Here is a 140,216-nt window from a genome sequence, read left to right as displayed (position 1 = left end):
GTACAAGCCTAATCTGTACTCACAATTAATTACAGTTGACTATACTTATAGAGACTGATTTAATAAACTCAATTTCATGCAAAGGTTGATTTCGTATTAACAAGTTTACAGTGTCAAGCCTATGAGCTGCCATTTAATTAGCTCATAAGTCAGAATGACTAGGCTACTAATCTCACTGTCGACTCAGAATCTTCCTTGATTTTAATGAACAAATCTTTTCAGTTCTCTAATTTTCCACTATCTTAGCTAGTTAGCAAATTAGTTGTACCATCAGTCAGAATGACTACTGCACGGCCGTGCACATTAAATTCAATTTCCTCATTTGATTTTGTGGTGATCATGATGCTGCGTGATGTTATTGTCTAGTAACTCAATAGTTACAAGTCACAGCGACCCTAGACAGTGACCTTACTGTAGTGTCATAGTTTCCTTGATCTTAAATGACCCAATAATACTTTACTGTATAATAATGTAGAATACAACTTATACAATAGTGGTATCAGTTCTTAGGAACTTTTTTCTGAGTTTACCTACGATTCAGCAGCTACGTAATACACCATTACATGCCACTACGACCCTAGTTGTTGAGTTTATTGTAAGCTTTAGAGGGTTCCTGATTACCGATAACTTAATCATTTAATGTTTCAATATTTAATACGTGTTTCCACTAGAGCAGTTGTTCAACAATGCAAACGGAAATTACAAGCCTATTATAACTCTAACTAAGAGCAAATAACTTCTCATCCAATTTAAGTAATCTTGATGATACTGTGGTGTGATGTTAAGTAACAAAACAGTTACAAGTCACAATGACCCATAACATTCTCATCACAGTAGATTCTCCATTATTTGAATTGTATGATTTAATTCTTAATTGTTGTATAGGCTATAAATAACATTATTTATTTAGAGTATCTGAGAGTTTACAGACTTTGAGACTTAGTAACATAAACATTACATGTCATTGCGACACCAGTCACAGAGTTTATTGTAAGCTTTCTTAGTTATTGACTTTAGGTAATTCATAATAACATGTTCCATTTAACATGAAATCTGCAAGACTTAAGTTTCTTGTATGTCCTTGACAAATACGGGACATTCGTTATGTGTGTACTAACATACTAACATACTAATATACTAATATTAATACTAACTTCGGGATGGGTGTCAGTACTCCACATTACACTGCGACCCGATAAATCTCCCCCCGGAGTTATGTTGGAAATTTCCAACATAATACAACACTGTTGTATTATTATTAATTATTACTAAATCTACTAATCACTGTAGTAATTAAAATTAACCACCCGTAGAGTTCACATGTACTAATAATTGCATCTGTACAATAAGGCTAGAATTCTTACGTCACCAGACGCCAGTATTGCGTCAGATTCCATTATAATAAACACATCTATGTCCAGTGTGTCAGAGAATTGAGTTTGATTCTCTATAAAACAACGGTGTTCTGTGTGATAATATTTTCAGATAACCTGACTCCCAAATAATGCCAAATAGAGCGTTTCTAGTTACAACTGTTATCTGGTAATAAATTTAACGTCACGCGTGAATGCCATACCTTGACCTTGAGGTTACCTTGAAGTGCTTCCGGGGCTTAGTGTCCCCGCGGCCCGGTCGTCGACCAGGCCTCCTGGTTGCCGGACTGATCAACCAGGCTGTTGGACGCGGCAACTCGCAGCTGACGTACGAGTCACAGCCTGGTTGATCAGGTATCCTTTGGAGGTGCTTATCCAGTTCTCTCTTGAACACTGTGAGGGGTCGGCCAGTTATGCCCCTTATGTGTAGTGGAAGCGTGTTGAACAGTCTCGGACCTCTGATGTTGATAGAGTTCTCTCTCAGAGTACCAGTTGCACCTCTGTTTTTCAACGGGGGTATTCTGCACATCCTGCCATGTCTTCTGGTCTCATGTGATGTTATTTCTGTGTGCAGGTTTGGGACCAGCCCCTCTAATATTTTCCACGTGTAAATTATTATGTATCTCTCCCGCCTGCGCTCAAGGGAGTACAGTTTTGGCTCTTTAGTCGGTCCCAATAGTTTAGATGTTTTACTGAGTGGATTCTAGCAGTAAAGGATCTCTGCACGCTCTCCAGGTCAGTAATTTCTCCAGCTTTGAAAGGTGCTGTCATTGTGCAGCAGTACTCTACTCTAGAGAGCACAAGCGTTTTGAAAAGTATCATCATCGGTATAGCATCTCTAGTGTGAAAAGTTCTTGTTATCCACCCTGTCATTTTTCTTGCAATTGTGACGGCTACTTTATTGTGTTCTTTAAAGGTAAGGTCTTCCGACATGAGTACACCCAGATCCTTTACATTGCCTTTTCGTTCTATGTTATGATTTGCCTGAGTTTTGTACGTGGTTTCCGTTTTTATATTTTCATTTTTTCCATAGCGCATGAGCTGGAACTTATCTTCGTTAAACACCATATTATTTTCTGTAGCCCATAGAAAGACCTGATCTACATCTGACTGGAGGTTCGCCGTGTCCTCTATGTTGCCTACTCTCATGAAGATCCTTGTGTCATCTGCAAAGGATGATACAGTACTATAGGTTGTGTTCTTGTCTATGTCCGAAATGAGATGAGAAAAAGTACTGGAGCAAGCAGAGTACCCTGGGGGACTGAGCTCTTCACGCTTGATGGGCTGATTTTATTTTGTTGACTATTACACATTGGGTTCTGTTGGTCAGGAAATTGTAGATCCATCTGCCTATTTTTCCGGTAATTCCTTTTGAACGCATTTTATGTGCGATAACACCATGGTCACATTTATCAAAATCTTTTGCGAAATCTGTGTAAATTACATCCGCGTTATGTTTGTCTTCCATAGCATCTAATGCCATATCATAGTGGTCCAGCAACTGCGACAGGCAAGAGCGCCCTGTTCTGAAACCATGTTGTCCGGGGTTATGGAGTTGCTGTGATTCCATGTATTTTGTGATTTTACTTCTTAGCACTCTCTCAAAATTTTTATGATGTGCGATGTTAGCGCTATCGGTCTGTAATTTTTTGCCTCTGCCTTATTTCCTCCTTTATGAAGTGGTGCAATCTCTGCTGTTTTTAGTATATCAGGAATAACGCCAGTATCTAGGCTTTGTCTCCACAGAATGTGGAGGGCCTGCGATAGTGGTTTTTTACAGTTCTTTATGAATATGGAGTTCCAAGAATCCGGGCCTGGTGCAGAGTGCATAGGCATGCTGTTTATGGCTTCTTCAAAATCCAGTGGGGATAGGGTGACGTCTGATATATGCTTTGAGGTTGGTATCGCATCCATGAAAAATTCATTTGGGTTATCAATCTTTAGTGTGTTTAATGGCTCGCTGAAAACAGAGTCGTACTGCGTCCTCAGTAGCTCGCTCATTTCTTTGTTGTCATCGGTGAAAGTTCCATCTTCCTTGCGCAGGGGCCCGATACTAGATGTGGTTTTTGATCTTGATTTTGCATAGGAGAAAAAATATTTCGGATTTCTTTCTATTTCACTGATGGCCTTTTACTCTCTTTGCCTCTCCTGGGTTTTGTATGATTCTTGTAGCTTCCGTTCAATTGTTTCTATTTCTCTACCTAACCTTCTTCGCCGTTCTTGAGATAGGGTGCGACTCTCAAGTTGTTCCGCGATTCGTTTTCTTCGCCTATATAGGGAACGACGTTCCCGTTCCAATCTGCATCTCTTCCTCTTTTTTCTTAGAGGTATGCGGTTTGAACATATTTCTAGTGCTACTGAGCTTATTTTTTCCAGGCACTGGTTCAGGTTTGCATTTTCTAGCTGTTCTTCCCAGTTTATTTCTGTGAAGTCCTGGTTTATTTGCTCCCAGTTTATCTGTTTATTATTGAAGTTGAATTTGCTGAAATCTCCTCCACCGGGAATCTGGACTGTTTTGAAGGTCTACTCCCCATGGTTGTCATAACTTCAATTAAGTTGTGATCTGAGTAACAGGTATTTGTAATCATTATGTTCCTGATCAATTCATCATTATTAGTGAAAATGAGGTCCAGCGTGTTCTCCTTCCTAGTTGGTTCTACTATTTGCTGGTTTAAGGCAAACCTGTCGCACATCCGTAGCAGGTCATTTGCATGTGCCTGTTCATTTAGGCTACTTCCTGGTATTCTTTCTGATATTACTGTATTAGCCAGGTGCTTCCATTTCAGGTGCCGTAGGTTAAAGTCCCCAAGCAGGATGATGTTCGGAGCTGGATTTGTGAGGTTTTCCAAGCAGTGTTCTATTTTCATTAGTTGGTCTTTAAACTGCTGAGGGTTTGCCTCCGGTGACTTATATACAAGGACAATAACTACATTTAAAATCTCTATTTTGATTATCAGCACTTCCACCATATCATTTGAGGTGTTTAGCAGCTCAGTACAGATGAGTGTGTCTTTGATGTAGAGGCTGACCCCACCCTGAAGCCGGTGTTTCCTATCACATCTGAAAACATTGTATTCTGAGATCCATATTTCACCATCATGGTAGTCCTTTGTGTGAGTTTCTGTTAGGGCTGCAAACACTGCATTTGCCTCATGAAGGAGACCATCTATAAATTGAACTTTGTTGGTTTTGCGTGTTTTTATACCCTGGATGTTGGCAAATATAAATGATGTTATCGTGTTAGTAGTTAGTGAAGTGCTGGAAGCCTTACTTGGTGTTAATATCTGAGGCTCTGGTAAGGAGGCCACTGTGTTTGCGTCCAGGGTGTGTCGTTTTGGAAGTGATTCGTCCAGTTTTGGTAGTAGGACGGGTGTTGTCTGGTGTAGTACCTGTGTGCTTGTTGGTAATTTGAATTCCAGTCTTGTGGGTATCTCCGTTCCCCTCTGTAATCCTGTAGTGGTTCCATCTGACTGTTCCTCTCTCTTATATTTACTACTCTGTTTCTGCCTTCCTCTAAAAAATTTCCAGTAGTGTCGTACTGATCTTCCCGTCTATAACGCTCTGTATCTCTCACATGGAATTCCGGACACTGAAGATTGTAGCATTTTTTGTCCCTAATTGAAAGCCATGGAGAACGTTTAATTCATCTCCATTGCTCGTTTACCATCGTAAAACGAGCAAATAATAATATTTAACTCCTCTGAATAATAAACCCGTCCTTATCCAAGCATTTCAATCGCAACTGCGAGAAATGATATTATTCGTAGTAAATAATTTGTGTTCAAATGCGGGACGCGGAGCGGGGGGCAGAGGAGACGCCATTACACGAGAAGACGCCACCGAAAACGGGGAGGAGGAAAGTCGCCACTGTGAGGTGTGAAGAATTGTTGCAGAATATAGCAACTTAGCTGGTGTCAGTGTCACAGGATACATCGTGGTGAACCGTCAACGAGAATTAACTTGACGTTCAGCCCGGAACCTGTTAATTTGTTCCGTGTAGCCCAACGTGACCGGCCAGAGAAGCGCGTCAACATCTAGGCTAGGCTCGACACCACGTGTTCGTTATTACAACGCCAGAACCTAGGACGCGAGCTTCGGCAAGCCTCAACTTACACAGTGCCCAATTAGCTAAGTACCTTTATTCCCTTTTGATGCATCATTTGGATAGGTTATAGCCGGGTAGCTTGTCGTCACGCCGAGCGACTAAAACAAAACACAGGTTATTATCTGTTTCCACTCTCCATTTTAATTGCATGAAAATAGATATTTAGCAGCCTAATATGTTGCTACTGAATATATCTTGATTTACAGCTTGTGTGTGAAGTATTCCCCGAGCTGTCATTTCCCATGTTAATCATCTCCCAGTGTTCCATGATGAGTTCAGGAGATTCCGAGGATGATTCATGACCGATGTCTTGGAAAACGTCTTCAAGCTAAGACCCTTTTCCGTATTCCATTAATTAATTATCTGTAGTGTATTATTACTACGGATCACTGTTTTCTGGATTAACACGTGTTTATTATAATCATTAATTTCTGATGATCATAATCTATGTTCTTATTGGTGACAAATTCAATGATTCTATAATTGGTCTTGGGATTAGATTATTGCATAATGAACTGGTGCACGAACCACACTAGTTCCTAGACATATATGAAGTTCTAGTAATACCCCCCCAATGTAGGTGTTTGAGGCTTTGATTCAGTTAAATTATATACAGCCCATTAATTATATAAGTGATTATATTCTCTAGTATTTATCCATAGTTACTGGTTCATCTAGGAATTTTCTAATGATCACATTTTATTAGTTTCCCTCTTTACTATAAAAGCAGGTGGTCCTTCGTAATTGATTTTCATTACATTAATATTTAAATAAATAGAGGCAAGCCCCAAATGTCCCACAAGTTTACTTCTGTTGTTCTACTGCACCCTTTCATCAAAATAAGTGGTTAGTAGTTGGCTGAAGTCTTGAACCAACCCGCAGATCCCGATGTTGCAACTGCTGTGTTGTGGTCACTGTACATCATCTGCATTACTCTATTTCTAATTACTTTCCTAATCTGTGATAGACTCTGTGGTATATAAATGTCTACATTTCTTCGCTTAGTTACAAGTTTTGCAGCTTTGTCTGCAATGTCATTTCCTATTATTCCCACATGACTTGGTACCCAGTTAATAAGTACTGACGCCCTTGACGTTTAAGTGTTTGCATTAATGATATGACATCTGTGATCAAATGGATGTTATCACGTATGTGTTCCTGTTGCAAGGTTTCAATGGCAGCTCTCGAATGTGTATGTATAATAACATGTTGTCGGTGTTCAGCAAGAGTATGTTCCAAAGTCTTTTGAATTGCTAGCATCTCTGTTTATAAAGATGAACACCAATTTGAGAGTCTCCAACTATTTACAGTTTCCTGCCATAATTGCAGGTCCGGTTTATTGTCCCTGCTGGTATACTGATCCATCTGTGAAGCTGTCAGAGGCCACGTTTACTTCTATTTGCATCTGTGCAATATTACGTAGCAGATGACTCATTTGGAATATGGAAATTAGTTTCTGGTAGACTCTTGACACACTCTCAGGAGCAGCCTCCACGGTGAAAAATAGCTACCGACCAACTTGTTAAATCATTAAATTTGAAGTAATTCAGGTGCTATTCAATATTGTAATTAATAATTAACATAGTTCAAGTACCAATGAAATTTGTCATCAATTTTGGAATAATGATTCAGTCATCTTAATTGACAAGGGTATATGAGTTAGTCTTGATACTTAGGCATCTTAATGTGGTATGACAACCAGTCATGGGTCAGCTTGCTTGCTGGTGGTCAAGGAGAGGAGAGTGCAGTGTGGTGTGCACAGCAGGAAGAAGGTAGACCCCTCTCCCTGAGGCAAGGTCACAACATCTGGCCAAGGCCTTTGCAGAGGTTAAAGTAAAGTCTGTGAGTAACTTCAGTGTTAAACATTATTAATCAGTGCCTCTAGGGAATCATTAAGTTAGGAAGTATTCAATTACAATTCTGTGTTTAATAAATTGCATGGAATTACGGTATTTAGTGAGTCTTTCCCCATTTATATACCTTTACCGTTAAATTCACGATCCTGTGTTACTCAGCAATATTCCAGTGAGCTTTACAATATATATATATATATATAATATATATATATATATATATATATATATATATATATATATATATATATATATATATAATGTCGTACCTAGTAGCCAGAACGCACTTCTCGGCCTATTATTCAAGGCCCGATTTGCCTAATAAGCCAAGTTTTCCTGAATTAATATATTTTCTCTATTTTTTTTCTTATGAAATGATAAAGCTACCCATTTCATTATGTATGAGGTCAATTTTTTTTTATTGGAGTTAAAATTAACGTAGATATATGACCGAACCTAACCAACCCTACCTAACCTAACCTAACCTACCTTTATATGTTAGGTTAGGGTAGGCTGCCGAAAAAGTTAGGTTAGGTTAGGTTAGGTAGGTTAGGTAGTCGAAAAACAATTAATTCATGAAAACTTGGCTTATTAGGCAAATCGGGCCTTGCATAGTAGGCAGAGAAGTGCGTTCTGGCTACTAGGTACGACTATATATATATATATATATATATATATATATATATATATATATATATATATATATATATATATATATATATATATATGTCGTACCTAGTAGCCAGAACGCAATTCTCAGCCTACTATGCAAGGCCCGATTTGCCTAATAAGCCAAGTTTTCATTAATTAATTACTTTTCGACTACCTAACCTACCTAACCTAACCTAACCTAACTTTTTCGGCTACCTAACCCAACCTAACCTATAGAGATAGGTTAGGTTAGGTTAGGTAGGGTTGGTTAGGTTCGGTCATATAACTACGTTAATTTTACCTCCAATAAAAAAAATTTGACCTCATACATAATGAAATGGGTAGCTTTATTATTTCATAAGAAAAAAATTTGAGAAAGTATATTAATTCAGGAAAACTTGGCTTATTAGGCAAATCAGGCCTTGCATAGTAGGCCGAGAAGTGGGTTCTGGCTACTAGGTACGACATATATATATATATAATATATATATATATATATATATATATATATATATATATATTATATATATATATATATATATATATATATATATATATATATATGTATATATATGTATATATATATATATATATATATATATATATATATATATATATATATATTTATATATATATATTTTATATATATAAATATATTTTTTATTTTGTGAGGGTACCACCTCTGGTGCCAATGTGGGGACCCATAGCCTCGGAGAAGAAAATAAAAAGTATTCAGAGGAGACCTTGTGGTTTCTCACTGAACACTAATATTATCTTCTCCTACCACCCCCATTCTTTTGTATGTACACATATATATTTACTTTATTTGAACTTTGTTACAAAAAAGGAGTTACATATGGGTTACAAAGATGGTTGTCATAGGTTGTCGAGTTCCTCCAGCTCCTCAGATGGCAGGCAGGAACCCTGGATGCAGTGCGCATTTCCCCTCTGTATCGCCACACTGAGGCGCTGGAAAAGAAAGCTTGCAGCTCTCGGGTCCCTTGTTGTTTCAATGAGCCTAGAACCCAGTTCCTTCAAAAAACTGGTAGCACTTTTACCCCAGGCGCCGAGCGTCTCAGAAGCAATGGGGACAAAATTGTAGTGGTGATCCAGTTCTCTATACTTACGGGATTTGGCTGCTTCCCTGTGGGTGGCAGCGCCACCTGGTTGTGCAACACTGAGGTTAATGTAGGTGTTAGCCAGGGTTGATACGCACGTGTAGTCCCATACCAACTGCTTGCCATTCTTCCGGGGATTCACTGTGATACCATCCGGGCGACCAATAAGAGCATCAGAGTTACGGGGCGTTAGGTAACGGGGCTCTCTTTCAGCTGGGCATCCAGCTGTGGTGAGGCTCCTCTTGATGATGTCGTTAACTTCACGGTGCCTCGAGTGCCATCCCCCTGTGTTTTGGCAGAGTAGGCCATGGTGACCGTACCTGTCAGCCACCACCTCGCCGCAAATACACGTATATCTGGTGTGGATTGGGGCAGTGGATTTATATATATATATATATATATATATATATATATATATATATTATATATAATATATATATATATATATATATATATGTCGTACCTAGTAGCCAGAACTCACTTCTTGCCCTACTATGCAATCCCCAATTTGCCTAATAGGCCGAGTGATTTACTTTATTTTCAATAAACTGTTTCCAATTAGTTGATTTGAATTATTATTATTATATTACATTAGGAACATAAATTATTGACTTAGTTGTGTGAGTATAGGTTACGTTTAGATAGGTTAGGTTAGGTTAGGTAAGGTTGGTTAGGTTCGGTCATATATCTACGTTAGTTTTAACTCAAATTTCAACAAATTAACTTATAAATAATGAAATGGACAGATTTATCGTTTCATAAGCAAAAAATGAGAAAAATACATAAATTCAGGAAAACTTGGCTTATTAGGCAAATCGGGCCTTGCATAGTAGGCCGAGTATAACATTCTCGCTACTAGGTACAACATATATATATATATATATATATATATATATATATATATATATATATATATATATATATATATATATATATATATATATATGTCGTACCTAGTAGCCAGAACGCACTTCTCAGCCTACTATGCAAGGCCCGATTTGCCTAATAAGCCAAGTTTTCATGAATTAATTGTTTTTCGACTACCTAACCTACCTAACCTAACCTAACCTAACTTTTTTGGCTACCTAACATAACCTAACCTATAAAGATAGGTTAGGTTAGGTTAGGTAGGGTTGGTTAGGTTCGGTCATATATCTACGTTAATTTTAACTCCAATAAAAAAAAATTGATCTCATACATAATGAAATTGGTAGCTTTATCATTTCATAAGAAAAAAATTAGAGAAAATATATTAATTCAGGAAAACTTGGCTTATTAGGCAAATTGGGCCTTGCATAGTAGGCCAAAAAGTGCGTTCTGGCTACTAGGTACGACATATATATTAACAATCTTTGGACAACACCCACCAGTGGGACTCGAACCCAGAAAGCACAACTACCTTCCAGTAGCTGCCATAACTAGTACGCTTTAACCCACTACACCATCAGACCCTACAAAAGAAGTAAAGACTTCGAGATATATATACATCTCAAATATCTCCACTTCCCGAGGGCACCAGACAAGTGTGAGGTTAGTCTGCGTTTTTCGTCAAGCCACTGTCAATGTGAGAGAACTCGTGTCCAGCTATAATCCTATACTTGCATAAACCACAAGTGAAGATTAACAATCTTTGGACAACACCCAACACCCAGTGGAGATATTTGAGATGTATATATATCTCGAAGTTTCTACTTCTTTTGTAGGGTCTGATGGTGTAGTGGGTTAAAGCGTACTAGTTATGGCAGCTACTGGAAGGTAGTTGTGCTTTCTGGGTTCGAGTCCCACTGGTGGATGTTGTCCAAAGATTGTTAATCTTCACTTGTGGTTTATGCAAGTATAGGCTTATAGCTGGACACGAGTTCTCTCACATTGACAGTGGCTTGACGAAAAATGCAGACTAACCTCACACTTGACTGGTGCCCTCGGGAAGTGGAGATATTTGAGATGTATATATATCTCGAAGTCTCTACTTCTTTTGTAGGGTCTGATGGTGTAGTGGGTTAAAGCGTACTAGTTATTACAGCTACTGGAAGGTAGTTGTGCTTTCTGGGTTCGAGTCCCACTGGTGGGTGTTGTCCAAAGATTGTTAATCTTCACTTGTGGTTTATGCAAGTATAGGCTTATAGCTGGACACGAGTTCTCTCACATTGACAGTGGCTTGACAAAAAACGCAGACTAACCTCACACTTGTCTGGTGCCCTCGGGAAGTGGAGATATTTGAGATGTATATATATCTCGAAGTCTCTACTTCTTTTGTAGGGTCTGATGGTGTAGTGGGTTAAAGCGTACTAGTTATGGCAGCTACTGGAAGGTAGTTGTGCTTTCTGGGTTCGAGTCCCACTGGTGGATGTTGTCCAAAGATTGTTAATCTTCACTTGTGGTTGTGGTTTATGCAAGTATAGGCTTATAGCTGGACACGAGTTCTCTCACATTGACAGTGCTTGACGAAAAACGCAGACTAACCTCACACTTGTCTGGTGCACTCGGGAAGTGGAGATATTTGAGATGTATATATATCTCGAAGTCTCTACTTCTTTTGTAGGGTCTGATGCTGTAGTGGGTTAAAGCGTACTAGTTATGGCAGCTACTGGAAGGTAGTTGTGCTTTCTGGGTTCGAGTCCCACTGGTGGTGTTGTCCAAAGATTGTTAATCTTCACTTGTGGTTTATGCAAGTATAGGCTTATAGCTGGACACGAGTTCTCTCACATTGGCAGTGGCTTGACGAAAAACGCAGACTAACCTCACACTTGTCTGGTGCCCTCGGGAAGTGAGATATTTGAGATGTATATATATCTCGAAGTCTCTACTTCTTTTGTAGGGTCTGATGGTGTAGTGGGTTAAAGCGTACTAGGTATGGCAGCTACTGGAAGGTAGTTGTGCTTTCTGGGTTCGAGTCCCACTGGTGGGTGTTGTCCAAAGATTGTTAATCTTCACTTGTGGTTTATGCAAGTATAGGCATATATATATATATATATATATATATATATATATATATATATATATATATATATATATATATATATATATATATATATATATATATATATGTCATACCTAGTAGCCAGAACGCACTTCTCAGCCTACTATGCAAGGCCCGATTTGCCTAATAAGCCAAGTTTTCATGAATTAATGTTTTTTCGACTACCTAACCTACCTAACCTAACCTAACCTAACTTTTCCGGCTACCTAACCTAACCTACCTATAAAGATAGGTTAGGTTAGGTTAGGTTAGGTAAGGTTGGTTAGGTTCGGTCATATATACGTTAATTTTAACTACAATAAAAAAAATTGGCCTCATACATAATGAAATAGGTAGCTTTATCATTTCATAAGAAAAAAATAGAGAAAATATATTAATTCAGGAAAACTTGGCTTATTAGGCAAATCGGCCCTTGCATAGTAGGCTGAGAAGTGCATTCTGGCTAATAGGTACGACATATATATATATATATATATATATATATATATATATATATATATATATATATATATATATATATATATATATATATATATATATATACAAACTAACACAACACCTATACCCCCTATTAGACTATTTTACAGGAACTTCTTTTCCACAGCTCAAAAAACGGAGGAAAGGGTCCTGAAAGATATTGTTAATAGAAACGTTATCCCTACAGACAAAAATCAGAGGATACAACTGACGATTTACTATAAAACCAGAAAAACGGCCAGCCTACTCATGAGAAACTCTCCAGACACAAAGCAGAACGCTTTAAAAGAGACCAACGTCGTCTATGCCTTCAAAAGCTCACTTGGGGACTGTAAGCTCCAAAAAACCCAGTATAAGGCAAGACAACAACACTGTTCTGTTTCTAGGCGTTTAACGATGCATAAACAACAGGGCTCCATTAAGGCACATATAATCTCTTCCCACAACCAAACCATCGCCAGAGAAATCCTAGTAAACAACACAGAAATCATCGATAGATACAGCGATAGCAGACGGCTTGACGTTTGCGAAGCACTGCACATTAAGAAGTCAACACCAGCAATCAACAGCCAATTAATGCACAACTATATTCTACCCACCTCAAGACTCCGCTCAATATAGAAGCATCAAGAAATATGGACCAATAGGCTTTCTACAATCACTTCCATTTCAATACCCATTGTTTCGTGTTCTGTCTTGTGTTGATGAAATTAATACCCTATTAAATACCACCTCACCCCATCCACCTCACTCAAATGTAGATATAAACAAATCGGAGATATGTAAGTTTTATTCAGTTACATTACATACATTGTTACATTCTTGTACAGCCACTAGTACGCGTAGCGTTTCGGGCAAGTCCTTAATCCTATGGTCCCTGGAATACGATCCCCTGCCGCGAAGAATCGTTTTTTCATCCAAGTACACATTTTACTGTTGCGTTAAACAGAGGCTACAGTTAAGGAATTGCGCCCAGTAAATCCTCCCCGGCCAGGATACGAACCCATGACATAGCGTCGCGGAACGCCAGGCGAGTGTCTTACCACTACACCACGGAGACTGCTAAATTGACTGCTGCAGTACACCACGGAGACTGAGTTGTGTAAAGTCTTTGAAAATGTAATAAGTTTTAAGAAACGCGCTCAAGTGTCGCGTCACACTAGAAATAAAAATGAATTTTGGAGAATTGATTTTTGAATTACCTCCAACAGTGAAAAGAAATGTACGAAAGATTGAGAAAATTCGTGTTAGAATTATTAATCTTACTTTTTCGGTCATATTTAATAATATATATATATATTATATATATTATATATATATATATATATATATATATATATATATATATATATATATATATATATATATATATATATATTTAATATGCAATAATGATCACAAAAACACTGACCCAAGTATGCAGAATAACCACATGTGAAAAATTGAGAATGCTTAACGCGCTTTCGGCTAATTCGCCTTCATCAGAGCAAAGTAGAATGAAGATAAGAAAATATTGCTGATCTGACCATTATATCCGCCTGGGCAGATCACCTGACCACCAAGAATAAGTGAAGGAAAGGAATTATAAGTAGGTAACTGCAGAAGGCCTTTCCAACTCCACTTGGCCTGCTTATAACGAACTTCAGTTTCTTTTGCTCTCCTTATTTCTTTTTTAACATTTCTAACCCGTTATTTGCTACTACCACCAAGATCTGCACCAGTGGCAGCTCTAGGCCGGCTCACGCCGGATCCCTTCAGCTTCTCCAACTCCACTTTCCGGGCCATCTCACTTATTCTGGACATAACGTGACAGTTTATACCCAGATTTAGGAGAGTGACTTGGTCCTCAGTGAGGTTGATTCCTGCAAGGTTCAGGAAGCCGTCTCTTGGTCGTGGATTGCCATAGGTCCTCAATATAACGTTGTTAGTTTCTTGATTCGTAATCAGATATACAAGGCAGAAAATGAAATCAAAGACAACATAACGCAACTACTTCATGCTACAAACGAATGGAGAAACAGCAACATCGACGAAAGTCTCCGTACTCGTATCGAGCAACACCTCGACATCCTCACAGACCGACATCACCTCAACTCTGAAACAAGGATAATCAAGATACTAACAACGTTATATGGAGGACCTATGGCAATTCCACGACCAAGAGATGGCTTCATGAACTTTGCAGGAATCAACCTCACTGAGGACCAAGTCACTCTCCTAAATCTGGGTATAAACTGTCACGTTATGTCCAGACCAAGTGAGATGGCTCGGAAAGTGGAGTTGGAGATTCTGTTGGACGACATATTCGACCTCGAGGCACAAAAGAAGGTCACCGCCAAAGACACCTTACAAGCAGAACTTATTGCGGAAGGAGGAAAGAATCGAGGCAACTACAGAAGCACCATACTGTCCCCCGAGCTCAAAGTGGCAGCTAAGAGCCTTCGTGAGAACAAGGAGATAGTTGTCAGGATAGGTGACAAGTCGCCAACATACGTCATTCTTAAAAAAGACGAATATCTGGCGAAAATGAACCTCATACTCTCTGACCAAACTACATTCCAAAGGATAACGAAGGACACTACAGCCGAATTGAAAGCAAAGGTCCAACAAATTGATCGAAACTGTGAACGCCAAGAAATCCGGACTCCACCTGCCAAAGATTATTGGGGAACATAAACCTTTTTACTGTTGATGGTAAATGAAAAATCAATTCTCCAAAATTCATTTTTAATTCTGGTCTGACGCGACACTTGAGCGCGTTTTGTAAAACTTATTACATTTTCAAAGACTTTAGTTTACACACACACAACTATAACTGAATAGAGCTTAAACATCTTCGATTTTTTATACCTGCATTTGGGTGAGGTGATATGTTACAAACAGTTTTGAATGAGGTGAAAACAAACTTTCAACACAAGCCAGAACCCGAAACAATGGGTATTGAAGGTAAGAATGGAAGTAATTGCAGAGGGCCTATTGGCCCATATTTCTTGATGTTTCTATATTGGAGCGGAGTCTTGAAGTGGGTAGAATATAGTTGTGCATTAATTGGCTGTTGATTGCTGGTGTTGACTTCTTGATGTGTAGTGCCTCGCAGATGTCAAGTCGCCTGCTATCGCTGTATCTGTTGATGATTTCTGTGTTGTTTGCTAAGATTTCTCTGGTGATGGTTTGGTTGTGGGAAGAGATTATATGTTCTTTAATGGAGCCCTGTTGCTTATGCATCGTAATCGCCTGGAAAAAGATGTTGTTGTCTTGCCTATATACTGAATTCTTTGAGGCTTACAGTCCCCAAGTGGGCATTTGAAGGCATAGACGACATTGGTCTCTTTTAAAGCGTTCTGCTTTGTGTCTGGAGAGTTTCTCATGAGTAGGTTGGCCGTTTTCTTGGTTTTATAGTAGATCGTCAATTGTATCTTCTGATTTTTGTCTGTAGGGATAACATTTCTATTAACAATATCTTTCAGGACCCTTTCCTCCATTTTATGAGCTGCGGAAAAGAAGTTCCTGTAAAATAGTCTAATAGGGGGTACAGGTTAATTCTCTCTTCAGAGGTTGCATGGCGTTTTACCTTCCTTCTTATGATGTCTTCAACGAAACCATTGGAGAAGCCGTTGTTGACTAGGACCTGCCTTACCCTTCATCGACTTGCTTCCATCCTGAGCTGTGGCTGAGAGCACGGTCGACATAAGCGTTAACGACACTCCTCTTGTACCTGTCTGGGCAGTCACTGTTGGCATTGAGGCACATTGCTATGTTTGTTTCCTTAGTGTAGACAGCAGTGTGGAAACCTCTGCTCTTTCCATGACTGTTACATCTAGAAAGGGCAGCTTCCCATCCTTCTCCATCTCGTAAGTGAAACGCAACACAGAATTCCGCTCAAATGCCTCCTTCAGCTCCTGCAGACAGGAAATGTCGGAAAATCTGACACCACATAATAATATCATACAGACAGATAATAGCTGTGTTGTATAAACAAGTTAACCCATAGAAAACGTAACCTGTAGTGGAATTACCGTCTATAGAAAACGGGATATCATCACCACATACTATTATAATCACCACCTATTATGGTGGGAATTATTCTTAAATACATTAGTCTTTGGACTTTACCATCATAAAAACATCTCATATAAATTAACTTAATTATCAATACTAAAGTAGAGTAAATGTGACCCTTCTATCACTTATTGACATCTGGACAATGTAAGCCAGGCAGGAGTGAGGAGGGAGGGCAGCCATTGTTTATACTAGACCAGAGGCACACGGGAGCAAATACGGCTCCTGTTAATTTTACTTGGACGTAGTGTTATGGAAACCAATGGTGTACCATCTTCAACGCGCTGTCAACAAATTCAAGTTAAGTGTACTTTCCGAAACCCATGTATCTTTCATTTATGGCCATTAATGTCATTATATAGGGTAAGCCGGTTAGAGCACGTGGTAGCCTCAAACTAAAGGTAATTAAGCCAGGTCTTTAAGGTTCCATGTACAGTATTTTCTCTGATATACCTGTCATATATAGGATTCTGGCTTTACAGCTAGCGCCCTTTTTACAGGTCAAGACGAGGAAGCATGCTTTGTGCAACAGTTACCAGGGTGATGGAAGCTACCTCAAAGAGGGAAAATGTGGTGTCTACACCCTAGTTATACCTGGTAGACTAACCTGCTGTACTATAAGATAAGGAACCTTTTCAATGTATGTAGTTAATACTGTAGTTTGATTGGCTGCATATATATAAATTAATATAAACCCCCCCTAATGTGTAGAGGATCGATTTGTGAGATTAAGAGATTATTGCAGAAATACAGTCCACTTATCATTATACAAATTGCTATCGAAGTATATAAATTAACGTAAATATAAATTCATATAAATTAAATAAATATAAATCTCACAGGTCGGTTCCCACATTATTTGGTCATCTTCGAACCGGATGACGGATTATTTGATCCTTTGAGCCCACATTTGGTCATCTTAGTACCGGATGAACCAGTTAACCAGTGAATTCATTAAATAAACTAGTGCAGTGTGATTTATTCAAAGCCAGTCAAGACAGCGGCGTTGACTCGAACGAGTTCACGAGCCCCGCTCAGTTCAGATCTGCTTAGTCAGCGGTTTCATGTACACCCACAGATTTGGTGGCGTGTTATTCTGTGAAATGACAGCGCTAATATAGAAGCCAGCCAAATTAGTGACTGTGTCGCGAGATTGTTCACGGATTTCGTGGTGTTAAATTTCGCGAGAGATTATCTACGAATTTTTGTGGAGTTTATTTCGCGAGGTCACTAATAATATTTAATACTTCTTGATAATATTAGAAGTTTCATAGAGGCTAATTAAGAGGCTATTATCAATAATTGTATATATTATTTCTCCAAAATAGAGAATTATTTAATATATATTGCACTAGTGATCACAGTATAATATTTACCAATTGCCAACCCACAACAGGGTAGGATATGACTAGTTGAACTATTATTGCTCATCCTAGTCCCATTATTACCATAGTTGTACTATATTGATCAACCTAACACCATTAATGAATGGTCCAGACCCTATTTTGGGTGTAATTTTTATCAACTCGAGTTGAGTGTATATATAATAATTTACTTATGATCATTACACCTTTGAGTGATTAATTAGTGTCTCTACCATCCTAGGGTGATATAGAAGAGCTAACCTAAAGGTACTTCCAGTGACACTGGTTTATCACTCAAATCATTAGTGTGTATGATTGTATATATATAATGTGTATTAATTTTAAGTGCTAACCTCTAGTAGAGGTAGGATTATTGCCTAGTGAGTGCAGAATTTACCCTAGGCTACCATCAGTACTTGTTCACTATTATGAGCGACCCAAGTACAAGTCCCACAAGGCTTCACCAACGAGCCAGTATGGATAATGCAGGGAGAATGAAAAGAACCCTTGCAGGTCTTAAAGGCCACTTAACAAGACAGATCAAGAAATGTGAAGATTTGTCACAACAATCTCAAGTTGATTATGCTGACCTGGAAAGCTATTATCAAGCAGCTGCAGGTAAATTTGAGCAAATCAAATGCCAAATAGCAACATATGTGGGCTGAACTTGCCAACACCAATTTATCAGAAACAGAAATAGACGACATTATGGTTGATCTTGCGAATTATGAAGATCAGACTCAGGCCACATTACAGCCTTATGTCAAATTAATTGCCCAGAACAAGGCAACAGCAACAACAACAACAGTTGCATCTAATACGAGTCAAGCAGAAGCTCGACTCCCTCCAATTAATTTACCCACTTTCTCAGGAAAAGATGAGGAAGATTGGAACGAATTTTGGAACAAATTCGTTGACCTTGTAGACTCAAAACAATCTTTACCAAAGAGTAGTAAATTCTCTTATTTGCAAGGCCAATTATCAGGGGAGGCTAAAACAGTAGTATCCCATCTGAGATTAACTAATGACGGCTATGATCTGGCAGTAAAAACTCCTCAAGGATAATTATGCTGATCCAGAAGTAAGAACATCACATTTAGTTCATGAGCTGTTGCATTTACCCCCACCGGAGGCTTCAGCTGATTCACTTCCAAGTCTTCAAGCTGGAGGTAGAATCATTGATCAATGCCCTCAGCCTGACAGCAGATACAAACGGGGCTGAGTGGGTCTTGAAAATAATTGTCCAGGAGAAAATACCTAGGGACATATTGAGACAAATGAGTGCTCATTACAATAAAAGCATCTTATCCATGAATGAAATATCTGAAGGTTTAAAGTCAGTAGTTCATCAATTACGAACACATGACAAATTAAAACCACCAAGTAAACCCTCAGAAACCAATAATAGTAAACCACAGAGTACCAAAGGTACTCCAAATCAATCTAGACAATATAATTCAACACCAAAGTGGAACAGTAGCAGTGTGGGCGTATATGCAGTGGGACCCTCCAAGCCTATAGTTACTGTGTCACCCAAGAACGTGACACCAAAGGGTACTGGAAGCTATGGAACATGTTTGTTCTGCAATGAGAAACATTCAATGTACCACTGCCCTAATTTTCCTGATAGTGACGCCCGTGTTGAGCGACTCAAAGATTTGCAACATTGCACGAGGTACCTCAGGAAACATAACATCAAGGATTGTGATACCCAATTACACCCTTGTAACAGGTGTAACAAAGGTCAGCACCATGCAGCATTGTGCAGAGACACCAAAACAACGTCTCCAAAACCCCAAGGTGGAAGATAGCATTCCCACCACAGTACAGTACTGCAAGGTGCAACAAACGAAGAGTGTCCAATCGGCAAAGTCTAAAGGTAATACGACTTTGCCTACTGCCCAAATTACCATCCTGAATAAGAGGGCCAAGGTCCATACCCGTGGGTTGTTTGACCAAGGATCCCAGAGAACATATATTACTAAAAAGCTGGCAGATGAATTACAATTAAGGCCTGTAGCCCCAGATGTCATTCAACATCTCAGGGTTTGTAACAGATGCAGGACCTCAAGTCTACCAGGTGGTACAACCATCAGTACGTTTAGGCAGGTACGTCTGTAGAGTACAAGCCATTGTGGTGGACAAAATACCAGTAGACCTACAAGTTCAAGGTCTGAGAGCAACAGCCAAATTCCTGAGAAATAGAGGAATAAAATTGGCAGATAATATTAAGTCTGATCACCTCACCGACTTCGGTCTCCTTGTAGGGACAGACTATTGCCATCGATTCATCGGTAGCCCTACTAAATATCAGGGTATAAACCATGTTAAACTCTGCAGGAGGTAAATTACTCTCAGGCCCAGTATCAAACCTGAAGAGACCTATGCCTGCAGATAAACAATACCAATAGAAATCTAAATTTGTCAGCTGATTATATTTCTCCAGTAGCATTATACTAAGGAGATTACAGCTGACTATAGTAACAGAGGTTGATGTTAGTATCATCATTTAAAGCTGAAGATGAGTTCATGAGGCCTCAGTGGCAAATCAGTGAACAGTAGCCTAAAACAGCTACAAGTCACTGCGACCAATGTCACTGATCCCACTGCAGTCTCAGAACCATACTTTACTTTAATGATGAGCTATTCAATCTTCTGAATCAATTAACTAAATTAAACCCCAATAAATCTGATGACTGATTTGATACATTTATTATTTAATCAAGATATATTCCATGGGCCTCAGTGTTTGTATATCAGTGACCAGTTTACCTGAACAAACTTCAAGTTATATCTAATGTCACTGATCTCACTGCAGTCCCTGAATCATACTTGACTGTAGTACTTAATCACATTCAGTCTTCTGGGTTAAATAATATGTAATAAGGCTTGAATATTAGCCTTTCAAGAGTTAACAGGGAAATGAACTCGCATTAGACTTCTAAACCCTGCAACTCTAGTACGGGACATCCGTCCTGTACGAACAGACGCACAAATGTGTGATTACTAACTACTAACATCAAATTAATCTAATAATTCGAAGGAGGAGTATCGGTGTTCGTCTGATCTAATTAGGACTTCGACCCGTGAGCAGCCCCTGGGGAATTATGTCGGAAAATCCGACACCACATAATAATATCATACAGACAGATAATAGCTGTGTTGTATAAACAAGTTAACCCATAGAAAACATAACTTGTAGTGGAATTACCGTCTATAGAAAACGGGATATCATCACCACATACTATTATAATCACCACCTATTATGGTGGGAATTATTCTTAAATACATTAGTCTTTGGACTTTACCATCATAAAAACATCTCATATAAATTAACTTAATTATCAATATTAAAGTAGAGTAAATGTGACCCTTCTATCACTTATTGACATCTGGACAATGTAAGCCAGGCAGGAGTGAGGAGGGAGGGCAGCCATTGTTTATACTAGACCAGAGGCACACGGGAGCAAATACAACTCCTGTTAATTTTACTTGGACGTAGTGTTATGGAAACCAAAGGTGTACCATCTTCAACACGCTGTCAACAAATTCAAGTTAAGTGTTCTTTCCGAAACCCATGTATCTTTCATTTATGGCCATTAATGTCATTATATAGGGTGGCCCGGTTAGAGCACGTGGTAGTCTCAAACTAAAGGTAATTAAGCCAGGTCTTTAAGGTTCCATGTACAGTATTTTCTCTGATATACCTGTCATATATAGGATTCTGGCTTTACAGGTAGCGCCCATTTGACAGGTCAAGACGAGGAAGCATGCTTTGTGCAAAAGTTACCAGGGTGATTGAAGCTACCTCAAAGAGGGAAAATGTGGTGTCTACACCCTAGTTATACCTGGTAGACTAACCTGCTGTACTATAAGATAAGGAACCTTTTCAATGTATGTAGTTAATACTGTAGTTTGATTGGCTGCATATATATAAATTAACATAAACCCCCCCTAATGTGTAGAGGATCGATTTGTGAGATTAAGAGATTATTGCAGAAATACAGTCCACTTATCATTATACAAATTGCTATCGAAGTATATAAATTAACGTAAATATAAATTCATATAAATAAAATAAATATAAATCTCACAGGTCGGTTCCCACAGGAAATCATCAAGGCCCAGGTTGAAGCCAAAAGAAACAACTCGTCTACCTCCTCGACCAGAGCCCCAAGCGTTCAACTCACCACCTTAGCTCTCACTAGTCGACCAGAAGACTTTCCAGTCCTACCAACATGTGGCTCCTCCCAGCAGGCGACACAGCCTTCTCATTGGGGACCCAAGGTTCCCAAGGTCCCACAGACTCCTTCACAGCCCCCTGCATCAAGTGCAGGCATTATCCCTGGTCTTCTTAAACTAACGGAAAGGCTTGCAGGACCAGACAACCAGCGCTTTGTCAGTGAACTAAACGCATTATACATAGACAATGGCCTGGCCCCCATCATAGCCACTAGCGTAAATCTCGACACCTACACGGTTCAAGACTTCCTCATGGAGGCCACGTCACCAAACTCTAACGACAGCACTGCTCAGTCGCAGGCAAAGAAAAAACGGAAAACCTAGAGGTCTACACTAACCCCACCAGCTTCATAACTGGTATAGCCAGCCCTTCAGGCTGAAAACCATCATGAAGACCCCCATCCGTCGCCACATCTCTAGTATCAGCCACTGATACAGATAATGGCTCCAAAGAGCCTCCACTTTCGGGCTCACCATAGCCCGTGCTACTGGAACTTATCGTTCTGAGTAGCGAATCTTAAAAAAACAACAACAACAAGATCTGTTCAGTTATAGTTGTGTCTGTGTAAACTAAAGTCTATGAAAATGTAATAAGTTTTACGAAACGCGCTCAAGTGTCGCATCAGACAAGAAATAAAAATGAATTTTGGAGAATTGATTTTCAGTTACCATCAACAGTGAAGAAAAATATAAGAAACATTGAGTAAAATTCGTGTTAGAATTATTAATCTTACTTGCTTGGTCATATTTAATAATATATGTCTACAGGAAAGACTGCTACCAAAATATACTAATATATATATATATATATATATATATATATATATATATATATATATATATATATATATATATATAATATATATATATATATATATATATATATATATATATATATATATATATATAACTGAAAACTCACACCCCAGAAGTGACTCGAACCCATACTCCCAGGAGCCACGCAACTGGTATGTACAAGACGCCTTAATCCACTTGACCATCACGACCGGACATAATGAGGTGATAGCCGAGGCTATTTGAACCACCCCACCGCCGGCACTCGGATATCCGAGTGCCCACTATCTTGGGCATAGCATTTTACCAAATCACCTCATTCTTTGGGGCACACGTGAGGAACACAAATGCGAACAATCCTGAATGGTCCCCAGGACAATATGCAACTGAAAACTCGAACCCATATGTACAAGACGCCCAAGATTACTATCCGAGTGCCGGCGGTGGGGTGGTTCAAATAGCCTCTGCTATCACCTCATTATGTCCGGTCGTGATGGTCAAGTGGATTAAGGCGTCTTGTACATACCAGTTGCGTGGCTCCTGGGAGTATGGGTTCGAGTCACTTCTGGGGTGTGAGTTTTCAGTTGCATATTGTCCTGGGGACCATTCAGGCTTGTTCGCATTTGTGTTCCTCACGTGTGCCCCAAAGAATGAGGTGGTTTGGTAAAATGCTATGCCCAAGATTACTATCCGAGTGCCGGCGGTGGGGTAGTTCAAATAGCCTCGGCTATCACCTCATTATGTCCGGTCGTGATGGTCAAGTGGATTAAGGCGTCTTGTACATACCAGTTGCGTGGCTCCTGGGAGTATGGGTTCGAGTCACTTCTGGGGTGTGAGTTTTCAGTTGCATATTGTCCTGGGGACCATTCAGGCTTGTTCGCATATATATATATATATATATATATATATATATATATATATATATATATATATATATATATATATATATATATATATATATATATACATATATATATATATATATATATATATATATATATATATATATATATATATATAATATTGGTGTATAAATATATATATATATATAAGGCACAGCTCTCCTAAACACGAGAGTGAAGTATACAACTTTAGAACACTTTCCCACCAGGAGACTCGAACCCTAGCCAGCACAGAAGCCTTCCAGCAACTGGCATAACAGGTACGCCTTAACCCGCTCCACCACCTGCTCAGACCCTTAAAAGAGATGGAAATTTCGGAGTATTTAAATACCCCAAAGATCATCACCTCCCAAGAGCACGTATAAATGACCCCTCACTTGCTCTGGTGCTCTTGGGAGGTGATGATCTTTGGGGTATTTAAATACTATGAAATTACCATCTCTTTTAAGGGTCTGAGCAGGTGAAGGAGCGGGTTAAGGCGTACCTGTTATGCCAGTTGCTGGAAGGCTTCTGTGCTGGCTAGGGTTCGAGTCTCCTGGTGGGAAAGTGTTCTAAAGTTGTATATATATATATATATATATATATATATATATATATATATATATATATATATATATATATGTCGTACCTAGTTGCCAGAACGCACTTCTCAGCCTACTATACAAGGCCCGATTTGCCTAATAAGCCAAGTTTTCAGGAATTAATTATTTTTCGACTACCTAACCTACCTAACCTAACCTAACTTTTTCGGCTACCTAACCTAATCTAACCTATAAAGATAGGTTAGGTTAGGTTAGGTAGGGTTGGTTAGGTTCGGTCATATATCTACGTTAATTTTAACTCCAATAAAAAAAAAAATTGACCTCACACATAATAAAATGGGTAGTTTTATCATTTCATAAGAAAAAAATTGAAAAAATATATTAATTCAGGAAAACTTGGCCTATTAGGCAAATCGGGCCTTGCATAGTAGGCCGAGTACGACGTTCTGGTTACTAGGTACAACATATATATATATATATATATATATATATATATATATATATATATATATATATATATATATATATATATATATATATATATATATATATGTCGTACCTAGTAGCCAGAACACACTTCTCAGCCTACTATGCAAGGCCCGATTTGCCTAATAAGCCAAGTTTTCCTGAATTAATATATTTTCTCTAATTTTTTTCTTATGAAATGATAAAGCTACCCATTTCATTATGTATGAGGTCAATTTTTTTTCATTGGAGTTAAAATTAATGTAGATATATGACCGAACTTAACCAACCTTACCTAACCTAACCTAACCTATCTTTATAGGTTAGGTTAGGTTAGGTATCCGAAAAAGTTAGGTTAGGTTAGGTAGGTTAGGTAGTTGAAAAAAACATTAATTCATGAAAACTTGGCTTATTAGGCAAATCGGGCCTTGCATAGTAGGCTCAGAAGTGCGTTCTGGCTACTAGGTACGATATATATATATATATATATATATATATATATATATATATATATATATATATATATATATATATATATATATATATATATATATATATGTATATATATATATATATATATATATATATATATATATATATATATATATATATATATATATATATATATATATATATATATATATATATATATATGTCGTACCTAGTAGCCAGAACTCACTTCTCAGCCTACTATTCAAGGCCCAATTTGCCTAATAAGCCAAGTTTTCCTGAATTAATATATTTACTATAATTTTTTTCTTATGAAATGATAAAGCAACCCTTTTCTCTATGTATGAGGTCAATTTTTTTTTATTGGAGTTAAAATTAACGTAGATATATGACCGAACCTAACCAACCCTACCTAACCTAACCTAACCTATATTTATAGGTAAGGTTAGGTTAGGTAGCCAAAATAAGCTAGGTTAGGTTAGGTTAGGTAGGTTAGGTAGACGAAAAAACATTAATTCATGAAAACTTGGCTTATTAGGCAAATCGGGCCTTGAATAGTAGGCTGAGAAGTGCGTTCTGGCTATTAGGTACGACATATATATATATATATATATATATATATATATATATATATATATATATATATATATATATATATATATATATATCCTATTAATGGGGTGAAATTAATACCCTATTAATGCCACCTCTTGTTCTGTCTTGTGTTGTTGAAATTAATACCCTATTAATGCCACCTCACCCCATCCACCTCACTCAAATGTAGATATAAACGAAACCAGGAGATGTGTAAGTTCTATTCAGTTGTGTATTTGTAAACTAAAAGTCTTTGAAAATGTAATAAGTTTTACGAAACGCGCTCGTGTCGCGTCAGACTAGAAATAAAAATGAATTTTGGAGAATTGATTTTTGATTTACCTCCAACAGTGAAAAGATATGTACGAAAGATTGAGAAAATTCGTGTTAGAATTATTAATCTTACTTTTTCGGTCATATTTAATAATATATGTCTACAGGAAAGACTGCTACCAAAATATACTAATATTAAAGCGCACGACCCAGCAGCAAGGAATCAAGCCTTCACGATAAAATATCGCCAGGATCTGATTCGTGATCAGATATACAAGGCAGAGAATGAAATCAAAGACAACAAAACGCAACTACTTCATGCTACAAACGAGTGGAGAAATAGCAACATCGACGAAAGTATCCGTACCCACATTGAACAACACCTCGACATCCTCACAGACCGACATCACCTCAGCACTGAAACAAGGATTATCAAGAAACTAACAACATTATATGGAGGACCTATGGCAATTCCACGACCAAGAGATGGCTTCCTGAACCTTGCAGGAATTAACCTCACTGAGGACCAAGTCACTCTCCTAAATCTGGGCATAAACTGTCACGTCATGTCCAGACCGAGTGAGATGGCCCGGAAAGTAGAGTTGGAAATTCTGTTGGACGACATATTCGACCTCGAGACACAAAAGAAGGTCACTAACAAAGATACCTTACAAGCAGAACTTATTGCAGAAGGAGGAAAGATTCGAGGCAATTACAGAAGTACCATACTGTCCCCCGAGCTCAAAGTGGCAGCTAAAAGCCTTCGTGAGAACAAGGAGATAGTTGTCAGGATAGGTGACAAGTCGCCAATATATGTCATTCTTAAAAAAGACGAATATCTGGCGAAAAATGAACCTCATACTCTCTGACCAAACTAAGTTCCAAAGGGTAACGAATTAATGACTGTTACATCTAGAAAGGCAGCTTCCCATCCTTTTCCATCTCGTAAGTGAAACGCAGCACGGAACTCTGCTCAAATGCCTCCTTCAGCTCCTGCAGATGTCTGACATCAGGTACCTGTGTAAAAATGTCGTCAACATAACTGCAGTATATGGCCGGTTTCAAGTTCATGTCGACTAAGACTTTTTGCTCGATGGTACCCATGTAGAAGTTTGCAAACAGGACACCTAGGGGAGAACCCATGGCGACCCCATCTACTTGCTTATACATGTGCCCATCCGGGCTCAAGAAGGGTGCCTCTTTAGTACAAGCTTGGAGTAGTTTCCTCAGAATATTTTCTGGTATGTCAAGAGGAGTACAGGCTGGATCACGATACACTCTGTCGGCTATCATTCCGATTGTCTCGTCCACAGGTACGTTGGTAAACAGCGATTCTACGTCCAACGAAGCTCTTATCCCTGTGGCCCGTGTGCCCCGCAGTAAGTCAACAAATTCCTTTGGAGACTTCAGGCTGAAGGCGCAAGGAACATAAGGAGTCAGCAGGCCGTTGAGTCGCTTCGCCAGTCTGTACGTGGGTGTGGGTATCTGGCTAATGATTGGCCGAAGTGGGTTTCCAGGCTTGTGCGTCTTGACATTTCCATACGCATATCCAGGTTTATATTCCCCAATGATCTTTGGCAGGTGGAGTCCGGATTTCTTGGCGTTCACAGTTTCGATCAGTTTGTTGACCTTTGCTTTTAATTCGGCTGTAGTGACCTGCGTTACCCTTTGGAACTTAGTTTGGTCAGAGAGTATGATGTTCATTTTCGCCAGATATTCGTCTTTTTTAAGAATGACATATATTGGCGACTTGTCACCTCTCCTGACAACTATCTCCTTGTTCTCACGAAGGCTTTTAGCTGCCGCTTTAAGCTCAGGGGACAGTATGGTGCTTCTGTAATTGCCTCGATTCTTTCCTCCTTCTGCAATAAGTTCTGCTTGTAAGGTATCTTTGGTAGTGACCTTCTTTAGTGTCTCGAGGTCGAATATGTCGTCCAACAGAATTTCCAACTCTACTTTCCGGGCCATCTCACTCGGTCTGGACATAACATGACAGTTTATGCCCAGATTTAGGAGAGTGACTTGGTCCTCAGTGAGGTTAATTCCTGCAAGGTTCATGAAGCCATCTCTTGGTCGTGGAATTGCCATAGGTCCTCCATATAATGTTGTTAGTTTCTTGATAATCCTTGTTTCAGTGCTGAGGTGATGTTGGTCTGTGAGGATGTCGAGGTGTTGTTCAATGCGGGTACGGATACTATCGTCGATGTTGCTATTTCTCCACTCGTTTGTAGCATGAAGTAGTTGCGTTTTGTTGTCTTTGATTTCATTCTCTGCCTTGTATATCTGATCACGAATCAGATCCTGGCGATATTTTATCGTGAAGGCTTGATTCCTTGCTGCTGGGTCGTGCGCTTTAATATTAGTATATTTTGGTAGCAGTCTTTCCTGTAGACATATATTATTAAATATGACCGAAAAAGTAAAGGTCTAAGCAAAAAAGTTAAAAGCAAAGGTCAACAAACTGATCGAAACTGTGAACGCCAAGAAATCCGGACTCCACCTGCCAAAGATCATTGGGGAATATAAACCTGGATATGCGTATGGAAATGTCAAGACGCACAAGCCTGGAAACCCACTTCGGCCAATCATTAGCCAGATACCCACACCCACGTACAGACTGGCGAAGCGACTCAACGGCCTGCTGACTCCTTATGTTCCTTGCGCCTTCAGCCTGAAGTCTCCAAAGGAATTTGTTGACTTACTGCGGGGCACACGGGCCACAGGGATAAGAGCCTCGTTGGACGTAGAATCGCTGTTTACCAACGTACCTGTGGACGAGACAATCGGAATGATAGCCGACAGAGTGTATCGTGATCCAGCCTGTACTCCTCTTGACATACCAGAAAATATTCTGAGGAAACTACTCCAAGCTTGTACTAAAGAGGCACCCTTCTTGAGCCCGGATGGGCACATGTATAAGCAAGTAGATGGGGTCGCCATGGGTTCTCCCCTAGGTGTCCTGTTTGCAAACTTCTACATGGGTACCATCGAGCAAAAAGTCTTAGTCGACATGAACTTGAAACCGGCCATATACTGCAGTTATGTTGACGACATTTTTACACAGGTACCTGATGTCAGACATCTGCAGGAGCTGAAGGAGGCATTTGAGCAGAGTTCCGTGCTGCGTTTCACTTACGAGATGGAAAAGGATGGGAAGCTGCCCTTTCTAGATGTAACAGTCATGGAAAAGGGCGGAGGTTTCCACACTGCAGTCTACACTAAGGAAACAAACATAGGAATGTGCCTAAATGCCAACAGTGACTGCCCAGACAGGTACAAGAGGAGTGTTGTTAACGCATATGTCGACCGTGCTCTCAGCCACAGCTCAGAATGGAAGCAAGTCGACGAAGAACTCTGTAGGGTAAGGCAGGTCCTAGTCAATAACGGCTTCTCCAATGGTTTCGTCGAAGACATCATAAGAAGGAAAGTGAAAAGCCATGCAACCTCTGAAGAGACAACTAACACAACACCTATACCCCCTATTAGACTATTTTACAGGAACTTCTTTTCCACAGCTCATAAAACGGAGGAAAGGGTCCTGAAAGATATTGTTAATAGAAACGTTATCCCTACAGACAAAAATCAGAGGATACAACTGACGATTTACTATAAAACAAGATAAACGGCCAGCCTACTCATGAGAAACTCTCCAGACACAAAACAGAACGCTTTAAAATAGACTAACGTCGTCTATGCCTTCAAATGCCCTCTTGGGGACTGTAAGCTCCAAAAAACCCAGTATATAGGCAAGACAACAACATCTCTTTCTAGGCATTTAACGATGCATAAGCAACAGGGCTCCATTAAGGAACATATAATCTCTTCCCACAACCAAACCATCGCCAGAGAAATCCTAGTAAACAACACAGAAATCATCGATAGATACAGCGATAGCAAGCGGCTTGACGTTTGCGAGGCACTACACATCAAGAAGTCAACACCAGCAATCAACAGCCAATTATTGCACAACTATATTCTACCCACCTCAAGACTCCGCTCCAATATAGAAGCATCAAGAAATATGGACCAATAGGCTTTCTACAAACACTTCTATTCAATATCCATTGTTTCGTGTTCTGTCTTGTGTTGATGAAATTAATACCCTATTAATACTCTTGTTCTGTCTTGTGTTGATGAAATTAATACCCTATTAATACTCTTGTTCTGTCTTGTGTTGATGAAATTAATACCCTATTAATACCACATCTTGTTCTGTCTTGTGTTAATGCCACATCACCCCTTCCACCTCACTCAAATGTAGATATAAAATCGGAGATGCGTAAGTTCTATTCAGTTGTGTATTTGTGAACTAAAGTCTTTGAAAATGTAATAAGTTTTACGAAACGCGCTCGTGTCGCGTCAGACTAGAAATAAAAATGAATTTTGGAGAATTGATTTTTGATTTACCTCCAACAGTGAAAAGAAATGTACGAAAGATTGAGAAAATTCGTGTTAGAATTATTAATCTTACTTTTTCGGTCATATTTAATAATATATATATATATATAAATATATATATATATATATATATATATATATATATATATATATATATATATATATATATATATATATATATATATATTATATATATATATATATTTATATATATATATATATATATATATATATATATATATATATTATATATATATATTATATATATATATATTTATATATATATATATATATATATATATATATATATATATATATATATATATATATATATATATATATATATATAAATATATATATGTCGTACCTAGTAGCCAGAACGCACTTCTCAGCCTCCTATGCAAGGTCCGATTTGCCTAATAAGCCAGGTTTTCATGAAATAATGTTTTTTTCGACTACCTAACTTACCTAACCTAACCTAACCTAACTTTTTCGGCTACCTAACCGAACCTAACCTATAAAGATAGGTTAGATTAGGTTAGGTAGAGTTGGTTAAGTTCGGTCATATATCTAAGTTAATTTTACCTCCAATAAAGAAAATTTACCTCATACATAATGAAATGAGTAGCTTTATCATTTCATAAGAAAAAAATTAGAGAAAATATATTAATTCAGGAAAACTTGGCTTATTAGGCAAAACGGGCCTTGCATAGTAGGCTGAGAAGTGCGTTCTGGCTACTAGGTACGACATATATATATATATATATATATATATATATATATGTCGTACCTAGTAGCCAGAACTCACTTCTCAGCCTACTATGCAAGGCCCGATTTGCCTAATAAGCCTAGTTTTCGTGAATTAATGTTTTTTCGACTACCTAACCTACCTAACCTAACCTAACCTAACGTTTTCGGCTACCTAACCTAACCTAACCTATAAAGATAGGTTAGATTAGGTTAGGTAGGGTTGGTTAGGTTCGGTCATATATCTACGTTAATTTTACTTCCAATAAAAAAAAAATTGACCTCATACATAATGAAATGGGTAGCTTTATCATTTCATAAGAAAAAAATTAGAGAAAATATATTAATTCAGTAAAACTTGGCTGGCTATTAGGTACGACATATATATATATATATATATATATATATATATATATATATATATATATATATATATATATATATATATATATATATATATATATATATATATATATATATATTTATATATATTTATATATATATATATATATATATATTTATCCATAATTATTATTATATAATTAATTATAGGTAATTTTTGGAGGGTAGTTGGTTTCCCTCTATGCCCTCATCATATCCTTCCTACATACTCTTATTTAACTATGTATCTAGACACGATTAACTCTACAGTACATATTAATACTTATTCATCTACAACTACTACTACTATAGCTCACCTTTTCTCCTCACCTGTTCCTATACTTACACTTATTTGACCTTCTACCTGTTACCCCCTTTTTACCCTAAATTACTCACAACGTCCCACATACCGCTGTCCGCTTCACTCCATGTGTCACCCCTCTTCCCCCCTCTTCCTCTCTCCCCCTCTCTTAATCTTTGTGTTTGTACACCTGACACATGCTTGTCCCCCCCCATCCCCCTCTTACCCCCCTAGACCCATAACGTCCCCGCAACAGGACCCGTCCCAATCTATGTACCCCCACACACACTTTTTGGCTATGACGAGTTCGATACCCGAGATTCTTCTCGAGTTCGGGACGGTCTACGTCGCTCTTTACACTACTACTACCCTCCCCAAGAACAGTGACCCTCCCCAAGAACAGTGACCCTCCCCAAGAACAGTGACCCTCCCCAAGAACAGTGACCCTCCCCAAGAACTAGTGACCCTCCCCAAGAACAGTGACCCCTCCCCAATAACTAGTGACCCTCCCCAAGAACTAATGACCCTCCCCAAGAACAGTGACCCTCCCCAAGAACAGTGACCCTCCCCGAGAAGAGTGACCCTCCCCGAGAAGAGTGACCCTCCCCGAGAAGAGTGACCCTCCCCAAGAACTAGTGACCCTCCCCAAGAACAGTGACCCTCCCCAAGAAGAGTGACCCTCCCCAAGAACTAATGACCCTCCCCAAGAACAGTGACCCTCCCCAAGAAGAGTGACCCTCCCCAAGAACAGTGACCCTCCAGAAGAAGAGTGACCCTCCCCAAGAAGAGTGACCCTCCCCAAGAAGAGTGACCCTCCCCAAGAACAGTGACCCTCCCCAAGAACAGTGACCCTCCCCAAGAACAGTGACCCTCCAGAAGAAGAGTGACCCTCCCCAAGAACTAATGACCCTCCCCAAGAACAGTGACCCTCCCCAAGAACAGTGACCCTCCCCAAGAACAGTGACCCTCCCCAAGAACAGTGACCCTCCCCAAGAACAGTGACCCTCCCCAAGAACTAATGACCCTCCCCAAGAACAGTGACCCTCCCCAAGAACAGTGACCCTCCCCAAGAACAGTGACCCTCCCCAAGAACAGTGACCCTCCCCAAGAACTAATGACCCTCCCCAAGAACAGTGACCCTCCCCAAGAACTAGTGACCCTCCCCAAGAACAGTGACCCTCCCCAAGAACAGTGACCCTCCCCAAGAACAGTGACCCTCCCCAAGAAGAGTGACCCTCCAGAAGAAGAGTGACCCTCCCCAAGAACAGTGACCCCCCCAAGAACAGTGACCCTCCCCAAGAACAGTGACCCTCCCCAAGAACTAGTGACCCTCCCCAAGAACTAGTGACCCTCCCCAAGAACAGTGACCCTCCCCAAGAACAGTGACCCTCCCCAAGAACAGTGACCCTCCCCAAGAACAGTGACCCTCCCCAAGAAGAGTGACCCTCCAGAAGAAGAGTGACCCTCCCCAAGAACAGTGACCCTCCCCAAGAACAGTGACCCTCCCCAAGAACAGTGACCCTCCAGAAGAAGAGTGACCCTCCCCAAGAACAGTGACCCTCCCCAAGAAGAGTGACCCTCCCCAAGAAGAGTGACCCTCCCCAAGAAGAGTGACCCTCCCCAAGAAGAGTGACCCTCCCCAAGAAGAGTGACCCTCCCCAAGAACAGTGACCCTCCCCAAGAACAGTGACCCTCCCCAAGAAGAGTGACCCTCCCTATGAACTAGTGACCCTCCCCAAGAACTAGTGACCCTCCCCAAGAACAGTGACCCTCCCCAAGAACAGTGACCCTCCCCAAGAACAGTGACCCTCCCCAAGAACAGTGACCCTCCCCAAGAAGAGTGACCCTCCCTATGAACTAGTGACCCTCCCCAAGAACAGTGACCCTCCCCAAGAACAGTGACCCTCCCCAAGAACAGTGACCCTCCAGAAGAAGAGTGACCCTCCCCAAGAACAGTGACCCTCCCCAAGAACAGTGACCCTCCCCAAGAACAGTGACCCTCCCCAAGATGCAAACCCACAACATGCTGAATTACACCCAGGTACCTATTTACTGCCAGGTGAACAGGCATTAGGCGATAGGAAACGTGCCCAACCAATTCCTTCATTTCTTGGATTCGAATCTGGGAATACCGATTGTGTGTCATGAATGAATCCAACTGTGTAAAATTTATTTAACGTAAATATTTTATCTGGAATAGATTCTATAAGGAATTTCTTTCTTGAGCAAATAACAATGATGAACATATCAATGGGACAAAGGCACTTGCTGCAATGCTATAGGAGCTCAGGTATTCCTAACTAGTTCACTTCTTCCCTCTCCAAAAGCCAACATCAGATTGCCTGTTCACAGCAAAATTCTGGAACAGAGCGTCCAAATAATCTCTGCTTCTTTAATTCTCCTCCAATCGCACACCACTGAGAGAGTGCTCATAATGAATGTAATGATAGAAAGTTGAAGTGTCCAGGCCAGGATGTCTATAATAGATCATCCCTCGGATCCCTTCCTCTAGTTCTGCTCTTACTAGTGAATGCAGGGGAGAATTTTGATTCATGCACAGACATCACAACACGAAATAAAATATTTACATTCTGGCTCAGTACCTTCTCCTTTTTCGCCTTACCTTATGCCAAAGGAGTACTCTCTAGTACACGCACTAACTCAACACAGATTCTGTTAACAGACAAAACATGTGTTACAATGCCTGGAAATCATAATTTTACACAGAAGATCCTGGTTCGTCTATGCCTCTTATCAGAGAGAGAAAGAAAGACAATGGGTAATAAAGAGGGAAAAAATAATTTGAGACGAGTAAAAATAAAAATGAGACACTTAGGGAAGTCAGACCCCATACTAATACTTACGAGCCCCACTGAAAGTTTGGAAGTGTGGGCTTGCTGCGAGCAACGTCTACGGGAGCGGTTGGTTGGTAGGGAGTGAAGACTCGAGCCTGTTCCTCGCCCACCTGCTGATCCAGCCCTGGGTCGTGCACCACACACACGCCATCTGACGCAACAAACACACCAGACTCTCATTATCATGGCGGAAACGACCTGAAGTAGTTATGGCCCCAGATCTTGCTCTTCACAAACCAAGGCTATCATGACAGGAGTCATTCGGGCAGCCTCGGGTGTGTGGCGTCCAAGAGCTAAGTTCTCGTATTGATTATCATTGTGGGGATGACCCGGGAGAGGTGGGTCCCAGGGATACATACTCCACTGATTAACTTGGCAAAGTTTTTTCCAGGGAGACATAATGAGATACGTTGGGCCTAGGAGCCATCTCTTGATCAACACTAGTCACCATGAGGAGGGGTTCTCTGGGGGAGATCTGAGAGACCAGGTCCAGGAGGTCTGAGGGACCAGGTCCAGGAGGTCTGAGGGACCAGGTCCAGGAGGTCTGAGGGACCAGGTCCAGGAGGTCTGAGGGACCAGTTCCAGGAGGTCTGAGGGACCAGGTCCAGGAGGTCTGAGGGACCAGGGGCCAGGAGATAACTCACCACAAATATTGACTATCATGGTGATGTCCTCATCCGGGGCGACCCGCGTGAATTGGGACAAAGGCACTCGGGACAATGGAACAAACATTGATAACTTATCAAGACTGGAGCATCCCATGGACAATTTTGCAGGGCGTTATGCCATGCTTCTCTAAAACAGTTAACATGGGTAAATATTATCAAGTAAGCAAACTAAGGCGAGAACAAACCCTTGAAAGAGAAGAATACACATTGTTGGATCCTGCAGTAGATGGCACAGGTTATGATGGAGTTAACTGAAAAGTTCCGTGTGTTGAGGTAGCAATTGCCGGGGTAGCTGTCTAACCTGTAGAGGGTCTCCGAGGCCGCCCACACCCACATCAATGCACACAACATCACCCATCTTGCCAAAGTTCCCATACCTGCAGCTTAACAACCTGTTAGGAATAGAGATGATAGGATCATAACGGATCACAAGTTGAAGCTCACCTCTAGATGGGCTCTTGACATGTTGAAAAACTGTTGAAGACCCCAGAGTGTTGTGTATAGTAATTGTACTTACCTAGTTGCATTGCGTTGCGTTCAGACCCTAGTTGACCCTAGTTGCGTAGAGGGCCTGACAGTTGAGTTGACAGCACTCGGGATTCATTATCCTGAGGTTACGAGTTTAATCCCCGGTGGAGGTGGAAACAAGTGAACAGAGTTTCTTTCACCCTGATGCATCTGTTCATCTAGCAGTAAATAGGTGCCTGACAGTTAGATAGCTGCTACCGACTGCTTCCTGGGGGTGTGTAACAAAAAGGAGACCTGGTCGAGAACCGGGCCGCAGGGATGCTAAGCCTCGAAATTATCTCAAGATAACCTCAAGAAGATGGTTAGCTTCTGGATTGTTACTGATTGGAGTTGGAGCCGAGCTTAGTGCGGGAATTGGACACGTGCGCCGACATGAGGAAAGATTTAGACCCATTAACAAGGAAGTGAAGAAGATGCACAATTGTTTGTCGCGACACAAAGACTTAAGTTATAGTGGATGAAGTTCATATGAAAACAATAATATTGGCTGTCTCCAGGAATAAGTGTCTAAGGAAGACAATGAAGCGGTCATTGATACATGTAATATTCTCCAAACACATTCTCTGCACTGGTAGACGAGTGTTCAGAGAAAGTAGCTGCTCCCCCGATAGTGGAGACAGAGAACATTTCAGGCATGAGTACAGGAGGTACAGTATTGATGGGACTCAGCAGGATAGGTAAGAAAATCTTGCTTCATAGAGATTCTCAGATAAAATAGGGTTTATATTTCAAGTGATGTTTGTGACAGGATGAAGGTGTGCTTCCATAGGGCGGGGAATGTGACATGGCAGACAGGACGGACAATCCTCGTCCCGACCATCCCCAACTCCCTCGTCCCCTCGTCCTTCCCAACTCCCTCGTCCCCCTCTTCCTCCCCAACTCCCTCGTCCCGTCGTCCTCCCCACCATTACCCCCTCCCCTGTCCCATAGTCCTCCCCACTATCTCTAACTTACATCCCATCGTCCTCAAAACTATCTCTAACTTACATCCCATCGTCCTCCCCACTTCCTCGTCTGATACATTCTCAAATGATCTGATGTTCTCTTCAGAAAATTTAACACATCAAATGGTCTGATGTCCCATCACTGAAATATAAGAAAAATAGTTTAAAAAATTAAATAAAAATCAATAAAAAATAAACTATACTCACGAAATGGACGGAATGATAAACAACACATCTCAATTCCATCGCAATGTCACTCAAAATAATTAAGTAAATATGAAAATAAATCAAAATGTATGAAAATTAAATTTGTCAATGCAATTTGAAACATTGAAATGGAATTGTGTCATATTTAGTATTGCGTGTGTTGCTCTTACATGCAACAGATGACTCTATTTCTTAAAAAAAAAATGTTTTTACCTGCCACAGGTGTGGCATCTATACTTATACTTATGAAATGAACGATATGGTAAACAATACAGCTCAATTCCAATGCAATATCACATAAAATAATTAAATCAAAATGAAAACAAATCGAAATCTTTGAAAATTCTATTTATCAATGCAATCGGGAACAGTGAAATGGAATCGTAACATATTTTTTATAGTGTGTATGGCTCTTACGTGCAACAGATGGTGCTGTTTCTTAAAAAAAGCAGAATGTTTTTACCGTTTACAAATGAGGCATCTATATTTATACTTACAAAATGAACGTTGTACTAAATATGTTACGAATCCATTTCACTGTTCCCGATTGCATTGATAAATAGAATTTTCAAAGATTTCGATTTGTTTTCATTTTGATCTAATTATTTTATGTGATATTGCATTGGAATTGAGCTGTATTGTTTACCATATCGTTCATTTCATAAGTATAAGTATAGATGCCACACCTGTGGCAGGTAAAAAATTTTTTTTTTAAGAAATAGAGCCATCTGTTGCATGTAAGAGCAACATATGCTATACTAAATATGACGCAATTCCATTTCAATGTTTCAAATTGCATTGACAAATTTAATTTTCATACATTTTGATTTATTTTCATATTTACTTAATTATTTTGTGTGACATTGCGATGGAATTGAGATGTGTTGTTTATCATTCCGTTCATTTCGTGAGTATAGTTTATTTTTTATTGATTTTCATATAATTTTTTAAACTATTTTTCTTATATTTCAGTGATGGGACATCAGACCATTTGATGTGTTAAATTTTCTGAAGAGAACATCAGATCATTTGAGAATGCATCAGACGAGGGAGTGGGGAACGGTGGGGAGGACGATGGGATAAAGGAATTGGGGATGGCGGGGGAGGACGAGGCGACATCGTAATGGTAAGGAGGAGGAGGGGGACGGGGGAATGGGAGATGGTGGAGTGGGGAATGCTTAGGAGGACGAGGGAACTGTGATGTGAGGGATGGGGTAGAGGACAAAATGATGGAGGAGGGGGGAATGATAGGGAGGACAAGGGGACAGGGGAGTGGGAAATGGCTGGGAAGATTAGGGGATGGAAGAGTGAGGAATTGTTGGGAGGGCGAGGTGACGGGTGAGGGGGAAAATGGTGGGGGAGGACTGGGAGACAAGGGAAAGTTGCTGTCGCTCAGCAACGCACGTGTTGCTGAACCACAGCAATGCGTGGCCGGGTACAGCTAGTAGTTACATAATATTGCTGCTAATTTACTAGTAACAAATTAATTCAAAGAAACCGAGGATCCAGTGGAATTTTCCTCCGAAGAAAATGGGGGAATCATTGCCAAGTAGCCAGTAAATTCACTAGTTAATAATATTGGGAATTCTTTTTAAAACATCACTCTCTGGACTGTGAACACCATAAAAACATTTCCTCTGGAACCACCTTAATTATCAGTACTAAAACAGATTACATATGTACCCTCCTTCCAATTCTTTACAAAATGAGTCTGGAGAACACCAGATTCGAGATTCGAGACAACTACCTTCCAGTAGCTGCCATAACTAGTATGCCTTAACCCACTACACCACTCAGACCCTTAAAAGAAGTAGAGACTTCAAAGTATATATACACCTCATATATCCCCACTTCCCAAGAGCACTAGATTAGTGAGGCGTTACTATACGTTTTTCATCAAGCCACTGTTAATGTGGGAGAACTTGTGTCCATGCTATAAGCCTATACTTGCATAAACCACAAGTGAATACATATATATATATATATATATATATATATATATATATTTATTATTTTCTGGTTTAGGGCTTCTATCCCTCTAACTATTTTCTTAGCATCAGGGCTTAATTGAAATAGGAGTTCTCCAAAACTCATTTTCGTACTTTTAAGGTGAAGAAAAGAAGTGATTTACTATAGAGTGTATTACACTTATTTGTATAATTTGCACGACGTTTCGAACCTCCATGGTTCATTCTCAAGTGAACAGATCTTACAATACTAGTTGATTTTATACCCGCATTAGGTCAGGTGATAATACACCTGATATTTGTATATACAAATATAATATTTGTATTATCACCTGACCTAATGCGGGTATAAAATCAACTAGTATTGTAAGATCTGTTCACTTGAGAATGAACCATGGAGGTTCGAAACGTCGTGCAAATTATACAAATAAGTGTAATACACTCTATAGTAAATCACTTCTTTTCTTCACCTTAAAAGTACGAAAATGAGTTTTGGAGAACTCCTATTTCAATTAAGCCCTGATGCTAAGAAAATAGTTAGAGGGATAGAAGCCCTAAACCAGAAAATAATAAATACAGAATATGCGGTCATATTCAATGAAACATGTTTGAAAGAAAACCTGCTGCCAGTATACACCAATATATATATATATATATATATATATATATATATATATATATATATATATATATATATATATATATATATATATATATAAATATATATATATATATATATATATATATATATATATATATATATATATGTATGTATATAAATAAAAATGGAGATGTTCGTTTCTTCAAAATCGCTAAACTCCGAAAGTTCTTCACTGATTGCTTAGAAATTTTCACACAATGTTCCATTCGCATCAGAGCAGGTTTTTATATACATATTATATTGATGTCACTTTGTGACGGAAAAAAAACATGCTTAGTTTTTAAAACTGTGTTTTTCATGTGATAGAAATCATCGAAACCTCTTTACCAATTGCTTTGAAATTTTGACACAACGTTACATTCGAATAGGCGCATGCTTCTATATACCTCCTATATACATGCTTTACCTGTGACTGGAGAAAACATGCTTTTTTTGAAAAACAACGCCATCTGTTGGATGTAAGAGCAACACACGCTGCAATCTCGCAAAGTTCTTCACCGATTGCTTTGAAATTCTGACAACGTTCCATTCGAATATGTGCGTCTTTTTATTTACCTACTATATAGATGCCACCTCTGTGACAGATAAAAGCATGCGTTTTTGAAAAACAGCACCATCTGTTGCACATAATAACAACTTGCACGCTATACTAAATATGTTTCGAATTCCATTTGATTGTTTCAGATTGCATTAATAAATTTTATTTTCATAGATTTCGATTTAATTTATTTTTTATTTAATTATTTTGTGTGACATTGTGTTGGAATTGAGCTGTGCTGTTTACCATACCATTCAATTCGTAAGTATAAGTATAGATGCCACACCTGTTACAGGTAAAACTATGCATTTCTTGAAAAACAGCGTCATCTGTTGCATGTAAGAGGATCGCAAAATCTATACTAAATCTGTTACAATTCCATTTCAGTGTTTCTGATTGCATTGATAAAATTAATTTTCATAGATTTAGATTTATTTTCATTTTGATTTAATTATTTTGTGTGAATTGCATTGGAATTGACCTGTGTTGTTTACCATACCGTTCATTTCATGAGTATAGTTTATTTTTTTACTTTTCATATTTTCCTTTAATTTTTTAACTGTTTTTCTTATATTTCAGTGATGTTAACGTCAGATCACTTGATGTTCCCAATTTTCTGATGGGAACATCAGACCATTTGGGAAGGCATCCCCACCATTCCCCACTCCCTCGGGGAGTGGGGAATGGTGGGGATGACGAGGGGACGGAAGTGAGAGATAGAGGGGAGCATGAGGGGATGAAAGTGAGAGATGGTGGGGTGGACGAGGGGACAAGGGAGGGGGTAATGGTGGGGAAGGACGAAGGGACAGTGGAGTTTGGGATAGTGGGGACGAGGGGAAGGCGGAATGGAGAATGGTGGGGAGGACAAAGGGACAGGGGAGTGGGATATGGTGGGAAGGAAGAGGGGATGGGCGAGTGGGGAATGGTGGGGAGGACGAGGGGACGGTGGAGTCGAGAAAGATTGGGAAGCCAAGGAGACGGTGAGGAGGAATGGTGGGGAAGACTAGGGGATAGGAAAGGTTGCCGTGGTTCCTCAATGCACATGCTTTGCTGAGCAACAGCAACGCGTGGCTGGGTACGGCTAATCTATATAAAAAAAATGTAAATGTTCGTTTGTTCAAAATCGCTAATCTCCGAAAGTTCTTCACCGATTGCTTTGAAATTTTCACACAATATTCCATTCGCATCAGAGTGGGTTTTTATATCCATATTATATTGATGTCACGTCTGTGACGGTTAAAACCATGTTTTTTTTTAAATTGTGTTTTTCATGTGTTTTTCATGTGAGAGAAATCTACAAAACCTCTTTACCGATTGCTTTGAAATTTTGACACAACGTTGCATTTGAATAGGCATATGTTTTTATATACTTACTATATATGCCTCGCCTATGACGGGAAAAAAATGCTTTTTTTATAAATAGCGCCATCTGTTGGACGTAAGAGCAACACACGCTGTTATCTCCCAAAGTTCTTCACGGATTGCTTTGAAATTTTGACACAACGTTCCATTCGAATATGCGCGTGTTTTTATATGCCTACTATATAGATGCTACACCTTTGAGAGGTAAAAACGTAATTTAAAGAAAAAACAATGCCATCTGTTGAACGTAATAGCAAGACACACACGTTATTCTGAATATGTTATGATTTCCATTTCAATGTTTCTGATTGCATCAATAAATGAAATTTTCATAGATTTTAATTTAATTTAATTTTGAATTAATTATTTTATGTGACATTGTATTGGAATTGAGCTGTGTTGTTTACCGCAACGTTCATTTTGTAAGTATAAATATATATTTTGTAAATTTGCCACATTTGTAAACGGTAAAAACATTCTGCTTTTTTTAAGAAACAGCGCCATCTGTTGCACGTAAGAGCCATACACACTATAATAAATATGTTACGATTCCATTTCAATCTTTCTGATTGCATTGACAAATTAAATTTTCATATAATTTGATTTATTTTCATTTTGATTTAATTATTTTGTGTGATATTGCGTTGGAGTTTAGCTGTATTGTTTACCATACCGTTCATTTCGTGAGTATAAGTATAGATTCCACACCTGTGACAGTAAAAACATGCATTATTGAAAAACAGCACCATCTGTTGCAAGTAAGAACAACTCACGCTTTACTAAATATGTTACGATTAGATTTCAATGTTTCCAATTTCATTGATAAATTGAATTTTCATAGAATTTGAATTATTTTCATTATGATTTAATGTTTTTGTGACACTTTGTTTTAATTGAGCTTTGTTGTTTACCATACCGTTCATTTCATGAGTATAGTTTATTTATTTATTTCTTCATTGTTTTTCGTATATTTCAGTGATGGGAACATCAGATCATTTGATGGTCCCTATTTTCTGATGGGAACATAAGATTATTTGGGAATACATCAGACGAAGGAGTGGGGAATGGTAGGGAGGACGAGGGGGATGGGAGTGAGGGGATGGCACTGAAAACGACAGGACAAGGGAGGGGGTAATTGTGGGGAGGACGAGAGGACAGGGGAAATGGGGATGGTGGGGACGAGGGGACAGGGAAATGGAGAATGATGGGAAGGACAAGGAGACAGGAGAGTGGGAGATGGTGCAGAGGACGAAGGATCAGGAGATAGGAGAATGATAGGCAGGCCGGGATGGGGGGACGGGGGAGTGGGAGATGGAGGAGAGTACGAGGGGACGGTGGAGTGGGGAATAGTTAGAAGGATGAGGGGACGGCGGAGTGGGGGATGATAGGGAGGACACAGGGATGGGGGAGGGAGGAAATGGTGGGGACGACGAGGGGACGGGGAAATGTGGTATGGTTGAGAAGAGGAAGGAACAGGAGAGTGAGGAATGGTTGGGAGGACGAGGGGACAGGGGAGGGGGTAATGGTGAAGAGAACTAGGAAACCAGGGGAAAGCTGCTGTGGCTTATGCGTTGCTGAGCCACAGCAACGCATTGCCGGGTACAGCTAGTATATATATATATATATATATATATATATATATATATATATATATATATATATATATATATATATATATATATATATATATATATATATATATATGCAGAATAACCACATATGAAGAATAGAAAATGCTTAACGCATTTTCGGCTAATTCGCCTTCATCAGAGCAAAGTAGAATGAAGATAAGATTGCTGATCAGACCTTTATATCCGCCTGGGCAGATCACCTGACCACCAAAAATAATATATATATGTATGGCACGTATGGCACTTGGCACGTATGGCACTTGGAGATATTAATAGGAGCTGCCTTGTATGGGCCAATAGGCCTTCTGCAGTTACCTTCTTTCTTATAATTCCTTTCCTCCACTTATTTTTGGTGGTCAGGTGATCTGCCCAGGCGGATATAAAGGTCTGATCAGCAATCTTATCTTCATTCTACTTTGCTCTGATGAAGGCGAATTAGCCGAAAATGCGTTAAGCATTTTCTATTCTTCATATGTGGTTATTCTGCATACTTGGATCAGTGTTTTTGTGATCATTGTTGCATATATATATATATATATATATATATATATATATATATATATATATATATATATATATATATATATATATATATATATATATATATATATATATATATATATATATATATATATATATATATATATATATATATATATATATATATATATATATATATATATATGGAAATGTTCGTTTGTTCAAAATCGCTTATCTCCGAAAGTTCTTCACCAATTACCTTGAAATTTTCACACAACGTTCCATTCGCATCCGAGCAGGTTTATATATACATATTTAATAGATGTTACAACTGTGACGGATTTTTTTTTTTAAGCTGTGTTTTTCATGGTAGGGAATTCTTCGAAACCTCTTTACCGATTGCATTGAAATTTTAACACAACGTTGCATTCGAACAGGCGCGTGTTTTTATATACCTTCCACATGCATGCCACACCTGTGACAGGAAAACACATGCTTTTTTTGAAAAACTGAGCCATCTGTTACATGTAAGAGTAACACACACTGCAATATCCGAAAGTTCTTCACCGATGGCTTTGAAATTTTAACACAAAGTTCTATTCAAATATGCGCATGATTTTATATACCAACTATATAGATGCCACACCTGTGACAGGTAAAACATTTTTTTTTCAAACAGTGCCATCTATTGCACATAATAGCAACTCACACTATACTAAATAAGTTATGTTTCCACTTTAATGTTTCCAATTGCACTAATAAATTCAATTTTCATAAACTTCTATTTATTTTCATTTTGATTTAATTAGTTTGTGTGATATTGCGTTCAAAATTGAGCTGTGTTGTGTACCATTTCGTAAGCATGAGTATAGATGCCACACCTGTGACAGGTAAAATCATTCATTTTATTAAGAAACAGCACCATTTGTTGCATGTAAAAGCAACACATACAATACTTAATATGTTACAATTCCATTTCAATGTTTCTGATTACATTGACAAATTGAATTTTCATAGATTTCAATTGATTTTCATTTTGATTCAATTTTTGTGTGTGACATTACATTGGAATTTAGCTGTGTTGTTTACCATACTGTTAATTTCCTGAGTATAGTTAATTTTTTTTATTTTTTCTCTGTTTTTCATTTCGTTTTTTCTGTTTGTCATATAATTCAGTGATGGGAACATTAGATTATTTGATGTTCCCAATTTTCTGATGGGAACATCAGATCGTTTGGGAATGCATCTGGCGATGGAGTGGGGAATGTTGGGGATGACATGAGGATGAGAGTGGGGGATGGCGGGGAGGAAGAGGGGGGACAAGAGAGAGGGTAATAGCGTGGAGGACGAGGGGAAGGGAGAGTTGGAGAAGGTGGGGACGAGGGGAAGTCGCAGTTAGGGATCGTGGGGTCGAGGGGACAGGGGAATGGAATATGGTGGGGAGGACGAGGGGATTTGGAAGTATGGAGATGGTGGGGAGGAGGAGCGGACTATAGAGTGGTGAATGGTTAGGAGGACGAGCGGATGCTGGAGTGGAAGATGTTGGGGAGGACAAAGGGACGAGGAAGGGTGGGGGGAATAGTGGGTGGACGAGGGGACGGGGGAGGGTGAGGGGAATATAGGGTAGACGAGGGGACGGGGGAGGGTGAGGGGAATATAGGGTGGACGAGGGGACGGGGGAGGGTGGGGGTAATAGTGGGTGGATGAGGGGACGGGGGAGTGGGGAAAGGTTGGCAAGACTTGTAGATAAGGGAAGGTTGGTGTGGCTGCGTTACTGAGCCACAGCAACGCGTGGCCGGGTACTGCTAGTATATATATATATATATATATATATATTATTAAATATGACCGAAAAAGTAAGATTAATAATTCTAACACGAATTTTCTCAATCTTTCGTACATTACGCTTCACTGTTGGAGGTAAATCAAAAATTAATTCTCCAAAATTCATTTTTATTTCTAGTCTGACGCGACACCGGCGCGTTTCGTAAAACTTATTACATTTTCAAAGACTTTAGTTCACAAATACACAACTGAATAGAACTTACGTATCTCCGATTTTATATCTACATTTGAGTGAGGTGGGAGGGGTGATGTGGCATTAACACAAGACAGAACAAGAGGGGATATTAATAGGGTATTAAAAGTATCAACACAAGACAGAACACAAACAATGGTTATTGAATACAAGTGTTTGTAGAAAGCCTATTGGTCCATATTTCTTGATGCTTCTATATTGGAGCGGAGTCTTGAGGTGGGTAGAATATAGTTGTGCAATAATTGGCTGTTGATTGCTGGTGTTGACTTCTTGATGTGTAGTGCCTCGCAAACGTCAAGCCGTCTGCTATCGCTGTATCTATCGAAGATTTCTGTGTTGTTTACTAGGATTTCTCTGGCGATGGTTTGGTTGTGAGAAGAGATTATATGTTCCTTAATGGAGCCCTGTTGCTTATGCATCGTTAAACGCCTAGAAAGAGATGTTGTTGTCTTGCCTATATACTGGGTTTTTTGGTAATAGTGGATACAGTCTACATTCTACAGATACAAATAGTGCAGTCTACACTAAGGAAACGAACATAGGAATGTGCCTAAATGCCAACAGCGACTGCCCAGACAGGTACAAGAGGAGTGTTGTTAACGCATATGTCGACCGTGCTCTCAGCCACAGCTCAGGATGGACGCAAGTCGAAGACGAACTCTGTAGGCTAAGGCAGGTCCTAGTCAACAACGGCTTCACCAATGGTTTCGTTGAAGACATCATAAGAAGGAAAGTGAAACGCCATGCAACCTCTGAAGAGACAACTAACACAACACCTATACCCCCTATTAGACTATTTTACAGGAACTTCTTTTCCACAGCTCATAAAACGGAGGAAAGGGTCCTGAAAGATATTGTTAATAGAAACGTTATCCCTACAGACAAAATCAGAAGATACAACTGATGATTTACTATAAAACCAAGAAAACGGCCAGCTTACTCATGAGAAACTCTCCAGACACAAAGCAGAACGCTTTAAAAGAGACCAACGTCGTCTATGCCATCAAATGCCCTCTTGGGGACTGTAAGCCTCAAAAAAACTCAGTATATAGGCAAGACAACAACATCTCTTTCCAGGCGTTTAACGATGCATAAGCAACAGGGCTCCATTAAGGAACATATAATCTCTTCCCACAACCAAACCATCACCAGAGAAATCTTAGCAAACAACACAGAAATCATCGATAGATACAGCGATAGCAGGCTGCTTGACATCTGCGAGGCACTACACATCAACAAGTCAACACCAGCAATCAATAGCCAATTAATGCACAACTATATTCTACCCTCTTCAAGACTCCGCTCCAATATAGAAGCATCAAGAAATATGGGCCCTCTGCAATTACTTCCATTCTTACCTTCAATACCTTTCGTGTTCTGGCTTGTGTTGAAAGTTTGTTTTCACCTCATCCAAAACTGTTTTAACATATCACCTCACCCAAATGCAGGTATAAAAAATCGAAGATGTTTAAGCTCTACCAGGAAGGAAGAGACATCTCCCGCCAACACATCACAAGGCGCAGTGTGGTCACAATGCGACCCAAACGTCTTAAGGTCAGAGCTACTCCACTTGACGGTCATGCTATCGGAAGAAGCAATACTTTAAATGTCCTGAAGGACGTAACTGGTCTCAAACCCGCTGACATTAGTCAGAAAGCTGAAGATATCGTGCTCTACTTTTCATGTGAAGAGGAGCTAGAAAAACATCTCACTAACGATGCCTTTCTTCGCAAAGAGCACTACCTACATCCTCACTTCCCACGTCAGTTCCTGGCCGGAAGAACTGTTTTTACCAGCAGGACTAGCCGGTGGATCGCTAAACGACCTCAACATCATATCATAAACAATATCGAGGACGAAAATCCAAACCTGTCGGTATTCAACCTAGAGTTCTGCAACACCGACAAAACATCAATGAAGATTACGTTCACCACCATAGCTGCGGCCACCCAGGCTGCCACACAAGGATTCTACTGCTTCGGCCTAAAAATACCACCCCACCAAATAAAAAAGGAACGGTACCATGAGATCCAGCAGTGCTTTAAGTGCTACGAGCTCTCCCACCCGACCAACAAGTGTCAGCACCCTGTCCAAAGGTGCAGCCTGTGCGCACTGGACCATCACTACTCCATATGCAAGGCAACAGTCCATCACTGCTTGCTCTGTGATGGCAATCACCCCGCAATTTCCTACCGCTGCCCCCGCAGACAGGAAATCATCAAGGCCCAGGTTGAAGCCAAAAGAAACAACTCGTCTACCTCCTCGACCAGAACCCCAAGCGTTCAACTCACCACCTTAGCTCTCACTAGTCGCTCTCAGCAGAAGACTTTCCGGTCCTACCAACATGTGGCTCCTCCCAGCAGGTGACACAGCCTTCTCATTGGGGACCCAAGGTCCCCAAGGTCCCACAGGCTCCTTCACAGCCCCCTGCATCACGTGCAGGCATTATCCCTGGTCTTCTTAAACTAGCGGAAAGGCTTGCAGGACCAGACAACCAGCGCTTTGTCAGTGAACTAAACGCATTATACATAGACAATGGCCTGGCCCCCATCATAGCAACTAACGTAAATCTCACTGCCTCCTCTACCACTCCGGAGACTACCACCAGGACGACCAGGTGGTCAACTTCAACACCGACTCCAGAACCGCCCATGACTCGGGCGACACAAACAGAGGTAATTCCTTCCCAGCTCCCAACATTCCTACCATCACTATCTCAGTAGCCGCGCTAGCAGACGTGCTGTCTACAAACGATAACAGCACCACCAGCACTCCTGAAATAGCTACAACCACCAATGAACGACACCTAAACCTACCTAAGGCTGCGAGGCGAAAGACAAAAACGCCCACTACGGAGGTTACGGACTCCTCAGACGAGGAAATCATAGGAGCTCCACCGCCGAATCACAAATACGACACCTACACGGTTCAAGACTTCCTCATGGAGGCCACGTCACCAAACTCTAACGACAGCACTGCTCAGTCGCAGGCAAAGAAAAAACGGAAAACCTAGAGGTCTACACTAACCCCACCAGCTCCATAACTGGTATAGACAGCCCTCCAGGCTGAAAACCATCATGAAGACCCCCATCCATCGCCATATCTCTAGTATCAGCCACTGAAACATATAATGGCTCCAAAGAGCCTCCACTTACGGGCTTACCATAGCCCGTGCTACTGGGACTTATCGTTCTGAGTAGCGAATCTTAAACAACAACAACAACATTAGGCTCTATTCAGTTATAGTTGTGTGTGTGTGTAAACTAAAGTCTTTGAAAATGTAATAAGTTTTTCGAAACACGCTCAAGTGTCGAGTCAGACTAGAAATAAAAATGAATTTTGGAGAATTGATTTTTCAATTACCATCAACAGTGAAAAGAAACATAAGAAAGATCGAGAAAATTCGTGTTAGAATTATTAATCTTACTTTTTCGGTCATATTTAATAATATATGTCTACAGGAAAGACTGCAACCAAAATATACTAATATTAAAACGCACGAACCAGCAGCATGGAATCAAGCCTTCACGATAAAATATCGCCAAGATCTGATTCGTAATCAGATATACAAGGCAGAAAATGAAATCAAAGACAACAAAACGCAACTACTTCATGCTACAAACCATTGGAGAAACAGCAACATCGACGAAAGTCTCCATACTCGCATCGAGCAACACCTCGACCTCCTCACAGACCGACATCACCTCAGCACTGAAACCAGGATAATCAAGAAACTAACAACGTTATATGGAGGACCTATGGCAATTCCACGACCAAGAGACGGCTTCCTGAACCTTGCAGGAATCAACCTCACTGAGGACCAAGTCACTCTCCTAAATCTGGGTACAAACTGTCACGTTATGTCCAGACCAAGTGAGATGGCCCGGAAAGTGGAGTTGGAGATTCTGTTGGACGACATATTCGACCTCGAGGCACAACAGAAGGTCACCACCAAAGACACTTTACAAGCAGAACTTATTGCTGAAGGAGGAAAGAATCGAGGCAACTACAGAAGCACCATACTGTCCCCCGAGCTCAAAGCGGCAGCTAAGAGCCTTCGTGAGAACAAGGAGATAGTTGTCAGGAGAGGTGACAAGTCGCCAATATACGTCATTCTTAAAAAAGACGAATATCTGGCGAAAATGAACCTCATTCTCTCTGACCAAACTAAATTCCAAAGGGTAATGAAGGACACTGCAGCCGAATTGAAGGCAAAGGTCAACAAATTGATCGAAACTGTGAACGCCAAGAAATCCGGACTCCACCTGCCAAAGATTATTGGGGAATATAAACCTGGATACGCGTATGGAAATGTCAAGACAAATAAGCCTGGAAATCCACTTCGGCCAATCATCAGCCAGATACCCAAACCCACGTACAGACTGGTGAAACGACTCAACAGCTCGCTGACTCCTTATGTCCCTTGCGCCTTCAGCCTGAAGTCTCCAAAGGAATTTGTTGACGTACTGCGGGGAACACGGGCCACAGGGATAAGAGCCTCGTTGGACGTAGAATCGCTGTTTACCAACGTACCTGTGGATAAAACAATCGGGATGATAGCAGACAGAGTGTATCGTGACTTGGCCTGTACTCCTCTTGACATACCAGAAAACATTCTAAGAAAACTACTCCAAGCTTGTACTAAAGAGGCACCCTTCTTGAGCCCGTATGGGCACATGTATTAGCAAGTAGATGGGGTCGCCATGCGTTCTCCCCTAGGTGTCCTGTTTGCGAACTTCTACATGGGTACCATCGAATAAAAGGTCTTAGTCGACATGAACTTGAAACCGGCCATATACTGCAGGTATGTTGACGACATTTTTACACAGGTACCTAATGTCAGACATCTGCAGGAGCTGGAGGAGGCATTTGAGCGAAATTCTGTGTTGCGTTTCACTTACAAGATGGAGAAGGATGGGAAGCTGCCCTTTCTAGATGTAACAGTCATGGAAAAGAGCGGAGGTTTCTACACTGCAGTCTACACTAAGGAGACAAACATAGGAGTGTGCCTCAATGCCAACAGTGACTGCCCAGACAGGTACAAGAGGAGTGTCGTTAACGCTTATGTCGACCGTGCTCTCAGCCACAGCTCAGGATGGAACCAAGTCGATGAAGAACTCTGTAGGGTAAGGCAGGTCCTAGTCAACAACGGCTTCTCCAATGGTTTCGTGGAAGACATCATAAGAAGGAAGGCGAAACGCCCTGCAACCTCTGAAGAGACAACTAAGACAACACCTGTACCCACTATTAGACTATTTTACAGGAACTTCTTTTCTACAGCTCATAAAACGGAGGAAAGGGTCCTGAAAGATATTGTTAATAGAAACGTTATCCCTACAGACAAAAATCAGAAGATACAATTGACGATCTACTATAAAACCAAGAAAACGGCCAACCTACTCATGAGAAACTCTCCAGTCACAAAGCAGAACGCTTTAAAAGAGACCAATGTCGTCTATGCCTTCAAATGCCCAGATGGGGACTGTAAGCCTCAAAGAATTCAGTATATAGGCAAGACAACAACATCTCTTTCCAGGCGATTATCGATGAATAAGCAACAGGGCTCCATTAATTTAAGGAACATATAATCTCTTCCCACAACCAGACTATCACCAGAGAAGTCTTAACAAAAAACACGGAAATCATCGATAGATACAGCGATAGCAGGCGGCTTGATAGCGAGGCACTACACATTAAGAAGTCGACACCAGCAATCAACAGCCAATTAATGCACAACTATATTCTACCCACTTCAAGACTCCGCACCAATATAGAAACATCAAGAAATATGGGCCAATAGGCCCTTTGCAGTAACTTCCATTCTTCCCTTTAACTTACAAAATACTATACCCATTGTTTCGTGTTCTGTCTTGTGTTGAAAGTTTGTTTTCACCTCATCCAAAACTGTTATAACATATCACCTCACCTAAATGCAGGTATAAAATCGAAGCTGTTTGAACTCTGTTCAGTTATAGTTGTGTGTGTGTAAACTAAAGTCTTTGAAAATGTAATAAGTTTTACGAAACGCGTTCAAGTGTCGCGTCAGACTAGAAATAAAAATGAATTTTGGAGAATTGATTTTTCAGTTACCATCAACAGTGGAAAGAAATATAAGAAACAGAGAAAATTCGTGTTAGAATTATTAATCTTACTTTTTAGGTAGTATATATATATATATATATATATATATATATAACTGAAAACTCACACCCCAGAAGTGACTCGAACCCATACTCCCACAACTGGTATGTACAGGGACGCCTTAATCCGCTTGACCATCACGACCGGACATAAGGAAGTGATAGCCGAGGCTATATGAACCACTTCCCCGCCGGCACTCGGATGGTAATCTTGGGCATAGCATTTTATAGCATAGCATAAAATGCTATGCCCAAGATTACCATCCGAGTGCCGGCGGGGAAGTGGTTCATATAGCCTCGGCTATCACTTCCTTATGTCCGGTCGTGATGGTCAAGCGGATTAAGGCGTCCCTGTACATACCAGTTGTGGGAGTATGGGTTCGAGTCACTTCTGGGGTGTGAGTTTTCAGTTGTATATAGTCCTGGGGACCATTCAGGCTTGTTTGCATATATATATATATATATATATATATGTCGTACCTAGTAGCCAGAACTCACTTCCCAGCCTACTATGCAAGGCCCGATTTGCCTAATAAGCCAAGTTTTCATGAATGAATTGCTTTTCGACTACCTAACCTACCTAACCTAACCTAACCTAACTTTTTCGGCTACCTAACCTAACCTAAACTATAAAGATAGGTTAGGTTAGGTTAGGTAGGGTTGGTTAGGTTTGGTCATATATCTACGTTAATTTTAAATCCAATAAAAAAAAATTGACCTCTTATATAATGAAATGGGTTGCTTTATCATTTCATAAGAAAAAAATTAGAGAAAATATATTAATTCATGAAAACTTGGCTTATTAGGCAAATCGGGCCTTGCATTGTAGGCTGAGAAGTGAGTTCTGGCTACTAGGTACGACATATATATATATATATATATATATATATATATATATATATATATATATATATATATATACATATATGTCGTACCTAGTAGCCAGAACGCACTTCTCGGCCTACTATGCAAGGACCGATTTGCCTAATAAGCCAAGTTTTCCTGAATTAATATATTTTCTCTAATTTTTTTCTTATGAAATGATAAAGCTACCAATTTCATTACGTATGAGGTCAATTTTTCTTTATTGGAGTTAAAATTAACGTAGATATATGACCGAACCTAACCAACCCTACCTAACCTAACCTATCTCTATAGGTTAGGTTAGGTAGCCGAAAAAGTTAGGTTAAGTTAGGTTAGGTAGGTTAGGTAGTCGAAAAATAATTAATTCATAAAAACTTGGCTTATTAGGCAAATCGGGCCTTGCATAGTAGGCTGAGAAGTGCGTTCTGGCTACTAGGTACGACATATATATATATATATATATATATATATATATATATATATATATATATATATATATATATATATATATATATATACATATATATATATATATATATATATATATATATATATATATATATATATATATATATATATTATATATTTATATATATATATTATATATATTATATATATATATACATATATTTATATATATATATTATATATTATATATATATATATATATACATATATATATACATATATATATATATATATATATATATATATATATATATATATATATATATATATATATATATATATATATATATATATATATATTATATATATATATATATATATATATATATATATATACTAGCAGTACCTGGCCACGCGTTGCTGTGGCTCACCAACCTTCCCTTATCTACAAGTCCACCCAACCATTCCCCACTCCCCCGTCCCCTCGTCCACCCACTATTCCCCCCACTCTCCCCCCTCCTTTTGTCCTCTCCAACATCCCCCACTCCAGCATCCGCTCGTCCTCCTAACCATTCACCACTCTATAGTCCCCTCCTCCTCCCCACCATCCCCCACTCCCGTCCCCATGTCATCCTCAACATTCCCCACTCCCTCGTCAGATGTATTCCCAAACGATCTGATGTTCCCATCAGAAAATTGGGAACATAAAATGATCTGATGATCCTATCACTGAAACATACGACAAACAGAAAAATCGAAATGAAAAACAATGAAAAAAAATAAACTATACTCAGGAAATGAACGGTATAGTAAACAACACAGCTCAATTCCAACGTAATGTCACACACAAAAACTTAATCAAAACGAAAATTAATTGAAATCTATGAAAATTCAATTTGTCAATGCAATCAGAAACACTGAAATGAAATTGTAACATATTAAGTATTGCGTGTGTTGCTCTTACATGCAACAGATGGTGCTGTGTCTTAAAAAATATATGATTTTACCTGTCACAGGTGTGGCATCTATACTTATACTTACGAAATGGTACACAACACAGCTCAATTTCTCCGCTTCATCCGTCATGTCCGCGGCCTGAAGAGACTGTAAAATTTGTCGCCTGAGGAGATTGTAGGGTCTATGGCCTGAAGAGACTATAGGGGCCCCATCCCTTCGCTATTTCCCGGTATCGGGCAGCCGGGGCGCATCCGATCCCACGATCGTCGTCGCCCCTAAATCAACACTACAACAACAACAGCTCAATTTCAAAGCAATATCACACAAACTAATTAAATTAAAATGAATTAAATTGAAATTTATGAAAATTAAATTTGTCAGTGCAAACGGAAACATTGAAATGGAATCGTAACTTATTCAGTATAGTGTGAGTTGCTATTATGTGCAATAGATGGCGCTGTTTAAAAAAAAAATGTTTTACCTGTCACCGGTGTGGCATCTATATAGTTGGTATATAAAATCGTGTGCATATTCGAATAGAACGTTGTATTAAAATTTCAGAGCCATTGGTGAAGAACTTTCGGATATTATAGTGTGTGTTGCTCTTACATGTAACAGATGGCTCTGTTTAAAAAAAAAAGCATGTCTTTTTCCTGTCACAGGTGAGGAATGTATATTGAAGATATATAAAAAGAGGCGCCTATTCGAATGCAACGTCGTGTCAAAATTTCAGAGCAATCGGTAAAGAGGTTTCAAAGATTTTCCCCTCATGAAAAACACAGTTTAAAAAAAAATATTTTTTTTTTCTCGTCACAGACGTGACATCTATATAATATGTATATATAAACCTGTTCGGATGTGAATGGAAAGTTGTGTGAAAATTTCAAGGCAATCGGTGAAGAACTTTTGGAGATTAGCGATTTTGAACAAACGAACATTTCCATTTTTATTTATATAGATAACAAACCCCCAACTTGTGTTGGAAACGATTTGTGGGAATAATCATATAGTTCACTTTAACATCATACAGTCCACTATCGAAATAAATAAATTAACGTACAAAATAAATTACTATATAAATTAATAAATTGTAAATAAATCAATAAACCCGACAATTCAGCTTTCCCCAAAACGGTATGAGAGGTCTGAATCTTTGGTTTTAACAGTAATAGTGCCTTTGATGTTTAAGGATTGCTTGTGATCCCTAGTGGAGTATATTATAAACTTTACTTCCTGTGGAGGTTTGTATTTATTATAAATTGTTTAATAATAAAGAGGAGTTGATTAGAGGATACTTTCTTGAAGAACTCTGCAGCTGGCAACTAGGAGGCCAGTTTTCTACACTTCTCTACTGTATGATAAATGTTAAACAAAACAGATATTTGCTTCGTAAAAACAATTAAAACTCTAATGGTCAGACAATACATACTGTCATTGGCTGTTTCACAAACAGTGTAAAAGGAAATGCTCTGGCATTTGGGTGAAAGCTATACCTGATTTACCTGAGGGCCACTAACGCTCCAGTGGCCTCGACGGGTGTTGTAATCCACAAGTCAGGAGTGAATATTAGCTAGTGAATCAAGCACTACAACACTTAACAAATGATGGTTGAGAGTACATGTTAGCATTCAGTCTGTTCACACATCGAGGTAAGGTCAAAGAGATTAAGACAGCAGTTGGCCACCCAAACGAATGTACCAGCTACCCTTGAGATGATCTTGCCAAAAGGACGAAGGGCGACCATTAGTTCTTGGGTACACAGAGATTTACAGTTAATATGATTATACCCTCCTTGGTATGCGGGGTGCAATGGTGGAGGCTGCGACCGGGTGGAGGGAGTCTTGTGGAAGCCGAGGTCCTAGCAAGTTCTCCTTACCTCCGTCTGTGGCAACAGTGAAGTGAAAACCACCAAATGTGGGGACCCGATGTGATCTTATTGACCAATTCGAGCCTGCAGCGTGCGAGTATTATATGAGAGACTACTCCAGTGTGGAGCGTTGTAGTGATGATTCGGTATTTGGGATTTAGGTGGAGGTTACGAGTTCAGTTGTTGACCGGGAAGGTTCAGTAAGTTTATTTGTATGGGTAGCTGATTTAACCAGAGAGAGTAGGTTAATGTGGTAATTATTGCCCGAGTCTATTTTATGGAAATAAATTGGAAAACCTGACAACCTTTAATCACCTTCCATATGTTCTTTCATTGAGTTCGAGCATAAAGCTATTGGTACACCTCAAGGATCCGGTGTAGAGAATTATGTGGTGTAAAGTAACTGTTCCTGAGGCAAGGGAGTTATAGTTGAGTAATCGTATCAACCAGATCGGTATGAATCTGTATCAACAGCCTAATGCCAACATAAAAAAAAATATCATACATAATATTATATACATAAAAGGATAATAAACTCTTAAGAACATAAGTAGAACCATCTTCCTAGTTCACTAATCTACATATATTAATTTTTATTGACTACGCTGTTCTATTTTTTCAGTGGCAAAGTGAATTATGCAAACTGGTGTGTGGTGTTTTGACTAATGAGACTCGTCGTTACAAAGCGGTTATTAATTCATTATCTAACCCACTATAACTACAACAACAAATGTTGCTGTGCCATTTTGCATGTTTCAGAGACTTGAGGGGTAAAATGATACTTTTCTTCGAATGTTCCTCTAGAGGAAATTGTAATGATGTTTGCTAGTTTTTTCGAAGTAAGTTATAGAGAGTAGTCACTAGCTAGGTTCGTACTAAGATTGTCTTGGACTATATTGGCATGACCTGTTTGTTTCGCTAACTACCAGTGACGACCACTTTTGTCCATTTCACATAATATAGCTTAGTAGATGCTTTAAAAAGTTAATCCCTAAAACAAGTAAGATGCTAAATTTTCTTTAGTATGTATTATTTATGCAAGGCACACTAGTGTAAACCTTGTATGAGATGCAACAAAAGTCGTGCAGTGTAATGAGTGTTCAACTTCCTTCTCTACTTTTCAGTGGAAGGTGACTTTGTCTGTCAATCACTGTTTGTCAGTGATATCTATCCAGGCTTGCTGGAGCTCTGCAGGTAGATGTTCCTCCAAGCCGACTTTAGCCTGACAGCTTTCCCGTACCAGCATTCGTTAATATGAGTCCTTTAGACTGTATTCTCCTCATCAAATATTGAATGTTTTATTGTTATTATGACTTTCTCTTAGGTAAATAATTCACTGTAAATTTGTATAAACTAACCCAACTATAAATTTATAAAACGGACATTTATGAATAAAGGCATTGATCGATTCATTGATTGTAATGTGACTAGGTAGACCTAAAAGGTCAAAGGTCGTTGAAATTTGAATGAGTAAAAAAATTATCATAAATAATGTCATATATCATTTGGTTACGGTACTTAAGTTTGCTGGGGTGGACTTAACATATGTTATCAGCCTTAGCATCCAATCGACCCCTGAGCACAAAAAGTTCTTGTCATACTCAGTGGTGAGGATAATCCAAATCAGTTCTTACATTAATTCTTCAGTATTAGAAACTTATGGTTGAAGGGAGATATTAAAGATATTATTCCCTCCTTTGGTTTGTTTTATAGTTGCAAAAGTTTTTATTTGTCATTGGTAGTCCCTTGGAAGTTATCTACATTAAACTTTTCACTGATCTACATTTTATATTACCTATTAGGGTATCATCATATGCGTGTCTAGAGTTGCCTCGAGCAAAAATGAGAATGAAGTAACCTCGAAAAGCACTGAAGCAAATAGATAAGTTGTGGTGAGTCCAGATAAATTTCCCTGATCCTTCAGCCACAACATTTTGGTGTAGTTTCAGTCTTTTGTTGGAGACTCTAATATCTCCCTTCAACCATGAGCCTCTAATAATGAAGAATTAATTAAAGAACTGATATCGATTATCCTCACCATTGAGTTCTCAGACAAAAACTTTTTGTGCTCGGGGTTCGACCTACGTTTTGAGAGACCTACATTTTGTAAAGATTCGCTGATACTTGTTGTATACGCGAAAGATTTCGTCCTGAACTTCTGCAAGACATCTCATAATTTTTTAGCATAAGATGGATCCATTTTAAGACAATCGCTTAAGCTTGGCGTATGTTAGGCTGGTTTCACAATGCAATTAAACTCTATCCTTAGGGGAGTAAATATTGACTCTTTGTTTAATACAAAGTGAAGTAAAAAGTGACGCACATTCAAGTTGTCATTTTCCGTGACTTCAACAATTTTGTTTGTATCTGGATGGTGTTCTGGGCTTCTACTCCCCAAGCTTGGCCCGGGGCCAGGCTTGACTTGTTAGTGCATGGTCCAACATGCTGTTGCTTGAAACGGCCCGCAGGCCCACATATCCACTACAACCCGGTTGTAGTGCCGGTTGGTCGGGCACTTTTTAAAAAAACTTTGCAATTTTTTCTTGAAGACTTCCACTTTTGTTCAGGCAATATTTCTTTTTCTCATTGGAAGGACACTAAGCAGCCGAGGACCTGTGACGTTCATACAGTGATCTCTGAGTGTGTTTATGGCACACTCAAACACATGTTACTCTTTGCGTTCTGTATGATAAAAAATTTAATATCCGCTGCCCTAATTTACCTGTTATTTATACTGACCTCATTATGTAGGCTATCGCTCTATGGTCACATTTATGAAATGCCTTTGGAAAGTCAATGTATAGCACATCTGTATTCTCTTTTCTTCTAATACCTCATTGAATTTGTCATAGTGGTCAAGGAGCTGCGAGAGGCAGCATCTTTCCACTCTAAATCCATGATGGCCGGAGTTCTGGACGTCATTGGTCTCCAAAAAACTGAAGATCTGACTCCTGTTAACTCTCTCAAAAACTTTATTTATATGGGACATTAGTGCGACTGGTTTTTCATTCTTAGCCAATGCTTTGCTCCCTCACTTGTGCAGGGAGCGATATCTGCAGAATTAAGTGCTTCTGGTATGTCCCCAGTGCCCAAGCTTTTTCTCTACACTACACTAAGTGCTTCTGGTATGTCCCCAGTGTTCAAGCTTTTTCTGTACACTACACTAAGTGCTTCTGGTATGTCCCCAATGTCCAAGCTTTTTCTCCACACTACACTAAGTGCTTCTTGTATGTCCCCAGTGTCCAATCTTTTTCTCCACACTACACTAAGTGATTCTGGTATGTCCCCAGTGTCCAAGCTTTTTCTCCACACTACGCTAAGTGCTTGCGCTGTTGGCACTATCCATTTATTTATAAATATTGAATATCATGAGTCTGGACTAAGGGTGTGATTGCACTTGAGTGATTGACAAGTTGTCAATATCCTTCTCAAGATGTGCAGAGTTCGTGTTGATATCAGCTATATTGTCCTGGGATTGAATATGCACAAAGAAGGTGTCTGGATCATCCACTCTCACTCTGTTTATTGGGGTGCTACACATGTCTTCATACTGATTTTTCTTGGATTTCACTAACTTCTTTGTCGTCCTGTGCATTAACCTTCACTTGTAGGTTTAATACTGGTGCGTATTTTTTTTTTATTTCCCATTTGTGAAGAAATATTTAGGATTTTTTTTATCTCCTATATGGCGTTTTTTTCTAAGTGCATTTCTTCAATCTGATATGACCGGTTCAGTCTCCGGTTTTAAAATTATTCTTTCTTTGTAAGGATGGTCGTTCCTGTTCAATCATGTCTGTTATTATTTTTCTTCTGTAGTCTACGTTCTCTTTCTAAGCTCTTTCTGGATTTCCACAAAGGAACATGTTTAAGATAGCCTTTTTTATTTATTGTTTTATTGATATTTATATATACAAGAATTCTTTCATTCGTTTACAGCCACTAACACGCATAGCGTTTCAGACAAGTCCTTAATCCTAATTTTCCCCAGAATACGGCCAACCGAATCATTTAACAACCAGGTACCCATTCTCTGCTGGGTGAACAGATGCTCCAGTTAAGGATTGGCGCCAAGTAAATCCTCCCTGGCCAGGATACGAACCCAGGACAAAACACTTGCTAGTGTTTTACCACTATGCCACAGAGATATAAAGTCTCCTGGCAACTTTATATGTTTCAATAATCAGTTGTTCTATTTCTTGTGTGGAACTTTATTACTTAGAACAGTGTCTCACTGAATGTTTGTAAGTTCCATGTTTATTTTTTTCCACTATCCTTTTATTTGTAAAACTGAATTTAGTAAATAACCCCTCTAGTTTGATAATTTTTTATACCTATTAGAAGTATTGGTGTTAGTGTTCACTTCAATGGGCTCTTGATCTGAGCATATGGTAGCTTATATTTAAATGTACCTGATTATTCCTTCATTATTTGTGAAGATCAGATCTCGAATATTTTCGTTGCTAGTTGCCTCCGCTATCTGCTGGTTGAACGAAAATTTTACACAGAATCTAAATAGTTCCTTGACCTGTTGTTAGTTATTTCCAGATAGATTTCTTTGTAAAATATTATGGTTAGCTATTCTCCGTCTTAGATTGGACAGGATGAAGTCTCCAAGGTATTGGGTTTGCCAGATTTTCAAGGTTATTCTCTATTTTGTTTATGTGTTTTCTGAATTCCTTAACGGTGGCATATGACGATTTGTATAATAACTTAGTTTATTTTCTCGTTGTTACTTGTCACTCGAGTTGGCTGTATGCTTTATAATAATTAGTTCGTAAAAGGGTGATCAATCCTACATGGTAATTTAAGCAGTATTGTTCCACAGTGAACAATAAGGGACAGTATTGGGGACAGCACAGTATAATATCCAATTATAGTTAGCATGTAGATGCATCATCTGGGCTTGTTTTATTGGCTTGAATTCCTATAGAGTCTAGTTCCCAGAGCTTATGCACTGGCTCTAATCCTTCCCAGACCATTTTGAGTATTACACTGGGAGACTGTTCGGTGCCAATTCTGGATACAATTATGCTGTATATTAGCACCTTCTCTGCAGGGGGTTCATGCCTGGGGTTTAGGGAAAATTTGTCCTTGCAGGAATTTATTTTATTTCATTATTTCTAGTTTATTTATTAATCATTTATTTTCTAATTAAATAAAACTGTATATCCATAAGTTTTCTGCTAGGAACCTCACTTCACATCCTGGTGGGTTATTTAATAATAACCTAATCGAAATTATTTGATTGTCTCAAATTCATTACTAATGGTTAGTCTACTATTTCAAACTAAGTTAGTTTAATACAGATCACAGCCTAGCTGTTATGTAGACTGTAGCCTGGTCAACAAGTCATGAACATGTCTTGATCAAATAAGCCGCATCGCCTTGCAGTTTAGCAATAATGGCGTCAGAGTGGGCTCCGTGTTGAATCACGTAATTTGTTGCCAGCACCTCTAGTCGTCACAGGTGACCTGCCGGATTAGTACATAGTAAAAGATGCAACAACAACAGCCTTAATACAAATTTAACATGACACTGGATATTATGGTATAACTGTGAGATGCTTACCGCTTCCGGGTATTTCTTGCACCTCGTAACCGTATCAACATTACCTAATGTTATCAGGCCTGAAATTATTTAGCGAGAGGTCAAAACGGAAACAATATACTTCCCAACAATTGGGGAGGTCGGTATGCAGCTTGATTCCAAATAACTCGTGGATTTCGACAATTGGTAGTTGATATACGCTACGCTACCTGCATAGCGTAGCGTGTCTCAAGGAGAAGTTTACTTAATGGCAGCTCTAGTGCACGTCTCCTCCCTCCTACCTGACTCCTGGTTCAACCTTGATGTCGAGCAGACGTCTGGACACCTCTGCCTGGGCAACCCGTTCTCGCAAATTTAATAAGTCAATATTGACTTATTAGTTGCGTGCATAGGTGACATACTTAACATAATAGTTTCCCTTGAAAAGCTTCATAGAAAACACCGACCTTACCTAACCTACTTAGTATGTTAAAATAAGCATCTTATAGCTTCGTAATTACAATTGTTACTTAACCTATTATAGGTATAGGTTAGGTAATAATTGTAATTACGAAGCAATAAGATGCTTATTTTAACATACTAAGTAGGTTAGGTAAGGTCGGTGTTTTCTATGAAGCTTTTCAAGGGAAACTATTATGTTAAGTATGTCACCTATGCACATATTTAATAAGTCAATATTGACTTATTAAATTTGCGAGATCGGGTTGGCCTGGGAGCTGCCCGATCACGTTCTGTTTTCGCGTTTTGCCTTTGCTACTGCCGTTTGGTATCCCTATTCAACGGTCCAGTTGTACGACGCCTGGCGCATATATCGCCTTGGGTCACGGAATTATTGATATATTTTTTTTATGTGGTCTGCCTGGTTCTCCCGGCGGGGTGACGGTGTTCGGGGGCCGGCTTGGCCAAGAGGTGCCGGGGGTTGTCGGGTCTTGGTGGGCTTCTGGTGTGCCCTCAGCCGTGGTGGGCGGCTGGCTTCTGCTCTGCCGGAGGACACTGGATGACTTTTGCGTTTTAGTTGGGGCCGAGTTTTTGGTTTTGCTACCCAGTGCTCTCTATGTGGGGGGGGGGGTCTGGTGCTTGTCGCCCTGAGGGACTCCTGGGGCGCCCCAATCGTCTGGATGTCTGCGTTTCTTTGTCGCATGGCCTATTAGTTTCCAGTGATTGACGTCACTTGTTTCGCGATTTGACTTGGCGTTTCACCTTTCCGGGCTTCGCGATTAACCCTTACCGGGTACGCCGGGGCGCATCCGATCCCACGATCGTCGTCGCCCCTAAATCAACAACAACAACAACAACTCCCTCCTACCTCTCCGCTTGGTCATCTGACAGCTAGTTTTATGATTATTTTATAGATAAATAAAGATTGGGAGACGTGCAAAGTTTACCATTTTCTAAGAGAAGCCATAAACCCCAATTTCTTTGAATGATTCACTAAGCTATTTTGGGTTAGTGTTATTATTTGCATAACAGCAATTGCTTAGGATGCTAGGAATTAGTATTTAGTGTCAGAACATTTCAACAGGAGTTGCAGTGCCCTGTCAAAGCTTCCCACGCACAGAGTGTAGCAGATTCACCTCCTGGATTTAAATTTTATTTAAAATGCAGTTATGACTGTTATCAGGACACCAGTGTCAATGATGTGGTCAGAATCAATGTTGCCATCTGATAATTTGACCCTGCTAGCCTTTAAGTTCAGTGTCAGTTACATGGAGACTAAAAGATATTTTTCTACAACATAGGCATGTACAGGCCAAGCATACATGCTCCAATATATTAATTATGATAGCTTTCCCTGGTTTAAGTTTAAATTAATCCAACACTCGATTGTTGATGAAGGACTTGAGAGGATTCGCCGACAAGCTTCTGGCTCTGAATTTACCTCTCTTATTGTTGAGATATATGAGTACTGTTGACCCAGATGCAGCTATGTTGGTCTCTGCCAACACCTATCTTGACTATTTTCACTTTACACTACTGTTCGGTTTTCAGTTTTGGTTAAGTTAGGTTAGGTTAGAATAGGTTGCTACATCGCTAGGTTAGGGTGAAAATGCTGTTTCCGTAACACCAGGAAACATTTTGGATTGTTCCCTCGTTGCACTTGTGACGCGCGCTTGGTACAGTCTTGTAGGAGAATAATTTCACACGAGAGGAATGACAAGTTCTGCAGGGGCAGAAGCTTGTAGCACTTGTAGGAGAATAATTTATCTTTGATGCAGGTGTTTGTACAGGTGTTATCTGGGATACAGAGCAACCAAAGTACCTACAGTTCCTTGTTTATAGTCAGGTGTTATTTAAGCCTTATTTTGATTTGTTCAATGAGGGGAAAGTACTGGTCATCGATGCCAACTTGCGCATGTATATGACTGCAGGTTTTAAGCTCTTGGACAATTATTTAAAGGATAAGAAGTCATTGTGAAAATACGAACCCATCATTGTGAGAAGAAGAGTCATTGTGAGGATCTCACATGATAACTTTCTCTGTAACAACACCCTCAGATCCCACTCAGCCTCTATGTTGTGTGTCAAGTAAACTAATTATGGAGTCCACCTCCAGAAGCAAGCTCAGAAAGGCTTCAGGGAGTTTACTTGGAGGAAACAAATCCAATAGTCTGTAAGTCGACTTGGCTTTGAGCAATTCAAAGTTAGCATAAATATTTGGTAAGATGCTTATTGCTAATTCAAACAGTCTTCTGTAAACTACTGTCAGACATCACAGCCTTTGATTCACTTGACAATTAATCCTTGAAGTAGTCACTGTATTAGTCGCTCACATGTGATATTTAGGACACACTAGAGCAAGGATAATAACCCACCATCGTTCATCTGCCACATCCAGGACACACTAGAGGAAGGATAATAACCCACCATCGTTCATCTGCCACATCCAGGACACACTAGAGGAAGGATAATAACCCACCATCGTTCATCTACCACATCCAGGACACACTAGAGGAAGGATAATAAACCACCATCGTTCACCTGCCACATCCAGGACACACTAGAGCAAGGATAATAACCCATCATCTCCAACGGCTACATCCAGGCACACTAGAGTAGGGATAATAATTCATCTGCCACATCCAGCACATACTAGTGCATGGATAATAACACCCCATCGTTCAACGCCACATCCAGGACACACTAGATCAAGGATAATAACCCATCATCGTTCAACTGCCACATCCATGACACACTGGAGTAATGAGAGCATCTCACTTCCGTCGTCTACAAAGACCAGTACACACTGGAAGGATCATATCAGCCCACCTTTTATCGATTAGAGTCCAGGGCACACTGGGCAACGACAGCAACCCACCTTCTCTCTCCTGCTAGATCCAGGCCACACTGAAAGAAGGAGATTAGCCCACCTCCCTCGTCTAGGAACTCCAGTGCAGACTGGAACTATGATAACACCCAACTTACCGTGTCCTGCGCATTCATAAGACACCGGGGGGGGGGGGTGGAACATGCGCAGGAAGGCGTCCATAAGACACGGAGACATGCGCAGGAATGCGTCATCGCCCAACCAGCAGAATTCGTAGAGACACGAGACAGCAGTGTCAAGATTTACTGCAAGAAAGTCCACGATCACGGGCAGTTTGACACGAAACGATTATTTAGCTCGTCTAATCACCTTTCGTTTTTTCTCTAATATTCATGTTTTGCTAAGGTCAGTGTTGCAAGATGTATCAGTAGATGTCACGACATAACAATTATTGCTTGAATCCGGATTAAAGAAAGGAAAGAGAGAAACAAAAAGAGTGAGTGAGTGAGGGAGAGCGTGACAGAGGGACATATGAATGTCGTCTGTTCACAGCGTCTCGCTCCAGTCACTAAAGACCAAACACAATAGACTCACTTTACGATATTATCGCGCGTGTGCTGTGTACTTCCTCCACAAACATGAGTAGTAATAATAATGAACAAATCCACAAGGGTCGTGACGAGGATTCGAACCTATGTCCGAGATCGAGCCGGTCGTGTCGGAAAATCCGACACCATTTAATATCATACAGACAGATAATAGCTGTGTTGTATAAACATGTCATATATTAGAAACCTGGCTTCACAGTTAGCGCCCTTTTGACAGGTCAATACGAGGAAGCATGCTTTGTGCATCAGTTACCAGGGTGATGGAAGCTACCTCAAAGAGGGAAAATGTGGTGTCTACACTCTAGTTATACCTGGTGGACTAAGACCTACTGTACTATAAGATAAGGAACCTTTTCAATGTATGTAGTTAATACTGTAGGTTGATTGGCTGCATATATATAAATTAAATTAATATAAACCCCCCTAATGTGTAGAGGATCGATTTGTGAGATTATGAGATTATTGCAGAAATACAGTCCACTTATCATTATACAAATTGCTATCGAAGTATATAAATTAACGTAAATATAAATTCTATATATATTCATATAAATTAAATAAATATAAATCTCACAGGTCGGTTCCCACAGGTCGACCGAACGGACAGCACGCTGGACTTGTGATCCTGTGTTCGATCCCAGGCGTCGGTGAGAAACAATGGGCAGAGTTTCTTTCACTCTATGCCCCTGTTACCTAGCAGTAAAATAGGTACCTGGGTACCTATTTTAGCTGTTACGGGCTGCTTCCTGGGGGTGGAGGCCTGGTCGAGGACCTGGCCGTGGGGACACTAAAAAGCCCCGAAATCATCTCAAGAAAACCTCAAGATAAGAGAGGATCCCAGACGCTGCCTTAATCGACTGAGCTAGGACACAGTAAAAGAAATGCAACCTGGAAATCATACTGATTTATCAAAGTTCCTGCAGTCTCTCCAAGACACAAACCAGGGTTTTACGCAATTCCCCCATGCACCCGAGCTATGTCAATAGACTGTTCTACCTCTTCACCCTTACTTTATTACTTTCTGTGTGCAAGTCATACTATATAGATGTCACAGACGTGACATCTATATAGTATGTATATAAAAACCTGCTCGGATGTGACTGGAACGTTGTGTGAAAACTCAATGCAATCGATGAAGAACATTCAGACTTTAGCGATTTTGAACAAACGAACATTTACATTTTTAGTTATATAGACTAGCAGTACCTAGCCACGCGTTGCTATGGCCAAGCAACACATGTGCATTGCTGAGCCACAGCAACATTCCCTGTCCCCCAGTCCTCCCCACTCTTACCCCCGTCACCCATCTCCTCGGCCTCCTAACCATTCCCCACTCCACCGTCCCCTCGTCCTCCCACCATTCCCCTCTCCACCATCCCCTCTTCCTTCTCACCATGCCCAATTCCCCTGTCCCTTTGTCCTTTCCACCATTCTCTATTCCCCCATCCCCTCGTCCCCTCCATCCCAAACTCCCCCGTCTCCTCGTCCTTCCCCACCATTACCCCCTCCCTTGTCCCCTCGTCCTCCTCATCATCTCTCACTTCCGTCTCCTTGTCATCCCCACCATTCCCCAGTCCCTCGTCCGAAGCCTTCCCAAATGGTCTGATGTTCCCATCAGAAAATTGGGAACATCAAGTGATTCATGAAGTTCAACATCACTGAAATATAAGAAAAACAGGTAAAAAATGAAATGGAAATATGAAAAAATACATAAATAAACTATACCCCCGAAATGAACGGTATGGTAAACAACACAGCTCAATTCCAACACAATTCACACAAAATAATTAAATCAAAATGAAAATATATCAAAATCTATGAAAATTCAATTTATCAATGTAATCAGAAACATTGAAATGAAATTGCAACATATTTAGTATAGCATGTGTGTTGCACTTGCGTGTTGTTTTTGATGACACTGTTTTTCAAGAAAAGAATAGTTTTACATGTCACAGGCGTGCCATCTATAGTTATACTTATGAAATGAACGGTATGGTAAACAACACAGCTCAATTCCAAAGTAATGCCACACAAAATAATTCAATGAAAATTCAAATAAATCTAAATCTATGAAAATAAAATTTATTAATGCAATCGGAAACATTGAAATGGAATTCGTGACATATTTAGTATAGCGTGCAAGTTGCCATTATTTGCAAAAGATGGCGCTGTTTTTCAAAAACGCATGTTTTTACCTGTCACAGGGGTGGCATCTACATAGTAGGCATATAAATAGACGCTCCTGTTCGAATGCAACGTTGAGTCAAAATTTCAAAGCAATCGGTGAAGAACTTCCGGAAATTAAAGAGTGTGTTGCTCTTACGTTCAACAGATGGTGCTGTTTTAAAAAAAAAAAAAAACATGTTTTTTCCTGTCACAGGTGAGGAATGTATATAGAAGATATATAAAAAGAGGCGCCTATTCGAATGCAACGTTGTGTCATAATTTCAAAGCAATTGGTAAAGAGGTTTCGAAGATTTCCCTCACATAAAAAACAATTTTTTTCAGAAAAAAAACATGTTTTTTTTTACCGTCATAGACGTGACATCTATATAGTATGTACACAAAAAACCTGGCCGGATGCGAATGGATCGCTATGTGAAAATTTCAAAGCAATCGGTGAAGAACTTTCGGAGATTAGCGGTTATACACAAACCATTTCCATTTTTATAGATGAGAAAATCTACGGGGAATATAGATGGGCGCGAACGTATGACCCCGTGGCATTGCCAGTGGCGTACTCTACCACTAGACCACAACAAACTTGTTAGGCATACTCCCGGGGTCGTTGGTTCGCGCCCACCTCATAGCCCTAGTGGATTTTCTCATTAATACGGATCACTGTAATGTGATTTGTGTGTGTTTCGGAGGTTAGGGTGTGAGGTGTGGGACCACTCTGCCCTCCCACCCGAGTGCTTGTGGGACCACTCTGCCCTTCACCCGAGTGCTTGGAGGACCACTGTGCCCTTCACCCTAGTGCTTGGAGGACCACTGTGCCCTTCACCTTAGTGCTTGGAGGACCACTTTGCCCTTCACCCGAGTGCTTGTTGGACCACTTTAGCCTTCCACCTGAGCGCATGTGGGTCTTCTAGCCTTTCTCCTGAGTGCTTGTGGGACCACTCTACCCTTCCACCCGAGTGCTTGTGGGATCACTTGCCCTTCAACCCGAGTGCTTGTAGGACCACTCTAGCCTTCCATCCGAGTGCTTGTGGGACCACTCTGCCCTTCACCCGAGTGCTTGAGGGACCACTCTGCCCTCACACCCGAGTGCTTGAGGGACCACTCTGCCCATCCACCCAAGTGTCGGGAAGGAAAGCTAACTCTCAATATATTGATATTTAATTGACTGACTTAAATTAATCGAAGGACCACCCTATTTTTACTGAAAAGGGAAACCGATAAATAAGCAATAGAAAAGGACTGAAATGCCAGTGCCTGTGGATAATGTAACTATTAAGAATTATTCCTTGAATATTAATGGACTGTAGATTAAATTACTATTCAAGAGGTAAACTTTCCCATCTTCACAAATGGGGGTTAATACCAGAAATTGAGTACTCCTATTACACTTCATCGAGGCTGGTTCTTCCTCGAATAAAATTAGTAACTCTTACTAAGATATAAATAAAATAGACATTTGATAATTTGGTTAGTAGCAAGAAAATATTGGATAATGATTAAATCAGATGATTGTTCTCATCTAAAGTTCATGAGGCCATCAAATTATACTTGACTTCCTAAATGACGTAAATGAAATATAATCTCAAATTATTATTTGGTTTCAACTGTTCATTAGTAAATAGTAACTAAATTAGAATAATTTTTAGCTGCTTACCTGTAACAGTAAACGGAGGTGTGGTGTCGAGATGGCGTCATCTGGGACTTGCTGGAACACGTGATCCACTAGCGTAGCGTGGGAAATTGTTGCAATCATGGCAGCTCCAACACACGCTGGAAACCCAATATAGTGGAAAAATTGTCTACACAAATTAGATTATGTCATTACGGTTCAATGAAAGGGACAAATTAAATTCCTAGCAGACGTACTTGGCGTTAGGGGAGTTATTACGACGTAACGATGGACTAAGTGCACAGTAATAATATAGAGAGCTCCTATAAAAATACTAGAACACTTAACCTATTGGTTGTCCACCGATGCAATCCTTAGATCGCTAATTGAGTAGTTGCACACTCCGAGACCGATTATTAGCAAGGGCTTATTGTGTAATTGACAAAAGCTTCGCCTCTCCCTGGATTAATGGCAGCGACGTTGTCTAAGCTTCGTGCAACCGCATGGAGCTCAGGCGTCCGACTCCTTCCTCCCTCAACTCCTCTCTCGTGCATACGCAACATATTAGTAGAAACGCAAAATTTTTGTCCTTGTAGTTACTCTACTTAATACGTCAATGAGAATAGGGTCGCAATTATAGGGAGTTAAATATTGTTGCCATTCTCGCTGAATAACAATAATTATGAACAGTGTTCTTATTGAACGAGAAATGGAGAGAAGTTCTGTTTCCTCCTTGACGGTTTAAGATAACAGATAAACTGTTATATAGTGATATAAGAACATAAGAACAAAGGTAACTGCAGAAGGCCTATTGGCCCATACGAGGCAGCTCCTATCTATAACCACCCAATCCCATTCATATACTTGTCCAACCCACGCTTGAAACAATCAAAGGACCCCACCTTCACCACGTTACGCGTTAATTGGTTCCACAAATCAACAACCCTGTTACCGAACCAGTATTTACCCAAGTCTTTCCTAAATCTAAACTTATCCAATTTATACCCATTGTTTCGTGTTCTGTCTTGTGTTGATACTTTTAATACCCTATTAATATCTCCTTTGTTATGTCCATTCATCCACTTGTAAACCTCTATCATGTCACTCCTAACTCTTCGCCTTTCCAGTGAATGCAATTTAAGCTTTGTTAATCTTTCTTCATATGAAAGATTTCTAATTTGGAGAATTAACTTAGTCATCCTACGCTGGACACGTTCAAGTGAATTTATATCCATTCTATAGTACGGCGACCAAAACTGAACTGCATAATCTAAATGGGGCCTAACCAGAGCAAGATATAGCTGAAGAACCACACCAGGTGTCTTGTTACTAACACTTCGACTAATAAATCCCAGTGTCCTATTTGCCTTATTACGAACATTCATGCATTGATCCCTTTGTTTTAAATTCTTACTAATCACGCCACGCCACGTTACTAACAAGACACCAGGTGTCTTGTTATTAGTATTGTTACTAATATTACTTATTAATATTTTAGTTGATAACTCGTTGTTATTGAATCACAAGTTGTTATATTATCAGGTATTAATTCTTGTAAAGAATACTGATAAAGGTTGAGAATATTATTAAATTCTCTGGCATGTTGACAATAATTATGTCTTGCTGGATATTATCTGACGCAATACTGCCCCTCGATGTGGGGAGAATTTTAGTAAATAATGCGCAGATAGGAAATATTAATTTATACTAGTACTACAGTTAGTAGGGTTAATAGATACTATGCTTAGTATACAATAGTAATGTATTATGATACAATAAGGATGTATCAGTGTTGGAACTTTCCAACATTACTCTGGGGGGGGGGGGGGGATTTTAGAGGGGGAAAACTCGGGTCGCAGTTCAATGTAGAGTGCTGACGTACCCATTCCGAAGTTATTCTAATGTTAGAGGCTCATGGTATTGGGGGTGATAGAGGCTCATGGTATTGGGGATGCTATATTAAGTTGGATTAAGGCATGGCTATTCCAAAGGAAACACAGAGTTAGTATAAATATTATACTAAGGAAATGGGAACAAACCCATTATTTGTATTAGTGCAGGGGATAATGATGTTGGGCGAGTTAGGAGTGGGGAACTAATACAGAGATTCAGGACAGCCATTGAATTAGTTAGGAGCAAGGGAGGAATCCCGATCATATGTGGCATTCTTCCAAGAAAGGGTGTGGGAAATGAATGGATGTCGAGGGCACTTGGTGTCAATTGCCGGCTGGAAAGATATTGCAAATCAAATGCAAAATCTTTCATAGACAACTGGGAACACTTCTATGGAAGAAATGAAATGTATGCTCGTGATGGGGTGCATCTATCGAGAGCTGGGGTTGTTGCTGTTGCGAACTCGTTAGAACCAGTGGTTAGAGGTGTTTGTTTGGGTTTAAACTGTCAGTAGATAGTGGTATGGGAATTGATTTGGAGGAAGGAGGTAATAAAAGTATGTGTTCGTAGGAGAAAAGAATTGGCAAAATGATCAGGGAAAGAAAAGGGCCTCAAAATAACAATTCACTTAGGATATATAACACTAACAGTAGAAGTCTAAGAAATAAAATTAATGAATTAAATGCTCTTGTCTGCACAGAAAAAATAGATATTATTGCCCTTACCGAAACGTGGATGAATGTAGAAAATAGAGAACTATTAGCTGAATATCAGATAAATGGATTTAAACTATTTCACACAGATAGATATATTAGACGAGGAGGGGGAGTAGCCATATATGTTAGGGACAATTTGAAATGTAGTCTCAAAGAAGGAATCAAAACTGAGCCACACACAGAAACTATTTGGGTAGAATTAAACGAAAAAGCAAAAAATATTATAATAGGAGTTATATATAGGCCACCAAATTTAGACAGAATGGAAGCAAAGCATCTATGGGATGAAATATCTAGAGCATCTAGATCTAACAGTATTTATGTCATGAGTGACTTTAATTTTAGTGGAATAAACTGGGTGAACAAAACAGGGAATAGTAAAGCAGAAGATTTTCTAGAATTAATTGACGATTGCTTTCTTACGCAACACATTAAAGAACCAACGCGGGAAAATAATATTTTAGATTTAGTGTTAACTAACAGGGAAACACAAATTAATGACATCGAAATAGGGAGTGAGCTAGGGAACAGTGATCACAAAGTAATCAGATTTAGCATAGAATGGAATAGACCTGTAGGAGAAAATTCTGTTAAAGTGCCAGATTTTCGAAAAGCTGATTTTAATAGCCTAAGAATTTTTTTGGGTCAAATAGATTGGAAAGTCTTGGATATGGGGGTGTGGGCCGGTCTTGGAGCGAGACATGAACCCAGCGATAGGTGATGTAAAAGGGGATTTCGATGTGGATTTAATATATAACTTATTTAAGAATATTCTAAACAAAGCACAGGAACGTAGTATACCATACAAATTGAATAGATCGAATACCAATGACCCAAAGTGGATAACAAATAATTTAAAGAGCCTTATAGGTAAAAAGAGAGCTTGGTACAAAAGAATTAAGAATGGGGAAATCAGTTTAGAACAGGAATTCATACAACTGGTTAGAAATGTTAAAAAAGAGATTAGGAAAGCAAAAAGAAACTATGAAGTTCGCATAGCAGAGCAAGCAAAGTCAAATCCTAAAGGTTTTTTTCAGTTATATCGAACTAAGACTAGGGAAAGGATTGGTCCATTAAAATCTGAGACAGGTCAAATAACGGATAATGACAAGGAGATGAGTAGTATCATCTCCGAAGTAACGAAGGAGGAGACCAGCAGTAAAGGGACCTCGTCTTGGAGAGTTGCGAAAGACAGGGGCCTTAAGAAGACTTTGATAAAGCCGCCTTCAAACGCCATAGCAACTTCAAATTCATTTGACGTTTTGGAGGACGAGTGCTGTGGAGAGACTGTGGATCGCGCAAAAGGGAAAGCAACGAAGAGAAAGGAAGCGCAGGCCCCTCAGAAAGTAAAGGAAGTACCTAAGCAAACATTAGTTGTGGGAGATTCCCAGATAAGGTATTTGGATAGAACGTTTTGTGCTAGAGATAGGGGGAACAGGTTAAGGGTTTGCTATCCCGGAGCTGGCATTGGTGATATTATAAACAACATGAATGATATTATGGCTGGTAATGGGAACAATCCCATTATTTGCATTAGCGTGGGAGGAAATGATGTTGGTCGAGTCAGGAGTGAGGAACTGATTCAGAGGTATAAAACAGCCATAGAGTTAGTTAGGAGCAAGGGAGGAATCCCGATCATATGTGGCATTCTTCCAAGAAAGGGAGTGGGAAATGAATGGATATCGAGGGCACTTGGTGTCAATTGCCGGCTGGAAAGATATTGCAAATCAAATGCAATATCTTTCATAGACAACTGGGAACACTTCTATGGAAGAAATGAAATGTATGCTCGTGATGGGGTGCATCTATCGAGAGCTGGGGTTGTTGCTGTTGCGAACTCGCTAGAAGAAGTGGTTAGAGGTGTTTGTTTGGGTTTAAACTGTTAGTAGATAGAGGTATGGGAATTGATTTGGAGGAAGGAGGTAATAAAAGTATGTGTTTGTTGGAGAAAGGAATTGGCAAAACGATCAGGGAAAGAGAAGGTCCGCAAAATAACAATTCACTTAGGGTATATTACACTAACAGTAGAAGTCTAAGAAATAAAATTAACGAATTAAATGCTCTTGTCTGCACAGAAAAAATAGATATTATTGCACTTACCGAAACGTGGATGAATGTAGAAAATAGAGAACTATTAGCTGAATATCAAATATATGGATTTAAACTATTTCACACAGATAGATATATTAGACGAGGAGGTGGAGTAGCCATATATGTTAGGGACAATTTGAAATGTAGTCTCAAAGAGGGAATCAAAACAGAGCCACACACAGAAACTATTTGGATTGAATTAAACGAAAAAGCTAATAATATTATAATAGGAGTAATATATAGGCCACCAAATTTAGACAGAATGGAAGCAAAGCATCTATGGGATGAAATATCTAGAGCATCTAGATCTAACAGTATTTATGTCATGGGTGACTTTAATTTTAGCGGAATAAACTGGTTGAACAAAACAGGGAATAGTGAAGCAGAAGATTTTCTAGAATTAATTGACGATTGCTTTCTTACGCAACACATTAAGGAACCAACACGGGAAAATAATATTTTAGATTTAGTGTTAACTAACAGGGAAACGCAAATTAATGACATCGAAATAGGGAGTGAGCTAGGGAGCAGTGATCACAAAGAAATCAGATTTAGCATAGAATGGAATAGACCAGTAGGAGAAAATTCTGTTAAAGTGCCAGATTTTCGAAAAGCTGATTTTAATAGCCTAAGAAATTTTTTGGGTCAAATTGATTGGAAAAGCTTGGGTATGGGGTGTGGGCCGGTCTTGGAGCGAGACATGAACCCAGCGATAGGTGACTTAAATGGGGATTTCGATGTGGATTCAATATATAACTTATTTAAGAATATTCTAAACAAAGCACAGGAACGTAGTATACCATACAAATTGAATAGATCGTATACTAATGACCCAAAGTGGATAACAAAGAATTTGAAGAACCTTATAGGTAAAAAGAGAGCTTGGTACAAAAGGATTAAAAATGGGGAGGTCACTTTAGAACAGGAATTCGTACAACTGGTTAGAAATGTTAAAAAAGAGATAAGGAAAGCAAAAAGAAACTATGAAGTTCGCATAGCAGGGCAAGCAAAGACAAATCCTAAAGGTTTTTTTCAGTTATATCGTACTAAGACTAGGGAAAGGATAGGTCCATTAAAAACTGAGACAGGTCAAATAACAGATAGTGATGAAGAGATGAGTAGTATTTTTAATAAATATTTTGTATCTGTATTTACTAAAGAGGAACTTAACAATATGCCTTCAGCCGAACAAGTCTATGTGGGTGGGGACGAGGACAGGTTGACGAGTTTAGCAGTTACCAGGGAGGATGTTCTTAAACAAATAGTAAAACTCAAACCAAACAAATCCCCAGGGCCGGATGAAGTGTTTGCTAGGGTGCTTAAAGAATGCAAAGAGGAGCTTTGTGACCCACTGTCAACCATATTTAATAAATCAATAGAGTCAGGCAGAGTGCCAGAGTTTTGGAAAGTTGCTAATGTGATACCAGTTTTTAAGAAAGGAGATAGATCACTTGCGTCTAACTATCGACCAATTAGCCTAACGTCTATTGTGGGAAAGTTACTCGAATCTATAATAGCAAATAAAATTCGTCTTCATCTTGAAAAACATAAATTAATAATTGAGTCGCAACATGGTTTTATAAATGGCCGTTCATGTTTAACAAATTTGTTATCTTTTTATTCTAGCATTGTTGAGGCAGTTGATAGTGGTAAGGATTGCGATGTTGTATACCTTGACTTTAGCAAAGCTTTTGATACAGTGCCACATGAAAGACTGATTAAAAAAATAGAGTCTCATGGTATTGGGGGTGCTATATTAAGCTGGATTAGGGCATGGCTATACCAAAGGAAACAGAGAGTTAGTATAAATGGAATCAAGTCAGAGTGGGAAAATGTTGTAAGTGGAGTGCCTCAAGGCTCTGTCCTGGGACCTCTGTTGTTTATAATATATATAAATGATTTAGATTCAGGTTTGAGTAGCAACATTTGCAAATTTGCCGATGATACGAAAATCGGTAGGGAAATTAATTCGGAGGAGGACTCACTATCACTTCAAGTTGATCTAGATAGGGTTTTGAAATGGTCAAAGGATTGGCAGATGCAGTTTAATGCTGATAAATGTAAAGTTCTGAGGTTAGGTAATGATGATAGAGTTACAAGATACGAGCTAGATGGTGTTGTGATTGCGAAGTCGGACTGCGAATGGGATCTGGGAGTTATGATTAGTAAGAATTTAAAACAAAAGGATCAATGCATAAATGTTCGTAATAAGGCAAATCGGACACTTGGATTTATTAATCGCAGCGTTAGTAACAAGACACCTGGTGTGGTTCTCAAGCTATATCTTGCTCTAGTTAGGCCCCATTTAGATTATGCAGTTCAGTTTTGGTGGCCATATTATAGAATGGATATAAATTCACTTGAACGTGTCCAGCGTAGGATGACTAAGTTAATTCCCCAAATTAGAAATCTTTCATATGAAGAAAGATTAACAAAGCTTAAGTTGCATTCACTGGAAAGGCGAAGAGTTAGGGGTGACATGATAGAGGTTTACAAGTGGATGAATGGACATAACCGGGGGGATATTAATAGGGTATTAAAAGTATCAACACAGGACAGAACACGAAACAATGGATATAAATTGGATAAGTTTAGATTTAGGAAAGACTTGGGTAAATACTGGTTCAGTAACAGGGTTGTTGATTTGTGGAACCAATTGCCGCGTAACATTGTGGAGGTGGGGTCCCTCGATTGTTTCAAGCACGGGTTGGACAAGTATATGAGTGGGATTGGGTGGTTATAGAATAGGAGCTGCCTCGTATGGGCCAATAGGCCTTCTGCAGTTACCTTTGTTCTTATGTTCTTATGTATTTTTAACAAATATTATATATCTGTATTTACTAAAGAAGAACTTAACAATATGCCTTCAGCCGAACAAGTCTATGTGGGTGGGAATGAGGACAGGTTGACTAGTTTAGTAGTTAACAGGGAGGATGTAATTAAACAATTAGAAAAACTAAAACCAAACAAATCCCCAGGGCCGGATGAAGTGTTTGCCAGGGTGTTTAAAGAATGCAAAGAGGAGCTTTCCGAGCCACTGTCTACCATATTTAATAAATCAATAGAGTCAGGCAGAGTGCCAGAGTCATGGAAGGTAGCTAATGTGGTACCAATTTTTAAGAAAGGAGATAGATCACTTGCATCAAACTATCGGCCAATTAGCCTAACGTCTATTGTGGGAAAGTTACTTGAATCAATAATTGCAAATACAATTCGTCTCTATCTTGAAAAACATAAATTAATAAATGAGTCACAACATGGTTTTACAAATGGCCGTTTATGTTTAACAAATTTGCTAACATTTTATTCCAGCATAGTTGAGGCAGTTGATAGTGGTAAGGACTGTGATGTTGTGTACCTTGACTTTAGCAAAGCTTTTGATACAGTGCCACATGAAAGACTAATTAAAAAAATAGAAGCTCATGGTATTGGGGGTGCTATATTAAGTTGGATTAGGGCATGGCTATTCCAAAGGAAACAGAGTTAGTATAAATGGGGTTAAGTCAGAGTGGGATAATGTTGTTAGTGGAGTACCTCAGAGGTCTGTCCTGGGACCTCTGTTGTTTATAATATATATAAATGATTTAGATTGAGGTTTGAGTAGCAACATTTGCAAATTTGCCGATGATACGAAAATTGGTAGGGAAATTAATTCGGAGGAGGACTCACTATCACTTCAAGTTGATCTAGATAGGGTTTTGAAATGGTCAAAGGATTGGCAAATGCAGTTTAATGCTGATAAATGTAAAGTTCTGAGGCTAGGTAATGATGATAGAGTTACAAGATACGAGCTAGATGGTGTTGAGATTGCGAAAGGGATCTGGGAGTTATGATAAGTAAGAATTTAAAACAAAAGGATCAATGCATGAATGTTCGTAATAAGGCAAATTGGACACTGGGATTTTTTAATCGAAGCGTTAGTAAGTAGACACCTGGTGTGGTTCTTCAGCTATATCTTGCTCTGGTTAGGCCCCATTTAGATTATGCAGTTCAGTTTTGGTCGCCATATTATAGAATGGATATAAATTCAGTTGAACGTGTCGAGCATAGGATGACTAAGTTAATTCCCCAAATTAGAAATCTTTCATATGAAGAAAGATTAACAAAGCTTAAATTGCATTGACTGGAAAGGCGAAGAGTTAGGGGTGACATGATAGAGGTTTACAAGTGGATGAATGGACATAACAAAGGAGATATTAATAGGGTATTAAAAGTATCAACACAAGACAGAACACGAAACAATGAGTATAAATTGGATAAGTTTAGATTTAGGAAAGACTTGGGTAAATACTGGTTCGGTAACATGGATGTTGATTTGTGGAACCAATTACCGCGTAACGTGGTGGAGGTGGGGTCCCTCGATTGTTTCAAGCGTGAGTTGGACAAGTATATGAGTGGGATTGGGTTGTTATAGATAGTAGCTGCCTCGTATGGGCGAATAGGCCTTCTGCAGTTACCTTTGTTCTTATGTTCTTAGGTGTTGGCATCATACCAGATACCTAGAGACTTGGTTAATTTGTCTGGAAGATTTTCATATTCACTTCCATACATCTCTTGTTGTGCACGTTTGATCAAATAGAGGATAGGATTGGGAAACTTATGTCTGATTCCTATCTTAGCAAGAAGATCAAATACATGTGCTGTTACTCTTAGTAACTTACTCAAGTTGGAATAATTGTGAGGGTTAATAGCTAATATCCGATGAGGTTCTGGGTCTGTCATGGGAGTAGTGATATTGGTCACTATGACTTGTGGTTTCTGTTTAGGCCACTGATCATTAACAAGCCATGAAGGTCCATTGAACCACATCGGAGACTTGATGATCTGTTTTAGTGACAGACCTTTCGAAAGGTAATCTGCTGGATTGTCGTTGGCAGGAACATGTCTGAATTTGTATCCTGCAGATAATTCATGGATTTCCTTAACACGATTGCTGACGTAGGGAGTTTTATTATTATTATTGTTTCGTACCCATTGTAAGACTGCCTCATTGTCTGACCACACTACGATTTCACCAAGGTGAATATTGTTGAGTGTCTTGGTCAGGCAATGAGCCAATCTTACTCCCACCAGCAATCCAGTCAACTCAATTTGAGGTAAAGATCTCTTCTTGATTGGAGCCACTCTTGCTTTTGATGTGAGTAAAAATGATTGTGCATTATTGACTAAGTAGGTTGCAGCGCCCTACGCTTTGCCAGAGGCATCGCAAAAGACGTGCAAATTTGTGGGTAAGTTTTGTCCTGAAGCATTACAAGGAAATTTCAAAGCACCTAATTGATTAATAAAATCCGTTGTGAGTGTTTGCCATTTATCTTGCAACTCAATTGACAACGGATCATCCCATCCCATATTTTTCTGTCAGCATTCCTGCATGAGGAGTTTATTAAACTCCTTTATTAAAACAGGACTAAGTAAGCCCAAAGGGTCAAATGGTTGACTGACATGCGAGAGTAATTTTCTCATGGTAAGGGTTGAATGATTTGTTTGTACTGACTTGACATTCATCTCGTCGGTAACTGTGTTCCATTCCACGCCCAGAACTTTTAATTGATTAGGTACCAGATAACCAGGAAACTCTTTCTCGATCATCTTGTTTAATAGTTTATTGTTTGAGGCCCATGATTGTAGTGGCATATTGGCTCCTAGCAACTCACGATTAGCCTCATGGTAGATTTCTAACAATTTAAATTTGTCATTAGTGGTTCCCTGGAAGTTGTCCACATACAAGTTGTTGCTAATTTCTGCTTTATAAGAGCTATTTGACTTCTTCAAATGTGTATCTAACGTTGCTTGAAGTAGAAACGGTGAAGAGGTCGCGCCGAATAGCACAGAGGCAAACCTGTAGGTTACGACATCACTGTCAGGATCCAGTGGATCCTTAATCAGGAGAAATTTGGTATAATCATGATCCTCCTCTTGTAAGTCTACTCTAAGGAAAGCTTTACTGATATCAGCAGTATAAGCAAAAATACCAGTACTGAATTGTAACAATACGTTGTATAGCCTTTGTGTTAGGCTAGGTCCCGTTTGGAGAAACTCATTCAAGGACACGCTGTTTGCCTTCGCTTTGGCACTACAGTTAAAAATTATACGTATTGGTGTCGTCACTGAGTCTTTCATTACAGTGTGATGAGGTAGATAGTGACCTATTTTTCGGTCATCATTATCAACAACTTCAACAAATTTACTGTCCAGTTGTTGTTGAATTAATTGATGATACATGTTCAATTTATCTGGGTGTTTCTGTAGCCGTATTAATTGAGACTTTAATTGGGAGGCTGTCATGAAATAATTAATTGGAAGTTGTGGATGATTCAACTTCCATGGCAGTCTCACCTAGAGGGAATCAAAACAGAGCCACACACAGAAACTATTTGGATTGAATTAAACGAAAAAGCTAATAATATTATAATAGGAGTAATATATAGGCCACCAAATTTAGACAGAATGGAAGCAAAGCATCTATGGGATGAAATATCTAGAGCATCTAGATCTAACAGTATTTATGTCATGGGTGACTTTAATTTTAGCGGAATAAACTGGTTGAACAAAACAGGGAATAGTGAAGCAGAAGATTTTCTAGAATTAATTGACGATTGCTTTCTTACGCAACACATTAAGGAACCAACACGGGAAAATAATATTTTAGATTTAGTGTTAACTAACAGGGAAACGCAAATTAATGACATCGAAATAGGGAGTGAGCTAGGGAGCAGTGATCACAAAGAAATCAGATTTAGCATAGAATGGAATAGACCAGTAGGAGAAAATTCTGTTAAAGTGCCAGATTTTCGAAAAGCTGATTTTAATAGCCTAAGAAATTTTTTGGGTCAAATTGATTGGAATGGCTTGGGTATGGGGTGTGGGCCGGTCTTGGAGCGAGACATGAACCCAGCGATAGGTGACTTAAATGGGGATTTCGATGTGGATTCAATATATAACTTATTTAAGAATATTCTAAACAAAGCACAGGAACGTAGTATACCATACAAATTGAATAGATCGTATACTAATGACCCAAAGTGGATAACAAAGAATTTGAAGAACCTTATAGGTAAAAAGAGAGCTTGGTACAAAAGGATTAAAAATGGGGAGGTCACTTTAGAACAGGAATTCGTACAACTGGTTAGAAATGTTAAAAAAGAGATAAGGAAAGCAAAAAGAAACTATGAAGTTCGCATAGCAGGGCAAGCAAAGACAAATCCTAAAGGGTTTTTTTCAGTTATATCGTACTAAGACTAGGGAAAGGATAGGTCCATTAAAAACTGAGACAGGTCAAATAACAGATAGTGATGAAGAGATGAGTAGTATTTTTAATAAATATTTTGTATCTGTATTTACTAAAGAGGAACTTAACAATATGCCTTCAGCCGAACAAGTCTATGTGGGTGGGGACGAGGACAGGTTGACGAGTTTAGCAGTTACCAGGGAGGATGTTCTTAAACAAATAGTAAAACTCAAACCAAACAAATCCCCAGGGCCGGATGAAGTGTTTGCTAGGGTGCTTAAAGAATGCAAAGAGGAGCTTTGTGACCCACTGTCAACCATATTTAATAAATCAATAGAGTCAGGCAGAGTGCCAGAGTTTTGGAAAGTTGCTAATGTGATACCAGTTTTTAAGAAAGGAGATAGATCACTTGCGTCTAACTATCGACCAATTAGCCTAACGTCTATTGTGGGAAAGTTACTCGAATCTATAATAGCAAATAAAATTCGTCTTCATCTTGAAAAACATAAATTAATAATTGAGTCGCAACATGGTTTTATAAATGGCCGTTCATGTTTAACAAATTTGTTATCTTTTTATTCTAGCATTGTTGAGGCAGTTGATAGTGGTAAGGATTGCGATGTTGTATACCTTGACTTTAGCAAAGCTTTTGATACAGTGCCACATGAAAGACTGATTAAAAAAATAGAGTCTCATGGTATTGGGGGTGCTATATTAAGCTGGATTAGGGCATGGCTATACCAAAGGAAACAGAGAGTTAGTATAAATGGAATCAAGTCAGAGTGGGAAAATGTTGTAAGTGGAGTGCCTCAAGGCTCTGTCCTGGGACCTCTGTTGTTTATAATATATATAAATGATTTAGATTCAGGTTTGAGTAGCAACATTTGCAAATTTGCCGATGATACGAAAATCGGTAGGGAAATTAATTCGGAGGAGGACTCACTATCACTTCAAGTTGATCTAGATAGGGTTTTGAAATGGTCAAAGGATTGGCAGATGCAGTTTAATGCTGATAAATGTAAAGTTCTGAGGTTAGGTAATGATGATAGAGTTACAAGATACGAGCTAGATGGTGTTGTGATTGCGAAGTCGGATTGCGAAAGGGATCTGGGAGTTATGATTAGTAAGAATTTAAAACAAAAGGATCAATGCATAAATGTTCGTAATAAGGCAAATCGGACACTTGGATTTATTAATCGCAGCGTTAGTAACAAGACACCTGGTGTGGTTCTCAAGCTATATCTTGCTCTAGTTAGGCCCCATTTAGATTATGCAGTTCAGTTTTGGTCGCCATATTATAGAATGGATATAAATTCACTTGAACGTGTCCAGCGTAGGATGACTAAGTTAATTCCCCAAATTAGAAATCTTTCATATGAAGAAAGATTAACAAAGCTTAAGTTGCATTCACTGGAAAGGCGAAGAGTTAGGGGTGACATGATAGAGGTTTACAAGTGGATGAATGGACATAACCGGGGGGATATTAATAGGGTATTAAAAGTATCAACACAGGACAGAACACGAAACAATGGATATAAATTGGATAAGTTTAGATTTAGGAAAGACTTGGGTAAATACTGGTTCAGTAACAGGGTTGTTGATTTGTGGAACCAATTGCCGCGTAACATTGTGGAGGTGGGGTCCCTCGATTGTTTCAAGCACGGGTTGGACAAGTATATGAGTGGGATTGGGTGGTTATAGAATAGGAGCTGCCTCGTATGGGCCAATAGGCCTTCTGCAGTTACCTTTGTTCTTATGTTCTTCTTATGTTCTTATGTTAGTATTGTTTGTCTTTATAGACAACTGTGTCCAGATATTGCTAGTAAGTCCACGTGTCATCAGGGCTTGGTTTATCAGGGATAATACCTAAAGTGTTTAAATCCCACAGTCGAAATACAGGTGGATCAGACTCATTATCTTCAGATATTTCTCTGAAATATAGGGGGTGACTGTTCCGAGCCTAGTCACGCCACTATTGAATTGTTGGTTTGTTTGTTGGTTGATACAGATTTTGGCTGGAAAAGCACTGGTCCTGTTAGCAATTTGCCTCCAGCAGATGACAACAAATTCATTCCTAGTTGTCGGGTGAATCCTGTTATAAATCTGTAATAATAGTCAGCACCTATTAGGATACCAACGTCTGTGAGGCAGTCAGAATTTATTTTGTGATCTGCTAACCTCATGCGGTTACGTCTGAGATATTTCGCAGTGCGAGCTAGTCCTGTGACCTGCAGGTCTGAAGGAAGCTTATCTACTACTACCGCTTGTACTGAATTAGTGGAAGATCCAAGTCGTACTAATACTCTGGCTACTTGATATTCACGAGGTTCACAGTTAGTCAAGAACCCAGAGATATTTAATCTCACACGTTTGGCAGGTTTTAATTTCAACTGCTCAACTAATTGTTGTGTGATTAAAGTCTTCTGTGATCCTTGATCAAAAAGACCTCTAGTATTGACTCTAGACTTCCTATTAATTAGTTTAAGCTGAGCTGTAGGCAGAGTAGTATTATTGCCCGAATCAGTTGCAGGTACATTGATTTCTTGGTATACTTTGCAGTATTGAACTGTGGTACAATTCATAGAATCCTCCCGAGGTGTTATAGATTGTGATGATGTCTTTCTACATAAGGCATAATGATGCATACCTTTGTTGCATCTACTGCACAACCGTAGATGGACTACACATTTACTGGGGTCATGAGAACCCATGCACTTGGTGCATCTATGTAATTCTTGAAAGCGTTTAATCCTGGTATTAGAGTTAGGATAAACATTGATTTGTAAGTGACATGCTCTTGTTCACAGAACAGACACTTTCTCTCTCTTGCTGAATTTATCTTCTTGGCAGACACATCAACTACAGTCTCAGAGGGAGATACTGAATAAATACTTATGTTGCCACTCTTCTTTCTAGTGGATGGTGCAGTCCTACGCTTGAATTTACTAGACTTGTTCAAAGTTGATTTTGGTTTGACTGAATTGTCAATATTAGGTTCCTTGGACTCAGGTTTAATCTTATCATGAATTTTCAACCTGTAGGCCATTATTCTTAACCCGTCGAACATTTGCTCAACAGTGAGAAACTCGGTTTTATAGTGTGAGCAGATTTCTGCTAAAATATTTCGAGGTAATTTCCTCTGTATAAGTAACTTAATTGACCATTCGGAGCTGGTACATCAACTTTAGTACCTAAGACCTTCACTAGAGACTCTACTTCTAGCCTAAAGCTCTGAAGTGAGTCTGGTCGGTTACTTGGTGCATTCAGATCCAGTAACTGATAATATAGGTTAGCTATACTTAACTCTTTGTTGCAATAGTTCAACTTCAGCAGTTTTATAGCTTCTTCATAAATGTTCTCAGTGAGAGCTAGGTTATTTATAACCTTTTTAGCCTCCCCTTTGAGAAGACTGTTTAGGTAAGAGAATTTAGAAACCTTATCAAGAGAAGGTTTTTTATGTATATGAACTTCATATGAAGTCCAAAATGTGTCCCAATTTTCTTCATCCAGTCCTGCAAATGTAGGTAAGTCTAAAGTAGGTAGACGAACCTCAAGTAGTTGTACACTGGATTGAGATACAGTATTGTTTGCATTGAATTCATGTTGACTTACTAAATTATATAGTACATTAAGCTTATCTTGAGTGTCATCTTCATACTGAGAAGTTTCTGCTAGAGTTTGATCTATTTCATCAGGATCAGTTTCTGTTGCATTCAGTATGTCAAGATAAGACCTGATTGTACATCTGACTTGATCAAATTTGAGATCAGCTACTCTCAATGATATTTCTAATTGATGGTAATCAATGGGAGTTGCTTTAGATAAAGTTTCTGACTTATTGATCAGTCTGGTTAAATGATCTTTAAGGCCAATATAGGTTCTCCTTAATTGTTCAGGAGTAGCCATGATGGCTTTAACCCTTTAACTGCACAACGCACCTGCAGGCCCAGGCTTTGGGTGCGCAACGCACCTCTGGGTGTTTTTATTTTTCACGTTGTATTCAAAACTCCCGCGGCTACATGGGGTTCACATCAGCTTCGTCAGGGCTCTTGTAAACAGACGCCATCTTTATAAAAAATCATGGTCCACATTGCCGGGTGTCAAAGCCTCAGTAGTGAGTGAGCAATCAAGTCTGGCGCTTGCAGCATGAGCGCACAGCACTGCTGTTCAGCGTGTGACCACAGCATCGCCTAATATTGTCATTATATATATATATATATATATATATATATATATATATATATATATATATATGCAGAATAACCACATATGAAAAATAGAAAATGCTTAACGCGTTTTCGGCTAATTCGCCTTCATCAGAGCAAAGTAGAATGAAAGTAGTAGAATCATTCTACTTTGCTCTGATGAAGGCGAATTAGCCGAAAACGCGTTAAGCATTTTCTATTTTTCATATGTGGTTATTCTGCATACTTGGATCAGTGTTTTTGTGATCATTGTTGCATATATATATATATATATATATATATATATATATATATATATATATATATATATATATGTATATATATATATATATATATATATATATATATATATATATATATATATATATATATATATATTTATATATATATTTATATATATATATATATATATATATATATATATATATATATATATATATATATATATATATATATATATATATATATAATCTGTTTTATTTAGCCATGATAGTATTATAGAAGAGCCTGAGTGTGATAATGACTGGGTATAATCTTCAAATATCAGTGATTCAATGCTGTTCACGATGTTCACAGCGCTAGCCACAGCACCACAGCATTATTTCGTCCATCTAGGAATCTTCAAACGACTTTTTAGGTTCCTTTTCAAAATAAACTTGCGATCAATTTTTCATTTACAGGTATTAGCGATCAGGATTGTGGTTATAATTAGCGTTGTGTGTAGGAAGGAGGAATTTGGGTAAGGGAGGAAGGGAGAGAATTGAGGTAGCCTCACTGTGTGGCAGCCACTCTTGTTTTGCTCACCATACTAGCTTCTTGGTTCGCTATGGGGAACACACATGTACATGGGTATATACAGTGTGTGTGAATAGTGTAATAACAGCAACAGGAGTATGTTGAGAGGAGCTATTTTGGTGAGGGAGGTGACGTCGTAATCGTAGCGTTGTCTGCTGTGTGATTTGTCATGCAGTGTATGGTGGCCACTGTACTGTTTGGACACAATACCGGCTTACTTGCATAGTTCTGGTAAATAAAACATGTAGATAGGTATATATATAACATGTGTAAATAGTGTAATAAGAACAATAACAGTATGGTGGGAGGAGCAATGTTGGCGAGTAAGATGTTGGAGTGAGGGAGACTGGCTGGGTGTGACTGCTCACACTCGCTGTGTTCTGAGTGTGTTGATGGTGAATGTAAATAGTGTGTGACAGTGTATAGTGTGTACATATGTTGTAAATATACATATATGAACATGAACCATTGGTGTGAATAACTGTATGATTTGGAGGAGCAATGTTGGAGGAGTGAGGGAGGGATGGCTGAGTGTGGGTGCTCAAACTCGCGGTGTTCTGAATGTGTTGATGGTGAATGTATATAGTATGTACATATGTTGTAAATATACATAAATGAACATGAAACATTGGTGTGAATAACTGTATCATTTGAAGGAGTAATGTTGGTGAATACAATGTTGGAGGAGTGAGGGAGGGCTGGCTGGGTGTGACTGCTCACACGTGCGGTGTTCTGAATGTGTTGATGGAGGATGTATATAGTGTGTGACAGTGTATAGTCTGTAAATAGATTGTATATATACATAAATTAGCATGATACATGGTAAATATGTGCAACATATGTGTACACAAGTGTCATGCACGTAACACAGTGTCCTCAGACAGTACGGATGTTTTACTGCTATAATATAGTGTACGTGTTCATTATACATAGGATTAGCACGTAAAAACAAATAAAATGTGTTTGGAACTGTGCGCAAAAAAATGAACACAAATATATTCGCGGCAACTCGCACGCCCCGCCATGGGTACCCCACCGGCCCCGGGAGCTTACAGCACGGGCGAACGGGGAATGATGACATCACGCGCCAACTTATGGACCCCATAGCAGCCAAAGTAAGTACACGTTCTAATTTTTTTTTTGACATACAAATACTGAGGGAAGGGTTTTTGACACTTTACAAAAACAAAATAATTTTTTCAAGAAAATTTATTTCCTGCGCACTTGGGGGGGGGAGTGTCATATTTATAGGCCGCACAGTTAAAGGGTTAACCCTTAAACTGCGCAACGCGCTTGCAGGCGCACGTCTGGTTTGCACAACGTGCCTCCTGGTATTTGTATTTTTCACGTTCCATTCAAAACTCCCGTGGCTACATGGGGTTCACATCGGCTTCCTCAGGGCTGAGAAATCATGGTCCATATTGCCGGGTGTCAAGAGCCTCAGTAGTGAGTGTATTGTATACTGGCAGCAGGTTTTCTTTTAAACATGTCTCATTGAATATGACCGCATATTCTATATTTACTATCTTCTGATTTAGGGCTTCTATCCCTCTAACTATTTTCTTAGCATCAGGGCTTAGCTGAAAGAGGAGTTCTCCAAAACTCATTTTCGTAATCCTATGTTGGTGGGCTTAGTATATAAAGTATATACCTAGTATATACTAAGCCCACCAACATAGGATTGTGCCTGAACGGTAGAAGTGAGTGCCCCCAAAGATACAAAGCCAGTGTTCTCAATGCTTATATTCGTCAAGCGCTTACCCACTGCTCCGAATGGAGCAACGTGAGTAGAGAGTTTGAAAGAGTAACTCAGGTATTGGTGAACAACGGATATAGCAACGCGGAAATAAACGCTGCTATAAGAAGACACTTGGACCGATGGTATAATTCTGAACCTAGAACAGAAACCACCATACCTCCAATAAAACTATATTACAAATCAGCCATGCACAGTGAACATATAAAGAGGAAAGAATAATGAAAGAAATAATCCGTAAAGGAGTAAAAAGCATTACTCCTAACCAAAACATAGACCTGATCATATTCTACAAAACCAAGACTTCCGAACTCCTTATCAAAAACAGCCCGAAGCGGATGGAGAACCCTCTACAGCAGTCAAGCGATGTATAAATGTACACTCCCCCCCCCCACGAAGGATGTAACCTTCAATCTAAGTACATAGGTATGACGTCGAGCAAGCTGACGAGGCGTTTGACATGTCATCTTCAATCCGGTGCCCCCAGGAATCACATGAGACAAGCCCATGACATCACCCTAACAAGAGAAATGTTGAACAAAAATACCTGCATAATAGACAAAACCCAAGATGCAAGAAGATTACAAATTCTTGAAGCAATTCACATAAGAATAGAACAACCTACCATGAACAACCAAATCACGGAACTAATTACTCTACCCACCATGAAAGTAAAGACAAGACCAGAACATAACGATGCCAACATAGAAGACACTGTGCAACATAAAAGCCAATTACACCTAATTAATTTTTGTATGTAGATAGGAGCTGCCTCGTATGGGCCAATAGCCCTTCTGCACTTACCTTTGTTCTTATGTTCTTCATACCCCTATTTATCCCTTATGTATCCCCCATGTTTTTAGCTTTATTGTCTTATAACCTGACCCAGTGCGGGTATAAATCAACCCGCAACAACAACATCTGTCATTTGGTTGTTGTCATGAGATGACAACAACATCTCTTTCCAGGCGATTAACGATGCATAAGCAACAGGGCTCCATTAAGGAACATATAATCTCTTCCCACAACCAAACCATCACCAGAGAAATCTTAGCAAACAACACAGAAATCATCGATAGATACAGCGATAGCAGGCGGCTTAACATCTGCGAGGCACTACACATCAAGAAGTCAACACCAGCAATCAACAGCCAATTAATGCACAACTATATTCTACCCACTTCAAGACTCCGCTCCAATATAGAAGCATCAAGAAATATGGGCCAATAGGCCCTCTGCAATTACTTCCATTCTTACCTTAAATACCCATTGTTTCGTGTTCTATCCTGTGTTGAAAGTTTCGTTCACCTCATCCAAAATTGTTGTAACATATCACCTCACCCAAAAATGCGGGTATAAAATGAAAAATATATATATATTTTAAGTTTTCAGCTGTTTAAATCATAGCATAAGGAAGAACTCTGTTTAGTGTTTGCATGTAATAGTTGTGTGTGTGTGTAAACTAAAAGTCTTTGAAAATGTAATAAGTTATTACAAAACGCGTTCAAGTGTCGCGTCAGACTAGAAATACAAATGAATTTTGGAGAATTGATTTTTCAATTACCATCAACAGTGAAAAGAAACATAAGAAAGATCGAGAAAATTCGTGTTAGAATTATTAATCTTAATTATATATATATATATATATATATATATATATATATATATATATATATATATATATATATATATATATATATATATATATATATATATATATATATATATTTATATATATATATATATATATATATATATATTATTAAATATGACCGAAAAAGTAAGATTAATAATTCTAACACGAATTTTCTCAATCTTTCGTACATTTCTTTTCACTGTTGGAGGTAAATCAAAAATCAATTCTCCAAAATTCATTTTTATTTCTAGTCTGACGCGACACGAGCGCGTTTCGTAAAACTTATTACATTTTCAAAGACTTTAGTTCACAAATACACAACTGAATAGAACTTACGCATCTCCGATTTTATATCTACATTTGAGTGAGGTGGAAGGGGTGATGTGGCATTAACACAAGACAGAACAAGATGTGGCATTAATAGGGTATTAATTTCATCAACACAAGACAGAACAAGAGTATTAATAGGGTATTAATTTCATCAACACAAGACAGAACACGAAACAATGGATATTGAATAGAAGTGTTTGTAGAAAGCCTATTGGTCCATATTTCTTGATGCTTCTATATTGGAACGGAGTCTTGAGGTGGGTAGAATATAGTTGTGCAATAATTGGCTGTTGATTGCTGGTGTTGACTTCTTGATGTGTAGTGCCTCGCAAACGTCAAGCCGCCTGCTATCGCTGTATTTATCGATGATTTCTGTGTTGTTTACTAGGATTTCTCTGGCGATGGTTTGGTTGTGGGAAGAGATTATATGTTCCTTAATGGAGCCCTGTTGCTTATGCATCGTTAAACGCCTAGAAAGAGATGTTGTTGTCTTGCCTATATACTGTTTTTTTTGGAGCTTACAGTCCCCAAGAGGGCATTTGAAGGCATAGACGACGTTAGTCTCTTTTAAAGCGTTCTGTTTTGTGTCTGGAGAGTTTCTCATGAGTAGGCTGGCCGTTTTTCTGGTTTTATAGTAAATCGTCAGTTGTATCCTCTGATTTTTGTCTGTAGGGATAACGTTTCTATTATCAATATCTTTCAGGACCCTTTCCTCCGTTTTATGAGCTGTGGAAAAGAAGTTCCTGTAAAAGAGTCTAATAGGGGGTATAGGTGTTGTGTTAGTTGTCTCTTCAGAGGTTGCATGGCTTTTCACTTTCCTTCTTAAGAAGGAAAGTGCATGGCTTTTCCACTTTCCTATCTTCCTCTGAAGTAATCCTCCTCATAATTTTTGCACCATCAGCAAACAACGAGAGGAACGATTCTATACCATCTGTGAGATCATTTACATATATCAGAAACAGCATAGGTTCAAGAATTGAACCCGCAGGTGACACTGGTGACTCCTCGCCAATCTGAGACCTCACCCTTCACAGTGACTCGCTGTCTTCTGTTGCTTAGGTGCTTCCAAATCCAATTATGTACCTTCCCTCTCACTCCTGCATTGACCACTGGCAACAATACACACAGTAACACCAGCACATGCATCACCACTAGTGAACACAATCTCACCAGCAACAACACCGCACACAGCACATCTGATGACTAACACCCTCACGATGGATAACCACGGTGAAGAAAATCTCCCTATCCTTCAATGGAACTGCAATGGAGTTCGCGGTAGACCTTATAACATTATACAATACGCTCGTAAACACCAAACTGACGTCATAGTGCTAAAAGAGACACTGGTGGGTGATGACTTCATCCCAAGGTTCAGCGGTTATCAGAAGTTCTCCCTGCTCGTTTGGGAAAGGAAACGGGGTCTTATTACCTATGTCAGTAGCACCATACCTGCACAGATTATTAATGACCTCCACATGGGGATGAGAATGACTCACTGGGGGTAACCCTTCACTTAAACTATAATTCCCTACATATAATCAACCTAAATGTGCCACAGAATTAACTTGACCTTGACACACTATCTGAATTTATTAACGAAGAACCTACCCTGCTGGTCGGTGACCTTAATGCCAGACACCCCCACTTTGATGCCAACTGTCATCACCCCAATGTCAATGAACGGAAACTGTCACTATGTTAGGGGGAAGTGAAAACCTTAGGGTCCTGGGTGATGAACAGCCAACTCACCTCAGAGGAGGAAGATTAGACTATACTCCTCTGCTGAATGCACAAGACACGGATGCCAGTACACACATTGTGCACAGTTTATGTAGTGACCACTGGGCACTGATTACCACCATCGACATGAGCAGGAGAAGGAAAGAGACAAATAAAAGAAAAAGGTTATCACTAGGACCGAAAATAAGGCCGCACTTCATAAACAAGTTGAGTGACTGGTCTCAGAAGACATTGATACATTTGTTGATGACCTTAATAACCAAATTGAGCACTGTCTCAGAGTACCACGAAGTACGACTGGGCGAAGTAACCCTCAGAAGAAGAAAATAAAATGTATGAGAACGATAACATAAAAATGCTCAATGCACATATGTAAAGGACATGAGTAGAGAGTACCGGAGACATCCCACTGAAACAACCAAGAGCTGTTTAAAACTATGTCAAGTAGCCAGGAAAGAAAAGTTTAAAGAGTGGGAGAGGCAATGGTTTGAGTTCACTAGCTCCATTGGAAGAGAAACATCTGCAAGAAAAGTGTCGGCAAAAATTCCGATAGCTAAGGGGGGCAGAACCCGGCCTGCGGCTCACAAAGTCCCTCAGGGTAAGGCTGAGGAATATTGTATTGTGGGTTGGGGGTGTTGTCGTCGTTGATCCTTCTTTCTGGACAACCCAACCCACAACTCGGTAGAGTGCTTATACTTTACCAGGAGATCACCCTGGGCGCTTCTGGCTCTTGAAGAGGGGCTCAACGTCACACGTTTAGGGGATGCGGCTCCAGTACTTAGCCTCGTTGTCACGTGCACACACCCACTCGAGCCGCTGTGACTCTCCACTCTCTCCTTATGTGATGTGATCTCCTCAATCCCCTTTGACTTATTAGTTTTCTATTCAACCCTGTCCATAGCGGTGGTTCTTGGTTCTTTCTCTCCCTCTCTCACTCCTTCTTTACTACATCCTGGGAAGCCTCACTAGGACAAGGGCAAGCACTAGCAAATTTGAATACATTTACTGGACAAAGCACATACACAATACATACACAAATATAATAATAATAATGAATCCTACACTCTATACTATTTCAGTCAAGTTGCACTCCAACACCATCAGAACTCTATCATCAGCTTATCAAGTGGTATCCTATCTCCTGACTCACCACCTAATATTACCAACCTCCTCAAGTAGGCCAAGTCTTATAATACAATGTTGCACTATCAGCAAGAGAATATATATATCTATAAACATGTACAAGGAAAATCAGCATATGAATGCAATAACATATATCAGTATAAATGTTCCTTGATACACAACAATGATCAATCGATCACCCTATCAGTCCTAGAACACATACATCTGTAGGTAATCCAGCCTACGACTGTAACTCTATACTTCAGTATAAACACTCCTCGGCACAAGAATGGCAAACAATCACTCACCTTTCACTGCGTCTTGCACGCTAATGACAACCAAACACTCTATCAACTCCCTACAAGTAATCATTTAGAACTCTCTTCCACATCTGGAAGTTCACTACCCTGATATCTTCAGGTTCTTCCGGGTTTAACTACCAGGATCCTCTGCAGCTCCTCCAGGCTGCTACACCATGAAGTTTTCCTTGAGCAACTATGGTGCTTCGCCACTTCTACTAGGGTCCTCCACAGCTCTCCTGGCTGCTACACCATGAAGTTTCCTCGAACAACTATGGTGCTTCACAACCTCTACAGAAGCATGTGACACTCCTCTTCACTGCTTCTCCTCACAGCTCGAGGTCCTCTCCTCCACTACCTTGGAGTCTCATCAACTACTCCCTCTGTGCTGGCTTCGAAGTTCTCAGCAACTTCTTCCCCAAAGACAAACCTGCAGCCCATTGACACGCCAATAAAAATGTTTCCTTATAAACACATAGACGAAATAATCCACACAATATGTTTGCATCCAACATCTATCTGCTCTCTACATGCAGTGAGAGTGGCCTCCCCCGTTTGGGCTGGTCCATGCTCCGCCTTGCCCAGCGGGCAGCTCCTCAACTCTGGGAGGGTCCTCCACCGCCAGTCAGTTGGCTTCAGGCGGTCGACGGGAGAGGACGTGTTGCTCGTCCCTCCAGCTGTCTCTCTCATCTCCATCCTCTTATTTAGGCTTCCTGCCTTACCAAAACATGTCTAACTTATCAATAAACACTTGCTACTGTCGCTGGGCACACGACCAACTGCAAGCAATCACTATAAACTGGCTTAAATCGTGCTTACCACAGATTGTCTAGTCGAGTGCGCTATCCCTCTAACGGCGTCTGATCAGGGCGCTCCCACAGCCCACGAAAATGTCTCTGGGCGGCTTGACAAACTCTCCTCGCCGTCCAGGACTTGAGACCACAACGTTCCCAGCTCGATTCCACAGCTGGCACGTCTGCACACTTCTCTTCTCTTGGAGATATATCACTCGGGGTTCCTTTCTAACGGGAGCTCAAATGGAGCACGGCTTCCCCTTGCGATGTCTGGCACTCAAGTGAGGGTCAAAGCCCTCCAGAAGCGAGCCTCACACCTCCAGCAAATTATCCACATCTGCTAACCAGTCATTTATCTATTTTCTTATTTAACCTCAAATCGTTCATCATATCCAACCAACTGTTTTACATCTGTGTCTTCACCTCTATATTTCCTAGACCTTCTAGTCAGGTCAGGCTTGATAAAATAATTCTCAAAGGTGAGGCTCGTTTTTCGGCTACCTGGGATCATAACAGGAACACAAGTGGTGTGATGCAGCATCCTCCTCCTCCCTCCCTGCAGAAATAAGCAGGGAACGACATAATGACAGAAGAATCAGGATAACAAGAGCACACTCTAGTGATGACGAGCATGGGCAACCAATCACAGCCCAGGACGTAAGGGGGGCTATGAAAAAGGGTAAAAGTACAGCACCTGGTGAAGATGCCGTCTCCTTCGACACCTCAATGCACTGTGTGAGGTGGCTGGGAATCCACTACTCCACCTGTTTAACAAATCATTCCTAAGTAGAGTGTTGCCCACACAATGAAAACACGCAATAATGGTTTTCATGCCGAAGCCCAATGTCCTATCTGTCACATGTCATGCACTTGCAAGATGCTTGAAAGGATCATCCTAAACCGACTGTTGCACAAAATAGGCAGGCTAGGGAAGGGGGTCAATGAATTTGTTAAAGGACGGAGACAAGCAAATTGTATAGTTAATTACTTGGTTAATAACAAAGCTAAGTATTCTGTATTTGTTGACATCAAAGGAGCCTTCGACAAAGCACAAGGGATTGCGATCCTGGACGAGCTTGCATGCCTGGATGCCAAGAGGAGACTCATGAAATGGATTGAACACTTTCTCACAGGGAAGAAAGCCAAGGTCTGCTTCAATGGAGCAATCTCGAGAACAACGAGTATGGAACTTGGGACCCTGCAAGGAGGGATCTCAAGGCCCACACAAATTAACATACTTATGAACGCCATTGCAAATATTGAACTTCCGGATTTAGTACAACAAGTGGGGTATGCAGATGATGCCCAACAAGCTCCCAACTTGGGAAAATTAAACAGTCCAAAGTCCTTGGAAGGAAATGTAGTGAACTCGGTTTCACTCTCTCAACAAACAAGACAAAAGCATACTCTCATCACAAGCAGGGAGAAAATGAAGAACTACAAATTAATGGTGTAACACTTGAATGGGTTTACCACAATTGCTACCTTGGCGTCACTGTCGGCTCTAACAAGGGGAAGAAAGACGAGCTCAACTAACTCATAGGAATATGCAAAAGTCGACTCAGGGCACCGAAAAAATGACCTGGAATGGGCATGGATCCTCTATTGCTGTGCATAAAATTATGTACACAGCCTATGTGAGCTCCGTCATAGACTATGACATGCCAGTTTCGTGCACCTACTCCCAAAGTGATATAAAAAAAACTTGAAAGGATAGAAATGAAGCCATGACAATCATTCTTTGAGTCCCAAGAACTGCCAAAACATCTTATCTAAGAGAGGAGGGTCCCTCCCCAGTGTTAAAAGCCGAATTCAGGAACTGAATGCTAAGCATGCAATTAAGATAGCCAGAGATCCCCATTACAATGATATTGCCAAGAAAAAACTGATTTCTATGCTACTTTCAGGGGGGAACAGGAGAAGCAAAAAATGGCATCACAGATCAGTCTGCTATCTCGAAGAACTTCACCTGCTTGAGCAAGCTCATGAGCTCATGCCTGTAGAGAGGGGACCTTCCTGGGTGGATGACCCATACAGAATCCTTATCAATGAAATGGCAACGAAAAAGTTCAATATGATTGCTCAAGAAATGAGGCCCAATTATCTGGAGGAAATCTAAAAAGAAGCCAGAAATGAGTTAGATCAAATCTACACTGATGGGACATCTAGCTCTGTCAATGGCAGGGCTGGTGCAGCATACACTGTCATTAGGAATAATGCCCTACAACGCAGAAATGAAGGAAAAGCCCGTATTGAGAACTATGCCTCTTCATCACAAGCGGAGCTAACTTCCATTGTTATGGCATTAAAATTCCTTGAATGAAACACTAACGGTGCAGTGATCGGCACTGATTCTAAAGCTGCGCTAGAAAGCCTTACTAAAAATCGGGCAGAAAATCTTGCGATAGTCGCTGAGATCAAGAGAGCAGTGAGAGTACTAACCAATAAAGTAAGAATCGTTAAATGTGTGTGGATCCCCTCCCATGTTGGAATCTGTGGAAATGAACGAGCAGATGTGCCGGTTGCTGAAGGAAACTACATTGAATACTTCATACCCAAAACTCCTCTACAAATTAGAGGTATCATCAGGCAATATCACCATGACAAGGGTACTGTGGAAAGTAGGATAGAAGAACAAATCAGTGAATCTGAACGCTAGTACAATGTGGTTGCAGCTGGCAATCCCAATCATTGTGGACAAAGAGGAAGTGACCGCGGGAGAGAGTCAGTAATAGCAAGAATTCGTTTTGGATACAAATATCAATGGAGATTCGGAATGGAAACAACATTTGATCAGAGGCGTTGCATAATCTGTGATGAGAGGGACGGACACCGCCGTGACCACTACCTGAGAGAGTGGACATGTAGGAGTCATTAGAAATATGTGTAGAATAATAAGCCCCACATTTTTTGAGTTAGGAAAACAGTATTTGTCAAATATAGATACTGTTCTTAAACGATTCCCCCCATATTGCACCCACAAGATAACATAAGATTTTAAGGGTTGACACATGTAAATATTCTTGTTTGATAAGCTGTTGACTTGAGACAGTTAAGCAAGTTCCAGCTGTGTCTGGGTATAAGGGACGATGAACAACCCAGTGGGTTTTCTTCCTATTGGGGTGTTGTACTTGCTGCTATTTGTGATTCATCTGATCACAAATGCCATATCATTAATGCAAACACTCAAACGACAAGGCCGACGGGTACTTATCAACTGGATGCCAAGTCAAGTGGGAATAATAGGAAATGACATTGCAGACAAAGCTGCAAAACTTGCAACTAAGAGATGAAATGTAGACATTTACATACCAGAGTCTATCACAGATTAAGAAAGTAATTAGAAACAGAGCAATGCAAAAGATGTACGGTGACCACAACACAGCAGTTGCAACATCAGGATCTGCAGGTTGGTACAAGAATTCAACCAACTACGAACCACTTAGTTTGATGAAAGGGAGCAGTAGAGCAACAGAAGTACACTTACATCGCATCAGGCTTGGATACCCATGTGCATGGGAAATAGGCTTACAGGTTCCGGAAGATGAGAGGAAATGTCAGCACTGTGGAGAAATGCTCGACAGACCACTGGAACATTATCTAACACAGTGCACAGTTACAAACCCATTAAGATTTCAACTTAGATTCAAAAGAGCAGAAGAAGTTGTTAAACACATGGGGACTGAAATCTTACTGAAGCGACCATACGAGTCATAAATACTCATACTCTGCCCAAGTAAAACAGAAACAAGCAACACTTAGTGGGCCGGCCAGAGGCTTAGGGCCCGCGTAGGAATATCCCTGCAAAAAAAAAAAAAAAAAAAAGGTATGTCCACTCACAGAATGAGTGGCGCTGCCCAATAAACTCGCCTCTCAGGGCAATATTTAAAAGACACATCGAACACTGTTATGTAGGACAGACGTAAATCCTCGTATTTATGTATCTGTGTATGTAGGTTAGATTAACATTTTATAAGAACTAGAATCAGCCTCTGTGGATGATTGTTCAATAAATCACTGAACTATATGATTAACAAATCGCTATCCCTGTCCATGGAGGACAGAATAAAATGTATATATGCTGATTATCGTTGTAAATGTGTTGCCACGTCTGTGGTAGAAAAAAAAAACTACTATACGAACCAAGTGTGTGTGGCAAGTGGAGTCCCTCAGAGGACAGTAAGACAACAACTGTCTCTAGTAACATATTGCGTCACTCAACCTTGAGCAGGACGGACCTCGCAACAACGCCTTCATTCAGTACTTGTGGCGCCCCACCCATCACACGAGGGTCGAGGTTAGGAGACTGCTGGAACGTGGGTGAGCGATTGTGGGGGTGGTAGTTAGTGGAGCGAGGTTGGGGGATTGTGGGGTGGAAGTTAGTGGAGCGAGGGTGGGGGATGGTGGGTTGGTGGTTAGTGGAGCGAAGGTGGCGGGTTGGGGTGGTAGGTAGTGGGACGAGGGTGGGGGATGGTGGGGTGGAAGTTAGTGGAGCGAGGGTGGGGGATGGTGGGTTGGTGGTTAGTGGAGCGAAGGTGGCGGGTTGGGGTGGTAGGTAGTGGGACGAGGGTGGGGGATAGTGGGGTGGTAGTTAGTGGAGCGAGGGTTGGGGGTGGTAGTTAGTGGAGCGAGGGTGGGGGATGGTGGGTGGAAGTTGGTGAAGTGAGGGTGGGGAATGGTGGGTGGAGTGAGGGTGGGGAATGGTTGGTGGAGTGAGGGTGGGGAATGGTTGGTGGAGTGAGGGTGGGGAATGGTGGAGTGAAGGTGGAAGTTGGTGGAGTGAGGGTGGGGAATGGTTGGTGGAGTGAAGGGTGGGGAATGGTTGGTGGAGTGAGGGTGGGGAATGGTGGAGTGAGGGTGGAAGTTGGTGGAGTGAGGGTGGAAGTTGGTGGAGTGAGGGTGGGGAATGGTGGGTGGAAGTTGGTGGAGTGAGAGTGGGGAATGGTGGGTGGAAGTTGGTGGAGTGAGGGTGGGGAATGGTGGGTGGTGGATCAAAAGTGCGAAAAATCCAAAGTACTACATATAAGGAGAGCCAAGAACAGGGGTGAGAGGGCAACCCATAGCGACACCGAAAGTTTGAGAAAATATTTTTCCATTGCAAGAGAAGGAGTTAGAGTCAACACAGAGCCTGATGAGTTAGTAGGGAGCGGGAGATGAAGAAGACCCTCAGTTGCCTTCTGACTAAGGGAAGATAGAACATCATCAGAGGCAATGTTAGTACACAGACTCAAGATCAATGATGAGCATCTTACAAGAGGGCTGCAGGCGCAATCTTCTCACGATATCCAGAGAGTTGAAATATGTGGTGCATATACTCACTTAGTTGTGCTTGCGGGGGTTGAGCTTCTGCTCTTTGGTCCTGCCTCTCAATTGTCTATCAACTTGTCTACATGCTCCTGAGCCTATTCGGCTCTTATCATATTTACATATGAAACTGTGTATGGAGTCTGCCTCCACCATATCTTTGCCTAATGCATTCCACACTGAAAAAATATTTCTAATGTCTCTGTGGCTCATTTGGGTACTTGACAGTAACTTGAAGCACCACAATGTAACTAATCACAAAAACTGTTTGAATGATAACCCACCTAAATTAAACTTAAGGAAAAATAAGTTAAATGAGTTCAAATCATCAATAAACAGCCAGTAGACACAGTGTTAGAGCCAAATAACACAAACTTCAGCGACTAATAACACAGACCAGTTTCAAGCCACACTACAAAGCGGCGCACCTCTCGGATCAATGCTCATGTTGGAGGCAAAATGTAAAAATGATTGATAAAATTCTCTTGCATCCAGCTTAGCTCCTGCCGGATCAACAGACATACAAGACAACCCAACAATTGACAGTATTTGCTGGTTGTTTTCTCTGATGTCAATGTGAAGGAAAATATGTTGGACTTCGTGGCATTAAAAGAAACAACTCGTGGTGGATACAATAAAAACGCGCTTGACAGAACCTTAAGAAATGCTGATGTTTCCTTAAAAAACTCATCAGTGTTGCAACAGCAACACTCCTTGAGGTTACCTTGAGGTGCTTCCGGGGCTTAGCGTCCCCGCGGCCCGGTCGTCGACCAGGCCTCCTCGTTGCTGGACTGATCAACCAGGCTGTTAGACGCGGCTGCGAGCAGCCTGACGTATGAATCACAGCCTGGTTGATCAGGTATCCTTTGGAGGTGCTTATTCAGTTCTCTCTTGAACACTGTGAGGGGTCGGCCAGTTATGCCCCTTATGAGTGTTGAACAGTCTAGGGCCTCTGATGTTGATAGAGTTATCTCTCAGAGTACCTGTTGCACCTCTGCTTTTCAACGGGGGTATTCTGCACATCCTGCCATGTCTTCTGGTCTCGTGTGATGTTATTTCTGTGTGCAGGATTGGGACCAGCCCCTCAATTATTTTCCACGTGTAGATTATTATGTATCTCACTCTAATACACTTTAAAACTGCAAGAATAATATAATTACATTTAATATTAATTTTTTTAAATTAGTTTGTAACAAAATGTGTATGTGACAATACAAAAGTTAGTGTAAATTTTGTTCATGTCTTGTGACTCAAACATCTGAGCTTTATTATTTGTGGCTCTTACATAAAGCAAGTTTGGCCGCCCCTGGCTTAGATCTTGCTTAGGCCTGCTTGGGGCAGGAAGAAGGCCAAGGGATGGGGAGGTAGGAGGTGCTCGGGGTAAGGGTGGAGTGAGCATTGTGTGGTATGGTAGGCACAGTGCAGGAGGGCAGGGAGGGTGTATTGGGGGGGAGGTATTTGGTGAAACGATTTAGGAGGTGGAGGGTAGTGGGGGTGGTGGTTGGTGGTGTGACGGTGGAGGGTAGTGTGGGATGTTGTTTGGTGGTGTGAAGGTGGAGGGTAGTGTGGGATGTTGGTTGGTGGTGTGAAGGTGGAGGGTAGTGTGGGATGTTGGTTGGTGGTGTGAAGGTGGAGGGTAGTGTGGGATGTTGGTTGGTGGTGTGAAGGTGGAGGGTAGTGTGGGATGTTGGTTGGTGGTGTGAAGGTGGAGGGTAGTGTGGGATGTTGGTTGGTGGTGTGAAGGTGGAGGGTAGTGTGGGATGTTGGTTGGTGGTGTGAAGGTGGAGGGTAGTGTGGGATTTTGGTTGGTGGTGTGAAGGTGGAGGGTAGTGTGGGATGTTGGTTGGTGGTGTGAAGGTGGAGGGTAGTGTGGGATGTTGGTTGGTGGTGTGTAGGTGGAGGGTAGTGTGGGATGTTGGTTGGTGGTGTGAAGGTGGAGGGTAGTGTGGGATGTTGGTTGGTGGTGTGAAGGTGGAGGGTAGTGTGTGATGTTGGTTGGTGGTGTGAAGGTGGAGGGTAGTGTGGGATGTTGGTTGGTGGTGTGAAGGTGGAGGGTAGTGTGGGATGTTGGTTGGTGGTGTGAAGGTGGAGGGGTGCCGGAAATCCTGACAACAATTACTAATCCCTGACATAACTAATTACAAATGGTTATGTCAGGTAATTACTAACAATACTAATATTACTAAGTTTGTCAAAGAGAGAGTACTGAGAGATTCTTTGGCAACAGTGAGAAGGTATTGCCTCAGCCAAGCAGTCCAGTACCTCATATTTCACTTAATGAAATTATAATATTTCCAGTTTTTAAGTTGAAATACTAAAGAAAGTATTCATTAAAGACTGGATATAACAGTAAATAACAAATAAAAGAAGTGTTCCACTCTTAGCTGATAATTAAGTTAGTTTAAACTAGACGCGTCCAGAACGTATCAAGGGGAGGAAACGGGGGTACGCTATGCAAGGCGTAGCACATGTAAGTTTTATTTTTTTTTTTATTTTTATAAAAGAATACACAATGTACAAAACAGACATCCGCCGAAAGAACAAGTTAAGAACATACACAGGACAATTTAACAAAGGAAGTAAACACGGATACACTAAACATGCCCAACAAAAACCAAGAAAGAAAACACATGACACAAGGCACCAAAAAAAGAGAACCCAGAAACGGGCACAGTATTTACCACAAAAAACAGAACATGACATAAAAAGCATACAATAGAAATAACATAAAACATAGACACATCCACACAACCTTAAGTACAGAAATACAAAAGGAGAGCGCACAGACAAGCCCAGCCCAACAACCCAAACACAGGTGCATAAAAGTACAGAACAACAGGCCTCCGAAACCCGAAGAGGCAAAATTACAAAACTACATTAAACAAAAAACATGGAAATACAGAAAATTGAAAGTCAAACAGAAATAACTGAGTACATTTTTTTTTGTCTTACTTCGTTTCCTCATGCATAATTAAAAAGACATAATACAAAGGCAGAACACAAAACACAAATCAAGAAAGAACAGATAAAAAAGACATAAATAGCCCAAGGCAAGGTACATGGCACATAAAAAGAGAAATAACAATCAGTAATGGCAAAAAGAACACCCATAACACAGGAACAGTAGTACATGAAAGGGGGGGAGGACAAAACATAAACCCGGGCACCCCAACCCCCACACAGAAAATCACAAAATACAGAAGAGGCACGCTCCAAAGACATAGGAGCATACAAGCATACATACCATAAAGAACAAAAATGCATAAAACATAAAACCCATACAAGGCAAACAAAAAGGCCCACGCAGGAGCCAGGGAAAACATAAAAACCACACCCACACACAAGCACACCCAAACGAACACACACCCACAGGAGCAACCACAACAGAAACAAAACAACCACACACACACACACACACACCCCGCCCAACCCCCGCCGAGGAGGCCCATCGGAGGACCGGGGACCTGAAACAAACCGGAACAAGACCCACCCAACCAACCCACAACCAACATCCACGAGCCCAACCCACGACCAATCACTCAAAAGCAGTCCCACGAACATACGCACCAGTAAACCAACCTCAAAAATCATCCGGAAAAGCACGCTGCAGCCACCACCAGGTGAACCGTAAGCGCCCTCTCAAAAACCCCAAAACCCTATCAACCCCATAACCCTCCCTCCGGCCAACCCACACACAATACACATAGTCAGCGACAAGAAGACAGAGCGTATTACGCACCCGTCGAGAGCCCCGCGGAAAAGACAAAAACAAAAACCGCAAAAAACCACCCGGACATCCCAGCCCACAAACCACGGCCAACACAGCACGAAACCAATCAAGCAAACCACTCAGCCTCTCACAAAAATAGAAAACATGTAACTGAGTTTCAGGCAAACCACAGTGGACACATGCGTCAGAGGCACGCAAACCCAGCATGCACAACCGGTCATTTGTCGCCAACGACAAATACAACATGCGAAACAACAACTCCCGCTGCTGCGGTGCCAAAAACCGCGCCCCTAACGCCGCCCACACCTCCCTTCAATCCCAACACGGGAATAAAGACTCCACCCGCGGCTGAACACGACAAAATAGAACCCCATAAATCGCCTTCACTGAGAGAGACATATAACCCGGACAACGACAGACAGCACGAAGAATGTCTACCGCCCATGAGTAAACAGGAGGGGTACAAAAGGCCACCTCCCGACAAACACCGCAATCCACCAAAAAACTAAACCGGACCGAACAATAAAAAATACACAAAGCATTGAGCCCCCCACCCAACGCTAAACCCTGACGCAACGAGACCCAGAACAGCGCCCGAGCCCTGGTAAACACATCAGGAATACCAACCCCACCTTCCCGCACCGCTAACACCAACGTCGAGCGACGAACCGGGTGGTAACGACCACACCACACGTACCTATAAACCTGACGTTTCAACCCCAGAGCCAGCCGGCGATCTAGGGGGAAACACCGAGCCACGAACCAGACACGTGACAGAACTTTACAAGTAACAAGCAACGCCCGCTGATAAATCGTTAACGGGCGCGCAGCCAACAACCCAACCGCAACACCAACACTACGAGAAACCGCACCCCAATTAAATTCCAAAGATCTCTCGTAAGAAGTGAACCAGGTGATCCCCAGAACACGCAGAGAGGAGACCACCGGAAACCAAGACCCCTCCCACACAAGGCGAGAGGACCACCCACCGATACCCATAAGACCAGATTTGGCACGATTGACCTGGGCCCCAGTGGCCAACTCAAACCTCTCAACCACGACCTGGACAGCCCGAACAGAACCAGCAGAGGCCACGAACAGGATGGTATCATCCGCATAACCGCAGATGGGTAACCGAAGATCAAAAGGCAGCCGGGGGGGACGGATCAACGCACAAGCCTTGACCGCCCGAAAAAAAGGCTCCTGAAAGAGCACATAAAGGAGCATGGAAAGCGGACAACCCTGCCTCACCGAACGGCGTACAGGGAAAGGAGCACTCAAGAACCCATTGATGCAAACCCGACTGCAACACTGAGCGTACAACATACGCACCCAACGAACAAACAAAGGCGGAAAACCAAGCCGCTCTAACACACGAAAAACAAAAGCTAACGAAACACGGTCAAAAGCCTTAGACCAATTTAGGCAAAGCATCGCTGCTGACAAGCGAGAGCCCGACACGTACAGAAGCACATCCCGAAATAACGCATTGCACTGCAGTAACGAGCGACCTGGAACACCACAAAACTGTTCCACGGAAACCACAGACGCAACCACACGGCGACACCGACCAGCTAAAATCTTGGACAGGATCTTATAGTCCACATTCAACAAAGTAATGGGTCTCCAGTTCGAGAAGAACCGCAAATCGCCCGGCTTTGGGAGCAGCCGCACAATCCCAACGCACTGAGACACAGGCAGAACGCACCCCCGAAGGCAAGTCCGGACCACTTCCAAAAGAACATCACCCAACACATCCCAAAAGGCAACATAAAACTCGACAGGAAAACCATCCGAGCCCGGCACCTTCCCGGAACGAAACGACCTCACCACATCGAAAAGCTCCCCCAACGAAACATCTTCCTCCAAACCAACACAATCAGCAGCAGACAATCCCGGAGCACAACCACCCAAAAAACCTTCCGCAATTGCGTCGTCCCCTACCACCTCCCCATAGAGCGCAACCATCTCCTGCCGCACATAATGCAACACACCACCGGTGTCCGAAACAACGGACCCATCCGGCCGTTGCAGAGCCGTAAAAAGAACACCGTTCCGCGCAGCCTTCACCTTCCCTAAAAGATAAGGAGAGAGCCGTTCCCCGTCAACACGTTCACTCACACGAGCACGCACACGAACACCCTCGGCCCACTCATTCTGCAAACCACAAATACGCTCCTTACACTCCGCAATCTCCCCAAAACAGTCAAACCCAGCATTGTACCGCACATACAACCGCGAAAGCCTCGCCTGGAACAACCGCAGCAACCCAAACCTTCCAGCAGCCTCACGTTTGGCAGCCACCCGAAAAAACAACCGACATTGCTCCTTACACCACTCCCACCAATCTAAAACAGAAGGAAAATCACACCGCCGGGCAAGAACCCCGACCCACCAAACCCGAAACTGCCCACAAACCCTCGGAGAACGCAACAACCCACAATTCAGCTTCCACCACCCCGCGCCGACCCGTACCTGACTGGGCACACCAACCCGGACCACCACGAGACTATGGTCCGAGAAAGCAACCGGGACAGTGTGGAAAGCAAACACAGAACACCCCCTGCCAGTAACATACACTCACTGTTAGTGTGAGAGTGAACGTGGTGTCTTCTAGTCCTCTTAAGGGTGTGAGGTCTAACATTCGCACCCTGGGCATGAGACTCCGGGCGGATATTCCGTCCTCTGTGCGCCTTATGGGGTACAACGTTCGGGTGTTTTACGCCCGTCAGCCGTGGACGTGTTATCGTTGTGGTCTTTTGGGCCATCAGGCTGGTGACTGTTCTGCGCCTGCTGTTGCACCAGTGAATCTCTTCAGTGAGGAGGATTTTCCGCCCCTTCCTGTGGGGGAGGATTCGGTGGGTGTGGACGTCTCTTCGGCTGAGGAGGTGCCCTCTGTGTCAGCTGTTGCTCCGCCTGTTGCGCCCCCTGTTGTTGCCGCATCTCCTCCGGAGGTTGTGTCTTCGCCTGCTCCGGCTAGTGTCCCTGAGCCTTTTCCGACTGCCGTTTGCTCGGACCCCTCGTCTTCCAGTTCTTCCTCTGCTGTGTCTGTCCCGGTCCCTGCACCCTCGCCGTCTGTTCCGGCTGTGCTGGGAGCTGGGGTGGATCCCACATTCCCTCCTGTGCCTGGCCTGGTGCCCCGTGTGGTTGAGGAGGCTGCCGTACTGCGGCGTGCGTCGGTTCGCTCGGCTGGTGCTGCGTGGGTCGCTGAGTCTGCCTCCGGGTCTGATGATGTGCGGCCCGAGCCTAAGCGTTCCCGGCGTTCTTCTGCGTGGGCTGAAGTTGGCGACTTCGACGAGTGTCGTCTTTCCGATGACGGTGGAGTGGCTCCGGATGTGGTGCACACTACGGTGGTGGCGGAGGTACACTTGCCTGAGGATGCCGGTGCCGGCGTTTCGGCCTCAACTTCTGGTCCGGTGTCCGAGGGTCCTGCTTCAGGTGCGTTGCCTGCGTCGGATGGCTCCGGTTCTTCGTGGGCGGTGGTTCCCCCTGCTGTAGTTGGTGGTGAGCGGGGTGGCCTGGTGGTGATGTTGAGAAAGGATGCTCGCTCTGGATGTTCTGTGACCCCTTCCTCGTTACCCGTTTCCTCGGCAGCGGTCTTGCCGCCTCTTCCGTTTCCTGCAGTCCCTTCCGTGTCTCCTGCGGTATCCGTGGAGGTGCTATCGTCTCAGCGTCCGGCCCCTGCTCCAATGGCGAAGGCGTGGCAGGCTCGGCGACCCTCGTCTGCTTCTCCAGTGTAGTCTGCTTCCGTGAAGGGCGTGGATGGCGCTCCCCAGCCTCGTTATGCGACTTGCGTCAGTGACCTTAGGCGTTGGCCGAAGCCGCCAGATATAGATGTTCCTGAGTTTATGATACCCGCCCGAGAGCGGGGGATCAAAAACCCTACCGACCTTGAAGATCTTGTCTTGGAAGCTTACAAGGCGAAGTATCCGCATGATCTTTTCCCGGAGAAGTACATTTCTCACGTTGTTCCTCGCAAGTGATTTCTATGTATTTTGTGTTGCCTGTGGTGTGCATGGTTGTGGGGTGTGTATGTGTGTGGGTGGGGTGGGTATTGTTTCCCGGTTCCTGCGTGCTCCGGTTTGTATTGTGGGTTTTCTTGTATGGCTAGTGGGGGGGGTGTGCGGTTCCTATGCGTTTGTGTGTTCGGTTGTGGATGTCATGTGCGCTTGTTTGTCATCTTGTGTGCCCTTCAGGCTGTTGGCGTGTGCTCTTTGTTATGTTTTGCCACTTTGTTTTGCCTTCCGTTTGTTATGGCGGATCTGTTTTCTTTATTGTTATTGTCCTTATTCTTGTATGTTTCTCGCCTCTCTGTATGTGTTTGAGGTGTTGGCAGACTTGTTTTGTGTGCGTTTTGTCCTGGGGTTTTCCCTTATGTTTGTCATACGCTGTGTTTATATTTGTGTTATGTTTGTATATGCATTTTTGTTTTGTGGTCAGCCCTTCTGGCTGGTCTTCTATTGATTTGTTCCTTTGTCCTTGTTCATATGTGTGCTTTGTACTTTTGTTCTATGTTATATTTGTTCTGTTTTTATTGTAAACTATACGCATGCTTGCATGTAAAAATAAAAAAAAAATAAAAAAGGGGAGGAAACGGGGGTACGCTATGCAAGGCGTAGCACATGTAAGTGCTACGTATCAGTAAGCACATGGCTCTCGAGACTGACGGATGTACCAGTGCTCACTATACAAGATGCCATAATTGTGCCCTCAATAGGTAGCCGAGAACACGCCTGAGCGAGTCCTGTAGATCTTCCACAGACATAAGAAGTGCCTTTTATCCGTTTGTAGTTTAAGCTAAGTGATCACACGTGCTATCGTACAAGTAGTTAGGCTGTGAGCTACCCAAACAAAACGGGTGAGCATTCCTTGTCAAATTCATCCTCTCTTTCTGCTCATATGACCCAGGTTTGTCACTTGTATTATGATGTAATATTTCACAGGTGGCCTCGAAGAAGTGGAGATAGGAGCCACGATTTCTTTCTTATCCTGATGTGTCTGGACGCCACAACATTTGAGGATACTCTCTGTGGCTTATTTATTCAGGACGGTTGTATGACTGGAGGATCTGCTGCTCAAATCTGACAACTAAGCTGCAGTTTTTTAGTATATTATTATATAGTAGTAATAACCCAGATAATAATTTAGTAGTTTATCGTTATTTCCATTGGAGCTTGGGATATAAGCTACGTATATAACCCCACCCCCCCACCCCCCAATTTATGTGGAGTGGATAACACCCAATAGATGAAATAATTTTCATACAGTCCATTTCATAACTACAGTCCACTAAATAATATCAAGTAAATTTAAATTTAATTAATTTATATAAATATTATAAATACCTGCTGGGAAAATTCACCACATAGTTTATGGTCCTTCAAACCAGGATCATGTTTATAATCCATAAATGAACCAGTGTATATATAAATTTTAGCAGAACCCTGCTATTTAAATTCCTAGCCTGACTGCCAACCTCAGTTAACAATTTAAGTGATCGAGACCACTGATGCCAATAAATACTAGGCCTAATGTTCAAGGTGGCAATCGTGGGTCATAGCCAATTACCCAGGGAACTTGCCACCATACCCGAAGTAGAGGTGAGAATATTCAGGTCACCAGGAGCTACAGCTCACAATTTTTATAATAATCCAATATTAACAGCAGCACTAGAGTGGTCACATCATTTAACCATAATTATATCTAGGTGGTAATGACACACAGCAATCACATAACCTAACTGAGATAATTAATCAACTTAGGAGCATTATTAAATCCTTCAAAACAAATACCCCCTCCCCGCTCAGCTCGTTGTCGCCGTGTGGGGGCTTAGTGGACGGCTGCCGGAGTGTGATGCTCCTTGGGACAGTCCTCTGTCCTTTTCTAGCCATGTGCTCCTTCTGCCGTCCTCTCCAATTCTGCTGGGCATCTTTTCCTTTTCCTTCTGTTTCGTTTTTCTCCCCCCTCTTCTCCTATCTGCTTGCCGTTTCCTGCCGACCTTTTGCTCGTTCTGGTTCTTCCCTTGGACTTCTTCTATTTTGACGCCCGGGTGCTTGAGGAGGCATACTTTTGCACCCGTAGAACTGTAGTACCCGACGTTGAGAGCGAGGGGAACCTTTTATTGTCAATCCCCCTTTCGTCACTGAACCCGATCTCGACGGACTGTCGGTTTCTTAAGGTGGCGTTTGTGGGGCGTATACTCACGACGCACCCCTAGGAGGCCCCGGCAAGATCGGCGATAGCTTCTTGTTGGGTGTCCTGCCTCTAATTGTGGCTCCATAGTGGTGTGGTGGCACATTCGTGAATGAATTTTTCTTTTCGTCATGATGATAACCCCTGTTTCGGCTGCTTCTGGTGTACCTTCTCAGGCTCGTGGGGTGGGCGACCAAGCCATTGAGTCGGACCGTATTGGAAGACCGGGCTCTGTAGCCTCCGCTGCATTGGGCCCCGACCTTGCTCCTCCTTTGGCCTCTCTGACTCCTTCCCCTGGCTCCCCTCCCTCCTCTGTGGTTGGGTCGAGCCCGAGGCCCCCAGTGGTGACTACCTCGTCCCCTGGCGCGGCTCCTTCTCTAGTTGTAACTACTGCGCCTTTTAACCCCTCTCTCTCTGGGGGTTCTCACCGCCGTCCTCGTCACGGCCGCCCTCGCTCGATTCCTTCCAGTTCTGCTACCTATCAAGCCTTGTTTGGTCCCGCTTCGTGGGCCAAATATTTTGATCTCCTCCCTCTTGATTCTGCGCCTCCTGACGATTTCTCCCTCCATCGACATCTCGTTGATTCTGGTTGATGCCTCCATTACTTTCAACCCCACTCGTCTCGGTACACGTGTCGTTGCTGCTCCTTCTCAGGATGCTGCTTCCCGCTTGGCTGCCTTATCCTGCCTTGGCGAGACCCTTGTTCGGGTCTCGAAGAACGCTCAGTTGAATGCCAGTGTTGGCACTATTTTGCTCCCGCCCCATGTTGCGACCGGTGTTCGGGACCTGCGCGACTGCCACGACGATATTCGACATATCCTTGCTGCCCAGGGCCATTCTATTCTCCAGGTGGACACGTTTACTCGTCCCCCTCGTGGTAGTCGCCGTCAACCCCTCCGGGTTGTGAAGATTACCTTTGATGGTAGGACCCTTCCACCCTCTGTCATTCTTGCTGGTGCCAGGTGCTCTGTCCAGGAGTACATTCCTTCTCCTCGGCTCTGCAACAAGTGCTGGAGGTTTGGGCATGGTGCCCTCCGCTGCTCCGGGACTGTCTCTCTCTGTCCTTTGTGTGGTGGCGAAGGTCACTCTAAGTCGGAGTGCGCTTCTCCCCAGGCTCGTTGCCTCAACTGCGGTGAGGCCCATCCTACCTTCTCCCGTGCGTGTGTCCATTACAAGCTTGAGGCAGCCGTCCTCAACTTGAAGCACCGGGAGCGTTTATCTTTTCCTGAGGCGAGACGCCAGGTTCGCCGGCTCCCGCCTTATGCTAATATCTCTTATGCTCGCGTGTTGCGCTCTTCCTCTCCTCGTCCTTCCCGCCTTCCTCAGACTCACAACCGTTTCCGGGCCTTGGACCCTGATGCGCCCACTGCCCCCTCCTCTGTTCCTTTGGGTTCTCTCCCGAAGGATCCTCCTCCTGGTCCTCTGTCCGGGGTTCCCCTTCCTTCTACCCGGTCTGTCGTGTCTCCTGTGTCTTCTTCCTCGTCCCCCTCCGATCCTCCTTCCCATCCTCTTCCTCCATCTATCGGCTGTCCCCACCGCCTGTCGGTGCGGGCAGATGTCCATCGCTCTCCTAGCGGCCGTCGTGTGTGCTCTCGTTCGGCTTCTCCTGTTGAGACACTGGAATCCGTTGCCCGGTACGTAGTTGCTGGGACACCGGTCTCTTTAAGTCAGAAGCGTAAGCCTGGCTCCTCTCCTTCCTCTTCCCAGGCGGGTAAGAAGGCTTCGCTTTCTTCCTCAGCTCCTACATCTGGTTCTGTTGCTCCTTCCCCTCCCGTTTCAGTGATTGCGCCCCCTGTTCCTGCTATGGAGGTTTCTTTGGCCCCTGCTTCCCTTTCGGTTGCTGCTCTTGCTGGGGTGCGCTCCCCTCTTTCTACTCCCCTTCTTCCTGCTGCTGTCCTTGACTGCTCCTCTCCGTTGTCTCCTCCTCTTCCTCCTCCTCCTCCTCCTCCGGACCCCGCCCGCCCACCTCTGATCTGTTCTCCCGTTTCCTTCCCTCCGTCTTTGCTCAGTTTACCCATGCCCCCTAACCCTGACTTTGCTGACCCTGATATTCTTTAACGTGCTCTGTTGCTCTTTTGCCTTGGTTTCTTCCTTGTTCTCTGGCTTTGTCCTTTCTCTTCTCGTCGTTGTCAATTCTTCAATGGAACGTTCGAGGTTATTACGCCAATTTCCTCGAACTCCAACTTCTGATTTCGCGGTTTTCGACCCTTTGTGTCTTTCTCCAGGAGCCAATGCTTGGTGCTCGTCCTGGTCGTTTTCGTGGCTATTCCTTTCTCTCCCCCCTTCCCCCAGCCATTGCTGGGGCTTCTAATTCTTCTGCTCTCTTGATTCGTGCTGATGTTCCCTTTGTTGCTTTACTTTTTCCTTCGCCTCTCCATTGTTCTGCTGCTCGTATCTTTGTGGGGAAATGGTACACAGTTTGTTCCATTTATCTCCCCCCGAGTGTCCCGCTCTCTCTTCCTGATTTGAAACACCTCCTAGACTCCTTGCCGGAGCCTGTGCTCCTGCTGGGTGACTTCAATTGTCGTCATTCCCTTTGGGATGACGTTCTGACGAATACTTGGGGTCGCCTCCTTGAGCCGTTTCTTCTCTCTTCTTCCCTGTCTCTTCTGAATTCTGGTGAGCCCACTCATTTGGACTCTCGGACTCGCACCCTTTCTTGTCTTGATCTTTCTTTCTGCTCTTCTTCTCTTTACTTAGATTTCACGTGGCAGGTTCTTGATGACCTCCATGGAAGTGATCATTTCCCCATCCTTGTTTCCTTTTTCTCTTTTCGCCCTTCCCTCTCTTTCCCTAGGTGGCAGTTTGCTAAGGCAGACTGGACCCTATTTACCCTCAGTGCTGCTCTCTCTGACCTCTCCCTTCTGCCTCTCTCTCGCGCTCTCCTCCTTTTTCATGACACTGTTTTCAACGCTGCCCTCCGCTCTATTCCTCGCTCTTCCTCTCGGGGTTCGCGGAAGTGCGTTCCCTGGTGGAATGCGGACTGTGCTCGGGCTGTCCGCTGTAAGCGTGCAGCCTAAAAGAGGCACCGCCGTAGGCAGACGACCGATTCTTTTCTTTTCTTTCGGAAAGCAAGTGCGGTGGCCCGTAGGGCCATCAGTACGGCTAAACGTGAATGTTGGGCATCTTATGTCTCAACAAATACGTCCGAAACCCCTCTGGCCCAGATCTGGAAGCGTATCAGCAAGATAGCGGGTAAGTTCGTTCCCGATGTTTCACCGGTCCTTCACCTCCATGATACTCTTGTGGCGGACCCGTTGCAGGTCGCTTCCGAACTGGGTTCCCACTTTTCTTCTGTTAGCTCTGGTCTTCATCTTCCCCAATCTTTCCTTCTTCGTAAACCTGTCCTTGAGTCTCGTCCTTTAGATTTCTGCACTCATCTTCAGCTTCCCTATAATGATCCTTTCTCTCTCTCTGAACTTCGTTCTGCCCTGTCCCTCTGCGGTTCTACGGCGGCGGGCTCCGATGGTATTCATTATGAGATACTTCGCCATCTCCCTCCGAGCACGTCTCAGTATTTACTGAGTCTGTATAATCGGATCTGGGAGTCGTCGTCAGTCCCTGAGGACTGGCTCGATGCCGTTGTCCTCCCTGTTCGCAAACCGGGGTCTCTGGGTACTTCCCCTAAGGACTTTCGCCCTATTGCTCTCACAAGTTGTGTCTGCAAACTCTTTGAACGTATGGTTAACGTTCGTCTGATGTGGTTCCTGGAACACCATCACCTCCTCTCCCCTTCTCAATTTGGTTTCCGCAAGTGCCGCAGCACGACAGATGTCCTGGTGAACTTGGAGGTCTATATTCGTACTGCTTTTGCTGCGAAGACCTCCGTTGTTGCCGTCCTTTTTGACCTGGAAAAGGCTTACGACACCACTTGGCGTTATCATATCCTATCTCAACTTCATTCTTTTGGCCTTCGTGGTCATCTCCCTCTCTTTCTCCGCAGCTTCCTCTCTCGTCGTTCCTTTCGGGTGCGCCTTGGTACCGCTCTCTCTCCCTCTTTTCAGCAATACGAAGGTGTGTCCCAGGGTAGTGTTCTGAGCACTACTCTTTTTCTGGTTGCCCTCAATGGTCTTCTTTCCTCTCTTCCTTCTGATGTCTTCTCCGTTCTCTATGTCGATGATCTTACCCTTTGTTGTCAGGGTGATGATTCGCCTCTCCTTCAACGCCGGCTTCAACTTGCAATTGATGCCGTGTCGTCTTGGGCCACAGATCATGGCTTCAAGTTCTCTACTTCTAAGACTTGTGCCATGACTTTTACGCGGAAACGGGTTGTTCTTCGTCCCTCTTTGTCACTTTATGGTCATCCCCTTGAATACAAAGATTCCGCGAAGCTTTTGGGGTTATTCCTTGACACTCGTTTGTCTTGGTCTCCCCATATCTCTTACCTCCGTGGTGAGTGTTCTAAGGCCCTTACCCTCCTTCGGGTCTTGTCCCATACTTCATGGGGGGCAGATTGGCGCACTCTCCTTGCTTTACATTCCTCTCTCGTCCTGTCTAAGCTCGATTATGGTTGCCCTGCTTACTCGTCTGCTTCTCCTTCTACTCTTCGCCGTCTTGATGCTTTGCACCATACTGGGTTGCGCCTCAGTTCTGGTGCCTTTCGTTCGACTCCCATCCTTAGCTTGTATGTTGACACTGGCTTCCTGTCTCTGCAGGACCGCCGTGATCGCTACTGTCTTCGCTATCTTGCGCGGTCCTTGCAACATCCTTCCTCTCGCCTCTGTCGTGCTTTAACTTTTACCCCTCCTGCGGTTCCTGTTCCTCTTCACCACCTCCCTCTTTCTGTCCGGTTATCTCGCCTACAGGATTCTCTTTCCGTTCGTATTTCTGATGTTTCTCCTCGTGTTGTTCCTTCTTTGCCCCCGTGGAGGGTCCCTCTTCCGCGGTCTTTTGCCATTTTAAATCAACCTTCTGCAGTTAAAATTGCTAGTTCATTGTTACAGCTTGAAAAACATAACTCTCTGTCTTCACAAAACCTAAACCTGGTTAAAGGTATTGTTTATGGTTCAATGTTGACGCCCCAAACAAACAATTTTCCGGATTGAAAATCCGGAAAATTCGTCTGAATACTTCGTCTGAATACGAACGGATTCAGACGAAGCTTACAGGAGTTAAGAGCCGACCCTTCCATTCATATAACAAAGGCTGATAAATCCAGCACTATTATTATTTTAAACAAGGAGGAATATATTTCGAAAATGAATGATCTCCTCCTAGATTCTTCAACGTACACTAAGCTTAGGAAAAATCCTCTTGAGGACATCATCAAGTTCCTCAATAGTAGCTTGAGGAAGTTGTTAAGTAAACATAAAGATCTTCTTAATCAATTTACTACTTCATCACCTTCATTACCATATTTATATGGACTTGTCAAGACGCATAAGTCTAACAATCCCATGAGACCTATCATCAGTTCTGTGGGATCCATTTCTTACAAACTCTCCAAATGGCTTACCAAAATCTTGTCCCCATTGTTAGGAACTATCTCCTCTTCTCATTTGACAAATTCTCTTGATTTAGTTAACAAATTGAATAGTGTTCCTGTCACTCCTGATGTAAAGTTAATCAGTTTTGACGTTTGTTCCTTGTTCACAAAGGTACCGGTCGATGATATTCTCGATTATCTTGCTCGTGAACTAATGAGCCATGACTTACCTCTTTCTGCTGATATTATTGTCAGTCTTGTTAAGTTGTGCATTAAAGAATGTAAATTTACCTTTAATAATGAGTATTATTTACAGACTTTTGGAATGGCAATGGGGAATCCTCTATTGCCATTGCTCTCAAACCTGTACATGGAATTCTTCAAAAAGAAATTTGTTTCAAAAATAACTCCTGGAATCATTCCTTGGTTTAGATATGTTGATGATATCTTGTGTATTTGGCCTTCAGATGTAAACACAGACGAATTTGTAGCCAAACTTAATGACCAAGTCACCTCCATAAAATTTACTATGGAGACTGAAATTGATAAATGTTTGCCATTCTTAGATGTGCTTATTCATAGGGAAAACTCTTCATTAAAGTTTAGTGTTTACAGAAAACCTACGAAAACAATTTATCTTATGTTCATTATTTTTCAGGGCATAGATACAATGTAAAAAAGTCAATTTTTTCTTCAATGTATCTAAGAGCTCTTCGAGTTGTGAGTCCAGAATTCTTAGACGAAGAATTTAAGAATATTGATTCGATTGGTCTTAAGCTTTGTTACCCACTGAATTTTTTGGAAGTTTGTCGTAACAAAGCACGCCGTACATATTATAAAAATGTATGCAGTGAAAGGATTCGCCCAAAGAATGTGTTATGTTTACCATATTTCTCTGGGTTTGAGAATATTGTCAAGGCCTTGAAACTTTTTAATATAGATGTAATGTTTAGCTACGAAAACACTGTTGGTAAGCTATTAGTTAGGAACAGCCCTCGTAGTGATAATTGCGTCATTTATAAAATACCTTGTAAGGAATGTAATAAGTTCTATGTCGGGCAAACATCTAAAGATTTAAAATGTAGAATATCGCAACATAAATACTCTGTAAGACATGGCCAATTGTCTAATGCTTTGTTTATGCATTTGTCAGAAAAAGCTCACCAATTGATTGGGAGAGTGCTTCTTCAATAACAAATTGTAAAAGCACCTATAACAGAAACATAATTGAATCTGCTTTGATACAGATCACCAAAGAAAGTAATTTGAATATTAGCAGTGGTCTATATAACTTAGATCCATTTCTAATAGATCAGCTAAAGGGCGATTTAAGTAGAATCATTGAAAAACATTTGTCTCACTAATTCATTGTACATATTTACCTCTTTATGTTATAATTACCTATGTATTATGCTTGTATGTCTGCTGTATCAGATGGGCCATTGGGCTACATCGGATGTGCCAATTGGGTGCATCTGATGGGCCGTCTGCGTTGTCCAAGTATTGTACCTCACCCTACTTCACCACTCTCTCCAGCCTATTTATACCCATCACTCGATCTGTAAAATCATTCCTTCTGAAGATGTATTTAATATACGAAAGTACTTAAGGAAATTCCTGTTTCATTTTCCTCCGTGGTCTGACATTGTCACATTCTTAATCACGTGTTTATTTTCGTGATATACACACACACACACACATATATATATATATATATATATATATATATATATATATATATATATATATATATATATATATATATATATATATATATATATATATATATATATATATATATGTCGTACCTAGTAGCCAGAACACACTTCTCGGCCTATTATGCAAGGCCCGATTTGCCTAATAAGCCAAGTTTTCATGAATTAATATATTTTCTCTCATTTTTTTCTTATGAAATGATAAAACTACCCATTTCATTATGTATGACGTCAATTTTTTTTTACTGGAGTTAAAATTTACGTAGATATATGACCGAACCTAACCAACCCTACCTAACCTCTCTTTATATGTTAGGTTAGGTTAGGTAGCCGAAAAAGTTAGGTTAGGTAGTCGAAAAATAATTAATTCATGAAAACTTGGCTTATTAGGCAAATCGGGCCTTGCATAGTAGGCTGAGAAGTGCGTTCTGGCTACTAGGTACGACATATATATATATATATATATATATATATATATATATATATATATATATATATATATATATATATATATATATAACTTTTTAGACACTCAACCCACCAGGGGACTCGAACACTGGCCAACAAGGTGGCAGTTGCATGCTGTATCCACTACGCTATACTTCAAAGCCATAAGAGAGGTAGGAATTCTGGGGTATTTAACCAACCAGAAATTCCAATCCTCTCCCAGGCGATGAGATAGTGTGGGACCTCGGATGCTCTTTCATCGGTTCCTGTTATATGGGAAAACTCAGTGCCAAATGCTTAATGCACAGACTACCCTATTCCAGTAGCTGAAGTTTATAACTTTTTAGACACTCAACCCACCAGGGGACTCGAACACTGGCCAACAAGGTGGCAGTTGCATGCTGTATCCACTACGCTATACTTCAAAGCCATAAGAGAGGTAGGAATTCTGGGGTATTTAACCAACCAGAAATTCCAATCCTCTCCCAGGCGATGAGATAGTGTGGGACCTCGGATGCTCTTTCATCGGTTCCTGTTATATGGGAAAACTCAGTGCCAAATGCTTAATGCACAGACTACCCTATTCCAGTAGCTGAAGTTTATAACTTTTTAGACACTCAACCCACCAGGGGACTCGAACACTGGCCAACAAGGTGGCAGTTGCATGCTGTATCCACTACGCTATACTTCAAAGCCATAAGAGAGGTAGGAATTCTGGGGTATTTAACCAACCAGAAATTCCAATCCTCTCCCAGGCGATGAGATAGTGTGGGACCTCGGATGCTCTTTCATCGGTTCCTGTTATATGGGAAAACTCAGTGCCAAATGCTTAATGCACAGACTACCCTATTCCAGTAGCTGAAGTTTATAACTTTTTAGACACTCAACCCACCAGGGGACTCGAACACTGGCCAACAAGGTGGCAGTTGCATGCTGTATCCACTACGCTATACTTCAAAGCCATAAGAGAGGTAGGAATTCTGGGGTATTTAACCAACCAGAAATTCCAATCCTCTCCCAGGCGATGAGATAGTGTGGGACCTCGGATGCTCTTTCATCGGTTCCTGTTATATGGGAAAACTCAGTGCCAAATGCTTAATGCACAGACTACCCTATTCCAGTAGCTGAAGTTTATAACTTTTTAGACACTCAACCCACCAGGGGACTCGAACACTGGCCAACAAGGTGGCAGTTGCATGCTGTATCCACTACGCTATACTTCAAAGCCATAAGAGAGGTAGGAATTCTGGGGTATTTAACCAACCAGAAATTCCAATCCTCTCCCAGGCGATGAGATAGTGTGGGACCTCGGATGCTCTTTCATCGGTTCCTGTTATATGGGAAAACTCAGTGCCAAATGCTTAATGCACAGACTACCCTATTCCAGTAGCTGAAGTTTATAACTTTTTAGACACTCAACCCACCAGGGGACTCGAACACTGGCCAACAAGGTGGCAGTTGCATGCTGTATCCACTACGCTATACTTCAAAGCCATAAGAGAGGTAGGAATTCTGGGGTATTTAACCAACCAGAAATTCCAATCCTCTCCCAGGCGATGAGATAGTGTGGGACCTCGGATGCTCTTTCATCGGTTCCTGTTATATGGGAAAACTCAGTGCCAAATGCTTAATGCACAGACTACCCTATTCCAGTAGCTGAAGGGTAGCTATGACATATATATATGTCGTACCTAGTAGCCAGAACGCACTTCTCCGCCTACTATGCAAGGCCCGATTTGCCTAATAAGCCAAGTTTTCCTGAATTAATATATTTTCTCTAATTGTTTTCTTATGAAATGATAAAGCTATCCATTTCATTATGTATGAGGTCAATTTTTTTTATTGGAGTTAAAATTAACGTAGATAAATGACTGAACCTAACCAACCCTACCTAACCTAACCTATCTTTATAGGTTAGGGTAGGTTAGGTAGCCGAATAAAGGTAGGTTAGGTTAGGTTAGGTAGGTTAGGTAGTCGAAAAAACATTAATTCATGAAAACTTGGCTTATTAGGCAAATCGGGCCTTGCATATTAGGCTGAGAAGTGCGTTCTGGCTACTAGGTACGACATATATATATACATATATATATATATATATATATATATATATATATATATATATATATATATATATATATATATATATATATATATATATATATATATATATATATATATATATATATATATATATATATATATATATATATATATATATATATATATATATATAAGCCAAGTTTTCATGAATTAATTGTTTTTCGACTACCTAACCTAACTCTTAAAACTGTGTGTAAAGGCTCGTAAAACTCTTAAAACTGTGTGTAAAGGCGATAGAGTTGATATCTAGGCTAACAAATCGATCCCCCTCTCTTCCTTACATGTATGGTCTTATAAAAATTCATAAGCCATATAATCCGGCAAGGCTGATTATTAGTTCAGTTGGTTCGGCGGCTTATAAACTCTCTAAGTGGTTAGTCAAAGTTTTGTCCCCTATAGTTGGTACTATTTCCAACTCACACTTGACAAACAATGTGGACTTAGTTAATAAGCTATCCACACTGAATTTAAATTATGATTTTAAACTAATAAGTTTCGATGTGACCTCTTTATTCACTAAAGTTCCTGTTGATGATGTGTTAGAATTTCTACGTGAGGAACTGCCCAAATATAATTTGAGCTTGCAGACCAATAAAGTATTGGAACTTATCAAATTGTGTATAAAAGACAATTATTTTAGTTTTAATGGAAAAATTTTCAAACAAACATTTAGTATGGCGATGGGCAATCCCCTTTCCCCAGTTTTAAGCAATTTGTATATGGAATTCTTCGAAACAAAAATCTTCTCCAGGATTATCCCGGCTAATGTAGTTTGGTTTAGGTATGTTGATGATATTTTGTGCTTATGGCCGTGCGACAAAGACCAGATAGTTTTCTTAATGAACTTAATTCCTTGGTACCTTCTATAAAATTCACTTGTGAGACTGAGGAGAATGGTACTCTTCCGTTTTTGGACATTATGATTCATAGAGTCACTAGAAAGTTCAAATTTAATGTGTATAGGAAACCTACCAACGTGGGGTCGTATGTTCATTTTTATTCGAATCATCATAGTAACGTTAAACAGGCAGTATTTTCAAGAATGTATCTACGAGCTTTGAGGGTATGCAGCCCTGAGTTTTTTGATGAAGAGATTGCTAAAATATATGAAATTGGGAACAGTTTACAATATCCTAAGAGGTTTTTGGATTTTTCGTTTGAACAAGCCAAGCGTACGTTTTATAATCACATCCCTAAGGCGAAACCAGAAATTATTAACTCATTGGTGGTACCTTATGCGAGTGGACTTGAAAAATTGTCTCTGATTTTTAAGAAACTTAATATAAATTTGGTGTTCACTAATAATACGATCAAATCCAATTTAATAAAAAACTCCCCTGATACAGCAGGTTGTGTGTATTCAATTCCCTGCAATGATTGTGATTCAGTGTACCTTGGACAAACAGGAAAGTCCTTACAATTGCGGTTGTCACAACATGCTTATAGCATTAGAACTGCCCAAACGTCTAATGCATTGTATCTACATACGAGTTTATGCGATCACAATATTAACTGGAATGGGGCAAAAAGCATTACCAATTGTGGGGATTTCGTGGAACGGAATTTAATTGAGTCTGCTCTAATCAGTGTCCAAATCTTCTTAATGTTAGTACTGGAATGTACAAACTTGATCCATTTATAAGTTATAATATTGCACAACAGTTTACGAAAAAACTTTGATAGAGGCTTACAATGTCTCATTGTAAGCCTTTACAATGGCTCACCTTTACCCCCTATTAGACTATTTTACAAGAACTTCTTTTCCACAGCTCATAAAACGGAGGAAAGGGTCCTGAAAGATATTGTTGATAGGAACGTTATCCTTACAGACAAAAATCAGAAGATACAATTGACGATTTAGTATAAAACCAAAAAAACGGCCAACCTACTCATGAGACACTCTCCAGACACAAAGCAGAACGCTTTAAAAGAGACCAACGTCGTCTATGCCTTCAAATGCCCACTTGGGGACTGTAAGCCTCAAAGAACTCAGCATATAGGCAAGACAACAACATCTCTTTCCTGGCGATTAACGATGCATAAGCAACAAGGCTCTATTAAGGAACATATAATCTCTTCCCACAACTAGACCATCACCAGAGAAATCTTAACAAACAACACAGAAATCATCAATAGATACAGCGATAGCAGGCGGCTTGACATCTGCGAGGCACTACACATCAAGAAGTCAACACCAGCAATCAACAGCCAATTAATGCACAACTATATTCTACCCACTTCAAAACTCCGCACCAATATAGAAGCGTAAAAAAATATGGGCTAATAGGCCCTTTGCAGTTACTTCCATTCTTAACTTTAATTTACCCAATATATACCCATTGTTTCGTGTTCTGTCTTGTGTTGAAAGTTTTGTTCACATCATCCAAAACTGTTGTAACATATCACCTCACCCAAATGCAGGTATATAAGATGAAAGCTGTTTAAAATTATAGCATAGAAGAACTCAGATTAGTGTTTGCCAGTTATAGTTGTGTGTGTAAACTAAAGTCTTTGAAAATGTAATAAGTTATTACGAAACGCGTTCAAACGTCGCATCTGACTATTAATAAAAATTAATTTTGGAGAATTGATTTTTCAATTACCATCGACAGTGAAAAAAAACATAAGAAATATTGAGAAAATTCGTGTTAGAATTATTAATCCTACTTTTTCGGAAATATTTAATATATATATATATATATATATATATATATATATATATATATATATATATATATATATATATATATATATATATATATATATATATATATATAACTTTTTAGACACTCAGCCCACCAGGGGACTCGAACACTGGCCAACAAGGTGGCAGTTGCATGCTGTATCCACTACGCTATACTTCAAAGCCATTAAGAGAGGTAGGAATTCTGGGGAATTTAACCAACCAGAACTCAAATCCTCTCCCAGGCGATGAGATAGTGTGGGACCTCGGATGCTCTTTCATCGGTTCCTGTTATATGGGAAAACTCAGTGCCAAATGCTTAATGCACAGACTACCCTATTCCAGTAGCTGAAGTTTATAACTATATATAAACTTCAGCTACTGGAATAGGGTAGTCTGTGCATTATATATATATATATATATATATATATATATATATATATATATATATATATATATATATATATATATATATATATATATATATATATATATTTATATACATATATATATAAATATATATATATATATATATATATATATATATATATATATATATATATATATATATATTTATATATATATATATATATATATATATATATATATATATAAATATATATATATATATATATATATATATATATATATATATATATAATAATTATAATAATAATAATTTTTATTTAGGTAAGGTACATACATAAAGAGATTTTACAAAGTTTGTTGGCTTTATAGATAGAGCTAGTACAATTGAGTATATATATATATATATATATATATATATATATATAATCTTTGGACAACACCCACCAGTGGGACTCGAACCCAGAAAGCACAACTACCTTCCAGTAGCTGGCATAACTAGTATGCTTTAACCCACTACACCATCAGACCTTACAAAAGAAGTAGATAGTTCGATATATATATCCCAAACATCTCCACTTCCCGAAGGCACCAGATGAGTGTGGGGTCAGTCTGCATTTTTCGTCAAGCCACTGTCAATGTGAGAGAACTCGTGTCCAGCTTATAAGCCTATACTTGCATAAACCACAAGTGATGATTAATAATCTTTGGACAACACCCACCAGTGGGACTCGAACCCAGAAAGCACAACTACCTTCCAGTAGCTGGCATAACTAGTATGCTTTAACCCACTACACCATCAGACCTTACAAAAGAAGTAGATAGTTCGAGATATATATCCCAAACATCTCCACTTCCCGAAGGCACCAGATGAGTGTGGGGTCAGTCTGCATTTTTCGTCAAGCCACTGTCAATGTGAGAGAACTCGTGTCCAGCCTATAAGCCTATACTTGCATAAACCACAAGTGAAGATTAATAATCTTTGGACAACACCCACCAGTGGGACTCGAACTCAGAAAGCACAACTACCTTCCAGTAGCTGGCATAACTAGTATGCTTTAACCCACTACACCATCAGACCTTACAAAAGAAGTAGATAGTTCGAGATATATATCCCAAACATCTCCACTTCCCGAAGGCACCAGATGAGTGTGGGGTCAGTCTGCATTTTTCGTCAAGCCACTGTCAATGTGAGAGAACTCGTGTCCAGCTTATAAGCCTATACTTGCATAAACCACAAGTGAAGATTAATAATCTTTGGACAACACCCACCAGTGGGACTCGAACCCAAAAAGCACAACTACCTTCCAGTAGCTGGCATAACTAGTATGCTTTAACCCACTACACCATCAGACCTTACAAAAGAAGTAGATAGTTCGAGATATATATCCCAAACATCTCCACTTCCCGAAGGCACCAGATGAGTGTGGGGTCAGTCTGCATTTTTCGTCAAGCCACTGTTAATGTGAGAGAACTCGTGTCCAGCTTATAAGCCTATACTTGCATAAACCACAAGTGAAGATTAATAATCTTTGGACAACACCCACCAGTGGGACTCGAACCCAGAAAGCACAACTACCTTCCAGTAGCTGGCATAACTAGTATGCTTTAACCCACTACACCATCAGACCTTACAAAAGAAGTAGATAGTTCGAGATATATATCCCAAACATCTCCACTTCCCGAAGGCACCAGATGAGTGTGGGGTCAGTCTGCATTTTTCGTCAAGCCACTGTCAATGTGAGAGAACTCGTGTCCAGCTTATAAGCCTATACTTGCATAAACCACAAGTGAATATTAATAATCTTTGGACAACACCCACCAGTGGGACTCGAACCCAGAAAGCACAACTACCTTCCAGTAGCTGGCATAACTAGTATGCTTTAACCCACTACACCATCAGACCTTACAAAAGAAGTAGATAGTTCGAGATATATATCCCAAACATCTCCACTTCCCGAAGGCACCAGATGAGTGTGGGGTCAGTCTGCATTTTTCGTCAAGCCACTGTCAATGTGAGAGAACTCGTGTCCAGCCTATAAGCCTATACTTGCATAAACCACAAGTGAAGATTAATAATCTTTGGACAACACCCACCAGTGGGACTCGAACTCAGAAAGCACAACTACCTTCCAGTAGCTGGCATAACTAGTATGCTTTAACCCACTACACCATCAGACCTTACAAAAGAAGTAGATAGTTCGAGATATATATCCCAAACATCTCCACTTCCCGAAGGCACCAGATGAGTGTGGGGTCAGTCTGCATTTTTCGTCAAGCCACTGTCAATGTGAGAGAACTCGTGTCCAGCTTATAAGCCTATACTTGCATAAACCACAAGTGAAGATTAATAATCTTTGGACAACACCCACCAGTGGGACTCGAACCCAAAAAGCACAACTACCTTCCAGTAGCTGGCATAACTAGTATGCTTTAACCCACTACACTATCAGACCTTACAAAAGAAGTAGATAGTTCGAGATATATATCCCAAACATCTCCACTTCCCGAAGGCACCAGATGAGTGTGGGGTCAGTCTGCATTTTTCGTCAAGCCACTGTTAATGTGAGAGAACTCGTGTCCAGCTTATAAGCCTATACTTGCATAAACCACAAGTGAAGATTAATAATCTTTGGACAACACCCACCAGTGGGACTCGAACCCAGAAAGCACAACTACCTTCCAGTAGCTGGCATAACTAGTATGCTTTAACCCACTACACCATCAGACCTTACGAAAGAAGTAGATAGTTCGAGATATATATCCCAAACATCTCCACTTCCCGAAGGCACCAGATGAGTGTGGGGTCAGTCTGCATTTTTCGTCAAGCCACTGTCAATGTGAGAGAACTCGTGTCCAGCTTATAAGCCTATACTTGTATAAACCACAAGTGAAGATTAATAATCTTTGGACAACACCCACCAGTGGGACTCGAACCCAGAAAGCACAACTACCTTCCAGTAGCTGGCATAACTAGTATGCTTTAACCCACTACACCATCAGACCTTACAAAAGAAGTAGATAGTTCGAGATATATATCCCAAACATCTCCACTTCCCGAAGGCACCAGATGAGTGTGGGGTCAGTCTGCATTTTTCGTCAAGCCACTGTCAATGTGAGAGAACTTGTGTCCAGCTTATAAGCCTATACTTGCAAAAACCACAAGTGAAGATTAATAATCTTTGGACAACACCCACCAGTGGGACTCGAATCCAGAAAGCACAACTATCTTCCAGTAGCTGGCATAACTAGTATGCTTTAACCCACTACACCATCAGACCTTACAAAAGAAGTAGATAGTTCGAGATATATATCCCAAACATCTCCACTTCCCGAAGGCACCAGATGAGTGTGGGGTCAGTCTGCATTTTTCGTCAAGCCACTGTCAATGTGAGAGAACTTGTGTCCAGCTTATAAGCCTATACTTGCATACACCACAAGTGAAGATTAATAATCTTTGGACAACACCCACCAGTGGGACTCGAATCCAGAAAGCACAACTATCTTCCAGTAGCTGGCATAACTAGTATGCTTTAACCCACTACACCATCAGACCTTACAAAAGAAGTAGATAGTTCGAGATATATATCCCAAACATCTCCACTTCCCGAAGGCACCAGATGAGTGTGGGGTCAGTCTGCATTTTTCGTCAAGTCACTGTCAATGTGAGAGAACTCGTGTCCAGCTTACAAGCCTATGCTTGCAAAAACCACAAGTGAAGATTAATAATCTTTGGACAACACCCACCAGTGGGACTCGAACCCAGAAAGCACAACTACCTTCCAGTAGCTGGCATAACTAGTATGCTTTAACCCACCACACCATCAGACCTTACAAAAGAAGTAGATAGTTCGAGATATATATCCCAAACATCTCCACTTCCCGAAGGCACCAGATGAGTGTGGGGTCAGTCTGCATTTTTCGTCAAGCCACTGTCAATGTGAGAGAACTCGTGTCCAGCTTATAAGCCTATACTTGCATAAACCACAAGTGAAGATTAATAATCTTTGGACAACACCCACCAGTGGGACTCGAACTCAGAAAGCACAACTACCTTCCAGTAGCTGGCATAACTAGTATGGTTTACCCCCTACACCATCAGACCTTACAAAAGAAGTAGATAGCTCGAGATATATATCCCAAACATCTCCACTTCCCGAAGGCACCAGATGAGTGTGGGGTCAGTCTGCATTTTTCGTCAAGCCACTGTCAATGTGAGAGAACTCGTGTCCAGCTTATAAGCCTATACTTACATAAACCACAAGTGAAGATTAATAATCTTTGGACAACACCCACCAGTGGGACTCGAACCCAGAAAGCACAACTACCTTCCAGTAGCTGGCATAACTAGTATGCTTTAACCCACTACACCATCAGACCTTACAAAAGAAGTAGATAGTTCGAGATATATATCCCAAACATCTCCACTTCCCGAAGGCACCAGATGAGTGTGGGGTCAGTCTGCATTTTTCGTCAAGCCACTGTCAATGTGAGAGAACTCGTGTCCAGCTTATAAGCCTATACTTGCATAAACCACAAGTGAAGATTAATAATCTTTGGACAACACCCACCAGTGGGACTCGAACCCAGAAAGCACAACTACCTTCCAGTAGCTGGCATAACTAGTATGCTTTAACCCACTACACCATCAGACCTTACAAAAGAAGTAGATAGTTCGAGATATATATCCCAAACATCTCCACTTCCCGAAGGCACCAGATGAGTGTGGGGTCAGTCTGCATTTTTCGTCAAGTCACTGTCAATGTGAGAGAACTCGTGTCCAGCTTATAAGCCTATACTTGCATAAACCACAAGTGCAGATTAATAATCTTTGGACAACACCCACCAGTGGGACTCGAACCCAGAAAGCACAACTACCTTCCAGTAGCTGGCATAACTAGTATGCTTTAACCCACTACACCATCAGACCTTACAAAAGAAGTAGAAAGTTCGAGATATATATCCCAAACATCTCCACTTCCCGAAGGCACCAGATGAGTGTGGGGTCACTCTGCATTTTTCGTCAAGCCACTGTCAATGTGAGAGAACTCGTGTCCAGCTTATAAGCCTATACTTGCATAAACCACAAGTGAAGATTAATAATCTTTGGACAACACCCACCAGTGGGACTCGAACCCAGAAAGCACAACTACCTTCCAGTAGCTGGCATAACTAGTATGCTTTAACCCACTACACCATCAGACCTTACAAAAGAAGTAGATAGTTCGAGATATATATCCCAAACATCTCCACTTCCCGAAGGCACCAGATGAGTGTGGGGTCAGTCTGCATTTTTCGTCAAGCCACTGTCAATGTGAGAGAACTCGTGTCCAGCTTATAAGCCTATACTTGCATAAACCACAAGTGAAGATTAATAATCTTTGGACAACACCCACCAGTGGGACTCGAACCCAGAAAGCACAACTACCTTCCAGTAGCTGGCATAACTAGTATGCTTTAACCCACTACACCATCAGACCTTACAAAAGAAGTAGATAGTTCGAGATATATATCCCAAACATCTCCACTTTCCGAAGGCACCAGATGAGTGTGGGGTCAGTCTGCATTTTTCGTCAAGCCACTGTCAATGTGAGAGAACTCGTGTCCAGCTTATAAGCCTATACTTGCATAAACCACAAGTGAAGATTAATAATCTTTGGACAACACCCACCAGTGGGACTCGAACCCAGAAAGCACAACTACCTTCCAGTAGCTGGCATAACTAGTGTGCTTTAACCCACTACACCATCAGACCTTACAAAAGAAGTAGATAGTTCGAGATATATATCCCAAACATCTCCACTTCCCGAAGGCACCAGATGAGCGTGGGGTCAGTCTGCATTTTTCGTCACATTGTCACATTGACGATGTCATTGACGTGACAGTCAAGTCACATTGACAGTGGCTTGACGAAAAATGCAGACTGACCCCACATTCATCTGGTGCCTTCGGGAAGTGGAGATGTTTGGGATATATATCTCGAACTATCTACTTCTTTTGTAAGGTCTGATGGTGTAGTGGGTTAAAGCATACAAGTTATGCCAGCTACTGGAAGGTAGTTGTGCTTTCTGGGTTCGAGTCCCACTGGTGGGTGTTGTCCAAAGATTATTAATCTTCACTTGTGGTTCATGCAAGTATAGGCTTATAAGCTGGACACGAGTTCTCTCACATTGACAGTGGCTTGACGAAAAATGCAGACTGACCCCACACTCATCTGGTGCCTTCGGGAAGTGGAGATGTTTGGGATATATATCTCGAACTATCTACTTCTTTTGTAAGGTCTGATGGTGTAGTGGGTTAAAGCATACTAGTTATGCCAGCTACTGGAAGATAGTTGTGCTTTCTGGGTTCGAGTCCCACTGGTGGGTGTTGTCCAAAGATTATTAATCTTCACTTGTGGTTTATGCAAGTATAGGCTTATAAGCTGGACACGAGTTCTCTCACATTGACAGTGGCTTGACGAAAAATGCAGACTGACCCCACACTCATCTGGTGCCTTCGGGAAGTGGAGATGTTTGGGATATATATCTCGAACTATCTACTTCTTTTGTAAGGTCTGATGGTGTAGTGGGTTAAAGCATACTAGTTATGCCAGCTACTGGAAGGTAGTTGTGCTTTCTGGGTTCGAGTCCCACTGGTGGGTGTTGTCCAAAGATTATTAATCTTCTCTTGTGGTTTATGCAAGTATAGGCTTATAAGCTGGACACGAGTTCTCTCACATTGACAGTGGCTTGACGAAAAATGCAGACTGACCCCACACTCATCTGGTGCCTTCGGGAAGTGGAGATGTTTGGGATATATATCTCGAACTATCTACTTCTTTTGTAAGGTCTGATGGTGTAGTGGGTTAAAGCATACTAGTTATGCCAGCTACTGGAAGGTAGTTGTGCTTTCTGGGTTCGAGTCCCACTGGTGGGTGTTGTCCAAAGATTATTAATCTTCACTTGTGGTTTATGCAAGTATAGGCTTATAAGCTGGACACGAGTTCTTTCACATTGACAGTGGCTTGACGAAAAATGCAGACTGACCCCACACTCATCTGGTGCCTTCGGGAAGTGGAGATGTTTGGGATATATATCTCGAACTATCTACTTCTTTTGTAAGGTCTGATGGTGTAGTGGGTTAAAGCATACTAGTTATGCCAGCTACTGGAAGGTAGTTGTGCTTTCTGGGTTCGAGTCCCACTGGTGGGTGTTGTCCAAAGATTATTAATCTTCACTTGTGGTTTATGCAAGTATAGGCTTATAAGCTGGACACGAGTTCTTTCACATTGACAGTGGCTTGACGAAAAATGCAGACTGACCCCACACTCATCTGGTGCCTTCGGGAAGTGGAGATGTTTGGGATATATATCTCGAACTATCTACTTCTTTTGTAAGGTCTGATGGTGTAGTGGGTTAAAGCATACTAGCTATGCCAGCTACTGGAAGGTAGTTGTGCTTTCTGGGTTCGAGTCCCACTGGTGGGTGTTGTCCAAAGATTATTAATCTTCACTTGTGGTTTATGCAAGTATAGGCTTATAAGCTGGACACGAGTTCTCTCACATTGACAGTGGCTTGACGAAAAATGCAGACTGACCCCACACTCATCTGGTGCCTTCGGGAAGTGGAGATGTTTGGGATATATATCTCGAACTATCTACTTCTTTTGTAAGGTCTGATGGTGTAGTGGGTTAAAGCATACTAGTTATGCCAGCTACTGGAAGGTAGTTGTGCTTTCTGGGTTCGAGTCCCACTGGTGGGTGTTGTCCAAAGATTATTAATCTTCACTTGTGGTTTATGCAAGTATAGGCTTATAAGCTGGACACGAGTTCTCTCACATTGACAGTGGCTTGACGAAAAATGCAGACTGACCCCACACTCATCTGGTGCCTTCGGGAAGTGGAGATGTTTGGGATATATATCTCGAACTATCTACTTCTTTTGTAAGGTCTGATGGTGTAGTGGGTTAAAGCATACTAGTTATGCCAGCTACTGGAAGGTAGTTGTGCTTTCTGGGTTCGAGTCCCACTGGTGGGTGTTGTCCAAAGATTATTAATCTTCACTTGTGGTTTATGCAAGTATAGGCTTATAAGCTGGACACGAGTTCTCTCACATTGACAGTGGCTTGACAAAAAATGCAGACTGACCCCACACTCATCTGGTGCCTTCGGGAAGTGGAGATGTTTGGGATATATATCTCGAACTATCTACTTCTTTTGTAAGGTCTGATGGTGTAGTGGGTTAAAGCATACTAGTTATGCCAGCTACTGGAAGGTAGTTGTGCTTTCTGGGTTTGAGTCCTACTGGTGGGTGTTGTCCAAAGATTATTAATCTTCACTTCTGGTTTATGCAAGTATAGGCTTATAAGCTGGACACGAGTTGTCTCACATTGACAGTGGCTTCACGAAAAATGCAGACTGACCCCACACTCATCTGGTGCCTTCGGGAAGTGGAGATGTTTGGGATATATATCTCGAACTATCTACTTCTTTTGTAAGGTCTGATGGTGTAGTGGGTTAAAGCATACTAGTTATGCCAGCTACTGGAAGGTAGTTGTGCTTTCTGGGTTCGAGTCCCACTGGTGGGTGTTGTCCAAAGATTATTAATCTTCACTTGTGGTTTATGCAAGTATAGGCTTATAAGCTGGACACGAGTTCTCTCACATTGACAGTGCCTTGACGAAAAATGCAGACTGACCCCACACTCATCTGGTGCCTTCGGGAAGTGGAGATGTTTGGGATATATATCTCGAACTATCTACTTCTTTTGTAAGGTCTGATGGTGTAGTGGGTTAAAGCATACTAGTTATGCCAGCTACTGGAAGGTAGTTGTGCTTTCTGGGTTCGAGTCCCACTGGTGGGTGTTGTCCAAAGATTATTAATCTTCACTTGTGGTTTATGCAAGTATAGGCTTATAAGCTGGACACGAGTTCTTTCACATTGACAGTGGCGTGACGAAAAATGCAGACTGACCCCACACTCATCTGGTGCCTTCGGGAAGTGGAGATGTTTGGGATATATATCTCGAACTATCTACTTCTTTTGTAAGGTCTGATGGTGTAGTGGGTTAAAGCATACTAGTTATGCCAGCTACTGGAAGGTAGTTGTGCTTTCTGGGTTCGAGTCCCACTGGTGGGTGTTGTCCAAAGATTATTAATCTTCACTTGTGGTTTATGCAAGTATAGGCTTATAAGCTGGACACGAGTTCTTTCACATTGACAGTGGCTTGACGAAAAATGCAGACTGACCCCACACTCATCTGGTGCCTTCGGGAAGTGGAGATGTTTGGGATATATATCTCGAACTATCTACTTCTTTTGTAAGGTCTGATGGTGTAGTGGGTTAAAGCATACTAGCTATGCCAGCTACTGGAAGGTAGTTGTGCTTTCTGGGTTCGAGTCCCACTGGTGGGTGTTGTCCAAAGATTATTAATCTTCACTTGTGGTTTATGCAAGTATAGGCTTATAAGCTGGACACGAGTTCTCTCACATTGACAGTGGCTTGACGAAAAATGCAGACTGACCCCACACTCATCTGGTGCCTTCGGGAAGTGGAGATGTTTGGGATATATATCTCAAACTATCTACTTCTTTTGTAAGGTCTGATGGTGTAGTGGGTTAAAGCATACTAGTTATGCCAGCTACTGGAAGGTAGTTGTGCTTTCTGGGTTCGAGTCCCACTGGTGGGTGTTGTCCAAAGATTATTAATCTTCACTTGTGGTTTATGCAAGTATAGGCTTATAAGCTGGACACGAGTTCTCTCACATTGACAGTGGCTTGACGAAAAATGCAGACTGACCCCACACTCATCTGGTGCCTTCGGGAAGTGGAGATGTTTGGGATATATATCTCGAACTATCTACTTCTTTTGTAAGGTCTGATGGTGTAGTGGGTTAAAGCATACTAGTTATGCCAGCTACTGGAAGGTAGTTGTGCTTTCTGGGTTCGAGTCCCACTGGTGGGTGTTGTCCAAAGATTATTAATCTTCACTTGTGGTTTATGCAAGTATAGGCTTATAAGCTGGACACGAGTTCTTTCACATTGACAGTGGCTTGACGAAAAATGCAGACTGACCCCACACTCATCTGGTGCCTTCGGGAAGTGGAGATGTTTAGGATATATATCTCGAACTATCTACTTCTTTTGTAAGGTCTGATGGTGTAGTGGGTTAAAGCATACTAGTTATGCCAGCTACTGGAAGGTAGTTGTGCTTTCTGGGTTCGAGTCCCACTGGTGGGTGTTGTCCAAAGATTATTAATCTTCACTTGTGGTTTATGCAAGTATAGGCTTATAAGCTGTACACGAGTTCTCTCACATTGACAGTGGCTTGACAAAAAATGCAGACTGACCCCACACTCATCTGGTGCCTTCGGGAAGTGGAGATGTTTGGGATATATATCTCGAACTATCTACTTCTTTTGTAAGGTCTGATGGTGTAGTGGGTTAAAGCATACTAGTTATGCCAGCTACTGGAAGGTAGTTGTGCTTTCTGGGTTTGAGTCCTACTGGTGGGTGTTGTCCAAAGATTATTAATCTTCACTTGTGGTTTATGCAAGTATAGGCTTATAAGCTGGACACGAGTTGTCTCACATTGACAGTGGCTTCACGAAAAATGCAGACTGACCCCACACTCATCTGGTGCCTTCGGGAAGTGGAGATGTTTGGGATATATATCTCGAACTATCTACTTCTTTTGTAAGGTCTGATGGTGTAGTGGGTTAAAGCATACTAGTTATGCCAGCTACTGGAAGGTAGTTGTGCTTTCTGGGTTCGAGTCCCACTGGTGGGTGTTGTCCAAAGATTATTAATCTTCACTTGTGGTTTATGCAAGTATAGGCTTATAAGCTGGACACGAGTTCTCTCACATTGACAGTGCCTTGACGAAAAATGCAGACTGACCCCACACTCATCTGGTGCCTTCGGGAAGTGGAGATGTTTGGGATATATATCTCGAACTATCTACTTCTTTTGTAAGGTCTGATGGTGTAGTGGGTTAAAGCATACTAGTTATGCCAGCTACTGGAAGGTAGTTGTGCTTTCTGGGTTCGAGTCCCACTGGTGGGTGTTGTCCAAAGATTATTAATCTTCACTTGTGGTTTATGCAAGTATAGGCTTATAAGCTGGACACGAGTTCTTTCACATTGACAGTGGCGTGACGAAAAATGCAGACTGACCCCACACTCATCTGGTGCCTTCGGGAAGTGGAGATGTTTGGGATATATATCTCGAACTATCTACTTCTTTTGTAAGGTCTGATGGTGTAGTGGGTTAAAGCATACTAGCTATGTCAGCTACTGGAAGGTAGTTGTGCTTTCTGGGTTCGAGTCCCACTGGTGGGTGTTGTCCAAAGATTATTAATCTTCACTTGTGGTTTATGCAAGTATAGGCTTATAAGCTGGACACGAGTTCTCTCACATTGACAGTGGCTTGACGAAAAATGCAGACTGACCCCACACTCATCTGGTGCCTTCGGGAAGTGGAGATGTTTGGGATATATATCTCGAACTATCTACTTCTTTTGTAAGGTCTGATGGTGTAGTGCGTTAAATCATACTAGTTATGCCAGCTACTGGAAGGTAGTTGTGCTTTCTGGGTTCGAGTCCCACTGGTGGGTGTTGTCCAAAGATTATTAATCTTCACTTGTGGTTTATGCAAGTATAGGCTTATAAGCTGGACACGAGTTCTCTCACATTGACAGTGGCTTGACGAAAAATGCAGACTGACCCCACACTCATCTGGTGCCTTCGGGAAGTGGAGATGTTTGGGATATATATCTCGAACTATCTACTTCTTTTGTAAGGTCTGATGGTGTAGTGGGTTAAAGCATACTAGTTATGCCAGCTACTGGAAGGTAGTTGTGCTTTCTGGGTTTGAGTCCTACTGGTGGGTGTTGTCCAAAGATTATTAATCTTCACTTGTGGTTTATGCAAGTATAGGCTTATAAGCTGGACACGAGTTGTCTCACATTGACAGTGGCTTGACGAAAAATGCAGACTGACCCCACACTCATCTGGTGCCTTCGGGAAGTGGAGATGTTTGGGATATATATCTCGAACTATCTACTTCTTTTGTAAGGTCTGATGGTGTAGTGGGTTAAAGCATACTAGTTATGCCAGCTACTGGAAGGTAGTTGTGCTTTCTGGGTTCGAGTCCCACTGGTGGGTGTTGTCCAAAGATTATTAATCTTCACTTGTGGTTTATGCAAGTATAGGCTTATAAGCTGGACACGAGTTCTCTCACATTGACAGTGGCTTGACGAAAAATGCAGACTGACCCCACACTCATCTGGTGCCTTCGGGAAGTGGAGATGTTTGGGATATATATCTCGAACTATCTACTTCTTTTGTAAGGTCTGATGGTGTAGTGCGTTAAAGCATACTAGTTATGCCAGCTACTGGAAGGTAGTTGTGCTTTCTGGGTTCGAGTCCCACTGGTGGGTGTTGTCCAAAGATTATTAATCTTCACTTGTGGTTTATGCAAGTATAGGCTTATAAGCTGGACACGAGTTCTCTCACATTGACAGTGGCTTGACGAAAAATGCAGACTGACCCCACACTCATCTGGTGCCTTTGGGAAGTGGAGATGTTTGGGATATATATCTCGAACTATCTACTTCTTTTGTAAGGTCTGATGGTGTAGTGGGTTAAAGCATACTAGTTATGCTAGCTACTGGAAGGTAGTTGTGCTTTCTGGGTTCGAGTCCCACTGGTGGGTGTTGTCCAAAGATTAATAATCTTCATTTGTGGTTTATGCAAGTATAGGCTTATAAGCTGGACACGAGTTCTCTCACATTGACAGTGGCTTGACGAAAAATGCAGACTGACCCCACACTCATCTGGTGCCTTCGGGAAGTGGAGATGTTTGGGATATATATCTCGAACTATCTACTTCTTTTGTAAGGTCTGATGGTGTAGTGGGTTAAAGCATACTAGTTATGCCAGCTACTGGAAGGTAGTTGTGCTTTCTGGGTTCGAGTCCCACTGGTGGGTGTTGTCCAAAGATTATTAATCTTCACTTGTGGTTTATGCAAGTATAGGCTTATAAGCTGGACACGAGTTCTCTCACATTGACAGTGGCTTGACGAAAAATACAGACTGACCCCACACTCATCTGGTGCCTTCGGGAAGTGGAGATGTTTGGGATATATATCTCGAACTATCTACTTCTTTTGTAAGGTCTGATGGTGTAGTGGGTTAAAGCATACTAGTTATGCCAGCTACTGGAAGGTAGTTGTGCTTTTTGGGTTCGAGTCCCACTGGTGGGTGTTGTCCAAAGATTATTAATCTTCACTTGTGGTTTATGCAAGTATAGGCTTATAAGCTGGACACGAGTTCTCTCACATTGACAGTGGCTTGACGAAAAATGCAGACTGACCCCACACTCATCTGGTGCCTTCGGGAAGTGGAGATGTTTGGGATATATATCTCGAACTATCTACTTTTGTAAGGTCTGATGGTGTAGTGGGTTAAAGCATACTAGTTATGCCAGCTACTGGAAGGTAGTTGTGCTTTCTGGGTTCGAGTCCCACTGGTGGGTGTTGTCCAAAGATTAATAATCTTCACTTGTGGTTTATGCAAGTATAGGCTTATAAGCTGGACACGAGTTCTCTCACATTGACAGTGGCTTGACGAAAAATGCAGACTGACCCCACACTCATCTGGTGCCTTCGGGAAGTGGAGATGTTTGGGATATATATCTCGAACTATCTACTTCTTTTGTAAGGTCTGATGGTGTAGTGGGTTAAAGCATACTAGTTATGCCAGCTACTGGAAGGTAGTTGTGCTTTCTGGGTTCGAGTCCCACTGGTGGGTGTTGTCCAAAGATTATTAATCTTCACTTGTGGTTTATGCAAGTATAGGCTTATATATATATATATATATATATATATATATATATATATATATATATATATATATATATATATATATATATATATATATATATATATATATACATATATATATATATATATATATATATATATATATACATATATATATATATATATATATATATATATATATATATATATATATATATATATATATATATATATATATATATATATATATATATATATACATAGCAAGTTTGTGAGGGTACCACCTCTGGTGCCAATGTGGAGACCCATAGCCTCGGAGAAGAAAATAAAAAGTATTCAGAGGAGACCTTGTGGTTTCTCATTGAACACTAATATATATATATATATATATATATATATATATATATATATATATATATATATATATATATATATATATATATATATATATATAAATGAGGAAGGATGTGGACATACTGAGGACGGGAGTAGAGCGTCAAGTTGTCCACGAGCACAGAGGCATATGGATAGTGGATTTAAGTTGTTTGAGGTGTCAGGAGTTGACATGTTTCACAGAAAACGTGGAGGAGAGATAGTGAAGAAGAGTAATAGCCGAGAAAATGAAAGGAGAAGAGAGAGTATGTGTGGAGAGATACATACGAGCACTCTAGGAGAGGTAAAGCGACATGTACAATCGAGTGCTGTTGGTTGTAGTACAGTGCTCAAAGAAAGTTTTAGGGAACGAAGAAGAGTTGAAGGAGAAGGAATGGAGTTGTATAGAGGTGAGAAGTGTGGGAGGAGGATGATGATACAAGCATGGAGGAATAGAAGAAAGCCGAGGACTCATTGGAAGTCAAACAGGATGAAGTCTCGGATAAATGAGGGGACAAAAGGGAGGATCGTCGGTGAAGACGAGGGAGTGAAGTATGATGATGGGAGACGGAAGTATAATGGCAGTAGATGGAAGTGTGAAGACGACAGAGGAAGTACAGACAGTAGATGTCTGACTCTGGAAGTGAAGAGAAGAAGACGAGGAAACATAGGGCGGAAACAAGAAGTAGAGTGGACCGATGGAGCGCAGGCGTCCAAGGAGGACAGCCTAGCCAAGAGGGCCAGAGATTTGGTCAAGGAAAATTTGAGAACGTTCCAGGCAGAGATGGTAAGGTATCACAACAGGAAGACGAAGGGCAGGAGATTTCAAGAAGGAGATCAGGTGTTAGTCCTCCTGCCGGTGAAAGGAAGTATATACGAGTCGAGATTTTGTGAACCATATACCATCCAGAAGGCACTATGGGATGTTAATTATGTAATACGCATGCCAGATCGTCCGAGGAAGTCACAGGTTTGCCACGTGAATATGATAAAGAGGTACTATGACAGAAATAAGCCTCTATCGCGATGAAGAACAGATGGAAACCCCGTCACTGACGACTGTGCTTTGTGTGGACGACGGCAAAGGAATAGAAGAGGACAACTGTAAGTTAGAGAGGGCCGATGTCGCGAAGATCTCGAATACGGAAAGCCTGGCCAAGATAGGTGAGCGTCTGGGTCATTTGGAGGATGACCAACGCCAGGAACTAGTGGAGATCCTACAGTGGAATAAGTCGTTATTCACGGACGTGCCCAGAAGACACCGCGGAACGGTGCATGAAGTAAATGTAGGGAGTGCTGACCCCATCAAGCAGCACCCTTACAGAGTTAACCCGGAGAAAGATTTAAGTACTGTGTCAAGCAAGCCCAGACTGAAACATATGGGAAGGATTATGAAAACATCCCTAATAAACTAATAAAAGATTTGGGTCTCTGGTTTGACGCAGACAGTAATAATGTACCAAGGTGTGGAGGACACTTGGAACATACGAACATAAATTAGGATGTAAAGAATCCAATGTTTCTTCCCCGTCACCACACCATCAGACCACTAATTGTGTTACACATATACAAGCATGGCACTTTACATGGTGGGGTACAAGATACTCTCACCACCTGAGACAACAGTTCTGGCTTCCTCAAAGTCGTCAAACTATATAGTTCATCATGAAATCTTTTGTAATCTGTCGGAGATATAGCGCTAGGGTGTGTCCTTCTCCAGGATCTCTACCACTCCTTTGGGAACGAGTTGTCCACCTTCGTCCTTTTGAGACCACTGGGGTAGACTACACAGGAGCATTAACCCTCACTGGCTCCAAGGACAAAATTCCAGTTAAGCATACATTTGCCTCTTCGCCTGTTCCACGACAAGAGGAATACACTTGGAAGTGACTCTTGACATGAGTGCTGAGACATTCATGCAAGCTTTCCTCAGGTTTGCCGTTCGTCGATCCTGTCCCAAGTTGATGATCTCAGACAATCGGTCCAACTTGGTAGCAGGGTTAGCCTGTCTGCGAGAAATATTGTTACAACCCCAGGAAGCCTGAAAAACGAGTCTACCACTATGAGAGTTAATCGACAAACTAGACCCATTTGGGAGGTCAAAGGAAATATCGATATGAGTATATGTATTAAATACATGACAAGTGTTAATGAATAGTTTAAAAGCATGGGCAGTGGATGGACATGTAAATAAGGACATGACATGAGATGTCGATATTTTGGCTGACAAGGTATGAGGCTCGCTGTGGATGTCTTGACCTCACTCGAGCAGCAGAGGTCGTGAGAGGAGGTTGTAATGTGTTTGTGCTCCCGGCAGTAAAGCAGGAACTCCTAGTTATGTGCCCTGTCAAGAGGAGAGAACCGGTCAGGCGTCTATGTATGAAGCTTGAGGACGAATTAGTGCTCGAATCAGGACCTGAAGAATCCTGGTGAGGCAGTTCGCTATCAATTTTTATGGGCGACCGGTGAGTGCCAATGTATGTCGAACACCAGGACCTGAATGTCCTGCATCAGATAAATTCTGTGGTAAGTCTATTTAACCAGTTGTTAGTGATTGCCTGTGATTAATCGTGTGCCCAGCGATCATGGAAAGTGTTTATAAATATACTGTATGCGTTGTATTAAGGCAGTAAGCTTAAATAAGAGAGTAAAAATGAGGGAACCAGCTGGAGGAGACGGCGGCACGTCCGCCCCTCGCCGAATGTCAGAGGGTGTCTGAGGGCGGCGGCAGTGGCTCCCAGCGAGGTAGAGCATGGACTCGTCCGGGCGGGGGAGTACCCTGGCGAGGTATGAGAGTTTAAAGAGATGTCGGATGGAAGATATTTATGTTCTGTGAATACATTTAATTATGTTTTTGTAGGTAAATATTTTTATTGGCATGGCAATGGAAATTGCAGGATTGTCTGTGGTACGAGTTGATGGAAAAACTTCGAGGCCAGGGAAGAAGTTAATGGAGGAGATTTCGAGACTGGAGAAGTGAAGGTTGAACTCTATGAGAGAGCAGAACCCCATAGTGAGGAGTGGACCTCAAGCCGTGTAGAAGAGCAGTGAAGAAGAGTTACATACGTTTCTGTGGGATTTGTGGTGAGGTATCACTGGTGTTTGATGAGAACTTCTTTGTGTAGCAGTTTAGGATGACTGCAGGAGAGCCTTGATGACTACTTTGGAGAACCTAGAGTCATACATGGTAGTGAACCTCCAGGAGCAGATCAGAGGTTCATGGTGATCACACATAATGTATAAAGCAGTGCTTGAATGCTCATTGGCGTGTAAGACACAGTGGAAGGTGAGAGATTGATTTCTTTTTGTGTTTGGGAATATTTATGCAGGTGTTTCTAGTGTTTCAGTCATAGGCTGAGTTATATATATATTTTAGGGCTGATTGTATAATATTATTACAAAGAGATTTAACCCCACTTGGTGAGGGAGTAGTAAGTGGCGAGCCAAGAGTTGTCAGCCACTTGATATGGACGGCTGGTGAAGCCTGGATATGGTATTGGATATGGCAGGAAAAGAGAGAGAGTGAGAGAGTGAGAGAGAGAGAGAGAGAGAGAGAGAGAGAGAGAGAGAGAGAGAGAGAGAGAGAGAGAGAGAGAGAGAGAGAGAGAGAGAGAGAGAGAGAGTGAGTGAGAGAGAGTGAGAGAGAGAGTGAGAGTGAGAGAGAGAGAGAGTGAGTGAGAGAGAGAGAGAGAGAGAGAGAGAGAGAGAGAGAGAGAGAGAGAGAGAGAGAGAGAGAGAGAGAGAGAGAGAGAGAGAGTGAGTGAGTGAGTGAGTGAGAGAGAGAGAGAGTGAGAGAGAGAGAGAGAGAGATAAAGAGAGAGAGAGAGAGACAGAGAGAGAGAGAGAGAGAGAGAGAGAGAGAGAGAGAGAGAGAGAGAGAGAGAGAGAGAGAGAAAGAGAGAGAGAGAGAGAGAGAGAGAGAGAGAGAGAGAGAGAGAGAGAGAGAGAGAGAGAGAGAGAGAGAGAGAGAGAGAGAGAGAGAAGAGAGAGAGAGAGAGAGAGAGAGAGAGAGAGAGAGAGAGAGAGAGAGAGAGAGAGAGAGAGAGAGAGAGAGAGAGAGAGAGAGAGAGAGAGAGAG

At 41.0% G+C, this 140,216-nt stretch overlaps 2 protein-coding genes and 1 long non-coding RNA gene across 3 annotated transcripts; 1 reads left to right on the top strand and 2 right to left on the bottom strand.

Annotated features, from left to right (window-relative positions):
• Window positions 1–34,943: 34,943 nt before the first annotated feature.
• Window positions 34,944–65,123, bottom strand: LOC138351507 (uncharacterized). Its single transcript, XR_011222477.1, has 3 exons — window positions 65,000–65,123; window positions 35,779–35,985; window positions 34,944–35,076 (listed from the first exon to the last, which is right to left on the bottom strand). It is a non-coding gene; the product is annotated as an uncharacterized lncRNA (long non-coding RNA).
• Window positions 65,124–69,312: 4,189 nt separating this feature from the next.
• On the bottom strand, window positions 69,313–85,229 carry LOC138351567 (uncharacterized). The gene is made up of 6 exons (XM_069303359.1): window positions 84,515–85,229; window positions 83,502–84,057; window positions 79,750–80,024; window positions 78,757–79,224; window positions 69,441–69,556; window positions 69,313–69,342 (listed from the first exon to the last, which is right to left on the bottom strand). The coding sequence occupies exons 1-6, from the start codon at window positions 85,227–85,229 to the stop codon at window positions 69,313–69,315; spliced, it is 2,160 nt and encodes a 719-aa protein (XP_069159460.1).
• A 9,651-nt stretch (window positions 85,230–94,880) lies between these two features.
• LOC138351565 (uncharacterized) lies at window positions 94,881–95,459 on the top strand. Its single transcript, XM_069303358.1, has one exon. The coding sequence runs from the start codon at window positions 94,881–94,883 to the stop codon at window positions 95,457–95,459; it is 579 nt and encodes a 192-aa protein (XP_069159459.1).
• The last annotated feature ends 44,757 nt before the right edge of the window (window positions 95,460–140,216 follow it).

This window comes from Procambarus clarkii, chromosome 50 (assembly GCF_040958095.1).
Source record: "Procambarus clarkii isolate CNS0578487 chromosome 50, FALCON_Pclarkii_2.0, whole genome shotgun sequence".
Taxonomy (NCBI): Eukaryota; Metazoa; Arthropoda; class Malacostraca; order Decapoda; family Cambaridae; genus Procambarus; species Procambarus clarkii.
This window is presented reverse-complemented; position numbering and strand designations above follow the sequence as displayed.

Bases quoted from the DNA above. Each gene is read 5' to 3' on its own strand.
- LOC138351567 (XM_069303359.1), bottom strand. From the start codon at position 85,229: ATGGCTACTCCTGAACAATTAAGGAGAACCTATATTGGCCTTAAAGAT. The intron at 84,058-84,514 runs GTACTAAAGTTG...AACGCTTTCAAG, and splicing joins GTCTCTAGTGAAGGTCTTAG to AATTACATAGATGCACCAAG. The intron at 69,343-69,440 runs GTAAGCAGCTAA...TACGTCATTTAG, and splicing joins ACCTCCGTTTACTGTTACAG to GAAGTCAAGTATAATTTGAT.
- LOC138351565 (XM_069303358.1), top strand. From the start codon at position 94,881: ATGCTTGAAAGGATCATCCTAAACCGACTGTTGCACAAAATAGGCAGG.